The 105,675-nt window shown below is 35.2% G+C and overlaps 1 protein-coding gene across 1 annotated transcript; it reads right to left on the reverse strand.

The window, feature by feature from the left end:
* Positions 1-10,203: 10,203 nt before the first annotated feature.
* Positions 10,204-69,034, reverse strand: LOC117329586 (cholecystokinin receptor type A-like). The gene is made up of 3 exons (XM_033887597.1): positions 67,898-69,034; positions 13,602-13,970; positions 10,204-12,215 (listed from the first exon to the last, which is right to left on the reverse strand). Exons 1-3 carry the CDS (start codon positions 68,316-68,318, stop codon positions 11,674-11,676), a joined length of 1,332 nt encoding a protein of 443 aa, XP_033743488.1. The 5' UTR covers positions 68,319-69,034; the 3' UTR covers positions 10,204-11,673.
* Between the last annotated feature and the right edge of the window lie 36,641 nt (positions 69,035-105,675).

A 105,675-nucleotide genomic window follows, 5' to 3' on the forward strand; every position in this document is an offset into this window, starting at 1 on the left:
AAAAACCACTAGTGTCTTAACGCTATATAACAGAAACTTAAAGGTTATCTTAAGAAATCGATATTGAATTACACCCTTGTGACAACCATCTATGAATGGTGTGTTTTAGTTTGGAGGTGTTGGTGAAGTTCCCGTAATTGGACGCGTTACGCAGCCTATCGCCTTCGTAACTTAAGCAATTGTAAATAGTATATATTCATATACATAGAGTTTCTTGGAAGATATATAGAAGTGGAATAACAATGGGTTTCACTCTTATTTCTCTATTATTAGTCCTTACGGTAAAAAAAAGAAGATTACCATAAAACGAAAATCTAAAACCCCGTCCATCTATTTAGTAGTCGTTGGATTTGTCAGCTTGAAGAATGGTATGGTAATGTTTGAAAGAGTACCTTCTCAAATCAAGGAAATTATCCGTGTGTTCTGGTACGAATCTGTTGTACTTGAAATGGAATACGCTGTACCTTCCAAACGTTCGACTTGGATCCAAGATGGCGGAACTAGGATTCATCATATGTCACACAAATGTACTTTTTGTTCAAAACGAGATGGGAACTCTTCATTTGCGATGAAATATTCAAACTGTCAATATTTGATGGAACCGTTCAAGTATTTATTTTACAAGTGTTACGTTATAAAAACCGGAAAATAAAATTGGAATTCGTTTTTATGTTTGAAGCGAGGGACGGCCGCCATCTTGGGAAATCACTTGAGATTCAATTGCGTTCTATTATCGTACCTATTTGGTACAACTGGTACGGACCGGATAAAGGAGCACACGGTATGTATGTTGTACGAAATATAACGCTATGGCGTGGTTCAGTCCTGTGTGAATGAACAACAAGCCTTTAATGGTCGGGAATATCAATACTGGTATTAGGAGACCGACAGCGTCATTAAAACGTCAATAAAATGTCCAATAATAGCCGTAGACGGAATCATTACGATAACAATGCAGCATTCCTTCCGCATGACAGCGAAATTATGTAATAGATACATCGATCTTTTCGTCAACGAATAACAGGACATATAAATGATATGCTAATATCAATTAAACGAGATTAAACGCATTCAAGAAATGCCGTTTGATGAAAATGAGTGAATTGATGAGGTATCATGAAAACAGATAAAATGTCATCGACTCAAAGGGGCTTGTTAGGGATCGAGATCAATGTGTAAACAGAACAAAGAAATGTAAAGAAATTACGGAAAGTAATAATTATCCCGAGAAAGTATTATCCGAAAAGTTTCGAATGGATTATGTGGATTTCAATTCTATGACAGGTAACAAATCAAAGGGCATTGATGGTATTCAATGGATCATTACAGGAAATCTGTACAAGGAGAGCAATATGTAAAATATCATCAGAATTCAAGCTTCAAAGCGACTATAACTGTAAAAATCACTATCGGAAAATATTATGAGGCGTAATATTTTCAAAATATAAAATAAAACTGAGACTTTGCATTAATTACGAAAAATAAAAATGTCCGCAACCGTGTTTCATAAATACCGAAATCAGTGCAAAACAATAGCATTATAATTCGGTAAGTCCTACAAAGATGAATATGTTACCGTTTGTAAAGAGGAAGTCCCTCGCACCCACGTGTTTCACGTGTAGCATTGGTTACAAACATTAACCGAGATAAACAGTGGTTTAATCCCGTAAACATATATCTATAGAGAACATTTTTACAGTATGGACTCTTGTATCGCTATATCTTAAGCTTATTTCATTATCTATAAGATGAAATTATCGTTAAATCAGTATGAGATCTACAGTTAAAGTCGCTGTAATGATCAAAGACGGGTTACTATGACGATGTCTTATTAGTCAACCCTGCTATCTCAATAGATTACACGATGTATATAATTTTGTTGTTTAGCCGCCTAAATAATCCTTCGACAAGATCACCTATGCCAAAAAAAAACAATTAAATATCACAAAAATGAGTCCAAAATATGAGCAGAATAAATATGTACTAGTAAACATGGCAATGCGGATGCATCCAAGTGTTCCAGAAGAGTGAGCGTTTATACTTCATGAACGACACTAGCCATGTAAAGCTATGTAGAATTCAAGCATTGTAGCGTTCAATACAGGAACCCGGAGGTGACGATAAAATCACAAAGCTAATTACTAATATTTTGAAGAACCTTAGGATTAAAGAGTTAGCTTTCTACTTCGAATTCTATCGTTTTGATTTGGTAGAGTAAAATGACATCCCATTCTGTAAAAGGACATCTTAATACAGATAGTCCTTAGTATCACATTTGTACATTTAAGCTTTAAGAGAATTCATTTTAAACTGTTCCTTGCGATTTCGCTTCAAATAAGGAATGAACCAGTCATCTTCCCCCTTTTCCTGATATATGTATTTATATTTGCCGGTATATGCTGGTCGTCTTCGCATTTTATTCCCCGCAATAGGTGATGCAGTAAAATGTCTGTTAATGATCTATTACATGTTAGATGAATACGTCAGTAATAACTATCCGGGTTTCATCCATATGTAGGTAGTAGGTAGCAAATCATTGGTTTCTTGTCCGTAATGGGGACAGTCAAAGAATGTCTTCTCGTTGCTAGTTTCGAAACGGAAAAGAACTGTTGCTGAGGTCAGGGCGTCACTATGGTAACTACTCAATGTCACTTTGTTGCCGCGTTGATGAATGATCTCGAAACAGACATAAACAAATTGATGTATATTACTCCATGGAATAAACTGCTCTGCGAATTTGAGTCAGGCCGAACATACGTTGGCTTCTAGATATAAGTTATTGCCACAGTTTTTCGAATAGATTCGGTTAATTGACAGATACAGTGAAATGCCTCTATATTCATATCTTAATATACGTTTAAAATTAATTTCAAATCATCCCTTAATATGTACAGTAAAAGTAACAAATAAAAAAGGTTTGATTTCATGACTTCGCATACAATCAGTAGACCACAGACTGTGCAGTAGATAGTTAAATATTCATAAGACTATTCGATTTACGATAGATATACGACTTTCTGTCGCAGGGTGGTCCATGGTTTCTGTATTCAAACACATCTGTTTCATTGTCGTCTTTCTGTTTTGATCAATTTATCTTCCTTTTCCGTCTGTGGTTTTGTCAGATGATTTCGTACCTTAACGGTATACTATTCCGTCTGACATTTAAGTCCCTTAATTGTCTGAAAATTCTTTCATCACATAACTACCCCGTTCCGCCATGTCATAAATGTGTAATTACACTATTGTGACGTCATAATAAATGTGTGACGCCGCATGACTGTCTGGGTAGACGGAAACCTCCTATCCGAATCGAATTTCGTCTGTCTTATATAGAAACAAAAAATGAAAGTTTTTTTGCTTACATTCTCATAAATAGTAGTTATGTGATAGGGACCAACCAACCAATTGTTTTTCCATAGACTTTAGTGTTAAAGTTTTGGAGTATATCATTAAAATTCTTGAATTCAATATGGCAATAATGGTTTATAACAAAGGTTTAGGGTCTCATATAACATGTAATAAAAAAAAAAAAACAAAAAAACTTGGGTCCTTCAGCTCAATTTTTTTCCAGGGTAGCCATTTTGAAAATGGGTGAATTTCGCAGTAAAAATTCTCAAAAATCTGAAATGTTTACCTGTTAATTATTATGACCTGAACTTTTGGGAAAAAATTCAATCGGACTTACGAAATTTATATCAACATTTCGTACGGACAGTTACCTATCAGGCCACATATCTATTTTGTTACTTCATAACATACTGGCCAATCAATGGCTGCCAGACATTTTATCCCTGGCTCAACTTTCTATACACAGGGGATGATTCAAAAATCTATTTTTTCAATTGGTTGGTTGTTCCCTGATAAATAGAATCTAACACTCGTGGCTATGTCATATGAAATTTATTAAACCCGTTCAATAATTTAATATGCCACTAACCTCAATGTTCGTGGCATAACAAATTATTGAACTCGCTTAATAGATTCCATACGACATAGTCACGAGTGCAAGATCCTCTATTTCCTTATTTCCTATAGATTTTAGAGTAATGGTAATTGGTCGTTCCTTTTGTTTGTCTTCAGGCTTCCATGTAATTTTCCCTAACGTTGTTGAGTACTCCTTAACCATTGTAATCACGTCCAGTAATCGATAACAGATTCCAGATTACTTCCTGGCCGGCTCCTTTTGTGTTCTTTTGTTTTCTTTTGTTTACTTTCCATACGGATGGCATTGTTCAAGGAAACCAAACATAACCATATCCATTCCAATATCATCGAGACAGAGCGAGTGCCTTTATTTGATCAATGTGTTACAATTTATGTTGTGAATATTATTGATAAGTTAGGGTTAAATTGCTGAAATAACAGAGCGGACCATTCCTTTCCATGTTATTCTATTTTCAAGGCATCTTGCATTTCGCAAATACATTCTATCCTGGAACATAAAGAAACACGTAGACGTCACTGAGCATCAATGGTTAGAAGTCTTTTAATGCTAATTCATGTTGGGCTTGATGAAACTACTAAATGTTAACTGTTCCATGTACGCCTAACTTACTTTACGCCACCTAACAAATATTAATACGCCACGGAATTGAAATACCTTTCACATTATTCTACATTAAAAGCCATTGGCGGATTAATGAAGCCTTATCTGTATCAAACATGCAGTATTAAGAAATATGTATACGCTTGTTTCACGGAATTTGACCTGTATTCCTATGAAGACATTTGCCTGTGTAGTGATCAAAAGTAGACTTGTAAAAGCACATTCAAAGTTAATACTGTCGTGTTGAATTGATGTACAGCATTGCTTTGTAGATCTCATGGTGTGATGGATTGAGTTGATCTTGAGACAAATGCAACATGAACGCCCTCGCAGTTCATTTCCTTTTTTCTCAAGAGCAATTCGATTCATCACCCCATGAAATCGACAAAAGCAAGACACATCCTTTAAATATTGAAGGAGGGATAATGTTGCTAATGGTAACGTGTACATGAACATATTCCTTTACTTTCTGTCGTTTTTTTTGTGTGCATTCTAATACAGTCTCTGATTACGCATGCTTCATTGCATGCATGCAAGTCACGAAATTAGAATAAACTCCAATTAAAATGAAACATAATTAACGATATGGAGTACAGCTATACCCTATGATAAAAGAGATAGTACGTTAAAGAAATGCTTTATGATGTTGCAACAGATTTAGGAATTACAGTGAAATCAGCATGCCAGCTGGAACCACTAAATTCGATTAAAGAAGAAATAGCTTGCGCTTGAAATTTAACAAAATGAAAAGATAAGGAAATTTGATAAGATAACTCCAAAGAGATGCGGTTTATTATCGAAATTAAGAAGACCCATTGGGAAGTAGAGCTGCCTCAAATAAATTTAAACAAAAAGTTAATATGAAATTGCAAACTACGTCTTCGCAATGGCAATTGTTTAATCAAATACTGATTTTTATGTGAATAGTAAGTTCTTGATTTTACGCGGAGAAAGGAAGAAGGGAACAATTGTGAAAAAAGGAGGCGGGTATAATGACGTCACATTTCCTTATGAAAGCAATAACTTTATCTAGTCGAAAATATGTGCACTAAGGACTGCTCATCATTTAGTCATCAGGGTCAAGTTGTTCACAAGGTGATTAGCTTAATCACTTGATTAGGTTAAATTTCATTTCTCATTTGTTGCAAAACCTGTGAGAATATCATCTTTAAAGTAAGCCAGTTGGAAGATAATTAAGAAATACAGAATTTCATACAGTTTTGACAAGCTAGTTTACCAGAAATTATTATATCAGGATTTAAAAAAATGTTGTTAAAATGTGATTACCTTAATCACCGTTGTTCATTGTTGAGGGAACGTAAGTAAGGATACTTTCTAGCAATAACTTAAATGTTTATGGATGTAAGACCAATTATATGTTTTTATATAATGCTTAGATTTATTTTTGATTTGGATTTGAAGAAATAAAAGTAGTAAACACCCGTCCGGATGGAACCGTTGATGGAATACACATTGAAGGAATCAGGGGAAAAGCTGAGTAGTCAGGCAGGTTGATGATATCTGAAAATAAATGTACAGCAATTTTTCTGAAGTATATAAATCGTTGTTACGAAGGGTTACATATGAAAATAAGACACGGTATATAATATATACAAAGTTGCTGCGGTCCAGTTAAATACTAAGAACAATGTTATACACTGTATACAAAACAGTAATACACTTTTAGATTATCTGAACAATGACTAAACATTTACAAAATTAGTAAATAAATGAATGAATAAATAAATAGATAAATATATATATAAATAAGAAACACCATACTTACTGACGTACTTCCGGATTGAAATGCTATTTGATGATTAAAGTTGAAAGGAATATTGTACTTGCAGAATATCTCATATTATCAAAATATCACACTATCCTCGGTAATCACTGGACGAAAAAAAGCAGTCCCGGGGCATCATTGCTATATAAACATTGACAGTCTTCACGTGCCTTAAAGACGCTGATTGATTTGGTGATGTATTTGGAAATGGAATTGTCGGCTCCAGTGTCACATTTGGTAATTACAACCATTGGTTTGGCATCTGATTTCTCAGTCTGCTGAACGAAAAAACATCAATGAAGTATTCTTCTATAGAGATTAATGTGACTGACTGTCTGCTATTAAGGAGCCGCGGTGGCCGGGTGGTTAAGGTGTCCCGACACTTTATCACTAGCCCGTTATCACTAGGCTGCGAGTTCGAAACCTACGTGGGGCAGTTGCCAGGTACTGACCGTCGGCCGGTGGTTTTTCTCTGGGTACTCCGGCTTTCCTCCACCTCCAAAACTAGGCACGTCCTTAAATGACCCCGGCTGTTACTAGGACGTTAAACAAAAACAAAGTCTGCAATCAAGGAAGTGATCTTAATTAGTGACAAGAAAAGTTTAATATGAAATAATCCATAATTCATAGCTCTTTAAAAGAACTATTGTTTGCTTCTATCAGTTTATTGTCAATATATTTGCATTATCGAATGTTTTTTCATCAACAAGATGAAAATAAAACTGAGTATTAATGTGATGTGTTTATTTTTAATCTTTGAGAATATTGTTTATTATTAAGTACATAGAACGTTTGACAAAGCCCTCAAAAATAAAACAGTAACGACCTTTTATATACTTGGTTATTTTAATTATACTACACTTATTATTGAATAAAGTAACTATTGCGTAATGCAAATACGGTGTCTTGTACGGATATTGGAAAGTTCTGTGAGATAATTTAAAACTTGACAAGTTAACATTATGTTTATAATCTATAATGCTGGAATTAATTGAATCTGAAGACTGCGTGTTCGTAATGACCTATGTCATTAAACAGACAGAAACCTGACAAAACAACAGGATGGTTAAAACATGTAACTGTAATTCTAACTCAAAATCGATTACACATTGAATTAACATTAAGAAGAGATTGATTTGTAAGAGTACAAGGAGACCAGATGTTTCAAAATGAATACGCGCCTGATGCCACATTCAAAACCCCGACTTAATGTAAATATAGGGTTAATCTAACGTGACGCACAGCTTCAGTCATGTAAATATAGGGTAAATCTAACGTCATTATAACAAGTTATGTAAGTATAGGGTAAATCTAACGTCATTATAACAGGTTATGTAAGTATAGGGTAAATCTAACGTCATTCACAACACAAGCTATGTAAGTATAGGGTAAATCTAACGTCATTCACAACACAAGCTATGTAAGTATAGGGTCAAACTAACTTCACTTACATCTCAAGTTATGTAAGTATAGGGTCAAACTAACTTCAATTACAGCATCACTCATGTAAATATAGTGTAAAACTAACGTCATTCATAATATCAGTCATGTAAATATAGTGTAAAACTTACGTCATTCATAATATCAGTCATGTAAATAAAGCGTAACACTAACGTCATTCATAATATCAGTCATGTAAATATAGTGTAAAACTTACGTCATTCATAATATCAGTCATGTAAATAAAGCGTAACACTAACGTCATTCATAATATCAGTCATGTAAATATAGTGTAAAACTTACGTCATTCATAATATCAGTCATGTAAATAAAGCGTAACACTAAAACCATTCATAATATCAGTCATGTAAATATAGTGTAAAACTTACGTCATTCATAATATCAGTCATGTAAATAAAGCGTAACACTAACGTCATTCATAATATCAGTCATGTAAATATAGTGTAAAACTTACGTCATTCATAATATCAGTCATGTAAATATAGTGTAAAACTTACGTCATTCATAATATCAGTCATGTAAATATAGTGTAAAACTTACGTCATTCATAATATCAGTCATGTAAATATAGTGTAAAACTAGCTTTATCAAAAACAAGTAATGTAAATAAAGGGCAAGTTATATTAAGGAGCATCGAACAAGCAATATGTCATAGTACTTAATGAAAACCGCACATTCTGCCAAGTTCATGACTTGCAAACAGAAATACTGTTTATCACAGCAGAGCATTGTAACGTTAAACTCAATTTACACAATATTGTTTTTTTTTCTCGACATTTCGTTTAGACGGCTTTTTATATCCTATCTCAGTCACAGAAAACCTCTCTAATGCGTTTTTGTGGTTTTCACTGTATTAATCATTGACGTGTTTTTGATTGCATTTTTGCACTTTTTATAAATCTTTCAGTCCCGTCTATCTAGGTATATACGTTTACTGTATACATGTAGACGTCTATGATTTGGTATATCTAGTACTATGGTTATAATTCCTAAGATTCTCGCTTTCGGGGCGTAATATATTTGGTAGGAAATTACTAAGATATCATCGATGACGCTAAAGACAACTACACAGAAACCGGTCACTTCCTTAAACTGTTCCTATAATCTTCATCATGAATTTTTACCTTTGTTCAATCCCCCCCTCCCAGTTTCACATATTTCCAGTTCGTATTACTACGATTTTGTGCATACTTGATTATTTTCTGTTTAATGTTACACTTAAACTAGATATACTTGATGAAAGAATGTAAACTATAAAAAAAATGTTTGTGAAATTGAATCAGTTATGAATACTAGAACGACAAATTGATTCAGGAAAAAGGTTAACGTAGTAAAGATATAATCTTTTAATGTAAGAAATATCAATACCACACTTCAGTTTTTACACCATGGTTATGTCATTTCAGAGCTCGATGATAGCATGAAATGCTTTTACAAGCGGTTCTAAACTCAAATGTTCAACACATATACATATAATCTGATAAAGGTTTCCTATTAAACTGTTCTATTCTTTCACAGTTGCCAATGTAACTTTATGCTACGGACGCATTGTCTTAGACGGTAGATTAACGAGAGTCTAGAGCGTCTGTGACCTTTATGGCTATTTTAGTTATCTTATGAAACATATTTTGTGTAGATGTTACGATAGAGGATTACAGAAGATATTTGTTTTAGAATTGCGGTACAAGACCATTTGATGGATGTGCTACAGAGATAGACGGCGTATCTGCAGGATTCCCGCAGCACGACGCCGCCCCAGGTACCAACTCACGTGACACATTGGACGCTGATACCGACTTATCGGACTTGGAGCCGAGGAACACCTTCAGATCCGAGCGCATTTAGAAATACGAAATGCTAGATCCGCCTATCACTACCGATGCTCATTTTGGATAAAGGCAAAGGTTATTTGCGTGCTAGTCAAAAGTATTGTATAGGTCGCAAAATCCATTAAGAAGAAAGATAATCAAGACAGATACCATAATTAAATGACGAAACTTAAGCTTTTTGCAAACATTATTTAGCTAGTATTATCAATATTGCCGCATTGGCCTTGGATCATTTAAAAGTTTACAGATATTTGGAATGAACACTCTTGTATAAGCAAGTATTTTCGATCAAGGACTCTATTCTAAATATCTATTTTTCAAAACTTATTTTGGAAGTTTCTGTCATTATCATGAGCATAATGGTGAAAGGCAACAACTGTCCTTTAAATGATTTTTCAATACCAATAAAAAAGGTCGATATTAAGTGTGGAATATGCAATGCTTTCTATTTTCTTTCCTAGTATAGAAAATAAGAACAGATATCATGATGTGTTGAAAGTAGCACCATAATGGATGTTTCTTGTTTTTCTGTTTTGTCAAACGTGAACTGTTAGAAGAAACAAATCATTCAACAAGTCAAAATACTTTCCAGGTGTTTAATAATTCACCCAGGATGCCAATACAATCATAATTATTCTAAAGTCAACTTACCAACATAACAATTATTTACATCAGTAAATTATCGGGATATTACTAAGCACTATTATATATGCATTTGTTTCATGCAAAGTGTGTCATACCTTTTTCTAAATACTAAGGGTGAATTCTTCTCAAACGTAGCGATTATCTAGAGTGATACCTAGTTATAAATTACATCAGTTTGGTTAGATTTATTTTACTAGATCTTAAACACTGTTTCGCGGAGACTTGGTTCGTTGATAAATATTACCCATAGGTTCCACTCATGTAAATTTTAATGTCAAATTGCAACGGTATAAATTCAGGACATATGAATTCGTTGCTTAAGAAAATAATACCCCTTGAAAACAAAGGATTTTACATTATATACTTATAAAATGATAATTCCAATGTCCTCTTTTTCATAAAAGGGTCCTTCCGATTCCTTCTGTATACACCAATCACAATGTATTTTAACAGGACATTGTTGATATTGTTATATGGACATTTGCAGTGTATATATATATATATAATCAGAGGATGTCCTGTAGATATCAGTATTCAGAAAGGTGCAGACTTTTATCCTAAGTATAGCTTGGTACCATATACATGTCTGTATACCAAATGCCATACATTTTCTGTGTTCGACGGTACTAAGCCTTATCTTATCCTTGTATTTAATTAAGATAATTAAGAGTATGTGTATAGTCACTCTGTAAATACGTGTGTTCCTTCTTGGTAATGAAAAAATCTTTTTTTTTTCCGAAGTTGTAAATCTAGGTCGCACGACCCTATTTACACCAAATTGTCTGTTCTGCCAGTCTGCAAATTATGTAGATGGGAAACCTTCCAAAATATATCATATGGCTTCATAGAGACTTGTAATCGTCTAATATATCTATTGCACCAGCTATGGCATCAGGTACAGTTAATTAATAATCCCATCATTAAACATGATTTATAACACTTTTACTTGAATAAAACGGCACTACAGCTATAGCGTCAAGGAGAGCCATAAGCCAAATTTCTTTGAAATATAATTGCATTGTCTTGGATCTACAGAATAACAATAATTGTGTGTCCGCCATTTTACACAGGTTTAAATTTAATTCACAAAATATATATGATACAAGTTTAAACTTCACCTTCACCAAAACATTAAAGCTACAAAGAAAATCTCTGAAAACAATAGATAAATGCCACATTCAATACTTTCAGCAGTTCTTCACACAAATGTTATTTCTTCATTGAATACATTCTAGCAGCTATATATTTTCAAAATCTTGCCGAAGAATCATTAACTCAAACTTCAAGTGACATAAACGTACACCTTTGAAGTACCTAGAGTCAGGTCGTTAAATCAAGGTACCATATGTCTATCGACCCATTAAACACACGGTCTATCGTAAACGAGAAGGCCTAGAGCAAGTTTATCAGTCGTCTGGTGATACTTTACTATACAACACGCCCATCTTCAGTTTCTCTTTAATGATAGGCGATTGAGTAGACAGCGAGGGCATGGAGCTGACTTCCGTCCCGTTCCGTGTGACCAGTGTCCTTCGTCGTTGGCCTTTATCGCACTGAAATACCGAGAGAAATCCTTTCCTGAAATTCTTGTTCATAAAGCAGTATGTTATAGGGTGAATAAAGCAGGAGGTGTAAGCGAGTAATTGAATAAGCGACCATCCTATTGCAGAGACCCGTTCATGTATGCTAGGATAATCCACAATGACCCAGGTGTTTATGACATACAATGGCGTCCAACACATGAAATATTCCATCACAATCACTACCAGCATCCTGATGACGCGTTTCCGGTTTGATACGTTGGTGTGTGGGTTTATCTGTCTCAGACTAACATGGCCGCCGGTTGTATAGTCTGACCCGTTGCCCATGCTCTTCAAAGAACGTAGTTCCGATTCGCTGTTGCTAGACGTTCTACTGAATCCAACGAAACGTTGGGGAGTGGATAATTCTGCAGAAGAAATAAAAACAAAAACAAAAAATAAATTGTAGTTTTCTGTTTCAATATACTTAAAAGTAAAATCCCACGCTAAGCAACTATTGATATGGGCTATTAAATTCAAATGGAGGCTTTCATTGACGAGTAACATTACTGAAGGTATGGATGATATTTAATCAAAATTAAACACTTCTTTCACGAGTATAATAATGAAATTTAGAATGTTACGATGAAGGGAAGGTTTGCAAAAATTACAAACTCTGAATATTTTCCATTCAAAAAATATCACGATCTGTCCTTTTAACCCGAACATCTTCATTTTAAAGTATTTTTGCTTTTTTTTCGGAGACCATGCAATCACAAATGAATCACATGTACAGGATGAGACTTTAGAGGTGTGTTTCCGTACAGAATAAACGTGAGTGTTAGTGACAGAAGGTAATTGGTAACGTACATCACTGATTCCTCTAAGATGTGTATTATTTATCTTGTCGAATATTCTCCAGTTATTTTCGATGTGATTGCAACATATCTCCTCTTAACGCTATGATGTTACAACATTAATCCTTTCGTTTTCTATTGCCATTGGCGGTGTTAATTCAGAAATATTTATTGTAGAGAATTTTATAATATCAAAATTCCATATATTCATCATTAATGTAGTAAGACGTGCATTACCTATGTTGTTTAATGGCGGTAATATTAATTTTTTTTTCTGACAAATTAAACCAAATTCTCAGAAAATGAAATAACCGGTAAATACGACATTAATCAATTGTCTTTAACCAGTCCGACAAGTAAATTTTAACACTATGCTGTTACAAATTAACCATTTCGAAGTTTTCTATTGCCGCTGGCCGTGTTCATTTAGAATTATTTATTTTATTGATTTATATATCATCAAATTTCAATATCTCTATCCCTGATGATATTTGCAAAGATCATTACGGAGTTCAAATCAACCGTTCATCGTTGACGGAAAAACAGAACAATGACAATTCCTATTGTTTACTTCCAGATAATAATATACATGTTCCATTAAAAATCAAAATAAGATTGTACAGAGCACTGAATGGCACTGACTCCATATAGAGACACTGCGATACCAAGTTGAATATCAATGTAATTTTGGGACAGGGAAGTGCATAGTTGATAATCATACATGTAATATGTTTAAAGGGCAATTCATATCTATTATTTTGTAAAATCCTAATGCACAGTATGGTACGAGTCCGCAAGAAAACTGTCTATTTGAAGGAATGCATACACTTTGGTAAGGTCATCTGTTGTAATAAATGCCAATCAATGGGTCTTGATGCAGGAAATTACGGTTTCAAAAGAAAATTCTGAACTTAAAGATAATAGCAAGGATGACAGCATCTCCTGCACTTTACTTACCACTCGGGGCTTGAGTCTGGTGACGTATATCCACCCACAGCCTGTGTATTATAAGTCCATATGCGACGCTCATGACAATGAGTGGGACGACAAGAAGGATGATGACTAGACCGATCGTGTAGACAATCTCCAGTACCAGGTTATCCCAGAGGTCACGACACGCATAGGGTCCTGACCTCAACTTCATCAGTTTTGTACCCAATGCGATTGGAATCATAATGACCAGAGCACCAAGCCATATTGCCACGATGATCTTGTAGGAATGAGACACAGTCTGCCATCGTCGGGAACGAAGAGGCTGACAGATGGCAAAATATCGCTCAGAGGAGATGGTCACAAGTGTGAAGCAGCTCACTCCCACGGAAACTCCTATAACAATAGAATAAATAACGTGGAAAACAAATAAAAATGTCAAACCATACTGTAAATTTCCAGATTTTTACTGGGTTGAATTTTCGCTATTTCTGAGGATAAACTAAAATTGCGAAAAAAGGAGCAAAAAAAATTTGATTTATATCATATTTTTTTTATTTGATCCAAATTTGAAACAACATCAACAAACAACATTTGTTGAAGTATATACATTGTAGCTCAGTGAACCGTAAAACATGTATCAACTAAATATCCCTTACTGCCCGAGATGTTCTAGAAAATACACGAAAAGTGGGAAAACGTAGAATGAATTTTTCGTTTTCGATTTTTCGAGGATTCATTCGTCAGTACAGTAACTAATCAATATGAGTAAAGAAACGCAATAAATAGTTACATCCTAAATCGTATTTGACCTTGACTGGGAGTCTCATTCAAAACATGGCCTCTTCATGCCATGTATCCGTCAACGAAACTGAACACCTTACAATTATTCAATCATATCTAAGTAGTGTTGATGCGAAAATTGTTCTGAAGGCAAAAAAAGAAAACAGTTTCCTAATTTTTGAATGAATATGATGCTGGGTGCAATGTTTGCCCCGATAAAACATATGATCGGTTCATTGAATAAGCGTTAATTAAGAAATACTTTTGCAATGATCCTAGTTTAGATATAAGGAATGGTTTTCCCTCAACACAAGATAAATCACTATTTACAACCTAACTCATTATCAAATGCGTCATCGATTCAAAGCACAAGGTTCCAAGTAGTCACACGTAAAACTCTATATCGTCCACTCTTTTCAAGGACCGAGATTACCTTGCACTTATTTGTTTTTGATAAATGTGTCTGATAGATTGCCTGTTGGCAAACGATACAGAACGGCATACCCGAATTAAATTACAAATAATTAACACATAAATCACAATTATTGTCGTCACTTCTACAATAAAATACATGGACAACGATAGCGGTCGACAGATAGCGATTTACCAGCTCCAAGCAGTGTAATCTCGTTTGCCGATATCGGTTACTAACCTATATTTGCGGTATGACTGCCAAAGTCAGGATGTCATCGATGGCGATATTTCTAGATACAGTGTACTCCGAATATTTGTAAATGAAGATCTGTCATAACGTAAATTGGTGATTTTTCGTTCACTTTTTAAAGATTATTTTGAAAGTGAGTTTGTGTATTCAATAAGTAAAAAACCTGATTGGCCTTTTTCATCTAACCGTTAAAACCATTCACATCTCGGAGATACGTGCCAATATAGTAATCAAACTCAGGTCATAGTTTGTGAATTCTGACATATGATAGGTTGATTGATCGGACGATTGATATAATAAGAATACATTCTCTCAAAATCAGAATGCGGTTTATATCTATAGCAAATAAAGAGAAAAGTCAAATCAAATTAGGCAGTATTCAATATCAATGTTAACCATTTTTGAATCATAACGAAAAACAACAACAAAAACCTACAAGATGGAAAACCTTTGTGCGACCCACACTTTCTCTAAGGAATAGGTATCGTCAACAAGTAGCTTGCTATATGGTGGAAACCAAATGCCAAAGCATTTGCTGTAATAATTGTTTAAAAGCATTGTCTAGTTAGAAATCATGGCTGTATCCTTTTTGTCTGTGAATGATATATATACGACCGCAGCAATGGCCAATAAGTTCTATGAGAGACGTATAATTAATGATTCTTGTTGCTTTTTACAACGTAATCGACTAAGTTCAGCCTGACATGTGTCGGATTGGGTTGTTCTACGTTCATGACAGGTATTCGATTTGACCATCAGACCGATGCCAATCACAAGTGTGCTTAAAATATTCAAAAGGCCCAGTCATAAATAGTGTTCATTATATTAGATTTGTGGCTTCCAATTTCCACATTGGTTGCCGCCATAGAAAAAGCCTAGCGGGAATGTTGAACCTTTAGGGACCGATAAACATATTTCTAGATCTTCGTCATTGGGAGATAATTGCTTAACATCGTTGCATAAAATCGCTGACATAACCATATCATATATGGATGCAATAACAAGCAGGATATACAGACATGCAGACGGAGCTGTGTTTGCATGGAGACCCCTGAAAGCAACAAGGGGAATGAAGCCAGGTGTCCCAAAAGTGTAAGCGCCCTTCTGCACACTCTTTGATACCTCGCGATACAAAACTATGTAAAATCCTGGTTAAAGTAACATCATCAAAATAATAACTTGATTTTTTTCAGTTTTAAAATCTTTTTATTCATCCTTTTGCATATTATAAGTACATGAAATACATAGAATAATAACTTGATTGGTTACAATGGAACCAGCAGGCGCACCGACAGACATCGAACACGTCTGACTTATATCGCATTAACATTTTGGTTCTTTCCCAATAAGATCATGATTTTAATCAAGTTAAAACAAAACTTTATCTTTCTCACTAATTTAGCGCATAGAAATCAAACATCTGACGTGTTAAGTAGTTGACTTGGAAACCTAAAACATATTGTTTGCACAAATATAATAAAAGGCATTGAAAATTATGTGGAAGTTTTAATAATATCTAATTGAAATAAAATGGTTGCAGGAGACCAATCAGTGGTTAAAAACAAAGAAGTGTAAGGCGTTTATTTAGAGTAAAGTTTCGAATATAAGTAACGTTGTGCCTACTGACAACATTCTGGCAGCCTAGTCCTGCAGACAATCGAGACAGGGGGTCAGACGTTGTATAAATATACAATAAACAAACGAATCTTTTTGATGGGTTAGTGTGACCTTGAAGAACATTTCCAAATAAAAGAGTTACAGTAAAATTATCCTTTATCTAAAGCATGTCTAAAGAAAATGATTCTCCTAGCATAACCGTAAGTTTGTCAAGGTCTACACGTCATGAAAATACACAATAAATGAAAAAATAATACGATTTGTAGCTATTTAGATTTCACTCATGGGCCGACAACACCTTCCATAATGTATCAATGGTGCTTTAAACAACCTATAATTCTGTTAAGGAAATATCTGCAATTTGTTTTACCCTTCTGAATTAAAATATAGCACACACAATGAACGTAAATAATGCAAAATGTCGAGTGTTGAGCTCCAACATTACGACGTAGAATTCAGATTAGTGAAACAAATGCTGTATTCTTTCTAATTGTGTTTATTGTTAAAGTCATCTGGTGCCAATACACCGGTATCTTTTTTAAATTTAGTAATACGCATGCCAAGAGTTACGCAAGAGCCTCAGTTTCTACGACTAAAATATGTCTTGTTTTGTCCAACTTCCAGATGTGTATTCAGGGTATCAACACTTTAGGCCATTAGCATCACTGCGTTCTTGAAGGACGAAACAGCTCTATGATGTCACTGACATCACCGACGAGTCATAAAGAGGCGAAAAATGCTATATGATGCAGATAAATTCATTTTTGACTGTAATGAATATTTCTCCCAATTTGTTTTGAAGCGTGATAATATTTGTCTCTGGTAGAATCCCTGTAAATAGTGATTAATATTTTTGATCTCCTCATTTGGCTATATTCATAAGCTATAGGATATGATAGTTTACATATTGTAGCCTTTTCGGTTTGTCTTCTATCAAGGTCAAGGACTCACATGTAGTTAGTTAGGAAGGGGTTTTACATCATCGTGATAGAACTGTTTAGATAATACAAATGCGGTATAGGGAATTTTGGACCACTAATGATCCGTTCATAGTTATTGAAATACATGGTCATTGAAGCGTGGCTTACCACTTAGTCACAGAATACTGATAACAGACTGACAAGTCCTTACAACCGACTTATATAAAACTGATTCATACATGGTCACTGAAGTGTGACATACATCCAGGTCAAAGTGTACTGACAACGGACGACAAATCTTTACTACCAACTCATATAAAAGTGACGATACACGGTCACTGAAGCGTGACATACCACCAAGTTACAGTGCACTGACAACAGACTCACACATCTTTACTACCAACTCATGTGTAAATGGAACGATACATGGTCGCCGAAGTGTGACATACCACCAGGTTACTTACGGTCCTTACGGCCAACTAATATAAAACTGAACGACAAAAAGACAAGTGCAAATTTAATAGGCTTTGATTTGTTTTGACGTTGAGACATTAGGAGCGAGGTATTCGGAGAAAGCTAGTCAGAAATAGAATACAGATTTTAGATATTGCAGTTGAGGCAACGTCAGATAGAGTTTGGCCGCCTTCGCGTCCCTGGCAAAGGTCACATATGTCAATTTCAGATTCTGCAGAGGTCGCCTAAATGAGTATCAACAATTCCAGGAGGAACCGCGACGTCGTGTCACAGTATAAGTAAACTATCGTTAGGAGTTAATTTCACGATACTGTATTGAATATTAGCATTTGCATGCATTATTGTGAAGATACTTGCTTTGTGTCGCCATAGTAACAAGAGAAGATAAACCGCTCTAAATCAATCCGTTAACGGGCTTACTCCTCAACTGCTGTGAAAACAAATTCTCCACCAGGTTTAAAGGTAATAGTGGAAAAAAGGCTCCACGTCTCCTTGTTTATTATACTTATCTTACTCTCATTAGTGTTAATTAATCCCTGTTGTTTGGCAGTGATATCATTTACATGCCCAATCACACACAATACGTGGATATTGATGGCCTCTACGGCCTTCCAGCTCATCTCAACAGGAAACATTTATAGATGTTCAAAGGGACTGTCGGAAACTCGTCCTTTTAAGTCTGCTAAAAGAAATGTTAATGATCTTGTCATTACCGAGTGCACTTTGCTTGGTATTTTGAAGCCTGGCGAGTTTGTTTGTTATTTTTACAAGTGATACTGCTAAACGCTCTATTAATACTACAATAATCAATATCCACGTTCTTACAAAGTTTGGTCAGATGCCATTTTTTTTATGATTGACCTATATCTATTTATATCTATATTCAGTATTAAATAAATATTTGATGACGTAATCACTCCTTGTCATTGTTATTATTGTAAACATATACACACTACGCATAATAACGTGTTATACATACTTCATTTCGCTTAGGAAACATACCTAGCATAAAGCTTAAAGCTCAAAATTAAACATACTAGAAACCATGTATTTTTCCGTATAATTAAAGTAACTTTCTTTACAACAATAAGGAAGTTTTACTCTAAAGATAAACAAAATTTCTTCTAGTATTAAGTGCTGAAAATTCTTAATTCGATCCAAAGTATCACTATAATTAACACAAAGACATACGATATTTGTATATGATACGCCTTTTTCTTGTACATTTTGGTGTTGCTTTTATTACATGTAGATACAATCACTCATATTATCATCATTAGGATATAGATTTCAGCAATATAAATTGTGCATGTTTCTGATGTCCGAATGAAGGAATGCCCCTTTAATACAATATGGCTTGATGCGGTACGATCGAATAAGTAAAAAGAGGAGATGTTTAATAAAATAGTATGACTTTCAAGTTAAAGGATAATATTTACATTTGCTCCGCATTTCCTCATCGACACAATGCCAAGAGGCAGTTGCCACCATATGCCTAAAACACCCAGTGCCTCTGGCTATAACACCCAGTGGGTCATGTGACATTAAAAAGGCGAGATGTTTTTGTGTTGGGATTAGTTTTTTTCAAAGTTGACGAAAATGGTAAGACATTGTAAACATAAGTATTGAACAGTGGTTTTAATGTTATTATAGTCGATATGGCAACAAGCTGTATGGTGGGCAATTGTAGCATGCAAACCGGAAACCCTAACGGGTTTCAATGCCATTTGCCAACCATGCATCTTGCTGCCATATCGACTATAACATTTTTAAAACCACTGTTCATTGTTTAAGTGGTGGTCGGGTAGCACAGTTGTAACACACTCGCCTTTTACCAAGGCGGCCGGGGTTCGAATCCCCGATTGTATGTGGTGAGGTAAGGGGTGACCTGTCCGACAACGTGGGTTTTCCCCGGGTTCTCCGGTTTCCTCCAACAGTTAGACCCACCATGCGCTTCATTCTTCATTCCAGGCAAACAAGTGTGAATAATATAAGTTGCAATAAAAATGAATTTTAATGACAAAAAACCCAACATAAAACACCAGCAAAAACAAAACAAAAAAATAGCCCCCCCCCCCCCCCCCCCCCCCACCACCACCTAAAAAACAACAACAACAAAAAAAAAAAACAATGAAAGCATGACGTATAACATCGAGTTGTATTCGAGGTGAGTTTTACTGAAAATAATATGACGGAAATGTGACACTTAGGGTACATGTCGGATATGCAGGTTAAGAAAATAATAGGACAAAAATACACGAAGGTATGCCACCGGATGTGATTTACAGAATATTATAGCTTAAATGTGACACGAAGGGGATATGTCGGATATGATATGACCGACTTACATGTAACAAGAGATAATTTAGTATTTAGAAATAACTTTATGGAAAACGGTATAATGTTTTCAGATATAGGAAAGGGATGTGCGAGATGAGGGCTATCGAATGTATTATAAATTATAAGTGACACCATCGGAATGTGTGTCATGTTGCTTACAGGACATCATTTCGTTTACAAGTGACAGAAAAGGAAATAAGTGCTTTACAGTTCCTTGAAAACAATATGACTTATATAAAAACGTAAGGGGGAAAATCAACAACACGAGTGAAAGAATGATGATTAATAACTTGTTAAAAGAAAGTTGTCTGGTACAACAGCCACATATTGTGTGTTGTATGGATACTGGGAACCGAGTTAAACAGATGATCGACTACACGCGTTTTACAACGTAATGATAATACATCATCTTTGAGATATTATATAACAAAACAAGCTGTTTCTTGTCTTCTCTAAGGATATCGATATACGCATGTTTTGAAGTGCATATATGAAATTGAAAAGATTTCGCTAAGGCCTGCTTAATGGTTTTTCCATTTTGATGATCTGCAATAAAACAACTTATCTTGACTTTGTGTGTTGGCAGAAATTGGGCATTTATAGATAGGACTACTTTTAATATTTTAAGCATGAATTATGTTGACAGCTGATTAAGGATCTACCAAAACTCATTTCTCTTTTAATGTTAACTGCTTTATCTTAATACGTCAAACGCTTTTTTTCTGAGTGGTGTGCATTTTGTTAACATGAACACAACTTAATTGCGTAGAGCATCTTCAGAAAGTTTTTTTCGTTTGATTTTTCGGTTGCATTTTTCACACGGTCTAAAACATTTGTAAAACAGATATGAAGAATTAAGAACCTTTATCGTTCCTTTCTTTGTACTGTTGTAAAACTTTTAATTACGATGATAATATTTATTAGTTAAGGGCAATATGTGGAACTCTTTAAAATCACCAGTATAGTTACGGTAATCATCATCGTATGTTATATGATGCTGCTACTTGTTAAAGTAATTAAATTGCCTTTGATTAGGTGATTTATGCCTATCTTAGAATACATCAAACATATTTTCGTCCTTCGCTAATAACGGCAGCCGTTGTTTGATTTCCACTGATCGAAAGTGAAAGTGCTCAGGGTAACCCACTAGTAAATCAGTCTTATTCAGAGAGTACGATTTCTTTCACACATGTTAGCCCCACTATTAACTCAGTCTCAACAAGAGGCTACGATTTCTCTCACACAGGGTAACCCGACTGATAACTCAGTATCATTCAGAGACTTTTGCAGCATTGAAAATGAAGTCCCCTTGTAACCTAATACCATGCCTTTGTCAGTTTCCGTCTTGAATCTTAATTGTACACAACCACTACCACCACTGCTGAAAGTGTCAGTCATGGGGAGTGAAACATCTTTGACACCGGTATTGATAATCAAAGAGAATAGTACAATGCGTAAAAAGATACGTCAAACATGTTTTTGTGTAAAAGTTCGTTATTAAAAACCAATTTTACACTAGAACCATATTTCCATGTTTACTAAGACTCAATATCAGACGTAAAATATATATGTTACCACAGTCAGGGTGCTAATTTGTGAATGTCCATTATATAGAACACTTTCGAAACGCTATTAGTCAGGAAAAACAATATGAGTTTGCATTTAATCGGTGCGAATGGAAGCAAAACAGATTGAAATCGTTGGCAACCAGAATATAATGATTTGCATCAAGCTCTCATATCAGTTTTGGGACATGCGTTGAATAAGCCATAATCAAATTTTGAATTACATTTCCTGCAATATGAATTGGTGCAAAGGATTGTCTTTTTGAATAGCACATCCATATAACAGTTACAATATGGTATTATCACGTTAAATACCCTGTTGTCTCTACGATATTAAAACTCGAGTATGTAAACAAATTTGTTTTAGCGAGCTTAGATTTTAGTGCCTGATCGAATCTAAACATATGCGTGCAATGATTAGTCATAAATTAGCGGAATAGTTTTAACGGGAAAAGCGTTAAAATGGGAATAATGCGAGATTGAACATATTTACAGTTTTAGAGACATTAAAATTATTATTATCAAAAGCAGTATGTGTTTTAGGTTAAAATATTTTATTAATGTAACGCATACCAATACAACAGTAAAATTTCGTATAAAATACACTCGGGATATCTCGAAGATTTTTAAGACCCCCACTAACATCGAGATAACGATGCTCGACTCTACTTTAATTTTTGATGTTGTCAATGTTATGTAAATTTGTATATTGTGTATGCGTAGGATACTGATGAGTCGGATGACTCAAAGTTAATGAAGAACTTGAACTTATATCTAAAGCTCAGTTTGTCATGATACTATAGCGAGTGGGACTTTGGGTTCCAACAGTTATATATATATATATATTTGATTTTCAAAATGCAGAAGGATATTTGAAGGTATTTGAAATGGTGGTCAAACTGATCAAATCGAGCACTAGCTTAAAACAAAAATGACAACTGTAATATCGATTTCAAACATCCTACAGTTACAAACATACATAAGAAAGTGGTGCAATGCGTGGGTGAGTCAGTATCCTAAGTAAAAGATTCTGTGTGGCAAAGAACACTAAAACTTAGAAGGAAAATTATGTTTTCTGAAAATAAAGTAGACATTTATGGCAGTTCTTTGATTTTTTTGTCGGGACGCTGTGATTTTATTTTCTGGATTACCATAAACTCGTCAAACTGGCAATAAAATATGACATGTAAATCAGAACATTAATAGTTCCTTCTTTCTTCCGCTTAGGCAATGGTTGTGTGGATTTGTATTGTCTTACAGGCAGAGAGCAGAACACGTGAAATGGAAAGTCAATTAACACAATAAAACAGCTCCAACAAGGTAAAAGATGCTTCTCTAAGTGTTCCTGATTCAGCTGCTTAATCCGTTCAATGAGAAGCAGGTATCCGTTGATTAGAATCCAAACCTACTACTCTAGACAGAACGGAAGTAAGACGATAGCTGTATTTGGAGCCCCGGATCCCAGCGTCAGACTCGTAAACATGAACGTGTTTTTGCAAGTCAACAATATGTCTTTCCTGAAGTTACTCTAACCTCTTGATGTACAGTGTCTGTGATATCATTAATTTCCATTACAGTCTGTGGTGTTGTTGTTAAATTTAATCCGATTGACACATACATTCTTTACACATAAGCATTCTCTAATGTATTACCTACCATGCTGTCATATTTCAAAATTGATGTCAAACATTAAGAAAGATCAGAAACAATCGATACCTATAGGGATTAATCACAAAGGAAAATGATAGGAGATTATGCTTTTTCATGGCAATACTATTTATCTTTATGGAGAGTAATTTCATTACACACTTTCTCCAAAGAAAATGGTAGATATATTAAAACGAAAGAATGGATATTTCTCATCCGTTTTAACAATATCAGTGATTATTACATTTGTTAGTTCACTTGAATTTTCTCAAATTTGGAAGTAGGGTATGTACAATACAACTTATTTTCTGATAACAAGTAGACTCCATCTTTGCCAACACTAAGAAAAGTTGAAATGAAACCTTATATACATACACACACATATATATATATTCAATTTTTGATAATGGAATTGCACATCACTGTTGATATACAAAACGACTACAGTGTAACTCTCAGGATCATATGCAGTACGCCTTATATGGAACTAGATGCTGATCTGCAACGGTCGAAATTGAATAGCGAAACTGAAATTTACTTCCTTTCAGGGATTTGGCTAGTAATAGTGGGCTCGGGGCTAGCAATAGGGGTTAGAGGGTAGTGTGAATTCAATTGATTAACTGGACTGTTCTAGCAGACAGAATCGGAAAAGGAGACCTTCACAAGAGCCACCGCACCGTAAATTAATCAAAATCTATGTTCCTCCAAGGTGACCTTGCACTGGTCTAGACACATAGAGGGCGTGATCAATTGTTTTTGTATTTTTGTATTTACGACACTCGAAGAAATATATCTTTTGTGTTTTTGTCTATTTCTCCCCGTCTTGTTACTGGATTTGACAGGTAGCACATGTGTCGTACATCACACCGCCAGCATTTAACATTCGGAACACCTTGTATCTGGATTGTGTTTGATGTGAAGGTTGAAAATATCTTTTCGTTTTGTATCTTGCCACTACTTTTGGCAGTGGTTCGACTTTCCTGTAAGTGTGTACTACAAAAGTGCTAAATGCTAGGTAGGTTTTTCTCATTCATTGTAAAAACGTAGCCAACTTGCTCTACCCATACGTAAAGGGGGTGTTTTTGCTTCCTTTATGATAACCGTCATGTATATCTAGGTCAATTTCAGGTCACTTCATGTTCTCTAAAAGCTTTCAGTAATAATAATAAAACCACCAGTCGTTTTAACGAGCATTGAAGAATACAGCATATATTTTTCTTAAGGCAATGGACATTTCTCAATGTGATATAACACGATAGCAGACATCAGGTCAGAAAAAGACGTTATGTGTTTTTCTATTTCTTATGAATAACTTGACGTAACTAAAGCGTGTTCAAGATCGGAACATTTGACCACGTCCCTACTTAATCTGTGTCAATACACGCTGTGTTTGACAACCATAGTTAAGGTGAGATGGAAATTGTGGATTGTGAATATATGAGTTAATTAAAACCTAAAAGGTATTAAACAAAAATGTTGAGTTGTTTCTTTTAATTTTGTTAACAAGATTCACTGGAACTATATAATCTTAGCAACCACGGCTGCCGCAGTTACCAACGTCGCAACACACCCTGAATTTTATTTTCTTCCTTTTATATTTAAATGACTTGTTTGATATAAATATAAGGAACGTACCTCATTTTGACTGCGTATGCGGTAGTATGCCCGCAGTTGGCAACGAACATATTGTATGCAGCGCTAAAGCGCGCTCCATAGGGTATGTTCGTTGCCAACTGCGGACATACTACCGTATTTGCAGTCAAAATGAGGTACAATGCTTGAATATTTACATCTCTTCCTTCTTCAGCTTAGTAAACTCTGACTGTAAATAAATAAGCATACATGTGACAGTGAAAAAAGACTCAGCAGATTAATAAGCACGGGAATCGATAACAACATTGTGACGTCGTCTATATGTGACGTTACCGGAACGTCAATTAGACGGCGCCATTTTGAAAGGACTTATCAAGGCAATTTTAACGTTTTCGCCTGTTAAACGATTATCTCTGTACAAAAAGCTAACGTCAAGTGAGTATTTTGTTAAAAACTAAACTGAATATTGCGAAAATGGGTGTATATCTAACTTCTCCACAATGTAAGCTAACAACAGATAGCTAACGCGCTAACCATATGAGATGTGCGTAGCCAATTCCGGGCATACTACCGCATACGCAGTCAAAATGAGGTACAATCCTTAAATGTGTAAAACAAAACAAATGAAAAAATGAAACACTTCCCTCTCCTCTAAGAACAGAGAAATTTGATAATTTTTAAGTTTACGCTCAATGCATGAAAATCTATCAATCGCAGAAGCGGTTAAACAAAACAAAATAGCAGAATAGACAATGCCATCTCTAATTATCCAAGGTACTCGAAGTGTGAAATGGCCTCTAAGGAAGTATTGGAGAGGAGTCGGCTTGTTGATCGCGTATAAATCTATTGGTTTCTGCTATCAGACATTGCCCAGTGTGTGTAACAGTTATCAATACTGTCCACAGCAGCCGTCTCAACGTCTCTTTCCTAGCGAGTGGATGACCTTTGCTAGGCCTACATTGATAGATGTATTGACTGCCGTGGGTTGTTAGGGGATTTTTGTATTTTCTTTGCAATCAAAACTTGTCTCTTGACGAGGATATAAAGCAAAGGCTAAACTACATAGTCACAATTTATTGCGTCCGCAACATGTGCATAGGCTCCTTAATAGCTTATCAATAGGATAATCATTACATACTCCCCGGGTGTATTTGTGTTATACCTCAACATCACGGGCACATTAACAGCGCACATATAAGTGTGTTTTAAAAGGTCGATTGGTGAAGTGTTTTTTATTTTCATAGAAGATGTTCTTGAACCTGTGTTAGACTAATTAACTTGTATTGCAATCTTGTAGCTAATATGCTATGTTATTACATCATGATTTTAAAGGGCAAACATGTTATAAGACAAGTTACCTTCAATAATTAGGTGTAAAGATAATCGAATAACAAGGAAAATGTCATGGAGAAAGATACTGTGGTTATTTGGTGAAAACCAGGCACAGACTCAAATAGACAATATCGATAACTGAAGACATTACATGGAGCATTAAAATTGTAGTTTGTTTTGTTTAAGGACGGAGTGCTATCTTAACAAAAAAATAGAAAAAAAAGAAAGAAAAAAAGGTCTGTGAATTATTATGAGCATGGTCATAATGACCGACTAGATAATTATTATTTTAAGGACAGAACTCCTTTTCATTGAATTAATGAGACTGCCGGTTCGTCAATTAATGGATGATAACTCCATTATGTCGACTAAGCAATACCTAATTTTGAAGAAAAAACAAAAAACAAAAAAACAAACTAATATACCCGTTCTGATAATACATGATGAGTCAGGTTACATGTCTAAACTTAAGCATTCATAAGTAGATTTATCGCACACTTATTTCTATATAAATGAACACACATTTGATAGATGTATGCACTCTGTCGTTAATTTGTGCCAAATATTGGAAAATGAAATAACAGTTTCACGAAGTCAATACAACATAATTTGATATTTAACATTGTTTTGAGTTTCAATACGTCGTCAATGCAATGATAAAATCAACATCATAACTGTCAAATCCCGGTGGAAAGGTAACATATCATAGGGGTCGATATCATCTTTTTAATCCAAATCATTCTAGCCATATTGATACTGTAAAGGTCGGTTTTAGATGGTTCAAATTTTCGTGAGTTTGAACTAAGTATAATATAGGATTTACATTCCGGACAATATTGTTTTCTCTGATAATTGTTTTGATAATTCTTAGCAACTTGTATGTCATGAGAAAAAATCTATTACAATAAATCGACGAAGAAAAACAAATCATATAAAACAATTACCACTGATGATCAATGTGTACCACAATAAAGGAAGTGATTGGAGCTGCAAAATAATAATATCGTTTGTATTCAGTCCAATTAAGTGATTCTTATTGTAATGACCAATGGTTAAAACAAACTGGACAAACATAAGGATTTAAGAAATATAATCTCCTGATCATGTACAGTTGACGAATGGAACACGTGAAATGCATTTATCCAAATTGTTGCGTATAAAACATTAATATGTTTACGAAGGTAAGTTAATGCTTTCCAATACAACATCCACACGTGTTCTGAATGTACGAAACTGTATCAGATTTGACCCTATTAAATCTAACTATCACCGTATACATCTTTATAGCATAAAACAATTACAGTTATGGGTAACACACGCCTTTACCCATCAAGTTATTATAGATATTGAGGCTATGACGCTTACTCTAGTTATGTGGGTTTATGTTCTTAGTTGTATAACGCCCATTTCTAAACCCATCTGTGCCACGCCCCCTTCTCAAATGTAAATTGTACCTGATCGTGGTAATGTACACGTATCATGAATTTTAGTTGAATTATTCGTCAGATTCCCAGGTCAAACTATCAATTTAACGGCCCGGAAATGTATTTATTAATGTGTAAACATAAATGTCTTTAACTAGCTTGATGACTAACTTCCCCTCCGAAATAAAATTAATTAAGTGGTGATTTATAATATAGTGTTTTTATAATGAGCAATCTTACATCATTCAATCTGTTATTTTTTCCACAGTTAGTGATTGTATTTAATATGTTTGACATACACTTCCTCAAGCTGCAGGTATCACCAAAACCATAACTAGTCAATGGTTAGTATTAATAACTAGGTGTTATGATAAAGCAACCAACATTCATTATTAACATTGGTTTTCAACTTAAAAAAATTACAATATTGATAAAAAAGTATTTATAATCGGAAAAAGAATGATAAAAGAAAAGTTTCTCAAAACTGACCTGATTAGGCTAGGCCATATTATTTTCAACAGTTTTTCCAAAGAAGACTTTTGGTTAAACCACGTTAATTTTTTTACGGTGGACACCATTATTTCGCCTTTGACTAAGGTGCCACAGTTAAAACAAAACGGGTAGAGAAATTGCTATGGTAATGGATGACCATAGCCAAACTGTTGTTGAACGATAACTTGATATTGCCATTGCATTATCAATCGTCTTTATAAATTGTTTTTGTGCTAACTGGTCAGATTCTAATCGTCCCTGGAGCGGCGACAAGACAAGAAAATTATATCATTGCACCTGCGTGACAGAATCAAGACAGTGGAGGAGAATGCATCGCATACCTTAGGCACTCATTGCAGACCCACTTGTTTTCAAACTGCAAGGAATCGCTTGCGTGGCGAGAAATCATCGCTCACCGATCTTATATGTCGGCCCACCTGGTTGGTCGTGCGTCGTTGGAGGCGTCCTTCGACGAGTCTAGATTCTCTGTTTATTGCTCAGTCGACCGAGACCAAATGGTATATCGCAGATGTGGTGAGCGTTTTGTTGACGCACGTTTGGTTGAAAGCGATAGACTCGATTGATTGGTGCTACTGTAATGGTATGGAGACGCATCTTCATGGAGTAAAATTCCCCAATAGTGATCCTGACACAAAACAATGCCGTCCAATCATATGTCCTTCCACTTCTTAGACGTTATTACCTCGTTTTTCAGATAAGGCTCGGCCACATGATGCCAGGGTCTGCCGTGATTTTCTAATGGCAATGCCCAGTTTCTAGAATGGCTTTCGTATAGCTCCTTTTGGACATCTTCGGGTTGAGCGTGATAGGCATAACAGAAATATCAAAGCATTCCAGCCCAGCTATCCACACCCATTTGATTGCAGCAAAGACAAAAGAATGAAACGACATTCCTTTTAGGGCAATTAACTTGCCAATGAATTTTATGCATAAGATGATTCGTGAAGGAATTCGAAAAGAAGTGCCAGCACCAGGTACTGAAGTGTATTTATATGCGGTGGGTTTCCAATTCGGTGTGATTACTTAGCGATAAATGCAGATGATAAAACGTTTCTTGAATGAAGGCGTGAAAATTGTTAAAATTTTTCATGAGGATTTGTTCGAAAACCACGTGAAATTATCGGAACCTTTACGAAAATATATGTATTCCGATAATTGGATTACAAGAAAACTAATCCTGAAATGGCAAGAGGTTTAAAATAGACACAATGTTATATTCTGGACAGTTCCCTATACATATTCATTTTTATCATGCTGCAATAACTCCTGCTGGTGTCTGAATGTATATTCTAGTGCTACACATTTTAGTATTTTGTTTCATATCGGTTCAATAGAATCAGAAAATGTCAAAAGTCAAGTATTCCTCTGAGTCAGACAAAACAGTATTACCAGTATACAGATAAAACTTAAAATGTTCTTCAATGCGGCATTTTGTGACCCCAGCCAGCAATATTGTAAGTGATGATCATTTGGAAGTATCGTCGATAACATCTTATCCTTGTGCTAGTAGGTAATATTGTGAAATAGACTGGGGATTAATTGATAAAACATGGCATGGTGTGCTGTTTTGTTGGGCTAAATCGAATTTTGATTTGGTTTGTTTCATGATAGAGTTATTTTATAAGGATAAAACGTATCACATTAACAATTACATGTTCTTGACTTGGGATAACGGTAAATGTGAAAAATGCAGTATTGTGATGAAGCGATTTGTCAAAATATTCAAAATTATTACAAAAATATATGACGACAATAATTGCTGAGCAATTGTTAGCATTGATAGTATCAATGTTTCCAAAAAAATAGTTTTCCGAAAATCACACATATATCTTATTTAAACAGACATTAAAGGGCAAAGAGGCAAGCATACAAATATAATACAGGAATGGAAATGTCAAAAGGTTTCATATATTGTGTCTGATAGGAAGACCTATTCAATTAAAAATAACAAACTGTAATACAAAAGTAAACATGCGTTGTCTTGTTTTTAAGAAGAACAATGACAGTATTACTGCACCTTTAAATACTACTTAGATGCACCCATCCATTCATCAGCAATATCTAAAACAAAATACAATTTCATGCATTTACCAACTGCAGGATATAACATATCCAATTTCTGACTAGACTGTCTGTTTAAGAAGGTTTACTGATACAAAGTATTCACAGAAATGCACCATTTATTATTGTTTCAACACAATACAAATGTTTTGTCAGGATTGCTGTGATTAAGCTTCGATAGAGACAGGTCATTAGAATCCCAAGAGGTACGTTGATGAACTGCCGGAAAAAGTGGAAAGGGAATACAAAAAGGTTCCTACAACTGTTAATTAAACACGCCGAAGTGTCACATGTAAATTTGTTGAGCATTAGGGATTGTTTATTGAGAACATCTCGTTATATATGCAAAGGTTTTAGCACGGAATAACCCTGTCATCTACGTGTTAATTAACAGCTTTCTTTGGTTGTCTCGTGGCACGGTAGTAACACAATTGTCTTTCACCTTAGGGAACAGGGTTCGATTTTCCGATCGGACGTGTAAAAGTATGGGGCCACCTGCTCGACCACATGGGATTTCTTCAGGTACTCCTATTGTCTTTCATTTAAGCATTGAACGGTTTTCAGTTGGCATTCATATTGACTATGAATGCCAACTGAAAGCCGTTCAATGCTTATATTTACCATCTGCGATTTTTTATTTGTCGTGCGATTTTTTTTTGAAATTTTCAAATTCAAATTTCAGTTGGCAGTTCATAAGCTGGTGAACTCGCAACTGAATTGGTAGGGTTATATAGTGGCAGTGCCATATAATGGTAAATATAGTAAGATAAATCATGCGCTTCCAACGAATCTTTTATGACAGTTTCATCAGATTAGATTTGTCTTTCGTTTAACCTGTTCAAGAGTTCTCTGTTGTCACATCAACAAATGAATCGCGTCACGTCACGCGGTACATTGCAATATTTATTTGCAATAGTTGAACGACTGGAACTTGAATAAATAAAATAGTATGATGGGAAACATATAACTATCCCTTACATTCGCATGTGGGTTAATGTTGCGTCCCGTTTTGTTGCTCATTAGTGTATTCATGTAAAATATACATTGTTGTACATTGTTGCAACTTGTACATTCCAATGACGTCACATTGTTTACAGATCCCGCGTTGTGTCTGCACTGCCTGACACGAAGGCTTCATTCTGTGTTTTTTTAGTGTTTTTGTTAGTTTTCTGATAATTCAATTGATAAGGTATGATTAAACAACCCCAATCAATATTAGTTGTGAATGTAATTTTAAGTTTAAACCGCATGTTGCGAAAAATACTTCAACTTCCACTTTGTCATTGCATTCGTGATCGCAGCTTCGATCGGCTGTCATGGCAACGACGAGGACGGTGGTTTCATCACAGTGACGAATTTACAAACTTGCATGTGTACAGCCGAAAACTTCTAACTATACCTTATGTCTTTGGAAATCATCTGTAAATAATTAATTGAATTAATTACGATCCATTGCATTCGTTTATTAACGTTTGTTCGTTTCTATATGCCGATTTCGATACTTAAAACACTGAAGAGTTCCAATATTGGAGAATGACGTTAACACTTGCTCTATGAATCGTCCTAGAGCACCCGACTACCCTAAATCAATACTTATGAAACAGGTAAGAGCGTGAAGGTAATTGTATGAGAACAACGAAAAGTGCTGTACATTCTTACGAAAATGACAAACATCGTCAAAATTACTTAAAAAGTAGTCAATTAATCGGCACTTCTTCAATTAACACCAGTTTATAACGCCGTTATGTAACCATACTTGAATAAATAGAAGAATGTACAGCACTTTTTCTCGGTTTCTTAGCACGATGAATAAGTGTATCATGTTTGTTTGTACGACAAAATACGTTGGTCGGGTGCTCTTGCCATATTTACCGACCAAGTGTTAATGTAGTCCTTCGTGCCGATCACGTGACCACGCGAGAACACGAGGAACGACGAAAACATCCCGATAAAGACGTTGGACACCTAACATTAAAATCCGATCAAGAAAGCAAACAGAACTAACCGGGAAATCATTAAATATTGAATTTATATAAAAACACGACGTTTTTTGTTCTTTTTAATTATAAATGCAACATTAACCCACATGCGTTTAGGATTTAATGGTGACGTTTTTGTCTAACCAACGGTAGAGCCTATGGTTATATATATATATCGGCCCTCAGGTTGTGACTATTTCAATCACACTCTTAAGTCAATGGAAGATTCCATCATTCCTCTATACATACGGTACGATTACAATGTTTATTCCTTAAAAGTATAAAAGTAGTTTCGATTTCTGCTGTTGCCGTGTTTTCTGTTCATAGATTTCCTGGTTTTGTTAGGAAATAATACACTTGAAGATAGTACCAAAATTGAATAGCACAGTTCAATATTGAGCAACATATACAGCATATATCGAATATGAAGTGTAATATGAAACTATATACTTTTTCTGTTTCGGAATGCTAAGACTGTTCAATTATGCAGAGGACCAAAAGGGTGGCGTTAACTTATCTTGCTTTTGCGATTTATAACGGTGAGACAATATGTTTTACAGGCATCACTTTGTGGACTAAAACGGCAGGATAAAAAGTATCTTGACAGTTTCTCTGAAGACAGTCTCATACCATCATGTTATACCAGTGAAGATAAAGTTAACTGGATGGTATATACTACAGTACAACGACACTATTTACTTTGCTCTAAGGTTGGGATAAGTTACAGACCCAATATTACCCTTAATAACGTAACGCAATACACCAAGTGAAGTAAAAATCAGACAGTGAATATCACATTTGAATATAAAAAAATGTATCATGGTATGTATCCAGAGCTCAGTTAAACAGCTGTATATTCCTCTAGGAACCCTTCAGTTACGCTAGGGGGGAAATGTTGAAATCTAGAAGGGAAATCGAAAGGGATATAAGCAAAGAGAAACAGAAGCAGTCATTCATCGTTTTATAATTAAACTGAACAATTAAGAACATTTTGAATTGATGCCATAAGAATATTTACAAAAGACTTGTAGCAACAGCAAACAATGGGGACTACAAAATCCACCAGCAGTTTACCATTGACGAGACCATTATTTGGCAGTAATGACGGTCACTAACGACAAAAAATCCATTTCCTCTAGTGTTTTACGCCACAAGATGGCTGTACTCTATATATTGATATTAATCTAACGTCACCGAGAAAGTTTCAACAATGACAATATAATGATCAGGTTACATATCCTTGCGACATATGTTCATAGCATCTACTCTCTTCCGTCTGCGGTTAAAAAGTATCCGACAATATACTGATCCAGTCATGTTAACGTTATTTATTGTTTCAGGTTGAAGACACTATTCATAAGTCTAAATAATGTATCAATGTGTCATAACTTGACGTTGTTGTAAGTAGCCAGCATTATTATATGAAACATCTGATTCAAAGTGTGTTTAGTTATGCGCTAATGCCATTTCTATCAGGTTCTTGTCTATCAAAGTCAGATAAAGACCGATACAATTTGGTAAGATCATTGGATCTTTAGAGCTCCTGCAAAATATAGTAATAATAGAAGTCCGGATCCAGACATTTATAAAAACCAGCAGACATGATCAGAGCCAATGTTTGCAGACGTGTTCTTTTGCTCATAACTTTGATCCGTCTGGGACTAAAACCTTTCCCATGTTACAGAAAACAGCATGACGGTACCGGCAAGTGATATTGAGGGCGTAATGTCGGACTTTCAAGAGAATGCTAACATTTACCCTTACAAACTGTATCACTCCATTAAGTCAGCACGGAAGTAATTTCTACGTACGCGCAGAATTATTCATGTCCATGCAGTTTTTGTGTTAATTTTCTGCGATCACTGATGGTTTTTAATTTTTATTTATTTATTTATGTACAAATTGTTTTTTATATTTCAGACGAGGAAACGTTACTGCCTGTGACTAAAAGGTTAAGTGTTACTCTTCGTTATAACCAAGGTATCACAATGTATTCCCAATAGGAAAATATTTTCCATGCACAAAATGATGAATGGTGATATAGAATTATTATTATATCATTGTATGAATAAAATATGATGTACTGTAAATCAATGAGATTTATCGCTCTAACCAACATCGGATACCATTGGGACTGTCCTCTCCTTTTCTCTGGTAACTTCCATGTCACATAAATCATAAAAGCTTCGACATTAACGGCTAAAGTGTGACATCCATCCGAGAGGTATGCTTTACGAGAAACTTACTGAACCGCCATTTTGAACGACTGCAGCGATATCTATCGGCAGACGGCAGATCACGTAACCACTGATCAGTGCATCTGATACCAAGAGAATGGAGTTGTCTCTGAAGCTGATACCGTGAACAATGTAAACAGCACCAAAAAGAGAAGCTGTTTGATAGTCACAGATATACAATGTTCTAAATATGTTTTTACTGAAATCAAAATTGAATATAATAATTAAGTACCTTTTGCAGTGCTTTCCTTTTTACTAGAATTCACATGCAGCATTGTTTCATCTAAAGTGTTTTTTTGTCAAGAGCATAATGAATAGAATACAAATAGATATTCTTAGTTATTTCTTTATACTTTGAAGATTATTTTTAATCACTCGAAGAAAATGATAAAAGAGCTTAAGTCGCAATTGCAATGATGTTTGACCTGTGACGTCATCAAAATGTTACCTGGCTTTTTACAGTGTTGTTTCAGTGTAATGATGAGCTTTGTTTTCATAATTATGCAATTCATAAAAACTAAATATCAATTACTCTTCCTGTAAATAATACTTAATGTTGTTTGAAAACTTAATAATTAATATCACGAAATGATTAAAATAGCTCCATCATCCTCTGCAGATTAGGGCAGATATATCACAACTTCAATAGAAGAATGATACAGAAATAATGAAACAATGGTGTAATGACAACAACAAAAGAGTGACAAACATTATAAAATGCTATCTTATGTCAATACAATCTAAGTGATAGATATACAAACTGACGTCAGATTGTATTAAATGTCAATATAAATACCTTATGAGCGACGGATACAATACCTAGAGTTACGTCAAACGGTATGGTATGAATATAATATGAGATGCACAAAGAAAGCGATCAGTAACAACATCATGTTCGTCCAATCTGAATATGGACATGTAAAATAAACTTTCCGAACTCACATAATAGAAACGTTTTTGATGCAATGATATTAACTTCAACTTGGGTGCCCAGACAGCTAGTTTGCCAGATATCGGTTTCTCGTCGTTGTTTATGTAGGACCCATCTGAAATCTCGCATGATCGATTGAAAATGAAATGTTCCCTAAAGACCCACGTCACCTTTAAAATAAAATTCAAAACCAAGATTGAAGCTGAGATTTGAAAGTGTTGAGAGATTGATTGTTTCCATTGGCGTTGTAATCTATTACATTATTGCCACAAAGCTGCCCTCACCTAACGGTTTGTGTAAAAGTGAAATAAAATGCTTTTGAACGAGCTAATTAGTATAGCAGGGCGTCTAGGTTTGCTTTATCCACTTACAGTTTGAATTGTAGTGTTCTGCAGTAATTACATATGACGTCATGCATATATCAGGAAACACAACGTTGTAAATCTTTCTGTCTAGGAACTACTTTACTGCGTGTGGCGTTAAAACTTGATAGATTTACGTTTCATTTTGTTGTGCTTTTTTGTAAAGCCAAACCTTAGTGCGAAATAAGTTTGCATTTACATGTAAACAGAAAAAAAATCACATGAAAACACTCTCTCTAAATTCTAAACACAGAACGGGATTTTTTGTACTAGAACTAAATCACCTCATCGGGTAAGGCAGTGTAAGATACACGTATGCTTGTTATTGAGAAGTATATATCGATACATAATTTACAACTCCTTTTCTTTTTATTTAAGGTGAATTGATAATGCTTTTTTTTAGCAACCATGATGGTAATGATTTGCGTTAGATAGAAATTGCTAAAGACAGTAACACCATTGTCGTCTAACAATAGTACCCGTACAGTGCTTTATTTCTGTAATAGCAAAGGCATGGCGAGTACTCTTCCGGAACACCCGGTGCACAGATTATATAATTATGTTTTGTTCCTGTTTAGCACCTTGATTTGATCGATTTTAAGTAAAAATATCCGACTCAGTTTACTCTTCAGTACTTTCTTTTTGTTAATGAACGAGGAAATTATACATGTTATTCAGATGTGTGTGCCTCTAAAGGAATACTACTTACATCCATAGTGTAGCTGAAAACTTGCTTTAAAGCCGTCGTTGACTATTGAATGATCAGTGAACTGAAGATATGCAAAATATATACTTTCCTACTTTCAATTTCGTATGCTATTTTCTGGATAAAGAATATTTGAAATAAAGGATAATTTGTTCATCAATACATTATTTAATTGCATGCAACATATATCATAAAAGACAGTACAAGGCAAGTGTGGAATGAGCCATACTATTGATAATCATTCTTAAAGACCGGGCTTCGTGAGTATTTATTCTCGGCTCTGTAGATTGCTGCTGCCGGTAATTTGCATACGTGTACCAGTTGATTAATAACAATCAACAAAAACTGTATATACCTCTCATATTATTTCAGCATACTCTCTCTTGCTTATGGTTTCCTTTACAAATCATTTGGCTTTTGAAAATAGCGTTTTTGAGGAAGTCTACTGGTCCCCCCCCCCCCCCCCCCAAAGTTATGACCTAACAAGTTTCCTAAAAATTCCCGCCCTGCCAGTAGGTGTAAGAATTGTAACTGCTCCCTCTTCGCATGTTATTATCTTTTCTGTTTTCTCTAAACAGCACCCACCCCCACCCCCTCCCCCGGCAAAGCCTCTTTTTGGCCTTAAATTGAACGTTCACCCCTATAAGGCCTGTAAGGAGTTATTTCTCCTTACCGAAATGTACCAGAATCTATAAAATGGTAGTTGCTACCCCTGCTTCATGCTCAGTAAGATATATCACTATAACGTTAACATCAGTGCTGTGATATCACAAAGAGACAAACACGTACATATCCCAAGACACGATTATTATGGCCTTTCATTAATAGAACCAGGGCAAAATAATTGCAAAAGATATATCATACAATTGTACAGACGTTAAGATCAGGCTTTCCGGAATAGAAGGTGCCTTTCGTTTCCTCGATTATAGCCGCCATGTAAATTAAGGTAAAATATGGTTCTAGAAAATTAACATTTCTTTTATATTATATCTTCATGTTAATTAGTACAAAACTTTTAACGAAAAGAGGGATCACAATATCAGTCATGGCTGCGGCAACACACTATTAAGTAAAGAAGTTCTTCTAAAGGAGTTCGTATCAACAACAGACTATTTATGACCTTGTTATGCAACTATTTATAATAATACACAAATCTCTACTTGGTATGGTTAAGTTCAAACCAATCACAACGAGGTAGAAATTGAAATTGTGGCCAGTGCGTCAGCGCAATACTGTCAGAGATAAGAAATTGCATTGTGGGATATGCTACTGTGTTCTTTTCCCTGGGGATGAAGATCTTTGTCCTCGCTATCGTACACTAATCCATCGGACGAGCTTGGCCAGCAAATCATAAGTTTTAATGTCTTCAAACGTACGTTATCACATCACTGGTATACCTACTGAACGGACACAATACGCTAACTACTTCCGTCGTATGTAAAATCAACTTCCGCTTTGATTCCCCACGGCATTCTTGTCTCACTGCGAAGACGAAACCATACTGTTTTAGCTGCCAAATATAATCAGCATGATTAATAGAAAAAAGCTTTTAGGATATAACTACCAAGACAGAAAAGAAAACGGCTTTAAGTCAAATTGAATAATACATATTCAAACCGCCAAAACGTATGATATTTTGATCTCTTCCTTTCCGGTTTCGGCAACATAATTCAAATGTCATATTTTTAAAGGAAAATGTATCTCACTATGTTATTCTGATATCCAGTTAAGAATTATCACGATATTGATATGACGTCCATTTACATAGTCGAAACGAGCTGTTTGTCTTATAGCGGTACATCGCTTGAAAAGCAATCAAATTAGTATTTTGTGCTTGCACCAATTCATCGACTTGAGGTCACATCCACTTCTATAAAAATGCCTCAGAAGTCGTCATTGATTAGAAGTGGTCAGTCGGCACTCGCCCCATCACGTATGGTAACTGTTGATATGGACATGTCCGTTCTGACAGGACCAATTCTATCTCTATGAATAAAGAACAGAGTGAGAACAGGGGCTAATTTACTATTGTATTGTTTTTCGTACTAATACATATTATTGAGGAAATGAACATGTTTTGATGGCTCTAACAACACAGGGGTAGTACCTCCTGTATTTTCTGATAATAGTTTTTGTTTAAATACTTTATCCTTTTGTCCTTTAATAAAAAAAATTGTCGCTATTCAGCCATCGGTGGTTATTACAAAATGGGAATCAGCGTTTATATTTAAGTTTCAACAGAAGTTTATCCTCTTCCATCTGCCTAAGATTATATTTTAATGAGGTTCCATTTTTGGTAAATACAATTGTACAATGGTAATAAATTCATAAAGGGAATTCTCAAAACGACAAATCTGTATTGAATAGAACTTAATGCTGTCTTCATCGGTACCTTGTTATTAAATCAAAGTCGTCAAAGTACAGTTTCCTTAAGCGTTATTATGAACCTACCGACCGGCAAACACAAAGTGTAGGCACACAATTGGAGAAACAAAACGCAATTCCATTTTATTTTGTTACATATCAAACCAGAACCTTGATGAATCATCAATGAAAGGCAGGAACAAGTTTTTCATTTCTACTTCAGATGCAGTCTTATCGAAAATTAATTCTACATGCATTAAAGCCAAAAACAGAAGGAAATTCATTAGTGTAGAAGTGATGATTGTGGACATACAATGCAATCCCTATTGCTGTGGATTTCTATCGGAAATATGAATATTGATCAATAAACTATATATATATATAAACAAAGAGTATTTTTTTACCTTTTCAAAACATAGGCTGTTGTACATTTTGACCTTAAAGCAAAAGTTAAATGAATGACAATGTCTTCAAAATCCCTTTAGGTGTTCAGGATAAGGAGGGATTTAAGGATTTAAATGGACGCCGAACGCTGCAGCATGGCTAACAAATTGAACTTTAAGAGAGCATACATTTTCTCATTTAATATTTTAGATAGCTTTTTAAAAGGCTGTGTAGGTTTTATGTTTTATATTATGAGCGGATGATAAAGTATAACGAAGAAGTTATACCGTTCCTGGCCTCTATATAGCGTGTCTACCTTTCCGGTTTTTTTTAATATAAGCGGCTATTATGACATTTTTTTTCTCGTTTTCTGTTTTTCATTTCATGGTTTTTATTATATAGGTTTGTACATAGTATGTTGAACGTTATTGTTATTGCAGTGCACATAAAAAAGGCACCCCGGAAACCAAAACAGAAATTGTACTTCAGCCTAATTAGTAAGAATAATATCAAAAGGATGACGCACGTTCCATTAAGGATTAGTGCATGGAATGATGTAATCTGCTGACGTCATTTTGTCTGTCAAGAATACATCTTACTTAGATCCTTCACAAAACGTGAAACAACAACAAATACTGCGCAGTATGTCTGGAAACAGATTATATACTTAATAAAAAGATATTTCCCATGGCAGACCTCCTTTTTTATATGTTTTATTTTTCTGTCTTTGGTGCAGTTGACATAAGCCAAATGCCGGTAGAGCATGTTTTTATTTCTGTCGGCAGAAAATATATACGCTCTGTTTTGTCGATATGTAAGACCTTTAGGTTAAATCTGATTGATAGCACTTTTACCGAGTGCCATACAGTTGGATTATAATATATCCCGTGCTACATTTAATGCTCGCTTCATTACATAAAGCAAAAGACAAACGATACAGTCCGATCCGGTATCTGCATGACGTCGAAAGAAATTACTCCCTGTTATAGCGACACTTAAGTTAAAAGTAATTTGACGTGTGAATTTGTCTGACACTTCGACCTGCTGGTACGTCAAATAACTTTTTACCGTGTCCCACATGTTGTCTCATTTTTGTTTTGCTGTATGACTGCAGAATAATATTTTAGTGATTTTACACGTCTAATTGTAAAACAATGTTGGTTAAGAATTCGTTTATCACTATGAGGTTTGCTGTAAGGTGTTGGATGTGCAATTAGCAAAAGATCGACAAGCAGGTTTAGAATTTACTAAGGGAAGTCTGGTGGTTTTTTCTTGAAGATAGAAAACGTCAGGTAAAGCAATTTGGAAGAATAGGAAAAAGAATATTTCTGCCAAGACAAGAAACGAAATAGCATCATGTGCTTCAAAGAACGTCAAACACGAGCTCATATGACTGACCGTTTTTACATGTATTAACATGAATTTTGCGTGAATTGTATGTTAGTATGACATGAAATAATTGGCATACTGTTGAATTCGACAGGTCAGTTACAACCCTTAATTTAAAAATATTCAACGAAGCCAATAAAATATGACGATATCAACACTTCGTTCGCGCCATTGCCTTTTAATATATATCATTCATACCATATGCTAATTTTCTCTAAATCACTCGTTTATTGTATCATTTTTATTTTATTTTTACACCCCTATTCCACCATCATTTTTATTTTACTTGCAGCTCGAGAAATGAGAAAGCAATATACCAGTGGTTACCCAACACATGCCATGAGACTAATGTTAGCATGCATGTAAAAGTGGATAGTTTCCTGAATATTTCCTATTAACAGGGCAACGGCAACTATCAAAATTAATATGCTGCAATTACGGCATATTTTTCCTGGATATATTTGGTCCTTGAAGCCATACCTGACAATAAACTGTCTTTTCCGATCTAGCTTCTGACAAAGATTTTCGCGTGTTGAGTCGTTATGTCACACGGCAGCATCAAGTTCATTAACCGTATGTTATCCCTATTTATTTATAGTACTGTCTGTCTTGATAGTGGTAAACACAAATCACCATAATGGACGTAAATGGAGATTACTATAGAGGCATGTCATGTGACGAAGCTATTAATACTTTAAGTGAAATGTTTTCACGAGTAAGAATTGCGGGCATTTTGATCTATATTGACGCTGACGGTAGATAATGTGAGTAAACAAGGACACAGCACCTATAAAAAAACAAATAACCAATCCGGAGCTTTCAATATTGATATAAAATGAACCGAAGACAATTCAAATAAAAAAAGTAATTTACCTATTTTTTCTGAATTAGTGATAAATAGACAACTAAAGTAGCAGCGGCATAGAGTGTTGAGGAAATTGCTATATTGTAACATTTTAGGAATCATCTAAATGGCTGTTGTTTGAAGTGGTTATCTTTCAGATATAGGAAGTCAGTGTTTCCCTCTTCAGGTTTTAACTTCTTCTATATTTTATCTGGCACAGCACAAAAGTCAAGTCGGTAAAAATAGCACAGTTATATTTCATCTTACATCGGCCAATGCCTTTGTAGACGTTCCACTGGTGCAATTGAGCTAAACAATGGAAAGAAACCATCGTCAAAATTTGCAACCTCGGTGGCCATTTTGTGACGTGATCGCACAGTCATGGTTTTCCTGAAGAAGGTATATTTTAAATTGCTTCTCGGGTTTTACCGAGGAATTCAGCTTAGGCCTAACATATTCCAAGATTTCAGGAGTTTACCTTGTCACAGCAACCATCTTATGACATGATTGCGCAATCAAAAATTTCAACACGAACACACGCTTCTTCTCTGGGTCTGTCGATTAGATTTAGATGAAACCTACAAGGAATGATCCCAGGGTAGTCCATGTGCTATTTTTTCTGGGCCTATTTATATGCACACTATTGCACAATTGTTCTCAGTTCCACCTAACATCTGTTTATTAGTATGTATAATACACTAGTGTCAGGGCTTAGGTAAGGATTTTTGATACACAACCTGTGAATAACACCTTCATCAGACACAATATGATATGATTTTGTCTGATGAAAGGGACAGATTAAATAAGGTAGTAGTCATCGAAACGTCACATATACACATTCATTGCTTGTGCAACAAAAATCCTTACATAAACCATACTTTCCAAGAGAATATGTTTTTAGAAACTTGTGTCAGTGTTGGTATAGTCAGTGACCCTTGAGCATTTGCCATCTAATGATTTGTGTATTTAGATTGTGTTATACTTGTTGCTAAATTCACTTCGTCTATCAATTATAGACCCCATAATAGTCAAACATAAACAGAAGCATGTCTCGGTGACGTCGAGCACAAACGACAGCATGTTTTGATGACGTCAAACACAAACAAATAGCTGGTTTACTTGATCTTTACGGAATTCGAATCTGGTTTCTGTTGTTCCTTTTGTTATGTGTTTTGATACTTGTATTATCAAACCAAAGATGTAATAGTGCTATTTAATACACAGACATATAGCAGCAAATCACCCTGTCTAGTGTCTAGGCATAATACAACATAGAAGCATAAAGTTATTTTCACAGCATTCTTTAAATATAAGGATTAAATGGATTTTCCCCTGCATTAGCGCACCTTGGAAGATGTGAAGATCGCGACTGATATTCATAGCCACCTTAGAAACGGAGAAAATCCATTCAAATCATATATTTATATTAGGGTGATTTGAAAAAATGCATAAAGAACAGAGTAATTTTCGATTTTGTTTTTACTTTTGATCACTATATACGAAAAAAAATTAAATCAATGGAACAGCCAGTGATCCCGCCAATGCACAATCGTTTACTGTGTCTGGCACTTTGCAAATTCCAGTCGATTTTATTTATTTATTTTTTTATTTTTTTTTTGTTTTATTTTACTTCCTATTCAAATCAAAAAGATATCAAATATCATCAAATACAATAATTCGTGCTAAATTTGAATATTTTTTTGTGAATAGATGGCAAAGAAAATACAATTTACGGAAATAAAACGGGGTCTATTATTTCAGGTGTATTAATATGTAATTGTTGTAATATGTGGAAATTCAGCGCGTGAAACGATGTTTTCATACTGAATTCATAGTGTTTTCATGGTCAAATGTATGTTGATTTCACTTGGTATGTTCATATATAGAATCGGCACTCAAAATGTAAATATCTTTTTATCATAACTCTTTATGCAATAGCCAATACGTGAACCATTAATGTCAAATACAGTCGTCATATTTTAATTCATTGCGGTTCTCTTCGTCACGCAACATGGCAGTTAGCAGCTATACCCATTCGACCAACGTCATAAGGCGCAACTCTCTTATTTAAGGGAGACATTTCTTTTTGAAGGCGTTTGCATAAAACAATAAAATAAATTCAAAACGACATACACTGTCTTTGAATTGCGTCTTAATGTAAACACAATAAACAAAACATACCAAAAAAACTATTTTCTAAATTTATTTTATGATGGTGTATCCTGCCTTCACATAATAAAACATTTGTCTGAACAGAATATAAATATATTAGGTGTCCTAGTACGAAATGTGGTAACGGCGAGAATGCATCACATGAACATACTTCATATGATATTGTATGTAATTATAGTGACTATGTAGGAATATGTACTGCATGTATGCCTTTCATTATTACAGTTGAAGGCCGACGAATGAATTCTTATTTCTCTATCATTTTTTTTTTTTAATTTTGATTTTTAAACTACGTTTACATTTGGTAATAAAATGAATAATCCGTGGATTACAAATAGGATTATAAATTTTCGTTACACATGTAGTAAAACGAAATATCGATTTTCACTTCAGCATTTCCCTATTGTGGAGGGTAAAGAGGATAATTTGATAACTACTTATTCATCTTAAAAGATCTCCAAGAGATAATGGCAGTTCACTTTTTCTACTTGTGTTTAAGACGCCTCTTTGGATGTTGCTACCGAAAAAAAAAAAAACTTAAATCAATTGTCAAAACGGAAATAATTATTATTTGAAAATAATATGACGATATGTCTGACGTTTAAAACAAAGTTCTACGGAAAGTGATTCTTCCTCCGACAGCGTCTCACCATAAAGCTACTCTAATGTCGGTTTCGTAATAAAAACGACAATTTAATACCGATGGCCTCAAAAGTGCAGACCAATTCCCGATGATTCATCTCTTCTCAGATACTTCTACACAACTTTTCCGGAAATTTATATGTTTTTAATATCGGTCCCACCCCCAAATATAGGAAGCGATCATTGTGTATTACTAGACAAATCGATAAAGATATTAATTAGTTCCTAATGAGTTTGATATTGCGACTCTGACAACAGAAATGTTAAAGTCATTGACGTCATTGCTCCCTATTATTTTCAGACTGTTTTTATCCATCGACATAAAGCTGATTTGTATTAGGTGTAACACTCTCTTTCTGGTACAATGTACATCAAACGTTTTTGTCGTTTCGCTTAGAGGCTTCAAATGAATCCGTTCAACGTTATTTCGACATGATACAGGGGAGAGATCACGTCTATTGTAACAATTTATATTGCTATGGTATATGTTGTAAAATGGATAATTTTACAGACAGTGCTGTTTCCTTAGTATTCGCGCCCGCGAATGCAATGATGAAGATACATTTATCCGGTATACCTCATAAGCCGTATACAAACAAGTAATCACTCTGTATGTATCAAATTAGGACCGAAATGGTTTAATACCGTGAAAAAATGCACGAATATTACTTTTTTTTTTTAGAAAAAACAAATATAATACTTTCGTATTTAAACATGTATAAAGTAATATTGAACTCACACACACGATCCCAACAACGCTATCTTATCAATAATGTTGAAATAACATCGGCATTTTAATGCTGAGCTTTTCCTTCTACGACATATAACAGCTATCTAGGATATATTTTCTCAGTAGATATTAGCAGCCTGCTGTTCCTTATATCTATACGTTCCAGTACATATCCATTCCCACAGTGACTGAAGCAGGTAACGGTAATTAGAAAAAAAAAAGATACAGATCTTTGAGGAATGCCTCTTCACATTTGAAACTTTATCCTCTATCCATTAATTCGTATGAATAATAATGACATTCAGGTAATGGTCGGTATATTCCATATATAGATCAAGTCGCTATACGCAAAACACAATTTCCACCATTATGCAGTGATCCATTGTCTGAACACAATAAAATCACACGATGCACATTATATCTATCTCATCAAATAATTTCTTCGAAAGATGTGGAAAATTTGAAAGATCACTCAAAAGGGTAAACACATCACGAGAGCAACTTATGCAACACTTAAAAGGACACATAGCGGAGCAAAATGTAAAGGCACGCTATTAATTGTATACCTTTAGCGTGATAGTCCAAAGCTTTCTAGTACCTGTAAATATATCGTGGTCATGGCCAGTAACAAACATGGGATCAAAGCATATTTTTGACATATCCTGGTACAGCCATGAGGACGAATAAAGAAAAATAATTATCGGTAACAAAATGCGTTGTACAGAAAGGATGCAAGGACCCAGAACACCAACTGGGCTAACACCGATGATATTGTTTTGGCAAACGTTTGGATTTTAGAAACAACATAGATCAAAAACTTATATTTGCTATTGGCATCACGTTGACCAGCATGCAAAGCAAAGCCTAGCAATGTTTGTTCCGTTTCTTTATCTGTGAGGTATTATATAGAAACAGCTTTAAAGAAGCGATTTGTCTGGTGGCTAATTACGGCCATCTAGATCTCTTGTTTGCGCTTTAGCGCTAAAGAGCGATTTAAGATATATAAGTATCCCCTTGTCGCATTTAATATCGCGACAAGGTATCAGCACGCAATCACGCCAATGCGCCACACCAAAGCGTCATCTTACCGCGCCAACACGCCAAAGCGCCAACGCGAGATGGTCGTAATCAGCTACCATATATTTGTGTGTCGTAATTGGATGAGTTACTTCATTACGAAATACTAACGTTATTTCTCACACGTATATCAACTGCAGGGTTTTGATACGGATGACAGTATTGCAATTTATTGATTTAGAGAAAACGCTAAATACGACCCGAAGGAAAATATTTCTCCAAACATGCCATTTCAAGCAGAACACTTCTTGATCAATGACGTGTCAACTCAATGCGATCAATCTCTCGAAAATGTGTATTTTCAGCATATATCGAAATGAACCCCTCATTTGATTATTCCGTCTTCCAAACTGATTTGGATTTTCATTGTGTAATGTTAAGCAATCCGCGAAAATTATTACTCCCTAAAACTGCTCATTACTTTTTCATTTAATTCCAGTCGCATACTTTTTCCTATGGCACTAGGTAATTCGTACAGATAACGTTATCTTAGCTGTAATGAGGATGTGATTAAGCTAGCCAGCAGATACCAATCAACACCAGAAGTAGTTCAAACCAATTATACCTTATGAGTATCTCCATTGGAGACCATTGCACAGTTCAAACTATTCTTACTTGATAGTGTTATATCCGAAGAGGTGTATATAATTGTATAATGGTATTGAATATGAGGGCGTTTTTAGCACATTTCAACTCACTCTAAATTTACACATCCGTAGGGTATTTTGGATCTTTTTTCTCTTATTTGAAATGTAATTATATTCCGTATGAATTAAGTATGTGAATGCATTTAAGAGCCAGTTTCATTATCAAAACCACTGTCATACTGAAATCCCGGCTAAAAATGCATCCATTCATTATAAGCATGTACTTTGTGAACCCATCGAGCTAGTCAGAATGTCGCGAAATGCACTCGTATTAAATGCCCCTATAACAAGGAAAGCAACAATGTTACCATTGAGAATACAATGGATGAGCAGGAGTTATTGTTGTCTTCTATCAGATGTTAAGAAGAAAATGCATTAAACCACCAAAATTATTTGTTAAAAGTTAGTGGACATAAGTAAGTAATATCTTTACAATTGTTATTTGTAAATAGCCATCAAGAACAGTGTTGAAGCGTAATATAAAATATTTGTCAAGAGCTAATATATCAGTACACACACTACCATATTACGTGGTGGCTTTCAAATTATGACGAGTTGTTAAGACAATTGACAAGTTCGAAATTTATAATTTAACAAATAATATAATTGAACGAATCTTTTGTTCAAAGTGGTACCTTTCGAAAAGACTGTCCATTAGCTTTTTTGTAAATAATTGTCCTATTTGATTTTAATGCTAGATTGTCTACCCTAGTTTGGAACTTAGAATCACAGATATCATATAAGAGACCAAAACTATAAAGATCATTTTCTTATAATTCTAATAGTCTAGGGGCCAGTCTGGGTAATGTGTAATACCACTTGCTTGATTCTTCAGTGCTTTAGAGTATCGGCGACATTCTAAGAATACAGTCTGCTAATACCAGTCTCCTCAAGACGTGTTGATTGTTGATACAAAATCAAGTCTAGTACGTTATAAAGATATCACAATGATTGGTGATTTCCACAGGGGAAGTCCGATCCAGTTCCGATCCATTCTATAGCAATGCTAGTGCTGTAATGTGTGTTACTGCCATGGCGGTACTCATTACTGAGAGGGGTTAGACTGACGACCCAGGCCCTGTGTGGCAACGTTATTGTTTGGTGAATAAACAGAGTTCGCGTTAGTAGCGGTCATTTACACACTTTCTGTGCTGAACGATAGAATACGCTGACACGTCATTATATGCCGGATTTATTGCTTACAGAGTATATACGTCCGAGAAGGCCACAAATATTTGTACTTGCATAAACATATAGCACGTGTAACTATGACCACATAATGCATTCAAACTATGCATACGATGAAGGTCAGGAGCGCTCGTAACTAACTATTAAATGCACTAATGCATATTTGATTTATTGTCCGTGATGAGCAGATGATGCCTGTGTTGATGTTTAGATTCGTTAAATTAAATCCATCACAAAAGTTCGAGAAAGAAAACTGTGAAATTTAAAACCAACGAAAGATATTCTTAAATAGTATGCTCTCAATAAATTGAAATCAAACATATTCTATGGATTCTTTTATATGAACTCATGGAAAATACAACCTGAAGCTCATCGACTATTTTAGCCTGGTGAGAAACCAAAATCAAATAGGCCATATCTTGAAGCGTTAAAATAATAACGCAACAAGACAAAGAAAAGTAGGCATATTCAGTGGGATATATATTGCAAAATAAATCTGGTGCATCATTAATGTTTCAGTGCTTCTAGATTGAAAATGATCACTCGGCAGGGTTCTGTGCAAACTGAATCTGCTTTAAAGATAAATTTTAATAAAATTACTTTGATGTGCTTAATCCACCTGATATAGCATATGAGGAAGGCATTAAGCCATCATCTGCAGTTGGACGGTGGCCAGTTTTACTCTAAATAAAACAATCATTAGCAAATATTTTGCATATCTAAACGACGTATCCACGGAAGGAAAAAATGTTCAAACGAACGGCAACAGCAGTAGACAACAGACACAAACGAAGTCGGCAATACTTATAATGGATATCAAACGTCAAATAGCAAAATTGACATCACCAGCTTTAGTTAAAATGAGTGACATCTATCCATAATACATATTAAAACGAGCGCTGTTAAAAATATTTACAAGTGACATCACTTAGATTTTTATTATGAATATCAACTATACTTAAACCCTAGACTATCTTCGCAACACATCTTAACATATAGTTAACGCTATTGAAAATCTATTCGTAAAATATGTTTTGATTTGACTGCCCATACACGACCTGACAAAACAATATGACAGCAATAAGCAGTCAGTAAGTAAATATTTCATTTGATCCACAAGCCAACAAAGACGGAAAACATGTCAACCATGGCAGCATACAAGTCAAAGCAATAATGGCTTCTCCCCGCCTTTTCGGTTCAACATAACAGGTGTAAAACCACTCATTGTAATCTTATATTAAATAAGGTAACTGTCTTATTGATGTTTACCATGTTCTTTTGTACTACATTCGCGATGGATTATTTTTTCGCAAACATTCATAATTGCCTAGAGAGAATCTGTATATATTTGTAATATGTGAATGGCTTACTGCATCGACTTGATTCAGACGAAATGTCAAAAGACTGACGACTACAAATCATATTTATTGACTGAAGCACTTGTTTAAACCTTAATTAACAAGGCTGTAGATTGCTACTGATGTGTATCTTGATAAAACATAGACCTTGAAAAAACTCCGATAGGGAGTTCGATGGGGATACTCTGTATATATCAAATTCTTCACGATCACATCACATACCCTAGCCTTTAGACAGTAACTGGGGAGTAGGTGTTAGTTTTCAAGCAAACTCGACGATACTGGTAATTATAACAAGATTAAGATATTTATTATATACAAATTCCACAGTCGCCCTGTGTGGTAGGAGGTATCGCGGAGTCCTACCGAGCCTTACAGAGGATACCTACTTCTGTATAATATCTTCAAGATAAACAGGATAGAGTAGCTGACGTTTCAAAATTTTTGGTATTGAAGTATCAGAACAAATTACTTTGTGAAAGTACTGAAGGTTTACACGGGGGAAAATAAACATCTGTTCACGGTATGCCCGTCTGAATAGCCATAAAATAGAAAGTAAGATAAGGCAAAAATAGGTCCATTTATAATCATGCTTATATCATGTATTTTATTTACAGGCATGTCGAAAGATATCTTTTATATCCTAATCTATTTCACAGTGGTTATTACGGCAATTTTCCACGGGAAAGCATCAAAAGTTTGCAAAAATATAAAGATGTATATAACAAAAACTTTTAACTTGGAAAATGCTCAAGATGTGCAAAGTTGTTTTTGAAATAACTTCAATGTTTTTTAACATTTTTACAAATAAAGAAAACTTAAACCAGATTCAAGAATACGTTCTAGTATTAATGTGTATGTGTGTATGAATGGATACTGAATACAAAGTATAAATTGGTTAACTTATAATTAATAATGCATAATTACATTCTTAATGATGTTTTCATGTGCTCTTTCAAATGAAATGCCATTGCTGGATTTTGGTGTTCATCAGCTACATCAGTCCAAACTTATACTAATACCATTATAAAATGAATTAATATATATTGATTCTGACGAGTATTTCTACATTATGAAGACAGTGTCTAGAACAAACTGACATAGCTGTCACACATATATCAAAGCAAATCAAACTTCATTACATAGCCACTCACGTAAGGTCCTCTATAGCTTATGTTTAATGCGGATCCTATCTGAAAACGATGATAACCCTGAGTGTAGTACTTATCATATTACTTATATCTAGTTACACCAATGTTAATACTGTCTTTTATAAAGGAAAATAATGTTAGATTTCAAAAACGAACAAATATCAACAAATTTGCATATGCAATATACCATTTTTTTGGTCCTGGCATGTAGTTTCTAAAAATCATAAATATTTTGCTTCCAATCTTGAAGGTTTTATCTGTACAGTTACTTTATAGGAAGATGCATCAGCGAACAATTATAAGGCACTCAAATAACCAAAGCTGAAAATTAGCCATGCTGTTATGCTCACTCGTGTAGTAGTATGCAATAGGAGTATTTGTTTGTCCGGACTTGACTTTAAATTCATATAAACATTGCTTCCATTTTGACATTGAACAATAAATGCTCCTACTGTGTTTTAGACACATGTGAGCATAACGGCATGGTCATTCTGTGCAATATATGTGATACAAATCATTGCGTTCGCCTGAGTCATGTATTTTTCGCAGGTTTTGTCAAAATAAACAACTTAACAAATCACATATTAACAGCCACGCCTATTGTTAGCCACGATACACACCAGTAATTGATCAAGTCAATTATGTAAATTGTACCACAGTAGTGATTTATAGACTTGTAAAATATCACTGGATTTACTATATAGCTGTCCCTTAAATGGATCAATTGTTCATTATACCCCCGCAACGAAGTTAGGGGGGTATACTGGTTGTATACAGGTTGTCCGTCCGTCCGTCTGTCTGTAGACGCATTTTGTCCGGACAACTCCTCCTAAACCGCTGGGCTAATTCCAATGAAACTTCACACACATATTATTGATCACGTGCAGATGTGCATGCCACTTTCTTTTTCTCAAAATTATGGTTGCTATGGCAACTGGTCACTATAAACAGGTTTTCTGATAAGAACCACAACTTTAAGTTTGTCCGGACAACTCCTCCTAAACAGAAGGGTCGATTTCAATGAAACTTCACACAAATATAGAGGACCATGTGTAGATGTGCATGCCACTTTCTTTTTCTCAAAATTATGGTTGCAATGACAACTGGTCACTATAAACAGGTTTTCCGATAAGAACCATAACTTTAAGTTTGTCCGGATAACTCCTCCTAAACCGAAGGGCCGATTTCAATGAAACTTCACACAAATATAGAGGACAATTTGTAGATGTACATCTCACTTTCTTTTTCTCAAAATTATGGCTGCTATGGCAACTGGTCACTATAAACAGGTTTTCCTATAAGAACCATAACTTTAAGTTTGTCCGGACAACTCCTCCTAAACCGAAGGGCCGATTTCAATGAAACTTCACACAAATATAGAGGACAATTTGTAGATGTACATCTCACTTTCTTTTTCTCAAAATTATGGTTGCTATGGCAACTGGTCACTTTATTACTGGGTTATCTTAGTTGGCCTCTAATTAAGAGTTCCAATTCACCATTGACTCGTGCAGATTGCGCGGGTATTAGTCAGCCATCCTGGCGACAGTTCTAGTTATTTTTGACCATATAATAAGAAATCGAGAAGAAATGATACCTACAATATAAAGAAAATATTCATCGAAAGTATTATGATTGGTTTCATGTTTTCTGTGAAAATAACACCCTTATCGTCAACCAAAAAAGTAAACCGCAACCATCTACCACCAAAAAAGCATTTTTACCGTATGCAAGGTAATCATATCATTGCGACGTAAAATACTCTCATAAGTGTGAGTAACCATAATGCAACTGTTCTTATGAAGTCTTTCAACATATTGCAGATGTTCTGTTAGGCGTACATCCTGCTGTTATTATTGAGAGCGATGGGAAGTCGAAAACATACGTACACAACGCTTGCATTGGCAGCCACGCGGGTCGTTAAACGCAGTATCAACAGAGAGCATAAGACAACAGAGGTTTTCCCACGTTATACTCTCCAAGTGAATTCATGCTGAAGATCGTTGCTATGGAATGATAGCTATCTATTGATAATAGGTGCTGAACACTAAAGTAGCTCAAATCAGCAATTATCTGTCATCGGCTTGAGCAGAAAGATTCGCCGATTATTTTAAAAGCTGCATGCCATACATGTTTGTAAACTCAAAGAACCTGACTTCGTGAACAAATTGCAATGCGATGTCATCGCTACCAGCAGATGTGTGACGAAGTTTAAATTATAGCTTGGATGCCTTTGTTCAGTTCTGCTGTCAATTAGCACTAAACATCACATAATTACACAAATATCTGTCATTGATCCATTTTGAATACATAGTGATAGATTAGGTTTGTCTACATAACACATTATTGTCACGTGCAGTGTAACATGAAGGGTTAGCATGTAACCGTTCTTATGCATATACACCAAGACAAAGGTTTTAACAAAATATAGAGTGTTGATTTCATGTTGTAGTTCCATGCAATCCGTTTTCTGAAACTTTTAATCATCACCGTAGAAATCAAATAATATGGATGTTTATAAAAAGAGAACTCTCTATTCACTCATCGAAATTCACTAAAATAGCCTAAAAATACCCCATAAAAATCTATATTTATATTGATTATATGTATTGATAAATAAATAATCCAAGTAAAGCAACTACACTGTACATGACGACTTGAAACTACCACAACGAGCCCATATGATATTGTAAAGGTGGTCTCCATATCTAAGAACACATATTATATACCCCATAGATAATTGATCATAACTGACATGTTTAGATATCAAATCTGGAAAGTAAATCATGATGTGTGATTCCATCCTATCGCGTGACTGATAAACAAACATATGACATGAACAATTAAATTCCGGGAATGTGGTTACCTTTGACTGTTCTAGTTTATCGATAATCTTGGTATACTCTCATGTATGTATCTTCAGACGCCCAGTCAGATATAATCGTTATACAAAGATACATATATGACGTCAGATGGGCGTGTCGCGTTGGAGGTTTGATAAAATTACAACAAGAAAATTAATGTACTATGTCAGTATTGATAGTAGAATATTCATCATCTATTTCTAAACATGTTGATAATATATAAAGTATATCCCATGATTGAACATATTATGACAAAATTAATACTTTAAAACAAGGTGGTGGGTCAAAACTAAACGCGTGCGATGCGACGGACGTTACACAGGCAATGCATATTGCATTTGATAAACACATAATATGGTATTTCATATACATATGATGTTGAACTTGCTTTGCATTGTTATGTATTAAATTGTAAACTCGTACTTATTTTAGCTTTATTTTCTCTAAACATTTTCGCTTGGACTAAACGGTCTAGCCATAATATCTCATTAATTATGAGAACTGCATTTCGTATTAATAGAATTTTTTAAGCGAAATCATTCCAACAGAAAAAAAAAACGAAATTGTAACCCTAACTCTACATCTGCACCAAGTTGACAAAGGGATTTGCTTTATGGCGAACATTTCATTACAGTCAGACATAATTTGAACACGTAATCGTGTGCTAATACCCTAAAAATACTCCATTCTCTTAACCCGAAACAAGAAAAACGCATTTATAGAATTGGCAGCCAATATATCGCGAGAAAGTAATGCAGTGTTTTTTGTAGGGGTTTCCAGTACTTTCGCCCTAATGTCATGCATCAAATGGTCTGTATGGTAATTTTACACTATTTTTCAAGTTACTTCCTTGCTACTCCTGGAAATCACGTGGAAATATGTGTGCTGTTTTGTCAGTATAAGACTGTACTGATTACCACTGCTGTTGTACATATTAAAAATCCTGAGCAGCGGCTTATTTAGACGGGTTTGATATCCAAAAATAAAAAAAAAATACCAAATAGTTAGACTTTGAATTGACTTACGCAATCCCATTAATATAATTCCAATGCTCATCAACAGATTCCAACTATGGTAAATTGCCAAAACGTACATTTCAAACTCATTTATTCAGACACCCATGGATTGAAAGAGAAACAGTATTCCGGAAAAGTGAATCTAGGAACTCATTTCAGACGGGAAAATTGAGTTTTAATGTGGCGAAAATGAGATCTTAGGATTAATGAAATCCACTGTCGGCAGACACCTAATATTAGCTAGTGATATTGCAAGTGGCATTGGTCTTAGAGTCTATCAGAGGCTACTGGTAATTAGCAACAGAAGTTTGTCCCCAGCGTTGATTGAAAAGTGTACGTCGCTGTAACTTATTGGCGTTAAATATCTTGGTATTATATCAGTTTTCAACACATATGGCATATTTTTGGTATAGAAGTGAAAGTACTTTTTTGCTTAATTTGTGCCAAATACAGTGTCGTATACATTTATCTGGTTGGCGATAGACATGCTGCTTTGAATAACAAATATTCCAACCAACATCTGCTGTCTGACCATTTCTTTCAGACGATTCAATTGATGTAAACATTATTTTTAATGCTATGACTATTTATATTATGCTTGTCTTTTGAAGTACAATCAGAATAGGATCTGGTATCCTGGGGTGTATGCATCTTCTGCTTCATCAAAGGAAAATGCGTTGTAAACTAAGCCATGCCCAGGTAACATAACAACCGGATATTGACAAGAATTCATCAGGAATATTAATGAGCAAAGCAACAACCTCGAACTTCATATCTGACAAGGATTTATTTTTGGTTTGTTTATTATTGTTTTAACCTCCTATCAAAAGCTAAGACCATTTAAGGACGGCCTCCCGTGCGAGCGTGTGCATGTATCCGTGTGGTGAGTGAGAATGTGTGTTTTGGGAGGCTGCGGTATGTTCGTGTAAAGTGTCTTTATGGTACTCCGGAACTTTTGCCGATTTATAGTGCTACCTCACAGAAGCATACTGCCGAAGACACTCAGCAGCACATCCCGCCCGGTCACATTTTACTAACAATGGGCGAACCAGTCGTCCCACTCCTAATATGCTGAGTGCTAAGCAGGAGTAGAGTAGCAACTACCGTCATTAAACCCTCTGGTATGTCTTGACCAGGGGTCAGAACCCAAAGCCTCTCTCACAGGGGATAACACTCAACTTAAGGCCAAATGTGAGGCTTTGTCAAGGGAGACATTAGGAATAACAAAGTTGTTAAGAAAGGAGAGAATAGATACGATCCCAAATTTAGTCGCCTCTTACTATCATGCAATGGGGACAGCTTGTATAATACCTACGCCTTACGTGCAGCGAAGATCTAACATGGAAGTAATTTAAGTATTTCCAAACCAATCATGGTGGTGACCGTTGACATACGATTCCATTGTAAGAACTGTATATAATAGAGACGTTATTGTTATAGACGTATGCTTGCCCCTAACAGTCAGTCATACTGTTTGTAGACTATGTAAATTATCTATATGATGTCAAAATAATAATTGCGAAGTTATGTCATTCTAACTGACACCAAAAAATGCAGGCAGTCATGAATTTACTCCTTAATAAAAAGGTGAAGAGAAAATCCTAACAACTTAACTATTGCTACCTATCAGGATGATTGTAAGCAAGCGGTATTCTGTTAATTAAGGCATTACTATTTTGTATATGTTATTTGTAACGTTTCTCTTTTATGAACAAAACAACAATTATCCTGATCGAATCCTAGCTACCAACATGTAGCAACACTTCACTTTAGTACACAGTACGTCCTGTACCTTTCGAAATAGGTCATTGAACCAATCTGACTAAATTCTAAAGTTACTTAATTCCAATTTTCCGGGAGATGCCATAAATTCTGAATTATGTCAGCTATCATACTGTGACCTAAGTCTCGAGTGTTATCGGAGCGTTAATCACCAAGAGGAAGCGGATAGGTTAGAAGTTTGTATGTCTCGTAATTAAATCAGGTTCTATTGATATATCGCCTTTACTATCGTAGGCAGGTGTGGGTTCCCAGAGTTTACAGAGAAAACAACTTAGTTTTGTTAACAAACACATGAAACCGACGAAGGAGAAGGACGCATATATTGCTACGCCATTACAATGTGTGTACACATACCGATGTATATTCGTATGTATAAATATAACATGTCCATTTGTAATGCGTAATTGAGCGCAGAAAGACTATGACTGATTTTATGTCGCAATACTCGATAATTGGTGGGTAATTTTGAGAGAGATTTTTTTGTTTAAAAGAGACTGGAGTATACAACAATACCGCCTGTTGTAACCGACTGCATCAAGTCATTGCGTTGACTTAAAGTACCATCGGAGTTTCGATTCTACTTTAGATATTTAGAAAAGACTTCCCTTTCGATTTTTTTCTCAGATGGTGTCCCTCCCTAAACTCCCGTCCTCATATTTTCCTATTAATCGTACTAACAGCTAACTAAACAAAAACCAAACAAAAAATAAATAAATAAAAACATACATGAACTATATATGAAAGTTATTGTGTCATGATATCGATCGGAAGTCACCGACATAAAGGCATGAGGTTAGCAAACGTATGTACTCCATAGATGGTGCAGAGGGACTTGTAACAGATATAAGGTAGGGCAAAATGTTCATTAAAATACTGGATGAAATATTACAAAAACATGGATTTAGACCAACATGAACAGGTATCACGCAAAAAGCAGGTTGTGGGAGTGTTGAAACATCTTTTATGACGATGATTGCATATTAATTGTCACATTAAGATATTCCCGTGAGACTGGGGTAAGCTAGGATTATTGGGGTGAAGTAAGTGCAACCAGGGCCAAGTACCTGAAATATTATAGCTTATACAGGTCAGAGTGGATCCTAAATCTCCACGCCGTGTAGCGTTGTACTATATTGATACTTAAGATACTTGTTGGTGTAACGACCTGGAACATCCCACCTTCTTCATCAACACCCATATAACAGCTGCTTGTGGGAATTGAGTATGAATATATTTTTAGATGGCCTGTCTCACGACACCCATAATCCTAAACCTCAACTGTTACACAAAAATTCCACTTACAGATAATCCCACCATCGCCGCTCAAGTTTGGCGAGAACGTCATTGCAAGTCATGTTAAGACATACCATTGCATAATAGGCTAACATAGATTCTTATGCAACGTCTTTCATAAGCCTATTTGGCTTAGCTACTGCATAGTTCTATACTGCCATACATACATGATTTCATTATTTTATGAATTGCCTCGAATGGGATGTAGTTTCGCCTTTGTCCAAATATTTACATAGTTTCGTATACGGTCTTTTTTTACGCATGCAATGTCTAGCAATTTTACTCTCTGGCCAGATGAAGATTGTAAACATAACATCATGTTTCTCCTCCTGTAAAACTATTGCTGTCATACTGTACTTGCTGTTGACATAATCAAGCTTTAAATAACCGCAGGCCATGACTTGCACATGGCTGAATGTCCCCTAGGCTATAATTTGTACATGACTGGACGTCACTGGACAATTTTCCTGGATTACATACGATTGTGCGTTCTCTTGTGTGTTGTATGCAACAGAAAGATGAAAAGCGTTGTCTGGGCTGCAGACACGCAGAACGTGTTGAGATGTTGATGGAAATAACACAATTGCCGGACCTACAAAGACTAGCCATTTAACTCCACTGTGCATTCCGCAGCTACCTGTCCGCACTGCGACGGTAACTAGAAATGACAAATAACAATGTTTATCATAGCGAGCACACTGGACTAATCATCTGAAAAATGCAATGCGCTGCAAACTTTCACCCAATGAACGTTTGGCTTAGATCTGGTGATGCCGATATGCTAAATGTAGAACAATTTGGTTTCACGTTAATTTCAGGAATTGATTCTGAACATCATTTTCAATCCGTCCTATTTTCTCTATGGATCATGGACCTACATTTGTTTTTCCACTCCACTGTTATTCATTGCTCAGCTTACAAACGTAGCGCATTTCACGGATATCACATCTCTCGTTTTATCGTATTGTGGATGACGTTGATGGCGGAACGATCCGCATCTATCAATCTAGACGAATTACTACACTTGATCTGACATGGTAGGGCTATACCATCCGTCTAGCAAGTGTGCTGTGTACAACTCTTTATCACGAATATATCTGGATACCATCGTCATTTCACCACCATGGGGTCGACCTCAGTTAACGTTGATATGTTCGCACTATTTGTGTATTGTACATTCCTTAGATTTCTGTTGAAACTGTCATATCATATAACAATTATAATATCTTTACGCATAGTTAAACACTATGAATAAATTTGCTAATGTACAAGGTTGGTTATAAATCTCAAATCAGTTTAAATCTTGATAAACATGTATCAGAATATTCATGTAGAATGAATCAACACAGTCATAGCGACGCGCAAAAGTATCTGGAATAGCACTGGCATACATTTATTCAGCGTATGCGCCGAACATGTCATTACATTTGCCTAATTTGCCCAATCAACAATGTGTTGTGGGAAAAAAGAAAATTGATGGCTTCGATATCAAGACTAGGTTTTCATTAAGAAGGAACTCTATCATTCTCCCGCTGGGATAGTATCAGATGACAAAATTCGGGTTAAGTCAATAGTAATTAGTTGGGGTGAATGTAAGTTTAAATTATCGCTTGATTAAGCCCTATACTACAATCGATAGTTACCAATGTTGTGGGGCATTGCTAATTCAATAAATATGTTTACCAAAGCTTCCATCCACCCGTTGTAGGATAATAGGATAATATTATGTTCTACGGTGAGCGTATGCAACCAATTATCATGTATATATCTACATCAAGCTTGTCATTTTGAAGTAAATAAGGTTAACGTTTTATCATCACTCCTCTTATCGGTTTCAATTTTGTTTTGCACTGAAAACTGATGGAGTCAAGTTAAGTACGTTTAAAGTATTAAAAAAACTAAACGGAAAGTAAGACCACGAGTTCGATGAGGATAAGCGGTAAGGAGTTATTTTACTTAAACATGCTGACAGTGTTGGTATATAGACATTGATTGTTGATATGTTGTATATGAAAAGTCTACCAAGTTATTTCATTCAAAAATACTGAAATGTAAGATGAATAAGTCGTGTCATTTCGGTACAAGGAACACGTCTAGGTTGAGTTGAAGAAATATTGGTTGAAATTGATTATATCTCAATGCACACGAACTCATTTAGGATTTAGGTCTTTGAAAGACGTAATCGCGGGTTAACATCTACCGTTTATCATTATCGACTGAAAAATACAAGACATATATTTGTCTATATAGCGATCGTTAAACTGTTTGTCTTAAAGCAATTGTGCTTGTTTTCAATTTAGGATATATATTATGGTATATTATACCATGTGTGTCATCTAACGCGTATCTAATGCTATATGTTGCCAAATGAACAGCCTAAAACGTATTTTATTGATTTTCAATAAGAATTTTGTACACCAGATCAAACACATTGAAGTATGTGCCATAATGAGCCACGCACAGCTGTAAAACTAAGATCATGTCAATTACTGGTAATGTCCTGTGATCAGTCACCAAACTACAGAAATTTTATCTACTAAAAATATTCGTTTCCATGTAAATCTGATTATTTTTGGATGTTTAATTGTTTTCCTGCTGGCAAATTTCATAACCACAGCCTACTCAGTACTCCTGAGAATTATATCTAACCAAAATCCCGTACAGTGACAACAAGGAAACAAAAATAAATTCACATTAAGTTCTTGTAAACAAAGATACTGAAAGTATTGTCATGATCGGCATCAATTCAACATAAAGTTACAATGACGATTGTTCAACATTTTAGTAACGTGGAAACACAATTCTAGAGGAATGGTAATTTACTAACCCACATTCTGTGTGAGGTTTCTGTCTCGGTCAGGGACATTGCTGGCCACTGCCGCCTTTGTGATACTGTTGGGAAGCATTGACCGGGGAGGGAGGGGGTCTAACGTAAATAAGTGTTGGAGAAAACCTCATTACAGTGACAATGCCGATAATTTTAAATGCAATAATGCCAAACTAGAGAAGGTATCTAACTAGCGTAATTAGAGTCAAAGCCTGTCCGGAATTCTTCCGTCCGGCCAATATATAGTCACATTGACCACCTCCCTCTGTCAATATCTAATTATTCACTTAGGATTGCCTGCGGCGCAATTAATTCACGCGTTTTCTCTTCGTGTTTGTGAAGACTTGTCACTGAAAACTGGTCCATTTGAATACCCTGGAGCTGCAGTTTCAAGACAAACTGGTCAGTGAAAGCAAGGGACTTTCCGTTTTAATGTCAAAATCCAACGGGTTGAAAGAAACTGTTGAAGTTGTCGGAAGCTTTGGTTCCAAGAAAGTTCAGCAATGAAGACAATGCATTGTCATCTTAAGTGTGCCGCAGTTTGAAAGCAAGCTATTCAGTGAAGTGTCCGTTTAATTATCCAGAAAATTGTCTTGATATAGACTCTGAGGCTTTGGTTTATATACTTATGGAAATTAAAACAATCAGTTTTCCTTTTCATTGTAAGATGTAGTTTCAAATTTATGTACTGAACAACTAGATGTTAATGATATGCCTGTTTATATACTAATTAAAAAACCATGGCGGAGTTATTGTACACGCGGTCAGCGCCTGGTGTGGGCAGCTTCGGTCCGACTGAACTAATCACCACTAATTGAAGAGTATCTAGTGCGCTGTGTAATTGTAGCTGACCTGGATTAGGGACTTCAGATGACACAGCTCAAGGAAATGATCCAAACGATTATCGTGATCTGTAACTATTTTCGGACACTTGATTCAGATATGTTGTGACTCATTTCGTACATCCGCTTGTCCTCCATAAATATGTACGCAAGATTTACATATTAGAGGTCACCGATAGTAGAAACACGCCTGCAAATCAGCCTCGCCGTTCGTTTCTATTCATGAATACATTTTATTTCATCATAAATTGTGTTTAAATCTAAGGTCACATTTGACGGAGCCTACTAAATGTGTCCGCTATTCTGGATATTCTTCCTTGTTTGTCCCTTTAAGCATTGCTGAAAGGTCTTTGATGGATAAATAGAAGCATAATTTAGCTTTATTCCCTAATTAGCATACACAATTAATCGATATTCAACGTTTCAATGATGTTATTTATATTTTTTCAATTATGAAATATTAAATTTTAGCCCCCTCCCCTTTGTAGCATGTCCGCTATTATGAAATTTAAATATTTCTGTTATAGTATCTGAATAAATGTTAAGTTTCAAATATAGATGTTGCCATGTATATATGCTACGCATGCTCATGATTGATCACACATTAATTTTAATTTCCATTGCTAACTCTGTGTTTTGGCACCCTTTTTAACTTTACTAATATATGCATAAATCATCAAAATTGTGTTATAACTCCATTTTATGTGTAAACTGAACGTATCCTCGAAACAAGACTTGAACAAAACTTATGCAACGGTGTCGTCCCTGCTTTGAATACCTGTGCATTATGGGGAAAGAGAGAAAATATTACTTTCCCTGGTATTAGCTATAGTATTGAATAAGTAATGGTATATATTGTCAAAAAAATACCAATCAATTGTTATTATTGAAATCGTAATACATTCCTACAATGGAAAAGGGATGCGAAAAATAACCTTTGAGTGACACAATTGAATGATCATAATCATTATATAATGAAATTTAAATATCGCTTTTCGTCAGAGGTTGGTGGAGAAATGCTCATACAATAGGAGTTAACCATGCAAACTTTGCGTTAATCAGGACAGTAAGTTATAACGTAAAATACTCGTTGTACATTTACATAAGTACTCCATCTGACAGATAATCTAGCAACTCTGACATTTCCTTATAGCACTCCCTGTGGTGAAACGTACGATTTGAGACATGTCGTTATTGAGATTCTATACACTACCCGCTTTCAGAGTTGACATATCCCTCATTGCTCGGACACCCGTGGCGGGCCTGTCCCTCCCTTTGCCCACCACTGTGACGGTAATACGCCTGTCGGAATCTGAACCTCACGCTACGTCGTTTTGCCTTGTCTACCGTCGGCGTATTTAATTCCAAACTGACTGACATTACACAAGACAATCTACATAGGCATGTATGTGCATAGTGATAACTCTATTAACGTGTCTACAGCTTGTTCCACAGCTCAGCGTCTGTTGTCAAATTGTCCGTCTGTCAAAATGACCCTAATATAATGAATTATTACCATCTTGTCAGAAATATACGCTAGAACTATGTTTTTCAAATTATTTGAATTAAGTAAAACATTCATTTCGTTTTTAGGTTTAAGTTTAAACAGATGTTAACAAACAATCCGGCTAATTAGTTTCGTCTTCACATTAAAAATCGGTCACTTGTATATGGAGAACACGAGGGAACAAAAAAGGAAATGAAAATTAAAAAAATTAAAAAAAAACATTGATGAGGAATAAACCTTCAATGGATACCCTGGACTTAGGATCTATTTAATGACATACACAAAGATTGGCATTGGATTTGGTACATGATTAAGAGGAGATCAAAGCTATTTGATAGCTACACCATCGCTATACATATGGATCATGGTAAAGGTGGGGAATGGAATACAAAACCATACGGCTGTTATTCCTGCATGATTTGATACATAAGTTGACTTATGAAAATAAGAGTGTTGTTTGTTCTTCAGTAAAGCATGCACTATAATGTTTTATGATTACTCGAGTCTCTGATATCATACAAACAAATCGAGATGTCACCCGAGAACTACCACGAATTAATCAATTATTTTTCTATGGATCTTTATTTCTAACAATCCTCAAGTTATTTTTATCAGAAACATCCCAAATGTCATTGTCGTTACATGCTCTCTTCTTGTTTGATTTAAACATATTTTTATAGCGAGCAATCAAAGCAAATACAACAGGGTACAAGTTATAACAATATTATCAAAACCAGAAATTCGGTTTGGTTTATTTTGTTTAACATCCTATTAACAGCCAGGGTCATTTTAGGACGCAGCAGGTTTGTTTTGGAGGATTGGGAAAACCGGAGTATCCAGAGAAAAACTGGCAACTGGCAACTGCCCCACTTGGACTTCGAACTCGCCACCCAGAGGTGGAGGGCTAGTGATAACGTGTTGGGACATCTTAACCAATCGGCTACTGCGGGCCAATTAAAAAAACACAATAGATTTAATAATGTATAAAAGTTCAGTTGATAACTTTAATTTTTTGGGAAATGTTGAACTTTTGTAATAAATTGGGAAAGGACTTTAATAATGTTTTCTCTTCATGGACATTGTCTTTCATAAAATCTTTTGTTATTGTAAATATGAACGAAACATCACTAATTTATGATGATTACCGTTTCAACGTTGGATTGGCGTTTATTTAAATCATCATGATTATACAAGACAGGAAACCGGTATTTTAGTAACTACTTCAGTCTATTTAATAAACAGGTCGAAATGAATACACTAGATGCCGCCAGCAGTTATTCTCTCAATGAGAATCTCAAAATTAAATAATCGTACGGAATATATTTGTTTTTCATCTGTTACATTCTCCATTCAAATAAACATAGCAACAATAAACTAACATGTAAAAGCGAACAATGATTACAAAATATGAATCAGGGATTGAAATTTTTATGAGATGTTAAATACTTGAATTATTAGGAGTTACCTGTCATGTTGACAAACTACGAAATCGTCACACTTAACATCGCACAAAGAAATATATAACCCTTTTCTATGAGAGTCTGATGACGAAAGCATACAAGCATGTGCTGTACAAGTCTTCAAAGGACGTTGTGTCGAAATAACCGGATTCGACACATTGCTTCCCTCATGACAGCGAATCTCCAAAAGTGTCAAACGAACATGTATATCGTATATCTGAGTTTGCTTCGATGACAAGATGCAACACATAAACCTGTGGGTAATTGGCCAATAGCTTAGACAGGACGGTGGTTTAGCAAATTAACAAAGAGAGACAACCAAATAGAGGGCTAATGAAACCCTCCTACTTTTGACACAAGAGAGTCAGATGAAGACTAACAATGACATGCTTCTGGTCAAATTACAAGTATACAGATCTAGTGTTTTAATGTCAGTATGCTGGAATACCATTTTTCTGTTAAAATAATACGGATTTCGATAGTTTCTAAAATTATCCAATTCCCTCTAAACGAATGTTCCTAAAATCAACTGGCTGTCGTGGTTAAGCCAATCACGAACCGCCGATCGAAGTAACATGTCAGGTTCGTGTTAAGTTGATTTTCTTTTACAGAAATTCGATATTGATAGCGAAATAATGCACGTTTATCTTGAAATAAACGATACTGAGAAATTGCAAATTGAATAGCTTGTCGTTAATTCCTCAGTATTAATTACCATGTTGTTTACCAACAGCGAACCAAACAAATCGAAGATGCAAATAAAGCCGAAAAAAGACTTTTGACTATCATTTTTCGATAAAATCTGGAAATGAGTTTGCCAGTTATGTTTGAATAGCTGTAGAATTATGCACGAACATTAACAGCTTTAGGGTAATTACAGCAAATTAAAATTGCTGATGCAAAAGCTTCGTCCTGAAGTACCAGCAGCAGCAGCAGCAGCAATCCTCAAACTCATTGATATTCCTCTGCTGTGCCGAACTAAATTCTTTTTCAACTGACCTTCTCCGTATATTCACAAGCTGAACTGAATTCAGATTAAATTCGCACTTACTAGTAATAAACATAGATAACCCGTTAGCATAAATTTGTATTATGCAGTTAAATAATAAAACTGCGCGCTGCTTTTTAACCAAATTATTATATATTTTACATATTATTATATAAAGTGTTTACGTGAGTAGATCTGTATATTTCACAGAAAAAGGAGTTAACACTTCGATGTGACATTTTGGAAAAATACATTTCTCATATTTCTTCTTTAAAGCATGTGATATACAGGTAGTTTGTTAAACTTGTTTCATTATTTCTCAAATTAATGTTGATCGACGAAAGATTTGCCTTTTCTGACGAATGCTTTAGATTTTTTTTATATAAAATTGCGATGCTAGTATCCCTTATGGTCATGTATTCATTCACACAAACTACAAAATGGACTCTAAGAAGGGCTATGACCCATAAAAGTGATATTTCCATTACAAGGTATTACATTGTTTTCACGATGGCAATAATTTATATTTAAGAAGCTTATTGTGATCCTTTCTGGATTTGTACACTTTTAGCTCTTCGTATTACTAATGAGTCTTGGAAACAGCTGCACGGTGAATATTTATTCATCCAGTTCTGTGCGCCATGTTTTACTTAATTCAAATTAGCAGGCGCGATTTGCCTGTGTGTCATTTGTACAGTCCATTTTAACTGTATTGACATCTCATTATCCAGACATTAAAATTAAGGAGTAAGCAGCATATAAATACAAGTAAATGATAAAAAAAATGAATAACAAACAAATAAGTGAATACATAAATAATTTATTCTACAGCAGCACTTTACTTGGAAGACTTGTAACAATTAACCTTCCAGTTCGTAACCAGGAAGTTCTACAACCTGCCAGTGTTTGAACGTTTGGTTTACTATTCCAGGTGATTGATACTTCATTTTTGAAATATGAAGATACTAGTGTGGTAGTTAAATGATAAACCGCGTATTTAGCGATGCGATGGATAATATTCCTTTCCGCCGTGGCAACATGCCAGCTTGCACTGCATAACCGCAACAGGCTTATTCGTTGTAAAGCCGTGAGTATTGGTGACCAAGAGATACTGAAGGGAGATGGATCTATGCATCCAAATTTGTTTATGGGTATGAACTAATTATAATAACCTTTAAACGTATATTAATAGTAGCACATAGGGCACTTAATTGAGCGGAATCTTCACAAATACACGTCAACTATCCTTCATGTGCTATTTCTAAATTCGTATTCGATTTGATTTTCTATGTGATAAAGTGGTTTCTATTTTTTTCTTTGTTTGTTCCCTTTTTATTTACTTTAAAAATATGTTAAACATGGAACACACATGTATACTAAAATACTAATAAACCATTTTTTCTTTGCGGACTTAAACTATAATTAAAATATCAGTTTCTCAATTTATCACAAACAGACTTTCATATGACTTTCGTTTAATTCCTGATTATATATAAGATATTCTAAGAACCTACAGTCAACATTTGGCATGTTTCTCGAATGAATTGAACAACGACAGATATGCCAGTTCAATTAACAATACTTATTTTGATAATGATTGTTCACAATGAACGAATTACAACTTGTTAGAATAACATATCAAACTGACTCAATGAGGCACGATGAACGCATGTACAAACTATCGTCGGCACGCGACTGTTTATTAACACCCTGATACTTTATGGCAACCAGCGTATCGTTTACGCAAGCTACGCGTATACCTAGGGTTCTAAGGAAATGAGATTTTAAGGGGAATAAGTGAATTATAATCACACCAAGACGAGTTCCATCGCCTCATTGGATCTAAAAGATTGACAATCATATAAGATCACACAAGACTGTCATGGTATGGAGTAATCACCAAGAGGAAATTGTAACAGGACCACTGCTTGATACTTTTACGTTGTATGATGTTGTTGGCGAGACAGACTACCTTTGATATCATATATACTGCATACAAATACGTCAATGGTAAAACTCCAATAGATAAGGTAATCAGCAAATGATCTGATGACAAATGTCAAATGTTACCTTTATAATCATCACAGCTATACAACATTTTATATCATTTAAAAAGAAGTTGGTAATATCCGATAACCTAAGAGAAAAACATGAACAAATATAAATCTTCACGACCGGAAGATAAACTTTTATAAAGCCTATTAAATAACCCTACTTACAATGTTACGGTTCTGGCTCTAATGAATATCTTCAGGACCATATGTGACCGTGCAATGCTAAACGATCCCTGATTTTTAAGTGTTGTTCTGATTGCTCACACTTTAATTATTAGGCCAGTGCTATTTCCATTTCTTTTATAACCGACCAATTATTTCCCTCTGCCATTGCAAACAACCCGGTGAGACGTGTCGCTCCTAGACTAATAGAGACTATGAAATTTATGACATGATAATAATAAACAGATTCCGATGGCAATGACCGAACTAGAAGTATGCAGCTAATACTGCTTTACGGTGTTCACGCCTGCATATATATTACACGCGTCAACATTGGGAAATCATAAACACAACTTACAAGTGTTTCAGGATTAAAAAAGGCGGATAAAAAATCAATATCATAATATTAGTTTTTACAATTAGAATTTACTTACCTTGAAAATAACGGATCGCAATGCAGACGAATTCTCCGAAGATAAACCGTCGCATTAGCTGTGGGACCAGGGTAAAAGGCATACAAAACACAGCCAAAAGTAGATCACTGATGGACAAGTTCAACAGAAATACATTCGTCACTGTTCTCATTCGTCTGTTCTGGGCTAGTGTGATAATGACCAACAAATTACCAGTGAGAGACAGCACGAAAATAAGACAGTACAGCGGTATGCGAATCTCGCCATTTCTGTCGAATATTGCACTTGCAGTCATGCTGTAGTTTATTCCTCTGGTTTCATTTCGACCTTGGCATGTGTCGTAAATACTTCCATTGCTATTAGATGTAGAATCTATCACGAGGCCGGAGTTAGAAGTTCCATTTCCGGATATTTGATGACAATTCCCATCCGGATTATACATCTTATCAGCAACTTCCTTTATGTTATGGGAAAGAACAATGGAAAGTCCTTTTTATGTCGTATGAACGAACATCTCATCACGTACAGTCGCAAAATATTAGTTAACTGAAATATCAATGAACATAATCAAGGGAACAAAAGTGTAAGCAGTTTAAACATGATAAAAGATGTGAAACTGCTTCCAGGATAAGAATGCCGATCTTAAATTCGCCGTATTTATTTGTTCAGTGAAGTCCAAAAAGTACCGGTAAATCCATGTAAAGTGTAAACATAACAACAATACATAACCACCTATGTTGTATTGTCACCGTGTTGTCCATGTAGAACGATAAAACGGTTTATTTGCGGTGGGAAATTAACAAAACAGATGTTGATCCCAAGATCTTTAATTGCTAACCTTTTCGGTGAAGCAACTTATTATCTGAAGATTTCACTAAGGCATGATATATACAAAGCGAAACAATTTAGGCAGGAAAAGTAATTAAAACGCTCCGAATCCCCATAATGCTAATCCTTCTACTTTACTTTCGGTTTGCCAAAGTCCACCAGATCATTAGTTTATAGCGTTGGCCTTTGCAGTTCCGAGCCTAATATAGAGTCTGTGGACCTGGCTCCACAGTGATTGATAATGCCAGTCTGATAGATGTGATTTAGGTCTAGCGAGTATCTATGAAAGCAAGCAGTTTCCTACTAGCCAGCTCGCTAGCTTAAGGGTTGTAGCGGCGTGTGCCGTGCAATATCATCACAACGCTATCATACAAAGACATAGCGTATAGACACGGGACAGGCAAAAGTCGACCTTTAACCTTACCGGATAACCAATCACAGTGTCCTACTTCATTTCTGAATCGAAACTGGTTACTTTCCAGTTAATACGTCTGAAGTTATGGTCCACGGGTCAGAAAAGAATATGTAAATTAACAATTTATGTTATCAAACATGTACTTTCTGCAGTGTATAAATTGTGTATAAATAATGTAAGTGTACTTTCAAAAGTATGGTATGTTATCTGCTTGATGTAAACAGCTGGATTTTGCACTTACATAAACAATATAGTGTACAGATCTTGGATTCGTCAGTTTTTTTTATTCTAGCAGGATTTATGTTTCATGGTCCCTTGTTAAATATCCACAAATACTATCAATTTTATCTTTATCAACAGCCTCTATATAACGTTCTGATCCTAAAGATAAGAGTGGTGTAGCCATAATGTATACTTTGCCTGCCATGCTACATAGTATTGAGTTCATCATTTGCAGATTTTTTCATCCATCCTTCGCAGATTGTTTACCCATCATTTGCAGATGTTTCACCCATAATTCATCGATTTGTCTCCCGTTTTATGTGATAAAGATTCCCCTGTTGACCATAGGATATGATTATATTTTAATTTCTAGGAAATGTCAGATAGAACGTGCAGGCAGCAGTACAATGACATCACGCAGAAAATTTAAACACACCATCCGAACATAATGTTATATTGATGCAACACTACGTTTAATTTGCTACATGGACATATGAAGAATAATCATTCATCCCCTTGGGAGTGAGAGAAGAGGGTTTTAGCCCCTTGCTAAGATTAGTATGGTGCAATAATATGTCATCATTCTTTGTTGCTTTCTAAAAACTGACACATGCACATTATTAAAAACTTTTATATTGTATGGAAGGGTAGCTGCTCTTGGTCAGATTGAAGGTAATAAATCGTAATTGATTTATATGAAGCAATTAAAGCAAAAAGTGTTTTTCATTGTGATATAATAGCTTTTATCAAATTAATGATATGTAAATATAAATAATGTAAAGATATGGGTCGAAGAGTAATTATTTTTAATTTGTAAGCAAAAAGAACAATATGAATACAGTTGAAATTGGATATGATCTCCCGAAGAAATCTATTCTATTCTAGTACGATGATCAATAAAAATAATATGAAATACCCGTGCATATTCTCATTCTAGTTCAGTTCGAAATAGGATTGTTAGTTGTAATATACACCTTGATCGATAAGCAATTAGCGTGCTTTAATAAGCGGAAATCAATAAAAAAAAACCACACACGTTACTTCTTTTATCTCAAGTGAAAAACTAATGATCATTAGCGGATACGGTAAACATGATTACAAACTGGTCACCGATAGTTATGAGATGTGACCCCGTGTAGGGAACACATCATATAAACGAGTCTCGCGCAAACAAGGATAAGAATTGATGATAGAGTAACGAAGGGTTTGCACCGAATTATCAGCTACAATTTTATGTTTCAAAGCGTAGCAGTGTTTGCAGTTTGTGACATACTGTGTAGTTGGTAATTTCCTACAGGGATTAAACTTCGCTATATGTTCGCGGTCATTAAATACATCTCGAAAATAAATGCCAATCGAATTATACCAACACATGTATGGAAGTGTTTAAAGGAGAATGTTTGCACGGTGTCGTAACGCGAAATTTAGTACCCACGAAATAGGTACGATTGAGACAACCGTGAAATAATAGCCTCGTGAGAATTTTACAACTATACAGTACCCGGTACATGTGTATTGATTGTATTCTACATATTACAGTATATGCATTTCATAAACTACAACTCTCGAAATTAGACCACAATTAGTTTAAACTGCATGCTGTTAGAGGCTACTGATGTGAAAGACTCTGCTGTAGAGTTGAGGATTTTGTATAAATATGTATATTATATGCAATATTTAGGATGTATCATATTTGTTTTCACGTCCTATCAACATCTTTTCTTTTCTAATGCCTCACATTTGACTCTTTAGTGTTTAGGAATCGAGAAGTGCTATATGGGTTTCGTTTTATGACCGTGAAATGCCTAAGTTAATCAAAATGGTGATAAATTATCTCCCTCTGGCGTACAGCTTTATGTGCGTGAGGATTAAAACTAATTCCATGCATCTTTCTAAGCTAAGACATTTCATTGTAATAGCGCTATAAAATTTCCTAACAATGGCCCATAATCTAAAGTAAAAGCTAACATAATTAGGATATTAATACATACTTCATAATTTTGCCAGAATTCGGTTGTTATTTTAGATATGTTTTTAGTTATTGATGACAAACAGCGGTCTCTTCTAGATGTAGCTATGAAACGTTTGGTAATCTGCCGAGGAAACTTACGCAATATTGAAGAACAATGTAATAGGGATTACATCAAGAGGTTCTGGCTATATTTAAAAAAGAAACTGCGTACATGGTCAAAAAAAAAAATGGAAAAATTATTGAATATTCAACACAAAACAAAATTTCAATAAATGTTCACAGTAACGGAAACTACACAACATTAACAGTTTTCAATCGCAGAGATGACTTCCGTTAATCCATCTGTTCACTAACCTCAATCAACAACGCATATCAAAATGGTTTCAGTAGCTACGCCTATTTATCGCTGCTGTCATCTGCCGAATTTATCCTAATGACCAGTTCTCATCACTAAAACATTTCTTCCGAATTTCGTTTTGACTACATTAGCTGCCAACAAACTATGTGTTTCTAAAAGTATTAACGTGGTCTTAACTCAAACCACGAAGTCATCGACCTCTTCGTTCACTTATATCAGATACGAACATCAAAAATATTGAAACCAGGAACCATGCCTACCAAGAAAATCTACGCGATCTAATGAAGAGTTGCAAAATGGCGTCAGGGATGCTCAATCAGGAAATATCTGAAAACCGATAATAAGACTTTACTGATGATGTCAGAACTTATTACGAAAATATCATCTTAAAAAAGTTATTTCTCTAAAACATTTGTTATGCCTGATATTGGTGAATCACATCAAGTAAATTTGAAATAATGAAACCTTATGATATATAAGGCTAATAACAGATTTCTTAATAAACAAAAAACAACAAAATACAAGTAGTGGGATAGGCATATCTACCTTTATCAATAACTCTCATGTACCATCATACTGTAAACGTGGAAATTTACGCGAGGGGAAATTTCCGCTAATTACACGGAGTCCTTTTGATCGCGAAAATTTCCCCCACGCGTATTATTTTGATATCAATTTGCATAATCTCGAACTACAAACTAAGGTGAATCGATCGCGAAAATTACCCCAACGCGTATAGTTTACATTTCGAAATCGCAAAATTAACCCCCGCGAAAATAACCACGTTTACAGAATCATATTTTTTGTGGGCTCCATTTTCGCAGTATAACAAAGCGACGCGTTGGCACTTGACTATGTGTTGGAATAGAGGCATTGAAGATAGAGATAACTGTTGGATTGAATGCTGTTCTGTATGTATGTGTATTGCGATAGAAAATATGGTAAACAACACGTCTATGCTCAAATGACAAAATGTATATTTTATTCAACAGGTAAGTTGCCTGTCTAGTTCCGGGTGCAATGATTCTCAATATCATCTCATAGTAAACCTCTACACAACGCTTCTACCAAAACACTATACGTGGTGTTGGGACACATACATGTATACTATAATCGTTATCCCATTTGATAGTTGATAAAGGTAACAATTCTCTTATACGAGGACTGATTGATATGTTGTGAGCCTCATATTGAAGGATTTGAATTTTCCCTAGTGTTGCTACCAAATCATTATAGATACCCTTAGGTGGGGGGCTGTATAGGCTATGCCTGTTGCCTAATTCCCATTGTCGCAAAGATCTCCACAATAAGATACTCTGAAATGAAATCCTAAGGTATCAAACTTTTTATGCAAATTTGGATTACTGCTCTTTCACCGATTTTTTCCATTTTACAAAAGCCGCTTGCCTTGTTTATTTTAGAGTGCTACTTCTTCGATATAAACTAACTAAATGAGACCTTGGGAACACGGTCCTGTATAGTCGGAGAATAGTAGGACTTAAAAGGAACATCCTTGAATACCTCCTTCAATACGAGGCTCACAATATGTCAATCATCCCTCGTAAGAATGACTAACTTCTTACTCAGATGTGTTTTAACGTTCATTAATAGTACAGACAACCGATAGATAGACGGATTATATACTTTGAATGATGTGAAAAGGCGTTGTTCTGTTTTACGACATTTATAGATCTATCATCTTTTGAAATATATAGAGGTTAAAGTCTACGATCGCATAGTTTAGTAGTCAGTTTACAGTCATAGATATTGATTTATCATATTTTGCATAAATCTGTGGATGGAAACAAAGGAATCTTACCTAAAATTTGCATAACAATGCACTTTAATACATTTATATCCATTTCTAAATTTAACATCAAAATCGGATATGCAGAGAAAATGAAAATGCCTTCGATAATTTCCCTCAGTCTGAATTCGGTCCTGTTGTTAAATTTTCCAATACTCTTAATCAAGATATATTGCATATGAATAATGAATATGGGATATTGATATATTACATATTTAGATTAATTTTGCATGTTATATAATAAATCCCTATCGAGAGAAATGTGCTGAAACGTTACATAATCCTCCTAAAATGTATTTGTCAGTATATTAATTACACAATGAATCATACAAACTAACTTGTTGTTCACGTCCCAGGTGCCCCTAAGTGTTCACCTCTTGTCTATAGGACAGACAGACGTTGGTGTTCTAATAGGAGAGAGCGTTATCGTTCTATTGTTTTACAGACGCTACATCCAAACGTCGTCTACAAAAAAAGACCTTTTCAAGTTTTCCACTTGAAACAAATCAAATAAAACTTATGATGACTGTAATATGTTGTTAAAGGAACGTTCAGTAAACAGGAGCATATCCCTCTCCATCACCACGGAAAAGAATCTTTTGGATCATCCTCAACTCAAAACTTCATAACAATTTCAGAACAATCTTGGTGCGTAATACACTATGTTAAAAGTAGGCACAGAAACCATCCCTTTGTCACGATCATGACTACGTACCAATACTGTTAAATGCGGGCGGGTGCATTGCATGTCTGCGAAAGTCTGCGACCTATGAAAAGATGAAATAAGCAGTTAAAACACCGGTATATCTGTCACTTAAACGCAGTTTACAAGGATATATCTAAACAATTTAATGTAAGAATCATGTACATCATCATAGCATGGCTTTCAAGTAGGCCGTAGGAATCGCACCTGCTAGCTCTATTGCATAATTAGGAACCTCAATTTCTATTTTCTTTTTCTTTTTTTACTTTTTTTTTTAAACATTTTACTTCCAAACCAAACGACTCCTGTATGGTGTTTAAAAGGTCTGATTTGACCGTTGTCAGCAGACTCTGACCAGGTGCGAGTATTTGTTAAACAATGCATGACCTTTTTATTCATTCCAAGTGATTATACGACTCTTTCAAATGTGTGTATGAAGTATAGGGATATTCTACGAGAGGGTCACAAAATGTGGTAAAATCTGAGGTTGTAGGAGATGGGGATATTTCACGCATGTGTAACAAAATGTGGAGAAATCCGAGACTGAGAGATAGGGACCTTCCACCTTGGGTTCAAAACATGTGGTGAAAGCCGAGATTGAAGGATAGGGATATTTCACCCGAGGGTTACAAAATGCGGTGACACTCGAGATTGTAGGATAAGGATATTTCACTTGAGGTTCAAAAATGTGGTGAAACCTGAGGTTGTAGGATGAGGATATTTCACCCTAGGGTCACAAAATGTGGTGAAATCCGAGACTGAGGGATAGGGATCTTCCACCTTAAGGTCCCAAAATGTTGTGAAAACCGAGACTAGGTTAGGGATATTTCATTCTAGTGTCACAAAATGAGGTGAAACCCCAGGCTGTAGGATATGGATATTCCACACGAGGGTCACACAATTTGGTAAAATGTGATAAACCACATTTGTGATCACGAGGGTGGCACATACACACATAATGAAAGAGTCTTTTTCTCTCATATCTAACAAATTTCTGGTAAAATTTTCTCTCAATCATTCGTTCTCTTCATTTCTTTATTGAGTTTCTTTATTTGAGGATTTGCCAAAATATTTATGATATTCTAAAAGATTAACCCAATTTTTGGCAAACTGTAAGATTGACGTGTCCGAGATCAAATAGTCAACATCCGAGAAAAAGAAATTATATCCAGAATACTTTTAAAAAATCAAAATACTACGTCATTGCATGACAGTACGACTGTGGTTGGAATTCCATTAATAGTTCAAGGCTATTGTGAGTCACTGTTGATCTTAATCGCCATGATGTGGCGATGTTTCGTGTGTGGTAATATTCACTGTGATTTTGGCAACATTATGTGTGGAGCAGCGAACATTAACTCGGTGCGAGTATCCGATCTCTTGATCTGAGACTGTTGATCTCAATCACCATTATACGGCGATGTTTCGTGTGTGGTAAGATTCACTGTGTGCTTTTGGCAACTTGATGTGTGGAACAGCGAACAGTAACTCGCAATCGCAACATCTCGGGGAAATTTCCGGCAACACTCGGAAATCGGAAATCTCCGAGTGTTGCCGGAAATTTCCCCGAGATGTTGCGATTGCAGTAACTCGGTGCGAGTAATACATGTTACCGGTTTACTTGATGGAATGACCAAGGTAGGTCCGTCGATAACGACGATCATCGGAAGAATTATTGTTAGTTTACCCAGCTCTTCACAATTATAGACTTTCTTTTACAATTAAAACAAATATTTTCTGATATGAGTATCGAAGGGTTTATCTTATACCGAATTTTTTGATAATCTTATAGCCAAAAACATCTGAAAACGTTAAAATTCACTCTAGGATAAGTCCAATACACATAGAGTAGACAAAATGTTTGGTGTTTGACAGTTTGTAAAAAAACATTGATTCGTGGCTTTAATGTAATGTCCTATCATTGACCGGTGTTTGTATGATGTGTTCATGTTTTTTTTAAATGACAAATAGCAAACCTTCAGGGTAGACAAGTCTATTGTACCACATGGTACAGGGCATCTTTTATATAGATTACATTCTTATTGAACATCAAACTCCTGTGCACTGAGCTGTTACAGTACGCAACTACATGCCTGTACTGTACAGTAATTGAATGATATTTTCGCTCAGATTAATTGTCCATTTGTTTTACCTTGTAGCCCTATCAGTTTAATGCTGGTATGATACATATATCTACTGAATACATATTTATTTTGTAATTAAGTCCAACTTTTTGAATTTGCCACCGACAGTAACGGCTGACAGATATCGTTGTGAACACAAGTAGACAAACGTTGTAAGAGTTGTCCCACTTGAACGCAGATTACTCCTCGCGCGAGAAATGCTATGTAAGATAGATTTTTCATAAATAGCTATCTTTCATAGGCAAACTATATCTAACATGGCCAGATATCAGAGAAAGCACCATTTAATACATGTATATGTAACCCTGGTAAATACTAGCCGGAATATACCGTTCGGCTCGGCTAGAGATCTTGATCGGTTGAGCGTAAGACTAGTAAGCCAGCGGTCCCGGGTTCGATCCCTAGCGGAGGCAGTGATTTAAATTTAAATTATCATGCGCTCTGTTACATATATTCAAATTGAAAACCCTTCAAAAATTAATTGTTACGGCCATATATCCAGAAGGACATGTATCGTGTCTGCTTCTTCAATGCCACTTCGCCACGCGTGACAAGCTTATGAATGGAGAATAGGGATGGTTACAGCAGAAATATCAACAAACACTGATCAATCTTACCTTAACCCGAATTAGACCTAGATCTGTATGGCATGTTTGGTCAAGGAAATAGAGACACTCACCCGCCAGGAACACCTGGTCCTTTTCGCCTTGCACTTTTGAGTTAACGAGTCTCCATACACGTTTTTATTTATTTATTTATTTATTTATTTATATATCTTTGTTAAAATTTCCCCCGATATAGGCTAGTTTAATTGATTTAATTACGAATTTGTAAACTTGTCGGTATACTCTACTATTTTCTTACCGTTCAATAAAAAATTTTCTCAATAATTTTCACTTTGTCGACCTACCAAATCATATGATTAGACCTTTAAAACGTATATCCTGTCTTGAGAAAATAACGTATTTTTGTAATGAACTACACAATGCTTCGATATTTTTTTTCTTGTACGAATCCGTATTCTTGCTTTGTCAATTACGATTAAAATCAACTTGAGATATACAATGTAGCTCACTAGGAGACAACAATGAGCTGATGCAGTTTCCCCCGATCACTATCAAAACAGCGTGTGGTCCAAGACAGTTAGATTCCGGAACAACTAATGGTGATGACAGAGTTCTGCTAAATCTATTATTTCAGTGATTGTTCTATTTTCTTTTAATTTCTCTTCGATGTTTACAAGGTACAATATTGAGGATTACCGATATTGACATTCGGACTTTCCCTATATATCGCTCCGGTGCACCATTTCGTCCTAATTCAATATTAAAAACCTAGATATCGATTTGACCTAGAAAGTGAAGAGAAATTTATAAGCCATCTTTCACAAATATTCCCAGATCGGATGTGAAAAGGTATGGGGTCACCTGCCCGACCACGTGGGTTTTCCCCGGGTACTCCGGTTTCCTCCCACAGAAAGACCCCTCGTGCGCTTCCATCGGGGCCAACAAGCATGATTAATATGAGTTGATAAACATGTAAATTAAGTTACATTACAAATGATTTTTTCCAGAACATAAGGCTGGGGCAGGAAGGGGAATAGACTATTTTTTTCTCTAAATTATAAAATATGCCTGCAGTGATAAAATCGATATAAATGTATGTACTGTACTTGAACAATGTCGCGTGCATTTTGATCGAAAGTCTAAACAGTACTTAAAAGATAATGCGTGTTGTAGATAATCATATCGTGCTTATTTTCTAGATATGCCGAATATTTGTCTCCGTGTTGGATTATTATGTTTCAATATAAATCGGAAAGAAATGCGATTTATTTTTCATTTCTCTTCTTTTTTTTTCTTTTTTTTTTTAAATTTTTGTTGCGAAGGAACATTTGGACCTCCATATCAGAACAGATTAGAACAATGCCGCCGTATAAACGTTTTCACGTTTTCGTGACTAAAATAAAATGACTTATGTATTTCAAACTTGTATTCAGGACATTTGTGGCAGGATCTATGAAAAATCATGTGCAAGTCATTTTAAATTGACCTGGTATTTATATCATGTGGTTTGCAATTTCAATTTGACAGCTTATTGTCTATATATACGACATTTATTTTCGGTATTCGGAGCTCAGGCTAGGGGTCATGAAAATTGGATAATGCCATATTTTGTTTTGAGCAGAAAAATCACATTGTTAGTTTGTTTCTTCGGAAATGTATCGCATGTGCATTACAATTTTTCGTTTATGAGATAACTCTTTCTTAGCGTACTTCTGGGTTATCCTGTCGATAGTTTCAGGTCAAATGTCATTTTTCAGTTATTCATAGGCAGATAAATAGGATTTTGTATTATTGTAGTTTAAAAGCAACTATCATATTTAGGATGGCCGGATTGCAAAGCAGTAACACACTTGCCTTTCACCTAGGCGGCCGAGGTTCGATTCCCCGATTGGACGTGGACAGATATGAGTCACCTGCCCTATCACGTGAGTTTTCCCAAGGTACACCGGTTTCTTCCCACACTAAGACCCTTCGCGCGCTTCCATCCGAGTCAACAAGCGTGATTAATATAAGTAAATATAAGTTGATATAACTTGTTTCACATTTGTTGTAAATAAACACGTGACGTAGCATTCCCGCTGTTTCTACGCCGAATTTTCTTTTGAAAACGTGACATTTCCTGGATTTGACCGGGATCAGAAGGCGAGTTTAGTCGAGAATCTCGAACATCTGGTGTTTCAATCCTTGAATTGTCTCGAGCGTCTCCTTGTTATATTTATGTCTTGCTAGCATTTTGTCCACGTCAGTTGATTATGAGCAACATTACGATTTAATTTTCAGGTCGGTAAAATCTTATTTCCCCTCTTATTAACATTATGACGAGTATCTATCATCAAATACTTAAATCCCATGTGATATTGCTTATACCACTTAACACTAAAAAGTATATCTTTACACTTTTTAATTAATACTACCTTTTTCACTCTTTTTTTTTTTTACAACATGGTCCTTCGTATATTGCAGAATAATCACAATTTCTTAGGTTTTAAAGTTAAAAATCATTTCATTTTCTGTCTAATGAAAATATCTTTTATATATAATCTCCATTTGAATACATATTATAAAGAATCAGTCAAATATACTGTAGATAAATCACGAGACATTTAAAATATCAAATTGATATATTACAAACAACTTAAAAATCGAAAAGTCTGTCTGGAAACAATATATTTAGTATTTCGTTTTCTTGAGGCTCAACAATAAAACTCTAAGATGTACTGATTGACATTTGTAACAAATCACATTTCAATTTTCAAAACCCTCCAGGGAAATCACAACCGTTACACTACTTCTAGAAGCATTTTTACACTGAACTGGCTATACCAAGCTAGTGGTGGCTGTTCTGAAATAGAATTTAAATTTATAATGTACCAGCTGCTAATTGACAAAACCTATAAAGAAATCCATGAGGTGACAGGATCGTCGAAATAATGTCTGGAGTAACTACGGTTTCATTACATAGCCCACTCAAAGGAGCCAGATGGAGAACATATTCATCATCTCGTCACATTTTCCATCACAAACATTTAGCAGGAATTGCCTTTAAATCCACAGTCTACAGGCAAGGCCTCCAGGCGTCATATATACAGAATGGATATACACGTAATAGGATTCGACATATAGTTGTCACTGTTTTTACTTTGTTTGTTTGTTTATTTGTTTTTGTTGTTTTTTTTGTTTTTGTTTTTGTTTTGTTTTGTTTTTTATTTTTTTTTCATAATAGGATTCTGCTAATATTTTGAAAACACTTTACATGGAGGAATCGTAAAATGAAAGAAAATTACATCAACGCTTTACGGGCAAGATGACTAGTAAACAGATTGATGGGTTTCCTCATCATCTTATCTGAAGAAGGCACAATCTGTATTTATAGCAGGAATACAAACGGTTTTGAGTCAGCTGAGGCATTCATTTAAGAAGCTTCCACAATATCTGGATGTGCTTACAATGCCACACACCTCCACCAAGTTTTCGTTATCGGTAAATCTGAGCGTTGCAGTAACGTTTAAGAGCAACACGCTCTTTCTGGTTGTTCTAGTCCGCACCTATACGGAAACAATATCAACTTAGAGTTGGTTCATATACATAAATTAGGACCTAAGAGAACGAGTCGCATTCTCATTTTTTTACTTCCTAATATTTACTTAACAATATTATAAATTCCCTTTTTTTAAGTTCAAATAATAAATTATTAAGTATTATCATGTTGCGCTGAGTTGTGTTCCTTTTTCATACCCCTTTCTATCATCCTGCGTATAGATACCTAAATGTGATGATTTTATCCTCAAGGACTAATGATGAATAAAACTTGGTGGTTTTGGTGGTGTTCATAGTACTTGGTTTGGTTTGGTTTTATTTGTTTTACGTCTTATCAACAGCTACATTGTAAGGCAATTTAAGGACGGCTTCCAAGGCGTGCGATATGCATGCGTGTGTTTTGGGAGGCTGCGGTATGTTCGTGTTAAATCTCCTTGTGATAGTCCGGAACTTTTCCCGGTTTATAGTGCTACCTCACTGAAGCATACTACCGAAGACACCCAGCAGGACACCCCACCCGGTCACATTATACTGACAACGGGCGAACCAGTCGTCCCACTCCTAATAATGCTGAGCGCTAAGTAGGAGTAGCAACTACCATTTTTAATGACTCTGGTATGTCTCGGCCAGGTGACAGAACACAAAGCCTTCCTCACAGGGGCGAACGCTCAACTAAAGGCCAAAAATGAGGCACCGTGAAGGGAGACATTAGGAAGAAGAAAGTAAGAAAGAAGAGAAAAGATAAGATCCCAAGTTTAGTCGCCTTTTACGATCACGCAATGGGGGCAACAGGTACAATTCTTACGCCCTACCTGCAGGGCAGGTACATATTATGTACAATCTTTGTCCATAAGTACAGCCGTCACCCATAGCGCTGGGAGAGTTCTTCAAAGGTTGACACGACCTGATCTAAATATTCCCTTGGTTTTAGGATGTACGTTGTGAATGCAATCTTGTTTTCGCTTCCATTGCGCCGTTTTACCAGTAATCGGATCAATGTCAAACGTGGTTACACCTCTTCTAGGTACTAACTATCAATTGCACAGCGTTGGTTAACAGGCTGCAGCTGAACTTATGGAATTATATAGGAAGAACCAAATAACAGAAAGTGTGTAGGGCATTGGGTATACGGTCGTATCCATACATCTGAGAATTCGTCAACATTATATATTACAGGCCACAGTTTCATCAATAAACACAGGTGGTGTCTATAAATCGGAGGTTAGTGTGTTTTTAAGTATATTTAATATAGCAATAATACCTATTAATAAAAAAAATATATTATTTTCGAAAATTCGACAAAATGTAATTGGTCATGTTGATATATATATTAAGACAGTTAAGACAAGTAAATTGTCGAATTTTCGAGGCAATCTGCCCCTTTATCAAGACACAGGTAAATTACAAACGATCACATATAGACATAGAACATGGAACAGTTACACACGTTTAACAGATAACGAACACTCGTAATGTTTGTTAATGATTCTCTCGATCGATAATTAATTCGCCGAAGGCCTATTGTAATTAATTACCAAACATCTTAGGTGGTGAACAGATGGTATTAATAAGTAACAGCGCAAGTTGAACGATGTGATGACAGCGAGTTCTAGGTTCATACAGCAAACGTTTTTGTTTATCTCAGCATTTGGTTCATTTTGTCCCACACAAGTCTAATGTTCCTGACTTAAAATAGTATGTTTTAATGTAATTTGAATGAATATCTAAGTAATTCAAAGTGTTATTGCTAGGTCACGATATTCCGGACTACTCGTCCAAAATCCCGTCCAATTACCACAACACGAGCTGTACATTTGAGTTACGGTTTCACACTACATAGAACTGAAAACAAAATAGGCTTTATAGATATAAAAATAATTAATTAAAAAACGGATGAGCCGACATTGTGGCGATTGTTATTGAGGTGGGATGTACATGATATTGCTGACACAAGTACTCACACCACTGGCTTAATATCAATTTGTATGCGGTCTCATAGGTCAGAGATATGCAAACATATTCGCGCCACTTGTTAGAACGAAAAATAATGTAATTAACGTGTACAAACGTCATAGAGAGTTGTCTGAAGGAAGCATGTGACTCTACTATCTCGTTCATACGACTTTACTCTCTCCTTGGGTACGACTTTTTATCTCGTTCATGCGACTTTATTTTCTCGTTCGTACGACTTTATTATCTCGTTCATACGACTATTTATCTCGTTCGTATGACTTTATTTTCTCGTTCGTACGACTATTTATCTCGTTCGTGGATCTATTTATCTCGTTCGTACAACTATTTATCTCGTTCGTACGACTTTATTATCTCGTTCGTACGACTTTATTATCTCGTTCGTACGACTTTATTTATCTCGTTCGTACGACTATTTATCTCGTTCGTACGACTATTTATCTCGTTCGTACGACTATTTATCTCGTTCGTACGACTTTATTATCTCGTTCGTACGACTTTATTATCTCGTTCGTACGACTATTTATCTCGTTCGTACGACTATTTATCTCGTTCATACCACTTTATTATCTCGTTCGTACGACTATTTATCTCGTTCGTACGACTTTATTATCTCGTTCGTACGACTATTTATCTCGTTCGTACGACTTTATTATCTCGTTCATACGACTTTATTATCTCGATCGTGCGACTATTTATCTCGTTCGTAAGACTTTATTATCTCGTTCGTACGACTCTATTATCTCGTTCGTACGACTTTATTATCTCGTTCGCACGACTATTTATCTCGTTCGTACGACTTTATTATCTCGTTCATACAACTTTATTATCTCGTTCGTACGACTATTTATCTCGTTCGTAAGACTTTATTATCTCGTTCGTACGACTCTATTATCTCGTTCGTACGACTCTATTATCTCGTTCGTACGACTTTATTATCTCGTTCGTACGACTATTTATCTCGTTCGTACGACTTTATTATCTCGTTCATACGACTTTATTATCTCGATCGTGCGACTATTTATCTCGTTCGTAAGACTTTATTATCTCGTTCGTACGACTTTATTATCTCGTTCGTACGACTTTATTATCTCGTTCGTACGACTTTATTATCTTGTTCGTACGACTATTTATCTCGTTCGTACGACTATTTATCTCGTTCGTACGACTTGATTATCTCGTTCGTACGACTATTTATCTCGTTCGTACGACTTTATTATCTCGTTCGTACGACTATTTATCTCGTTCGTACGACTTTATTATCTCGTTCGTACGACTTTATTATCTCGTTCGTACGACTATTTATCTCGTTCGTACGACTATTTATCTCGTTCGTACGACTTTTTATCTCGTTCGTACGACTATTTATCTCGTTCGTACGACTTTATTATCTCGTTCGTACGACTATTCATCTCGTTCGTGGATCTTTTTATCTCGTTCGTACAACTTAACTATTGCTATTTTTGTTCTTCTAAAAAGTGGCACGAATAAGCTTTGGTACATATGAAATACATGCAACAAAAACCTACGGATTATTTTTAAATTCCTGATTCTGTGTTGATTTGTTGAGATTAATTATCAGAAATCAAATCATTACCATGACAACCAGCCGATAAACACCAACAACGAGTCTATTTACGATTTTATTTTATTAGAAAAACAAAAGTTAAAACAAACTCACATAACTTTTAAAGTATCAATGACTGTACTGTTTCACGGCTTCCACTTCACACGGGACATCGTGTTTGGGCATCAATACTCGCCACGTTTACAGACAAATCAATGGAACTCAATACGGAAGTGCCCATGGCTATTCTATTACGCCACTCCTCGTAACAGAAATACGGCACCTATCTCATTATCGTACACACACGTCTTTTGTAAAAGAATCGTGTCTTTTAGAAGGAATTTAAAAGTAACTTAAATCAATACCTATATTTTTCAATTGTTTTTTTTCTTTCTAATTGATATATTTGTTTCGTCTGGATTAATCTAGATTGTTTTCTACACTAAAATCGGTATGTCTAACTTTGAGTAATCAATCCAATGAGTTTTCTCCGTCACATTAATTAATTTCTAATGACCTCATTAATCTTTGGTTCGGATTTCGTTTGTTTATGTGTGGTGTTTCTATGGCAAGCCAAGGAGCAATGTTGATCCTTTAATCCAACAAATTATATAAAATGATATAAGACATCTTATCGTATATACTCATAAAGTATATAACATAACTATAAGATAACATAAGAACTAAAATGAAATATCTCATCAATTATATACCTAAGTATTTAAGATTTCTTTTATATTATATCTCATAAACTTTAAATAAGATACATATTTAACATATAAGATATATCAGATACTTCAAAAGATATACTTTTGTATGATAAAATACTGGATCAGCATTACTCCTTGAATAAATAACAACTTGGCTTACATTGTTTTACCTCCTGATTACGCTAGATACATTTTACTTGTGTTTGGTACGTTTTACTTATGTTTGGTACGTCTTACTTATGTTAGTACGTCTTACTTATGTTTGGTACGTCTTACTTATGTTTGGTACGTATTACGTATGTTAGGTAAGTCTTACTTATGTTTGGTACGTATTACTTATGCTAGTACGTCTTACTTATGTTAGGTACGTCTTACTTATGTTAGGTACGTCTTACTTATGTTAGGTACGTCTTACTTATGTTTGGTACGTATTACTTATGTTAGGTACGTCTTATTTATGTTTGGTACGTCTTACATATGTTAGGTACGTCTTACTTATGTTAGGTACGTCTTACTTATGTTTGGTACGTCTTACTTATGTTTGGTACGTCTTACTTATGTTAGTACGTCTTACTTATGTTTGGTACGTCTTACTTATGTTTGGTACGTATTACGTATGTTAGGTAAGTCTTACTTATGTTAGGTACGTCTTACTTATCTTTGGTACGTCTTACTTATGTTAGGTACGTCTTATTTATGTTTGGTACGTCTTATTTATGTTAAGTACGTCTTACTTATGTTAGGTACGTCTTACTTATGTTTAGGTACGTCTTACTTATGTTAGGTACGTCTTACTTATGTTAGGTACGTCCTACTTATGTTAGGTACATCTTACTTATGTTAGGTACGTCTTACTTATGTTAGGTACATCTTACTTATGTTAGGTAAGTCTTACTTATGTTAGGTACATCTTACTTATGTTAGGTAAGTCTTACTTATGTTAGGTATGTCTTACTTATGTTAGATACGTCTGACTTATGTTAGGTACGTCTGACTTATGTTAGGTACATCTTACTTATGTTAGGTACGTCCTACTTTTGTTAGGTACATCTTACTTATGTTAGGTAAGTCTTACTTATGTTAGGTATGTCTTACTTATGTTAGGTACGTCTTACTTATGTTAGGTAAGTCTTACTTATGTTAGGTACGTCTTACTTTTGTTAGGTACATCTTACTTATGTTTGGTACGTCTTACTTATGTTAGGTACGTCTTACTTCTGTTAGGTAAGTCTTACTTATGTTAGGTACGTCTTACATATGTTAGGTAAGTCTTACTTCTGTTAGGTAAGTCTTACTTCTGTTAGGTAAGTCTTACTTCTGTTGTGTTATGTACGTATTACTTATGTTTGGTAAGTCTTACTTATGTTTGGTACGTCTTACTTATGTTTGGTACGTCTTACTTATGTTTGGTACGTCTTACTTATGTTTGGTACGTCTTACTTATGTTTAGGTACGTCTTACTTATGTTTGGTCCGTCTTACTTATGTTAGGTACGTCTTACTTATGTTAGGTACGTCTTACTTATGTTTGGTCCGTCTTACTTATGTTTGGTACGTCTTACTTATGTTAGGTACGTCTTACTTATGTTAGGTACGTCTTACTTATGTTAGGTACGTCTTACTTATGTTTGGTACGTCTTACTTATGTTGGTACGTCTTACTTATGTTTGGTACGTCTTACTTATGTTTGGTACGTCTTACTTATGTTTGGTACGTCTTACTTATGTTTGGTACGTCTTACTTATGTTTGGTACATCTTACTTATGTTAGGTACGTCTGACTTATGTTAGGTATGTCTTACTTATGTTAGGTACGTCTTACTTATGTTAGGTACGTCTTACTTATGTTAGGTACGTCTTACTTATGTTAGGTACGTCTTACTTATGTTTGGTACGTCTTACTTATGTTTGGTACGTCTTACTTATGTTTGGTACGTCTTACTTATGTTGGTACGTCTTACTTATGTTGGTACGTCTTACTTATGTTTGGTACATCTTACTTATGTTAGGTACGTCTGACTTATGTTAGGTAGTCTTACTTATGTTAGGTACGTCTTACTTATGTTAGGTATGTCCTTACTTATGTTAGGTAGGTCTTACTTATGTTAGGTACGTCTGACTTATGTTGGTTACATCTTATTTATGTTTTGGTAATCTTACTTATGTTAGGTACGTCTTACTTATGTTTGGTACGTCTTACTTATGTTAGGTACGTCTTACTTATGTTAGGTACATCTTACTTATTTTGGTACGTCTTCTTATGTTAGGTAAGTCTTACTTATGTTTGGTTATGTCTACTTATGGTTGGTTACGTCTACTTATGTTTGGTAAGTCTTACTTATGTTTGGTAACGTCTTGCTAGTTTGACGTCTTACTTATGTTAGGTAGTCTTACTTAGTGTGGTAGTCGTACTTATGTTTGGTACGTTCTTGACTATGTTAGGTACGTCTTACTTATGTTTTTTACGTCTTAAACTTATGGTTGGTATGGTTCTACTTTGTTTGGTAGTCTTATTATGTTTGGTATGTATCACTTATGTTAGGTACGTATTACTTTGTTAGGTTAGTCTTAGTTTGGTAGGTACGTTTATTTATGTTAGGTACGTCTGACTTATGTTTAGGTGACAGCTTTATTTATGTTAGGTACGGTCTTACTTCTGTTTGGTACGTCTTACTTATGTTATGGTAAGTCTTACTTATGTTTGGTACGTCTTACTTATTTAGGTACGTCTTACTTATGTTTGGTCCGTCTTACTTATGTTAGGTACGTCTTACTTATGTTAGGTACGTCTTACTTATGTTAGGTACGTCTTACTTATGTTAGGTACGTCTTACTTATGTTTGGTACGTCTTACTTATGTTTGGTACGTCTTACTTATGTTAGGTACGTCTTACTTATGTTAGGTACGTCTTACTTATGTTAGGTACGTCTTACTTATGTTAGGTACGTCTTACTTATGTTAGGTACGTCTTACTTATGTTAGGTACGTCTTACTTATGTTAGGTACGTCTTTCCTTTGTCTGGTACGTCTTACTTATGTTAGGTACGTCTTACTTATGTTAGGTACGTCTTACTTATGTTAGGTACGTCTTACTTATGTTAGGTACGTCTTACTTATGTTAGGTACGTCTTACTTATGTTAGGTACGTCTTACTTATGTTAGGTACGTCTTACTTATGTTTGGTATGTCTTACTTATGTTAGGTACGTCTTACTTATGTTAGGTACGTCTTATTTATGTTAGGTACGTCTAATTTATGTTAGGTACGTCTTACTTATGTTAGGTACGTCTTACTTATGTTTGGTACGTCTTACTTATGTTAGGTACGTCTTACTTATGTTTGGTACGTCTTACTTATGTTAGGTACGTCTTACTTATGTTAGGTACGTCTTACTTATGTTAGGTACGTCTTACTTATGTTTAGGTACGTCTTACTTATGTTAGGTACGTCTTACTTATGTTAGGTACGTCTTACTTATGTTTGGTACGTCTTACTTATGTTAGGTACGTCTTACTTATGTTTAGGTACGTCTTACTTATGTTAGGTACGTCTTACTTATGTTTGGTACGTCTTACTTATGTTTGGTACGTCTTACTTATGTTTGGTACGTCTTACTTATGTTTGGTACGTCTTACTTATGTTTGGTACGTCTTACTTATGTTTGGTACGTCTTACTTATGTTAGGTACGTCTTACTTATGTTTGGTACGTCTTACTTATGTTAGGTACGTCTTACTTATGTTAGGTACGTCTTACTTATGTTAGGTACGTCTTACTTATGTTAGGTACGTCTTACTTATGTTTGGTACGTCTTACTTATGTTTGGTACGTCTTACTTATGTTTGGTACGTCTGACTTATGTTTGGTACGTCTTACTTATGTTTGGTACGTCTTACTTATGTTTGGTACATCTTACTTATGTTAGGTACGTCTTACTTATGTTAGGTACGTCTTACTTATGTTAGGTACGTCTTACTTATGTTAGGTACGTCTTACTTATGTTAGGTACGTCTTACTTATGTTAGGTACGTCTGACTTATGTTTGGTACGTCTTACTTATGTTTGGTAATTCTTACTTATGTTAGGTACGTCTTACTTATGTTTGGTACGTCTTACTTATGTTAGGTACGTCTTACTTATGTTAGGTACATCTTACTTATGTTTGGTACGTCTTACTTATGTTAGGTACGTCTTACTTATGTTTGGTACGTCTTACTTATGTTATGTACGTCTTACTTATGTTTGGTACGTCTTACTTATGTTAGGTACGTCTGACTTATGTTTAGGTATGTCTTACTTATGTTTGGTACGTCTTACTTATGTTTGGTACGTCTTACTTATGTTTGGTAAGTCTTACTTATGTTTGGTACGTCTTACTTATGTTAGGTACGTCTTACTTATGTTAGGTACGTCTTACTTATGTTAGGTACGTCTTATTTATGTTAGGTACGTCTTACTTATGTTGGTACGTCTTACTTATGTTAGGTACATCTTACTTATGTTAGGTACGTCTTACTTATGTTAGGTACGTCTTTCCTTTGTTTGGTACGTCTTACTTATGTTAGGTACGTCTTACTTATGTTAGTTACGTCTTACTTATGTTAGGTACGTCTTTCCTTTGTCTGGTACGTTTTACCTATGTTAGGTACGTCTTACTTATGTTTGGTACGTCTTACTTATGTTAGGTACGTCTTACATATGTTAGGTACGTCTTACTTATGTTAGGTACGTCTTACTTATGTTGGTACGTCTTACTTATGTTTGGTACGTCTGACTTATGTTAGTTACGTCTGACTTATGTTAGGTACGTCTTACTTATGTTTGGTACGTTTTACCTATGTTAGGTACGTCTTACTTATGTTAGGTACGTCTTACTTATGTTAGGTACGTCTTACTTATGTTTGGTACGTCATACTTATGTTAGGTACGTCTTACTTATGTTTGGTACGTTTTACCTATGTTAGGTACGTCTTACTTATGTTAGGTACGTCTTACTTATGTTTGGTACGTCTGACTTATGTTAGTTACGTCTGACTTATGTTAGGTACGTCTTACTTATGTTAGGTACGTTTTACCTATGTTAGGTACGTCTTACTTATGTTAGGTACGTCTTACTTATGTTAGGTACGTCTTACTTATGTTTGGTACGTCTTACATATGTTAGGTACGTCTTACTTATGTTAGGTACGTCTTATTAGGTACGTCTTACTTATGTTTGGTAAGTCTTACTTACGTTTGGTAAGTCTTACTTATGTCTGGTAAGTCTTACTTATGTTTGGTACGTCTTACTTATATTAGGTACGTCTTACTTATGTTAGGTACGTCTTACTTATGTAAGGTACGTATTATTTATGTTAGGTACGTCTTTTTTATGTTAGGTAATTCTTACTTATGTTAGGTACGTCTTACTTATGTTAGGTACGTCTTACTTATGTTAGGTACGTCTTACTTATGTTTGGTAAGTCTTACTTATGTTAGGTACGTCTTACTTATGTTAGGTACGTCTTACTTATGTTTGGTACGTCTTACTTATGTTTGGTACGTCTTACTTATGTTAGGTACGTCTTACTTATGTTAGGTACGTCTTACTTATGTTTGGTACGTCTTACTTATGTTTGGTACGTCTTACTTATGTTTGGTACGTCTTACTTATGTTAGGTACGTCTTACTTATGTTAGGTACGTCTTACTTGTGTTAGGTACGTCTTACTTATGTTTGGTAAGTCTTACTTATGTTTGGTACGTATTACTTATGTTTGGTACGTCTTACTTGTGTTAGGTACGTATTACTTATGTTTGGTACGTCTTACTTGTGTTAGGTACGTCTTACTTATGTTAGGTACGTCTTACTTTTGTCTGGTAAGTCTTACTTATGTTTGGTACGTATTACTTATGTTTGGTACGTTTACCTATGTTGGGTAGTCTTACTTATGTCTTGATTGCGTAACTTGTGTTTCCTTATTCTAATTAATCTTAGTTAGTAGATGAGAAACATTACTTTACTCGTTATTACGAAATCACGGAATTTCGCTACCTTGCCCATCCCCTCCGACCTAAGCTTAGCTGTTATATTCTCGTGAATTGATGAGTCAGTATCCTTGAACAACAATAAGTGTACCCTTTAGAGTTTGAGATTTAACACACCGCATTTTTCCATTTGTGCTAACGGCTATATACAGTACGATTATAATGGTTAACTTTTTTCTAAATACTATAGCCAATGTGTCTCAGGACCTTCCATTTCGCGATATTTAAGTATGCATTGTTCGGTAATTATACACTTGTGTGTAGGAAGAAAGGTGTCGCAACGATACACATCTACTCCAGACAAGGAAGTTTTTAAGAGAAATGCAAGGAAGGTCATTAATACCAAGTATGAACAGTTCGCACTCATGCAGTAGCGAAAATATATATTTATATAACGGTCACTTTGATCAGTCGATTATATTAATTTGTTTTATCCATAGATTCTATTAATTTTAAAAGAGTGTCGTCACCGAAACTCGTTCTCCAGATATACAATATCAGCGTCTTCGGGGAATAAAGACTTTTTTTCAATATATGTCTTCGGCGAGCGCTGATCTGAGCGCCTCTGTGTTTAATTGGAGATGACAAAACGCCTGTCACTAATAGCGACAATTTCTCCTTCCGGAGTACAGACTACGTTCCAGTTCAATATCAGAAATCGGCATTGTTAATAAAGCTGTGGAGGACACTTATTCTCCCGAAACGCCTGGTCTTATTTGTCATTGCGCCGTTTCATTTCGAAGGTTTCCATGCATATCTATATTGTTTTCATATTTTCATTTCGTTTCATTTATTTTAGTAAGAATAAAGATTCTGTGTATGTCGGTATTGTAAGGTTCCATGATATCTTTAGCTTTTTCACGTAGACAGGGTTCGCGATTCTACGTATGTATGTATTAGCTCCTCTACATCACAAATGTACTTAAAATAGATAACCAGCAATCCCAGACGTCAGATACAAAGTTGTTGTCTTAAAATACTTTGAGTATTCGGTAAAGATAAAATATTCTAACATTAGCGAGTTGTGTATGTAAGTTTTTGTACATGTAACTTAATTTGCCAACCTTCGGCTCAATTTCGTTACACAAAAAACTGTCTTATACAAGGCTGGCCTCGATTATCGAGACAGCTATTCTCTCAATTAAAACGTTGGAAATGCAACATGGGGTATGGCGTCTACTTCACTTTTAGACGAAACTCCTGAACTCTTTTATTTACACGTGAGGTTACTAGGTGCATCCTTTTGTCTATATTACACGTACGATTAAATCAATCAAAACAGGAAGGGTTTAAACTTTGCCGATTCCAAGATATGGTCAAATTCCGTGGTCCTACTTAATTTTTAAAGGATGAAGTTGTAGCAGAAGATTAATTGCACGGAAATACAACCTTAGCAAAATGATAGAGGTTGTATTATTGAACCAATATGACATTTAAGAGTGTTTGACGTTTCGATGACTACACTGTCACCTTCATCAGACTAATGGTCAATGTGAAGCGTAATAGCACCTATAATGTAGTGTCCGAGATGGTAAAAGATTCGATCTACTCTGAAGGATGTTTCGTCTTTATCATGATCCTATTCGAACTTAGTGTCAATAGGGTCATGATAAAGACGAAACATTCTCTAGAGTATATCGAATCTTTTACCATCTCGGACACTACATGAGACAGTGATAGTACGCTTCACAATGGTCATTAGTCTGATGAAGGTACTTAATCTTATTTCCCCCTCTGAATTTTGAATCCAAATTTTGAGCCTCATCATCTATGACTGGTTCTCGAAAAAACAATAAATCTCTTTGAACCTAAATCATACTGTAAATACAGTAAACTTCATACAAAATAAACTGTTCACTTTAATGTCCGTTGTGCAATATTCTATAGTCCAGTTGCACTACTGAAATTGTATTTCTTTAACTGACAAATCACATAGGGTCATTATTTTCTGTCCCGCGGCATTATGCATGATACGTGCGTATTCGCATGATTTTCGTGAAAAAAACGCTTCTGCGTCAAACTTGATATTTCTATTTTCGGAACATGATTATTCGTGCACACGTCCCTCCGTTGGCTATGACAAGTGATTAAAGCCCTGTACAATGCAATAATTGCATAGACGTAGTCATAACAGCATTGGGAAGAACAAGAGTAGACTTGCTATGGTGATGGTCCATACAACATAATGAAAGACACCCGGTTTATGTAATATTGAAATAACATTAGAATGTGCCCGATTAGCCAGTGCTAGTAGCAATCCAAAAAATAGTTGAACACGACTACATGCAAATTGCATTTCAACGTGTTCGCCGGCTTTTAGCCCCCCTCCCATGTCTAAATTATCATGACATGTGACATCAGATCATCAAATATATATACTAGCATTTCGTGTTCCTTTAAATCAGTATTCAAACAATACCAAATTAATTATAAAGGGGAGAGTGCACTTCTCCTTCCATTTCTTAATGTGTGTTTTAGTCAATTTCAATTTTCTGGATGTCAACACTATTTGTTTTGATTAAGATTTGTTAGCAGAATGTCGTTCATGACGTAGACAACTTGTAACTCTTCCGGGACACCTGCTTTTATTTTCATTGTAATTTATCAAGTTCTCCTTGAAAATCTCTATTGTGTTCGTATGTTAACCCTTTGTTATGTCAATCTTGAGTTAGAATTGCTCTCTCCTTTGAATGACGTTGTTTTTGACCTCTAAAATCACTGATGAATCCTAGAATGACCTGTATCTTATAATTTACTATTCTTTTCTCGTTGTTTGTTTTATCTATATATATATATATATATTAATATTCAAATATTGATTTTATATGAAAATACATTAAAGAAGTATACGACTTTAACATCGAGCAAATCGGCGAATAGAAATGTCATCCGGCATGTTTATGGCAGCTGAAATCACTTCAAATTCGATTGATTTTGTCTTGTTTCACCTCAATGAAGGAAACTACGCAGAACTCAACCAGTTTCATTTTCTAATGTCATCTTCAAAAAAATAACGTAATTTAGCATTTTTTAATGTTTTGATTGATTGTTCAATTACTTCTAATTAGAATTAAATTCAATTGTAATTTCAGGTGTAATTATTTCTATAAGTATCAATTCCATGAAGGAAACTGCAAGAAAATGCGGCCAATGCTAAGTAAAGATACGTTCTGATCAATTTGCTAAACAACTTTAGCTGAAGAGATACATGACAAATAAAATAAAATAAAAAAATTAAAAAGTCCAAAAAAGTTACATGAGACCAAATGCATGTTCGTAAATATATGTGTGGGTGTTGGAATAAATTAGTTCGACCTTTTGGTGGAGCATGACATCCATTCTCGTAAATCTAAATTAAGATAAAAATACACATAAATAGATCGTGAATATAACGGCAGTAGGTTTGAATTAAAGGCAAAGATTAATCCCAATGCTACGTCACACAAGTTCATGTTAACCGACATTTTTAAATCGACATGCAATGACAGAAAAAAAGACAATTAATGAAATTAACTAATTTAAGAGAGCATGGTAGCATAAATAACAGTTCTCAAAGCAAAAGGGAATACAGTGCCAAATCGCATTACTACATAAAAAATGACAACTTCATTACCGGAAATACGTAAGAGGGGATATTCATCAAAATACACGTCGGGGCAGGAATCTAAACAAGAGCAAAACGTCATTGCTCTGTGTTGATATATCGTTTCTTGTTTTACTCTTCAATGCTACCATCTGTCAGATTACTAAATCTTCTCAGATTTTGTACTCTTCGTTGTTTTAATCTGTCAGAATACCAAATCTTTTCAGATTTTGTACTCTTCGTTGTTTTTATCTGTCAGAATACCACATCTTCTCAGATTTTTTACTCATATTGTTATTATTTGTCAGAATACCAAATCTTTTCAGAGTTTGTACTCTTCGATGTTGTCATTTGACAGAATACCAAATATTCTCAGATTTTGTACTCTTCGATGTTGTCATTTGACAGAATACCAAATATTCTCAGATTTTATACTCTTCATTGTTATTATCTGTCAGAATACCAAATAATCTCAGATTTTATACTCTTCATTGTTATCATTTGACAGAATACCAAATATTTTCAGATTTTATACTCTTTATTGTTATTATCTGTCAGAATACCAAATATTCTCAGATTTTATACTCTTCATTGTTATTATTTGTCAGAATACCAAATCTTCTCAGATTTTGTAGTCTTGAATGTTGCCATCTCTCAGAAAATCAAATCTTCCCAGATTTTGTGCTCTTCAAACTTACTATATGTCAGAAAAACAAATCTTCCCAGATTTTTTACTCTTCAATGTCACTTTATGTCAGAAAATGAAATCTTCCCAGATTTTGTACTCTTCAATGTTACTATCTGTTAGAATAACAAAGCTTTCCAGTTTAAGTGTTGTTAGTTAACTGTGTAAAACTAGAAGTCCCATAAACCTATCACACCCTGTCGAATTTTACGTTGCTTGTTATATAGGGGAATAAAACTGTCCTAATAAAGGAAACAAGGGACACATCAATGATTCTTATATATTGCGATACCAGGATGACACAACATGCACAAAATATATTTGAGCAGGAGACTTGAAAAATTAAATCGATAAACTTTTTTTTTCATAAACGGTTGACATCTTTTTTCTCTCTCTTTGTAGTGGCAACGACCCCACGTGACATACAACGATGATGAACATGTAGCACACGAAGAATAATAGACATTTACAAACGTGATCACTATGGCAACCAAATCAACAGTTTTCTCTGCACCCTTCATCAGTCAGCGTCTCTCACAAATAGTTCCTATCTTAGTGTTTAAACTCGATTCTGACATGCAACGTTTTTTTCTCAAGCCCTTGGCCTTTAAATTGAGGTTAAAGAAGTAGATGTAGAGCAGATTTGACGCAAACCAATTAATGTCATTACTTCTATTATCGCCAATGTTTTTGACATGAAAGGCAGGTTTAAGTAGAACAGATAGGAGTACAATCAATTAATTAGTATGTTGATATGCACAACAATACTCTTTGTGTATTATCTATGTCATTATCAGCGGAAAATGAGTCCGACAGTTCACATCCGTTTACGAGCATTATAAACCTTTATGGCATGGCTTTCAGAACACAGCATGCTTATAAATACCCCCAAACCTTAATTTCAAAAGCTATCAAGAAATGATGTTCATTATCATTTTATTATACTTTAAAGACAAGCACAAGACATTGTCAAGAAATGATTCATCTGACGACGAATATGATAGGAACTGAACTGACAGCCATCTCTACAGCCATTATCAGCTTGCATCCTGTGTGGTCATATGCAGCGGATTACATGATATGTGGTTTATCGTAAGGTCGAGATTCGCTAATGGCTATGGTACGGTGATTGGTCGGTAAAGTTTCGAGGAGGATTTGGTTTCCCACTTATTGAAGAAACTATGATGCAGGGATAATAAATAGCATTGTAGTTTCATTCTTATTGTTTCCTCGCCTAAGAAATATGTCTATCATCAGACCTCCGGCTTATCAACCAAAGAATATTGTCTTCATCGGTAAAGGTCGTAATAACGATACGGATATAGGACATTAATTTAGTGTGTTAAAATGGCACTAATATGGATGGGGATACTCTTAATATGTATAACATTGATTTAGATATTTGAACGGTGCGTTAATCCGGGAACTTATTTTAGAAAGACTTCCGCTGCGTGTGTGAGAGCTGAATAGTTATTGGCTGGTATTGTATGTGTTATGAGTGTCCATTGGATGGTCTGCTCGTAAATTGTTTGAATAAGCATATTACATGGTATACTACGTAAGAACATTATATTCTGTAAAGCACTTGGATTTTGCGAATACTTTATTTCGCGAACTTACCTCTTCGGACATATTTTCGAATACATGATATTGCGATAGCTAATCAAAAAATTCGAAAATGATGAACTATTAAAGTCATGGACGGGCAAGACTCATATATTGGTAACCGATAGCTCGGCGGCAGTCCAAATTGTAATTATGAGATATTAAGCATGTGCATGCTCTTATGTAGGGAGCATTTTGTATAGAATGATTTTTGTTATTTCTGATTTTGGCTTTGTATGATTTTATAGGTAATAAACTTTATTTCAAAGTGTCCTAAGTGTATCCATATAGCAAAGCTTTCCATCTGTAGTAATACTTTTGTAAGTATATGGAAGAAATAACATTTTGACAGAATCGGTTTAAGGCCTGTCTACAGAAGACATGTCACTTACGTGGAAACATAATCAGAATTTGTATATTGACCTCCTACTCTTCCATTACATGTACATTTGTACCATGTGTCGCTATATATCAGTGGTGACGATATTCAACCAATACGTTGGCGTATTTCCGTTGTATTTCCCATTGACTTCCATAATGTTTCTCCTCCTCAGATATTATGTTTACAGCTAAGGATGGACTTGTAACAGAGTTGTTATGATATATCTGACTAGGCTTGAAGTTTTTACAAGACATGACTGGCAGCCATCCTCGATAAAATGACGTCAAGTACTAATCTCCTTTCTTATTCACGCTTTGTAAGGATTTTTTTTATTAATATTATTTTCACGACTCATAGATATTTTATGTCAGGAAGTGGCAAACGCTGTCAATTAACAAGACTTCTTTTTGGTTTGTAAGGCTGGGATATGGTGTTATGTATCGATGGCTTTAAGACAGAAACAGGTCTGTTAAAATTGTGCACTGTTTATTGGTACGTGTTGGGGAAGAGTTATGAATTGTTTTGATTGTCCAAAATGTGCGATACTGGCGAAAGGACAACGGGAGCCTTACCTCGACGGCCGTTTGACACCGACATCTACCGTACATAGTAATAGCAGTTCGTTTCTGTATGGACCTTGCCGGTCAAATGAATCCCAGATTTTACTTGCACATCAACGGTTTTCCATTCTACTAGTTTCTACTAGTGTCGCAAAAATAAGGTCGGTTTCAAAGAAATATGTTTGTACGCTCAATTTACAATAAACAACGCAGAGAGGATCCGAGAATATCAGGTGCGTTTTTGGAACACGATAGGTATAATTACCAATGATTATCGTACATCTAATGGTCACGTCTCTGGCATAGAAATATAAATTCTGCTATAGAAATGAGGGACTTTATCAGTAGAACCTTAATGCACACAAAGCTGGGTGATATATACAATGATATATTTTATTTATACTTGTACATGCATATATAATGAAGACTGCCTTACTGATCATTAGATACATTTCTTTGAAGTTTTCCGACTAATGCATACTATTGGAGGTATGACAGTTTTTAATTCTTGTGCCAAATGATGAAATTCATTGTTCACGGCGAAATCTCCTTTTCGGCGGGAAAACAATTTGTTTTATCACATAGCTTCAAAATGGCCAAAATTGACATTGTTTTTCACGCATGATTACTAAACTACTTTCATTTTGCTGCATTTCGGCAATGAGCTCGATTAATGATTTACATTGACATATGGGCGATGGAAGCATTGGCTGAATAAAAGTAGTCCAATAATGTGAGTACAACACGGTATTCTAATATAACACACATCTTCTAAATGAAGTAGATCGCCGCCTTCATTTCTCTTGAAGCATTAACAACCGTTTCTGTCAAATATTCTGTCAGGATTTTAACAGTATGATCAGACACGGAACCTACATTTATCAATATAATTACGACCTATTGAATTGGTTTTATCAGTCAGGCGTGGTGTGTTTAACGACTGTTGATAATCTTTGAGAGAACAGGTACGGGAATATACCATTAGTCTGCATGATCTACCATTAAACAGCTTCCGTAGTTTTGACCGGTCGGTCAGGATTTATGTAAAATTAAGACTAATAATAGTTAATAAATACATAAAATTTCCGTTTTTGAAATGCTATACTTAATTAAAAACATTTTCCCTTTTACAACGCTTCCTTATGGGATTAATTGTAAACGTGATGTATCGGAGATGATAAAAGGCGATGTTTAATGACTCTGATAAACTAATATATCATTATTTACTAAATCCAAGTCCTAATCTAATTTTTGTGTGTGCATGGTTTGTGCTTAACATCCTCGTAACAGTCAGGGACGAATCAGGTTGAGTATCTATAGGGAGACAAAGCAACGAAAGAAGGAGTCGATAACAATGAGGAAAAGACAAAGATCTCCATTGTTTCAATAGGATAACTGATTAATATTCGCTTCATCAGAAGAACTAAAACACGATGTTTTGCGGTATGCCTCACAGCAGACATCATATGTCATCACATGCAAATGTTATTCTTTGCCCTTCCTATGTTACTTTAAAAAGGGATGTCGGAGAGGTCGGTCCAAACCTCTCAGGGCCTATAATTAGAAGCCCTCTAAGACATGAAATGAGACACAGCATGTATAGATCTCGCTTCTCTGCTGCTTAAGCCTGTACCTAGTACTAGCTCTGAAAATAGGATATTTCCTGCTAAATAACTAGGCAACATACATCATTTGATGGAATGAAACAGTTGTCATTGATCATCGCTGTTGTTGGCTATTCAGCCATGAGGTATTGGAAACCATGACTATCATGATAGAATTCGCGCATGTTTTCAAAGAAGTTGAGACAAAATCAATTCATTTAATCCCAAAATGGTATTGGCATATTTCCATTTATTAGTTGAATATTCCCCTGGCATCTGGTCACCTCTGGTCAAAATAATGTCTGCGGTCAATACAATTACAGGTTGTCACCAGGGATGTTATCTGTTAGCATAAAACACACTGCTATTGGTAAAATCGGAATAAACATTAACAGTGTCAGAAGAACATGATCAAAACATGCATGTCCTTAAATATCGATATTTCACTTCTTATATTATAGATAAAAGTGTACCACATAAGCTTCACCAAAATTGTACTGGCCTATACAGACTAGATACGAATCTCTATGTTAGGAATTGAATGCATTTGGTCAGCTCGAAAAATTGCAGAGCCAGTGTTAAGGCAATCGGTATTGGTTTATTTAGATATGCAAAAATGAAAGGCAAAGCAAATTAATGACCAACGGTCAAGGCCCGTTTAGGCCAAAACTGACCGATACATCTGTGCACGATCAACGGGGGCCACAATCATTCGAGATTAAGAAAGTTTGAGCCTATACATTCAGCTTTGTATGCATTCCAGCAAATTACCAATATCGATTTTTAGGTCAACAATTGTCCAACTGGTCAATACAACAAACACTTGGAACATCCATAATGTCCATTAGAGGTCAAGATCACCAGACCTAGCGCTGACCTACAGACTGTATACAACAAACATCGTACGCGCTAAACAGTGTCGAGATTAGCACTCAGTGAATTGGCCAACACGACATGGTCACCATTCCAATGCCGTACCATATGAAGATACATCTTGCGGCCATGCATTTGCAAACAATCATCATTTTATCACTACTAGAATACACTAGCAAACACCTAAATGCCCTACATCATGTAGTGGATATATTTCCTAATATTACCTATACAGCGGTCAAGCTGCATAGAAGTAGAAGTGACAATTATACTGTATAGTTTGTAATATTAATGAGTGATTTAATTTCGCCAAATTTGCGGTCATTGGAACGACTCCCTATATGCCATATTTGTGTAATATCATATGATTTGATCGTATTGTATTGTTTAAACACAATTGGATTGGGCACAATTGCTTTAACAACTTGTAAAAGCCCTCTCCATAAATATGTATACTACAAAGATTGTAAAAGCGATACAGTCTACTTATAATAACTTACAAAGAAGGAAAGGAAAGAAAAATGGAAGGAAGACATGCCCAGAGGTCTAAGATTAAGATGAATGTTGCTACATTAGGATAGCTACAAATTAAGGTTTATAATCGATGTACATAATATGTCTTTTTAAATACACGTCATTAAATCTGATAAAGGCTAATACATGGCACGTTCTAGCTACACATCCAATACACGTCACTTATCCATTGTCCACAAAACACATTCCTTAAATTCTGCATTGGTTCACCTCTGAACTTTATAGGTTTCTTATTCATATGCAATATAACTCACAGCAAGACACAGGATTTTCTCTTTTTTGTCGCGTGTTTAAACAACAAACATTAGCTCAGTAGAGCTATTTCTATAACGGACAAAATTTAAAAGTAACAATACAAGATAATGTACGCAGAAAAAAATGTAACTTGCATGCAAATATACATCACAGTTGAAACAAATTAACTTAGATACATGTTCTTATCACAGACAGTGTAAAAACTGTTTAAGATATTAATATATATGTGCACTATACCAATGGCAAAGTTTCCTTGTCGAGAGGAGTAGTGCATTAATTATTATACTGTTACATTGTACTATCAGTTAAAGATTAAGGAATACATTTTCATGATTCAGGAATTATAAGAAATATAGCAAAAGATATGATATCAACAAAAAGATATGTAGGAACCAGAGAGCCAACAGATTTGGAAGCCCCTTTCTAGAAGGGTTCTGGTTTCCAAGCGCTATCATAGTTAAAAGTATATATATAAATATGATGATTAACAAAAAATCAAAAAATAAATAAATAAATAAAATACTTTCACGGCTTGCATATGAAAATTAATGGATACAAGTAAAATTAAGATAGATATAAGGAGCTAGAGAACCAAGTGATTGGGAGTCGCCTACCTTAAAGGATCCTGGCCCCTAAAGAGTAAGGTAAAAAGACAAAGAGGCATTCTCCTTTATGTACATTAACCTAAAAGCTGTAGCAATGCCTTTACACACAGGACCGTCCCAGGTGTGCAACATTCTGCGAGAGAAAGAGTATACGTAGCTTCATATTAGCTTGATTTCACTCGGCAGGCTGTTCCAAACCTGAGCTGCCTTGTGCCGGAAGACCTTTGTCCAAACTTTGTAGAGTTAACTCTAGGTTGTACCACAGAGTTAGCTCTCCTGATGTCAATAACGGTATTGGACTGTGTAGGTAATAAGATCGTTCAGGCATTCGGGAGATATTTTATGAATAATTCTAAAAACCTCGATTGCCATATCTTTGATTCTTTTGACATCAAGGTAGGCCAATCTGTTTTCAACAAATAGTTCGTTAAGGGGAGTGGCAATATAGCTTTCGATAAAACGCAAAGCACGTTCCTGCATCTTTTCCAGCTTGTGTGTATTTTCCAGGTTACAGAAATGCGACGCAAGAGGACAGTAATTAGAATTAGCAAGGATAAATGATTTTATAATGGCAATTTTCCCATCTTTGTCATATTTTTACAAATACGCTTCAGAACACATAGTTGTTTAGAAGCTTTACGGCATATATTCAAAATGTGCACATCAACGTTTAAATTTGAGTCGATGTCAACACCGAGTAGCTTTGACTGTATTTACACATTTTACAACGACGGGACCAATATTAAAAGAATCAATATTTTCGAAGGATACGCGGCATAAAGGACTGGTTAATTTTGGCCAATACATATTGCCTGAAATTTGTCCGGGTTGCTTTTCATACCATTTTTACTAAACTAGTTTAATAGATTTATCTTCAAGTGTTTCGTCAAATCTGTATGGTTATCGCAAATATGTGCCAGGTTATTGTCATCAGCATAGTTATAAAGAGTAGCTTTTTGGAAATTGTAAAAAAAAAAAATATTGATTTAAAATATATTGAAGATCAGGGGTCCAACGGTAGATCCCTTGGGTACCCCTTTTGAGATCTGGTCCCATTCACTAGACACTGGTCCCTGTCTTGTACACTGCCGCCTGCTACTGAAGTCGCTGCCGATGAGGTCTATAGCAAAATACCAACCATTTGCCTTTGAAGGTTCAAAGAATATCAATGTTTCATAAAGTCAAATCCGATTAAACAAATAATAATAACTACCTACTATAGACACTTGTGAGCATAAAGGCATTGTTATTATGTGCAATATACGTGACCCACATGAGCTTACTATCTTCTCCTTCATTTTACGCATGTTTTGCTGAAATTAAAAGGCAGATCAACAAATTACATACATGTAGCAACAGCAAGGCCAATGGTTAGCCATGGTACATACTAACAATATTTCTGTTCCGGTGAACCAGAGTAGTGATTTACAGGCTTAAAAATATCACTGGATTGGCTATTTAGATGAACCTTAAGCAACTGTCTAGTCCCTTTTGGTATACATGTAGTGCACTTAAAATGATTTTTAAATGATTTTCGTAAAAGGAGCATCCCTCGCGTCCCTCGCGTTAAATTATCATCAACATCATGCATACTTGTAAGTGCAATTCACCCGGCGAGTACGCGGAAAATCACGCAGTTACGACCATATTACCCGTACATCTGACGATTCACAAAGAAATTATTTTATTGAACAAACGCACTTTTTTGTTGTTGTTGCTGATAAATCACAGTTTAATTTGGGGTTCCTTGACGTTATGAATGACACATGGTCACCTCAAAATTCAGCTAACACTCCATGTTCCACCGCATTAGTCAGTTCCATTTTTTCATTTGTATTTTCGGAGGATGTTAACTAAAAGCATTTCTTTGCATGAAACTTTATTGATTTAAACTCTATTCTTAGGATATGGTTCAATATCTTCTGCAAGGTAATTGTATTTTCGTACATGTTACATGCAGGAATCTATCAAATTACATTTTAACCCAATTCGGATTTCAGGTCGATTTGACTTCTCTCATAGGACAGTTACGGGGCGAGTTCGCAAAAGGATAAGAAGTAGACCGAACTCTCAAATCAACGTCGCTCAGTTGACGTTAGCGTTGGATAAGGAATGGAACCGTATACCAATGAGGAGGGTTAATACCCTGACCAATTCAATACACTTACCAATTCAAAACACTGACCAATTCAATACACTGACCAATCAATACCCTGACCAATTCAATACCCTGACCAATTCAATACACTGACCAATTCAATACCCTGACCAATTCAATACCCTGACCAATTCAATACCCTGGCCAATTCAATACCCTGACCAATTCAATACACTGACCAATTCAATACACTGACCAATTCAATACCCTGACCAATTCAATACACTGACCAATCAATACCCTGACCAATTCAATACACTGACCAATTCAATACCCTGACCAATTCAATACCCTGACCAATTTAATACACAAAAGAGTCCATGAGATATCTGTAGCTCATGGTGGTATACACGATATACAGTGTAGTTCAGCCCATAACACTTTTTTTAGAGGGGGTACCCTTCGATCAACCTTAAATAGTAAACGTACATGGATAACATTTTCAAAGACGTCAGAGAGGTTTCCTGACTTTCAGTTAAACCATTATTACATATTTTGTTCCTCGTAGTAAACCGGACAATTTCTAACTGTTTTTCTCCCTTCAAACATAGTTTCAGCCCAAACGACCATTGTCGGGCATTTTCGGCAATCTTTCGTCTTCCTAGGATTCTCGAAGTGTTCCGATCGTGTTCATTCTGCGCATACCATTCTGATTTAGGCTGGTAAACGAATCGGAGACATGATGTACTAAATACCTTAGATTCAATAATATTACGATTCTACTTTGTTCCAAGTTCCTGTGGTAGATATATCACGTTTACATTTGTTCAAAATGATACAATAATGTATATACAAATGTACATGTAGCTATTGGCTAAGGTTGTGAAAATCTATCACACGTCTTTACATCTTCAATTGTTTTTTATTTTAATAAAATTCTGAGATTAATTTACATTTCTCACCTAAAAAGTTTTGATTTTAACCTAATTTGACAGTTGAATTGAAAACGAATACTATTGTTAACACAATACTGTAAGCAAAACTAAAAAAAATACGTAAAAATAACGAACACCAAACTTTAGATCTATTTGAATATTCAGCAGGATAACGTTAAGTAAGCGACAGCACGCGATATTCTCTCACTGGTTCTGTGTGACGTTCAGAATCGCTGATTGAACGTGGAATTCTCCTGATCAGAGTAGGCACTGCTCGGTGTCATGGGGCTCTTAGACTGTATACAATATCGGATTGTGCCGACTAAAGCGGCACCATTGGGTTGATGATATATGACACCACGGTCGTCTGGGGTACAACGTCATGGCAGCTACGTCACATCAAACCCCAGGGTATCTAAAAATAAATGTCAATTTCTTTTTGAAAGATGGGACTATAATTGGTGTCGTTTCCTAAAAGCTGAACTACGTCCACGTTTTAACGAATCTGCGTTTGGCTGTATACTTATCAAAACAAAAAACAATATTACATACATTGTATTTCGGTTGTTATTTCATAGTGAAAGCTGTCTATGTAAAAAAAAAACAAAAAAAAAAAACTGAAAACTACATGTATATACAAATGTAGAAAGCCAAACTAACATATATTCAATTAATTGAACCTATCTTCAATTATTTGCAGATAGGTTCAATTAATTGAAGATAGGTTCAATTTAATTGAAGATAGGTTCGATTCAATTGAAGATTTGTATCTATCTTTAATTATTCAAAAATAGGTACAATTAGATTGAACCTATCTTTATTTCAATTGAACCTATCTCTTATTGAATTGAACCTATCTCTAATTGAATTGAACCTATCTCTAATTGAATTGAACCTATCTCTAATTGAATTGAACCTATCTGCAAATAATTGAACCTATCTGCAAATAATTTAACAGCCAATCAGCTGGTGTTTCACCTGAACCAAGTCCCTGAAGAAAATGTGTTTCTTAGGTTTGTAGCAATTTACTGAGTAAATAACACACGCAATAGGTACTTTCTATATACGAGAATAAAGAGTAGGTTCTTGAGATTTTAAAATGAAAAGAAAATAGACTCCTGGTATAAATAGAAAGGTGTAAGATTTCAGGTGTAAAAAGTCGGGAATTCCCCAGGTGGTGGGTTCCCTTGTCCCCTGTAAATATCAGGGTTATTGTCTTTCAAGTACTGGTGAGCTCTTATATGCTATTAAACCTA

The sequence above is a fragment of the Pecten maximus genome, chromosome 6 (genome assembly GCF_902652985.1).
Source record: "Pecten maximus chromosome 6, xPecMax1.1, whole genome shotgun sequence".
Lineage (NCBI taxonomy): Eukaryota > Metazoa > Mollusca > Bivalvia > Pectinida > Pectinidae > Pecten > Pecten maximus.

Excerpts from the sequence above, each read along its gene's own strand:
- LOC117329586 (XM_033887597.1), bottom strand. The coding sequence starts at position 68,318 with ATGTATAATCCGGATGGGAATTGTCATCAAATATCCGGAAATGGAACT. Across the intron at positions 13,971-67,897 it reads TGCGATCCGTTATTTTCAAG|GAGTTTCCGTGGGAGTGAGC; the intron begins GTAAGTAAATTC and ends CTATTGTTATAG. Across the intron at positions 12,216-13,601 it reads CCAGACTCAAGCCCCGAGTG|AATTATCCACTCCCCAACGT; the intron begins GTAAGTAAAGTG and ends TTTCTTCTGCAG.